Below are 121,896 nucleotides of genomic sequence, written 5' to 3'. Positions count from 1 at the left end.
ATCCTAGTTGACATTAAGTGAGAAATGGGGCCAACACACACAGACCATTCACACTCATGTTCACACTAACTGACAATTTAGAGTCACCAATTTATCTAACCCTAATCTGTTCATTTTGGGAAAGTAAGGTAAATAAGTAAACACTTACTACAGTGTTAACCACTGTACAACCATGCCGACCCTTAAGATAGACATGGACATTCATTTTATGTGTTTTGCCACATTCCAAGATGCAATTAATGCTTTAGGACTTAATTTAACAAGGTATTAAAGTGTTTAAAGTTTTAGTAGAGGGAGTGAGAGCAGGACACTTTATTCCAGTCTTGACAACATCTATGAAGAAGTACCAGGAGTCAGGTTTATTTCAATTTTTTATCTTGATGTACATAATATCCAGCTTAAGCCAGGTACCTCATACATACAAGTCATCATTGAAGGCCTTGTTGTTCACCACGAACTTTCACCACTCTTTTCCATTCAACCTATTCACAACCCAGAGGCAGAAAGATCACATAATAAAGATTTGATTTGTTTAAATAACAGTTCTCCAGAGATACAACCTTGGTATAAAATCAACGGTCAGCTCGAGTTAAGCAACAAAAGTAATGAGTTGTATTCATGTGAAAAAGAAAAGAAAAAATCCTAACCCACAATAATTATATCAGCATCCTATCTTGCATAGAATTTTTGCACAGTAACGTTTGTGTATAGCTGTTACTTTGAACACTTTTACTAAAACCACTCAAAAGGTGGGACATACTGCAGGTTAATCAGTCTTGTTAGTATCTGGATAAATGCTTCACTTTGTAAGTGCACTTTGTGTGTATTTGGCAAAAGCTAAATAGTTACCCTTCAAAATATTTTATTATTTTGTATCCAATGAACCTGCAATTAGGCAAAACTTTTATTAACTTGTGTGTCTGTCTCAAGTTACTGACTCTTAAGGCACATGAATCAAAAACTATCATGCTACTACTGTTTACATGGAAAGCAATATTCTGACTTGACTTTATTCTGAATAGGACATTACTATCATTATGATGTTTATGAGTTACTAATAGAATACTTTATCAATATTGTCATTTACACGTTACCGAGCCTGGTCTGATTTTGACTCATGACAACATTTCGTTCTACTGCTTGTTATCTTTATACTGCGAGTAAGGTCAGAATGCTTCACATGTCCCAAGTATGATCGTATTCAGGTAAAGGTAATCCCAAAATGTGTTTATTCAGACTATTGTCTTAATTTGTTAAATGATGGAATATTGGTTTCCATGTAAACGTGTCTTCTGAAAAAAATTACTTTAGTAGAAACATAGAGGAGTCGTACCTAAATGAACTGGTTTGTAACTATGTCATGCCACACCCTAAACCCCTGCTGGCGATTTGTTTTTCTAAACACACAGTGAATATTTCTCATTACTGATGCCTTTTATCTCATTCAGTCTGTTTGGCAAACCTTTGTTGCCAATCATTCTGGAAAGCAGTGCAGATGATGCAAATGCAAGCTTATATACAGTACTCATATAAACTGTAATCTTACAATTAATGAATCTATTACATGTAAAGTGCTAGGTAAAATGACAATGTTAAAGTTTTGATTAGGTCTAGACTAATTCAGCCTCAATGAAAAGGATACAAAATGGATTACCAGGCTATGTGTAATTAGACGAACGCGACACCGGATATAAGCAGAAAGTCCCTCATCACCCTGTTGTTCTTGTTTTTTTGTTGTTATCCCTTTTGACGATCAAAACGATTGTGGGAGATGTCGTAGACCAAAAGGATAACGTCGTCTTCAGAGCTTGTTTAATCGTCACTGGGTCATACAGCCAGACTGCCTCTCTGGCTCTGTTTCGATCCATTTCTTCTCCACTTCCACCTAAAAAGCACAACATTAAGTAAATCGTACATAAAGATTGGCGCATGCATTGAAGCAAGACCTAATTTTCTTTCTGTTTAAACATCTTACCTGACAGTGATAGCGTGTCCAGCTGGTCAGATGTTTCTGCGGCTGGATGTCGTTTGCAGTGCCCAGAGACTTCACCCTGGTCTGTGACACCACTGCTCCCATTATTTCACATTCCATCGTGACGAACGGGTACCAGTCATTCGGGATCTCCTGATCAGATCCCAGCTCTAGCTTGCAGGAAAAGGAATGGGGATGATCCACTGCTGCAATAAAAGAAAACAAAGGTCACTTGTAGTTAGAGTGTTACGCCACTAAGAGGCAAACACACTGTGAATATTCATAAGTAACTGGGGCCAGGTAGCTAATGAGAAACTGATTTGTTGGGCTGTGGTGCAGGGAGGCTAGAATGTATCTCTCAGAAATGCGTTACCCATATTTTTCGCTGGCAGCCTCTCGATCCTCCATACGATGGCTGAATATACATTCTCATACTTGACAGTGCCGATGGACACTTGCATGACAGGTTGCGAGTCTGCGCTGCTGACAGAGCCCAAGCAGGCGTTTCTGTTCATTCGGGCTTTCAGTGACCTCTGTCGCAGCAAGGCCACCGTCTGTGTCACCTTGACCCAGTCGCCTGGCACCGGCACGCGGATCACTACATTCTCACACAGTGGGTACCGTTCAGTCCCCCCTACAGACGAAAGGAAGCTTGCCGACATGTTGAGGAAGGCCTGGAGCTCCACATAGGCACCTTGAACTGTGACCACAGCTTTGATTGAGAAAGGAATTTCTGTGCAACCCAGAGTTGTCGTCTTGTACCGCATCAGCTCAACTCGGCACGCGTCAGGAGGCGAGAACTTTACCAGTCGGGACCTCACAAACTCTGTCTCATTCACACATTTGTGGAAATGACAGTCGGCAATCTCCATCCAGAGTTCGCTGCCCTCGTCCGACCCGTAGCTGGAGTTAGAGCGCAGCAGACCGAGATCGTTAAGGGCAAGAAAACAATCCCCTAGTCCATTCAGGAAAGCAAGGCAGTGAATCTGGGTGAATCCTGTCCGCTCTATGACTCCTCCCGACTTATCCAGTTGTACCCAGATATGATCAGTGATCTGCAACGACAGCTCCTGCTCCTCGTAGTGCCGCCTCTGCTGATGGTGTACACACAGTTTGAAGATTTCCTCTTCCATGGTGACCACCAGGTCCTCTATGTCCTCGTGCACCGTGGAGCCGAACTTGAGCAGCTGCTCCACTTCTGCCTCATGACTAACCTCCAACTTTGGGTGATAGCGTTTCTTTTCTACGTAGGAGAAGTGCTCCACCTTGACCGCGAGGACTTTGCGGGGCTCGCCGTAGCTTTCGAGTTTAAGGTCCGAGAGCCTAAACTGTGGGAGAAGCTGGAACTCCTTGTATGGCTTCTCCAGCCCTTTCTCATAGTACATTTGCAGCACACCACCCTGCAACAAGCGGAGGTAGATCGGCCCCCACTGTCGAGAGGACATACGGTTCTTTTTTTCAGGGATCCTGAGCATGACAGACCAGCCGTCTCTCTTCTGTGTGCGATACAGACCCCGAGGAACAAAATGAGATGAGTCCTCGCTTAACACCTCAGTTGTGCAACTTAGACGCCTCTCCCCATCTTTTTCAGTGTCTGTTTCATTGTCTGTTTGTGCTCGTAAGCCTTCTAGTTTGTGGCAAACATAGGAGAAGGAGCTCTGGAGCTGGTCACGTGGAGGCTCGTGGCCGTCTTTGGTCCGAATAAAGAAACGTGGTAGGCTGTTGTCACATTCTGAGTCAGAAGAGGAACTGTCCACATCTGCACTGTGTCTAGATCCATCCCAGAAAGGGTTATAGTGTCCTGAGTTCCCCTGGAAAGAAGGAAATGGTCTTGGTCCATGGTCTGAGGTTTGATTTAAGGTCTCTGGTGCAGGAGAAGGGGCAGAGGTGGTCGAAGCGCTGGACAAAAGCCGGAGGAAGTCGTTCTTTTCCCATGTGTTGGATGGAAGCGGGGACACACTGCTAGGTGCCCCACTTACAGGAGTGCTAAAGGGTGTGCTACATGGTACAGAGGAACTTCCACTAAGACTCGAGTGGCTTTGAGGAGATTCCAGGGAAGGACTGAAGCTCCAGGAAGTGTCTCTGATTGGAGGAAGCACTAATTTCAGGCCATTGGGACGCGGTACAGAGGCTTTGATAAGGCCTGGTGCCTGTAGGGGCTTCTGAGGTGAGGAGAGGGGTGTGTTGTCATCTTCAAACGTGACCCAGTTTGAATGATTGGTCGAACACATGGCTGTAGATGACTGGTGTCCGGTCTCAAAAAAAAAAAAACTTCCTCCTTTGCTGGATTAATTATCCCCCACTTCCAAGAACTTCCCTTCTGTAAGAGAACACATTAGAAGAGTTAGAAAACAATGAAATAACTGAAGATATTCCAAATGTAGCATTTTAAAACGGATCAGTTCTCAACTTGAAAGTATGAACAAGTCGGCTTATGCGGTCGGTAGAAAAGAGAGCTCTTGGGGGTATAAATAAAAGATATTTCCTTAATGTACTCCATGAAAGCTTAATGAGAGACTGATCTTGAAGCCCTGGAACAAGTTCATATCTGTTAACACCACAATTAAATAAAGTTCAAATGATGTTGAATTGAGTGGAAGCTGAAGCCGGCACTCTGCAGATCAGAGACGCAACAGGGGATCTTTCCCTGTCACACCACAGACACTTCCCTTTTGTACATTTTTTTTAAGTTTCTGGAGAACTCTCATGCACACATTTATAAACTGAGCTGTCTGGCAGGTTCTCGATCACAACAGTTTGGACAGTGTCATCTTTCAGCTATAGAGTGAGAAATAAGCCTGTGGAGATAGAGGGCTTCTGGGATTTTTTAATTATCACTTTCTTGTTTTTCCTGATTTTTCAGCAGTGATGTAAAACAGGCTGTAATTTACACAAGTGTGTTTATATAACACTAATTTGATCTGTGAGCTTAATATTATCATTCTCTATAATACTGTGAGGTCTCTACCCTACCATGTTGAGAGTCTCAAGATAATGTATGTTGTTATTAGGCGCATTACAAATCAAGTTGAATTGAATTTAAATGGGTGAGGCAAATAAAACATTGCCATGTTCCCACTGTAATTGTGTTTACAATCTCAGAGCCCACTGGCCATCTTCGAATGACAAATTAGACTCCCGGGGCAACGGCCAGTATTTTGGGACTTTTGGCAAAGACAGCGGATTTACAGGCCAAGGGTCCCTCTTGTATTCTCTCTAAACTGTTTACAGTTCAAGTAGTTCTTTTTTAATTAAATCCCAACAGTCTGACGTCTATCCACACAAACAGTGATACTTAAGTGTTTTAGGTCCAGATGACAATTCGGTTAATCTCCATTATTAATTATCTGCATATGAAGGCAGATCAAATAAGAAGCCAATAGCCGATGCATTTCAATCAATTTTCTCTGCCTCTTATGTTCTCCACGCGTGCTGTTCACCTGGGGGCAAGTAATAAGTTGCTACATTTTGGGAATTCAAAAGTTGTATAACTGCAAATTGATGAGGTAAAAAGCTTGCATTTTATATATATATATATATAATGTGCTTTGAAATGAGCATAATCTAAATATTTCATTGCAAGCCTGCTCTAAAATGCAGGTGAGGGATGTTGGCCATGGTGGCAAAGATCCCGCCTCGTTTATCAGCATGAGGTCGGCTGTGAGACGCAGGTATAATGTGGCACAACAGCTGGTGCAGCACCACGCTTCACAAAGGGTACAGAGCTGCTAAACTTGTAAGGCGCCTCTGGAAAATGAATGGTTTCCGTCGGTGTGATATTAGATCTGCAGAACATAGTTCAATACAGGTTTTCACTGATGAAAAAGTGTGGGAATATTAGTGGAGACTGGTGGTAGTCAGGATGATCCCTCAGATAATTGTCCTGCTACTCGATCACAATCTGTCTTTTGATGTCCTCTCACTAACATCTGGCTCTGAAGCTTCAGAAAAGCCACTTTCAAGATGCGAAAGCCTCATGTCCCCGTGAAAAAAATGAAAAATAATTGAAAGCAGGCAGCCTCAATTACAGCCGCCCTCCTCCCTCCAAGATCACAGCCATGTGATTGCATGATGGACACATCCAGTGGCAAGTTCCTCTAAGCTATAAATAAACAGGGAAGTGGGGGCTCTGGTTCAGGGTGGTGGATTGACAAGTCTTCAAACGCCAGAGAACATCTTCGTAATGAGAGGATGTTTGTGGCCGCGCGCAGACGTTTCCACAAGTTCATCCCTCCTCTCCCGTCTCGAAGAATCCCTCGGCTTTGGTTCAAAGCGACGGGCACAGAAGTATGAGCTCTTCGCGGGGGGGGGGGGGGGGTTACTGAACAGACTCTCAGACTGATTCCCGGTCACTCGTCTCTTCCCGGGCCCTGCAGCACTGCCCGTGCAGAAATGAGAAGCTGCTAAATCTACAGAGGACAAAAGAATACATTCCACGCATTCCTCTGGGACCAGCAGCGTCGCACACAGGAAATACCAGCCCGCTATATCCGTGTGAACTGACAACAAATATTATCTTAATGTCACTTTTTATCAATTTATATAAATGCACCAGAGTTACAGGTCATCTATTCTCTGCTGCGTCTGGTTATTCATCACTGTCAAACTAAACTAAACAAAGACAAAGAATGAAATAGGGGATAAGAAATGACATTCATTTTGAACTAACCCTCAAAAAGGAACTGTATAAACATGAGGAGTTACTTTTATAATTATATATAACCTAAAATATGAAGAATTCTCACAAGAATTCAAGTTTCTCTCCCAAACACTGTGCAGGTTTGTTCCAGGTCAAATTGCAGCACAGTAATTAAAAACAAACAGTAGGCTTATCCCACGAGTATCTCAGGTTCCTCTTCACTGACTGATTATTACTATACTTAGACTAATGACTGCACTTGCTATACCTGGCATAAGCAAAATCACCCGCACACCTCATGGACGACAGCTTAAAGTCTGAAATAACTAAATTATAACAATCACTGTGTCAAACTGAGTCATCATACGTTGCCAAAGAGGCGCATTTGTTATCTGTCGGAGAGCAAAGTCAGCACTTTAATTTGCGAGCCCTTCAAAACTGCTCCGTGGAATCATCTGGAATATCGTGAGAACTTATTCCAAACTCAGAGACAGTGAAATCCACAAAAAGGAACAACAGTCGGGAAATGAAACTGTCTGAATCAGGAACAAAACTAAGTAATATGATCTCAATTAATGGTGGATCACTTTGTTTTAGATGACTTCAGAGGAAACTGTTGAAGTTCAAGGATAAAACTGCTGCTCACTCACACAGACACACAAACGCACAGACACACACACACAGAGATGCACAGACACACACACAGACATTTGAACTTAAACTTAGCGAACAGATGCTTCCTGATGAAACGAGATCAGTTCCTGTTGGATCCTCTGGATATTTACTTCACACTAGCACTAGATTTTTAAACACTCTAAGAAGAAAAAAAAACTAAATGAGACGTCCTCTTGTTTACTTTGACAGGAGCGTTCTACTGTTATGACCACAATGACCATGTCATGTAAAGTGCAGAGCTGAAAATGAGAGGACACACTTCCACGCTGCAAAGTGAGCGGTGGCCTCCCTTTAAACACAACAGAGAACTGGGTGCAGCTGCTGGTTTTGTTTGGTCTCCCTCACACTACAAACACTCTAAATGGATCAATATTATGTAAGATAATCAATATAGTATCATTACAGGACTCCCGGCATTCGCTGTAGAGATTTGTTCCACTTCCGAAAATCGAGACTGGAAAAACACATGAGCAGGAGAGAATGAATGAGAGATGTTTGTTTGCGTAAATCTTTCAGGCAAGCGTTAAACACACTTATCTACTGTTTGCTCTGCGAGTCTTTATCAAATAGAAGTTATTTGCCGACAGATAAATCTGTTGCCCGATAAAACCGAACAATTTTACAGGAAAACAACTATTCTAGCATCCGTTTACATTTCATATAAATAACTAGATCGCTAATTTATAAGAATTTCTAAATATATTGTTGATTTTGTATTTATGGATTTTTAACTAAATTTCAGTAACGTTGACTCTCTGTATTTAGATAAACCTATTTTTACAATATTTGTATTTTTTCTTTGTTGTGTTTTCCCACTCCAAGCTTTAACATGTTACTTTTTTTCTCTCTTTTAGGCTTAATATACGAAACCGATTGAACATCTACAGGCTAACTTCACACAAAGTTTCATTTAGTTATTCATCTCCACAATATCGGTCATATCGGACTGGATCTAATGTTGACCTCAGTCATTCAGGCATAAAGTCACTGACTCATGGAAAACACACACTTGCATAGATGTGTGTTTCAGAGTAATCTCACAACGAGACTTTGGCCTTGTAGTCAAGCTACACAAAAACTTCACAAAAACTTCATAAACAATCAAACACTTCATTTAAAACACTGGGTTTCTTCTGCTGTATGTTGGCTGGTAGCAGCATGAGCCAGCAGTGAACATGGCTACACGTTAGCTAATGTTAGCAAACTTTATGACAGTCTGCTATTCTCCACCCTCGCTACTGTCACACTACATTTCAGCCAAAAGTAAACAAAACCCTGTGGAACAAACAGTTTCCCTTCAAATGACCGGTGTCAGCTTCGGAGCTGGTCCATGACAGTGTGGTTTCCTGCCAAACACCATTTGAAAAGCTGCATATAGAAGTTTTCAGCACATCAAACTACCATTGAGGAGAGAGTGGGTCATGTGTGAATAAATCCTTCTGGTTGTTGCTCCACACCCACGGTGCGGGGCCACTAATGCCGGACTCACACGCCAGTCGCCGGGTAAACAACAACATTTGTTTCCCTCCCTCATAGCGCCTGGAGAAAGCCAACACAAGCAGCGTGCTGTCACCCTCCTCACAGCCGGGCCTCGGGTCCGTGTCCCCCGGTCAACGAGGCCCCGGTTCCCCGCCGGGCAGCTCCGCTCAGCGCCGCTGTTTGGATGCTAACTTGTCGCTCGGCGTTTTTAAAACTCCGGTCGCACTTTTATTTTGCGGGGAGACGCACAAACATGCGCCAGCGACCGAGCCGACGACTGACAACAAACCGAGTCCACGTCCACTTTGTCCCAAACCCGGAGTTTCTAACATGGAGTTCATTTAAAAAGACACGAAGAGAAACTCACACGGAGTCACAGACGAAGTTCACTGGTCCAGGTCATGACTCCTCGGCTCCGCTCCTGATGTCCGCCGGTTTGCTCCAAAATGGCAGAGAGTAAATCCTGCGAGTTTTAACAGCGATTCCCCTCCCGACTACACACACATACCCACACAGACACACACGAACACACACACACACACGGGACACTGCAGGAATGAACACACTGCTGCTCCTGCTGCTGCTGCTGCCTTCAGGACTGTAGGAAATCTCTCCATCCGGACATTGGGCGCGCACATTGACAACAACTGGAGACAACACACAACAAACACAAACCTTTAGGCTGAGTGATTAGAGGCAATTAAAAACAGCAATTATAGGCCCGTTGGTTGTGTCCGCATTGTTGGGAATTAAATGTTACAAATCAAACGTGCTTAGATTCAATGAAATCAAACATTAACATAAAACATAAAAATAAAAATAATAAAAACGTTTATCATCAACAACCTACTAATTCAACCAAAATGTGTCGGACTGTATGTGGTGTATGTTGTCCATCTCATCGTCTTCACACCTGGCCTGTGTATTTTTAGTGGATGAGGGAAGTGCACTGTCAAATCTGGTGCGATTTGGACAAGCAGTATGTTAAATATTAATACAAATGTAAAACCTGCCTGTTTGGAATGTTCTGTTCTTGTCCTGTGCTAAAGCCCCTCTTCAGAATTATTCTTTGTCATTAGTGAGTCCTCATCACTATTTGTTGTTTGTGTGCTGGACGTCGTGTGCAGAGCTTTTTATAAACAGTTTATGGTGCCGAGTGAAGTTAACAAACTTTGTATTCATCCTACCTGGTTTATCTGAAATCACGATTTTTATAGTCAGTGTTTTTCATTAAATAAAACTGAATTTAAATGTTCATGTATGTGGTTTACACACAAAGTTTGGACGGTGCTGGTGTTAGTTCAAACACTGAATGTCAGCTATTTCAGAGGTCTGTTGAGCAATCCACACAATCTTCAGACCCAAGTTCACAACTATTCAAAATAAAAGCTCTGTAGTTCGGCGCGATACAAAGCATTGCAGCAACACAATGTGTGCTTTTGTTTTGTAGACCAATTGCTTAAGAGACAGTGATTCTATGAAAGTTGTTGCCATGATGGAAATCAGCACCCAAGACTGTGAAAGTCAATATCTCAGTCCGATATGGTGAAATACAAAGGATCATTATTAATTGTTATCATCAAAATGATCTGGTGGGGACTTCTCCTGCGGTTTGATCCTGTCGTTGACCTCTGCTACAACTTAAACTAAGACACATGAAGAAGACATGTTCATCTCGGTCCACAGACTGACGGCACCCTGCTCTACCCCTAATGTCTGTTAGCAACTTTGGCTTTAGGGTGGATCACAGTGAATAAAAGAGTATAATAAAAAAATGAAATAGGCCACATATGATAAAGAATATCAGTAACCACTCGTCATTTCATCATGTTAACTTAAGATAGACTAAACTACTTCAAAGTCTGTCCTGCATTAGAGAAGTAACTACACGCTTTTTCAAGCAGGACATTCGGGTGGGTCCCTGTTCCACCATCCTTCATGTCTCATGTATGTGTAATAATAACACTTTTGCAGACACATGTGCTTCTTGGATGTAAAATAAAACAAATAGTTTTGTAATGGTTTTTTTTCAGTTGATTTGCCTGTATCTCTTCAGTGTACAAACAAGTGGTACTAGTTTTTATTACTTTTTAGTGCATCGGCCTCTCCAGCTGAAAACCAACAGTACATGAAAGCATCATAAATTCGACTAAAATGACACGTTCTCCCTTCCAAAACAAAGTGACGGCATCAAACAGTAATCCTCCACTTCTCATATGTCCTGTTTAATGGTGCGGCCTCAATTCCCAGTGGTGAGGGTGTGTTACAGGGTGTTTTTTAAAATTATAGGCAATTCAAAATCCCAGTCTCCCCCAACTCCCCAAAATGCTGCATGAAAAGTTAGGTCAGCTTCATTGCTGAGCAGTTAAATCTGAAAACAAAGACGCATTTTAGTGTCGAGCAAGCTCTTTATTATGTGACACATATTTAAATGTGCTTTTCAATCGGTTACACTGTGAGAATCAAGTAATCTTTTATCAGTTCGGGGCTGTGTTGGTTAATCTCTGTGATTAAGAGTTTATGCTGGCAGGTCGAGAAGTTTTGAATAGTCATCATCACTGCTGGGCTTTTTTTTTTTCATTCTTTCAGCGGTCTCCTGTCACTACAAGCCGGAGACGTTCTCTTTTACTGAAAATGTTCACTGCACTTTGCCATGACTCATGAATCGGGTTGCCCAATCAGCACTGTGTTGACTCCTGTAAGAAACACCCAAGAATCAGGCTTGTTGAGATAAATGAATGCAGATGTAGTTTTCCCAATTTTGGGTAAAATAAAGATTTGTAACCTCTGAATAAATGACTTTTATATATATTTTGCAAAAATTATACAGGACAATTATATCATGATTTGAAATGAAGTGTATATTCATATCAACCCTTTTTAGCCATACATATTACAACATGAATGTAGAGACCGTGGCCGTTGCACATCCACACTTACTTTGGTGATAAAAAGACTTGATACAGAGTGACTTTACAGAGACAGACTGACACCGTTTTACGAGCTCCGACCTGCCCATCTCACCCTGTCTCGCTAGACACCATTAATCAGAGCTTCAGGGCAGACTTCTTTTTTTCTGTTCACCTCCTCGAGAGGATTGAAATGTTTCCAAAATGTACAATTTATTCAAGTGTGTCTTTGCCATTTGTGTATTCAGGTTTTACAGCCCTTCTTCATTGACGCTCATGGTGTATGTTTGTGTTATAAGGGGTATTTTGCTGTTTGTAGACATTGGAACCAAAGCTTTTAATCAATAGTCTCAAATTTGATTTAAAAAAAAAATGTAAGCGTGAAACCAGTAAAGCCTGGTGCCAAGGTCACAAAATGACACAACACACATACAGCAACACCAACATTTGCTCTGTTCAACTGCTCTCACAGATAGGCAGTTTCATTTTCTCTCACATGTACATGAAGCAGGAAATGTCCACACACTGATCGACAGGGTTTGGTCTTGACTTCAGCGAACAACTTCTACTGTTGTCAGCTGTTTATCTTCCTCTGTCCTTATTTCAGCAGTTTCTCTCCCACTCTGCGTGGTCCAAAAGGTCAAGTAGCCGCTTCCGGTGCAGTTTCAGAAAACGTCAGATATTTTTCAGCGAATCATGTGTTTGTTATAACTGGGGCTGTGTCAAGGAAAAGGGGGAAAACAGAAGCTTCTTCAGTCAGACGTGTTGCAGCCTCCATGCAGCTCACTTGTACTGCCACTGTCCGACAGCAGAGGAATCTGAGGCTCATATGTCCGTCCTGTGGTTTGGAGACAGTGGTTGTGTTGGTACCAGGACGCTGCCGGGAGGCTCCACCGTCCAGCTCATCACTCAAGGTGACCTTTGTGACATCAAATGGAGCCAGAGTTCCGAGGGTAGCTCTATCGACCTTTGTTTTTTTTGGCATTTCCCTAAAAGGAAACAAAAACAAATAACATACGACTCAGTTCACACATCCAGGGTTAGCATTAAAAGCACTGTGCTGCGTTCAAGTGCAGTAAGCTGGGTTGATCGCATTTTCCCTCAAAATTCGAAAGACATGCCGAGTCTGGTTTCTGGACTTCAAGAGGAAATCGTCACCAAAACGTGTTCTGTCCTGTAACTTCCCAACATGCAGCTGTGTGTGTGTGACATGCAGGAACACGCTCACTTTAAAAGGCCTCTCCGTTTCGGCAGCTTGAACTTAATGACTTTTTCAGATGGTTCCTGCAGGTGCTTATCCCATTAGACCCACGAGCAACCACCACACACCACAGCTGACCTCCCCGGTTCACCCCTCAACTGACAGGAACTTTACAACGTCACATTTTGCTGAAACTATCCTTCACACTCTTTGAAGATGATTTGTTTTATCACTGCTCTTTAGTTATGGACCGTTAACATAAATTTACACAGAGTGCTAGAAAGGGGCCGCTCGACACAAACCTGAGAGAAGGAACTTGAATTCAAAAGGGGAATAAAGGCAGAAATATCAGGAATATGTCTGTGCCTACCTTGCTGCCCAGTTTGAGCGTGTCGATTTCCTCCCTCTGCTTGCTCAAAGTCTCGTTCATGCTGCACAGGTGGTCGCTCATCATGCTGAGCTGGTCCTCGTAGCTCCTCTTAGTCGTAGTCAGCTCATCCTGGATGACAGGAGACCCAGTTACAACACAAGGGAAGAGGGAGGCTGATGTCTATACTTAGACTGGAAGCTCTTTGGCAAAGTGACTCCATCTTACCTGCAAGCGTGTGATGTTCTGATTTGCCACCTTGACCTCCTCGCTCAGTGTCTCACGCGATTTCTCTGCGATGGTTAATCTCTTGGCCAAAGCGCGACACTAGGAAGAACCAAAGCAAAGTTAACGTCTGCTTTCCCCTGATGCGTTTCTCGCACAATTTAGAGAAAAGCTGCAACAAATAATTCAGTGGCAAATACATCTATTTTAGGACAGTGTCAAGAATGCTCACTGGGAAAAAGTGACAGTTTAATACCTGAGACACAGACTCAAGATCAGGCGCTTTCCTGTTGCTACGATACAAAATGAGGATGACGGACATGCCAGTTAGTCACAATGCCACAGGAAGTCACTTAGACAAGTATCTAAATTCAGATCAAGCTTCCACGCAATACAAAAAATATTAGGCCTCAGTTTGTCTGTGAAAAAAAAATGGGTAACTTGGGAATTATGAGAGAATAAAAGAAGAACAAGGTTAACTTCCGTTTCTCCATTACAGAGGCAGACATAAAATTGTGCTATAGTTGTATTTATAGAAAGGAACACATTAGGGTGGTGACTGTTCTGTACTAAAAGTTTAGAGGAGGTTATAAGTTTCCATACCACTTTCCGGATTACATGTGAGGTGAGAAAGGCTGTGTGCGTTCAAGAGGTCTTTGCTTTAGGATGCAGTTAATAAAAGAACTGTATAAGAGCTTCACCTCAGAGTGGAAGTGCACAGCTTTACTGTCGGAGATCTGCAGCTGGGTGGTGAGCTCTCCCACTCGGACCATGTAGTGAGTCTTTATCAGCTGCTCCCTGGACTCCTCGTCTCCCGCCTGCAAACACAGACACAACATCCACCGAGATTAGATGCTTCTCGGAAACCAAACTCGTATATTTTGGGAAGTCTGTTTATTGGGTGAGTGTAGGACAACTCACATGTTCAACTGTAGATGTGGTGCACAGCATGCCGACCTGGAAACGACATTTTAAATCACAGTGTCAGAGAGCAAATCATAGATCAGATGTCCACAGACAGGTCTCTAAAACTGCTGGGGCAAACCACCCACAGCCGTCCTTCAGAAACGTATCTGGCGCCCTTTCCCACAGTGGATCCAATTCAAAGTCCTCACAAATACCAAACCCCCCTTCTAGCTCACTGTCGCTGCTTTCACACATACACTGAACTCCGGATAATCTCCTGACATTCTCGGAAGGGGCTGTATGCTAGAACGCAAATCTCCGAGTGAGATGCTCCTGACATTCTTCAGGGTTTCTCCTGCCAGTCCCCAGGGAAAAGCATCTGGAGAATGTCCGAATGAGGCTCAAACGCGAGCAAGTGTGGATAATGTTTCTAACACGCGACAGATTCAAAACCCTGAAAACAATAGAAATATCTCAGGATGAAAGAAGCAGTGTTGAAGAAACTGAAGAAGGTGTCAAGAGTGTTGATGTCAACAAAGACATGTGATATCTGCCGTGGAATTATTACGTTACGTCCTGCCTCTGCCTGCTCTACCACCCCTCACCTGAGATTTCGGTGTTGTTATGAACAAGTTGGACTGGAGGCTCTCTTGCTGCATTGTTCATATGTGAAAGGCAAAATCCGGAGAAAGTCTAGACCCAATTGTGCGGTCATTCTCCGGAGTCCATGTCTGAAAACGGCTTGACATGCTGCACCACCACTCTCCCTCCTGTAGCCTTCGCTCCTCTGAGGGCAACCTCCTCTCACCCCAACTCAGGACCAAACATCGGACCTGGGGCAACAGAATCTTTGTCACCTTTAAAACACTTCCATAAAACCCACCTTTCCAGAACTGCTTTTAACGTTTGATTATATCTTCTATCTAAATGTTTTTATGATGTATGATATATAATCATTTTATAGAAACAACAGAACGCAGTTTTTATATGCGTTCTGTTGTTTCTAATCCTGTAAAATATCTTTGAGCATTGTTGAAAGCCCTGATCCCAAACTAAAATAATCCACAAGTAGTAAAAAGACGAGTTAGACAAACAGCTCTGGGTTGTGAACTCTGCATCGACTTGAAAAAACAACAGCATTCTTCTGTTCTGGAGCAAAAACTTGTAAAGCGGGGGAGCCACTAGAAAATAATAATACTCCCTTTGTTGAAGCAAATCAGACGCCAGTGACACAGGCTGAAAATGTTCCTATGCAAGTGAAGAAGTGAACAACAGGCAAAGCAGAGTGACTGTACCAGGCTGGTGCACAGCGTAGCCTCTTTCCCTGACGCTCTCTGCTCCATCTCCGCTTCCTCGTGGCTCTGCGCCAGTGTGCTGGCTGCAGCTGTCAGAGAGTTTGGACTTCCCCCTAGAGCCGCCGCGAGCTGCACTTCCAGGTCCGCAATGCGCTGGTTCTCTTTTTCCAACCGCACCTTCCCTAGCTGGGCCTCCAGGAGCCAGTGCTCCTTCTCCTGCTCCAGCCGAGCGATCTTCTCCTGGCTCTGCATCACCTGCAGGAGGCCGGCGGGGAGATAAAGGAGTGGACAGTGAGCATTTTGGAAGAGGACTGAGCAGAGGTTGGGAGGAGTGAAAGGGCAACAGTGTTTAGGAGGGAGTGAGGAAAACTATATAACAAACCGCACACACGTTTTACAACTTAATCTGATCTAAAGACTTTGAAAAACTACATTTATGTGCCAATGTGAAACATGGAAGTGATTCGGATCCCGAGCCCTTGATTGTTCCCAGATCAGAAGGCTTAAGGAGCAGAAGCCCAACAAGCTCAAACTTTATAGATTAATTTCATGACTTTTAGGTTGTGATAGTAACCTTGGTACTGAAATTTAATAAGGGCAATATCGACCAAAGGAAAACGGAAAAAGGACACTAAACTCTCTGTAGACAGAATATGAAGAACCTCGGGTCAGAGTTTCTCAAATCTTCACAGCCGCTCTTTAATGAACGACTTTCTGCACCGCATCTGAAAAATCACATGACTGCGTTTTGTCAATGCAAGACCCAGATTTCTGTTCATTTCTGTGCTTTTATGATTTAGTTTGTTCAAAAATCTTCATGTGCCTCATTGTAAAACTTAGCGACAATAAACATAACTGCATGTGGAACCATTTTGACTTTATCCCTGCATTATTACACCACCAGCACACTGACTCATTCAAGGTTATATTGCCCACAAAACACTTACTGCCTGCCTGTCGCTCCTTGACGGATGTAACCCACTTTAAAACTTAAAAGCAAAATCTTCAAATGAATAAATTCTAAACAGAAATAGATAATAGGAGAAGTTTGAGGGTCGAGTGTCCTACCTGTTGAGTGAGACCCTCCCTGCTCTCGGTGGAACTGGTGAGTACACGACGGTTTGTCAGGGCTTCTTTGTATGCAACGGTCTGTGGCCTGGGCTGAATTAAGAAACAATAAATTGTAGAACAGTCATTTTTTTCATGTATTATTTATTCACCACCACAATATAGTGGTGAAATAAAACCAGATGGACATTTTCATAAACAAGTGTTTTAAGAGGCACTAAAGCTTTCCTTGTAACATCAATGGGCAGAATATTCAGAATTCTGTGGGCTTTTACTGCCACCAGCCGAGACCTGGATATGCCTAACCCTAACCCTAACCCAACAGATTTAGACGTATACGAACCTTTTTGATCGCTTGAATATAAGCTGCTGCTTTCTTTTTGTTGGCCAACATACTCTCTGCTTGCAAAGGGTTGAGGGCTACTGTGCTGGTTCTCGGACTGTAGCCTGAGGATGTGAAGAAGTCCAAGTTGTTGCTGAAGAAAGTGGCGATCTGCAACAAGACAGTGATAATATTATCTTTTTTATTCAAACAAAAGAGAACAAAACGCTAAATCATTATTGTGTTTCTCAGTGCAGATGCTCAGCGTTAACTGGTGTGTTTACAGCAGCGAAGTGATTCCACCACCGAGTGTCCGTGGTCATAAACATCTGAGCTATTAAGCTTTTTCCTGCAGAGCGGATCATCCACAAAATGCAGCTCACTCCACACATACCGTGCCAGCGTGTTATTCAGCGCTGCAACCCACCGAACTGTGCCTCCCATCAGCACACACACATCAGCCAACAGTTAACTTGATTCGCAAAGAGAAATCATTTAATCCCTTTCCTCTGACTGGGGAGCAGCTGTACAAACTGTGATTTGGACGGTATCTTTGAACATCTCACTGCTGCCCACCTGAGTCCCGCCATTCTGCGTTATCACATCGGTGGCAATTCACCAACATAATCCAGTTGCAGGGAAAATTCACTGCGATTTGCAATTAAGCCTTTATGAATTACAGCAATCAAAGGATGCACACATTGACTGAACGCGCAGCAAAGGAAACATAAACCTGGCGGCTGCCTGCCCTCTGTTGGCTGTACCTTGCCAGTGCTGCTGGTCAGCGAGCCCAGAGATCCCAGCAGACACTCTGAGGTGGTGCAAAGCTTCTGGGTGATGGTGGGGAGCTCCTGCTCTAAGCTGGCCTTCTGGTTGTAGTGCTTTGACATCTCTGGAAACACAAGAAGGAAACAGGAGAGGCATTAACAGAGCGATTTTCCTTGAATGAACTTCACCATTTGCTATATTTTCATTGTGTAAAACAGCAGGTTTTGTGTAAGCTAGCGCGCCGGCCTTAAGAAGTGGCCTTACATGCTGGTTTAGAATGGGATGTTGGCTTGATCTGTGAGGATTATGGTTGCAGTTTTCTTTTCTGAATCTCTAAAAGTGACCTTCAAGTATAACTGATCTGCAGCGAGTAAAGACCTGCAGCTGGGCTCATTCCACAGAACCCTGAAGCCACTGCTGCTGCACAAAGAGTTGTTCACCTGTTTATTCAAAGTTCAGTGAAGCTCAACTCAGCACGCACAACTCCAAATCGAGAATCAGTTGTTATTGCTGTTGCTGTGTATGCGCTGTTGTCGTGATCGACAACATCACTTGTATTGATGAGTCCCAGCCACTGCTGCTGCAGAGCACTAGTCGCCTGTTTATTCAAAGTGTATTAAGATTGAACGTTTCGTGTGTCCAAAATGCACCAAATTTGACATTGCAATTTTTGGAATCAGTAAATAAATTTGGCCACAATATAACATACAAAGTTACTAATTAAATAAACACATTAAATGGTTGGCTGTTCCAAAATGTGACTCTTTCTGACTGTAGAGCACAGCAATTTCACCACACTGCCAAAGTTCACGCTACACTAAAGCTTCTGGATATTTAGTTCACAACCACTGGGCAGGTGGTGTATTGTTGTGAACACAGATGATGTTTGTATGTTGTGCTGGTCGTGAATGACTGTGGATCAAAAGTGGCTCCCAGTGCGGCTCACCTTTAATGGCATCGTGGAGACTGTGTAGGCAGGCGGCCAGCTGGGTGAAGACAGCTGAGGTGCTGCTCTGTGGCATGGCGTCCTGCTGAACACCTGAGACACAGTGCAGAGAGTAAGCCATTCCGTCTTTAAAAATAAGCAAATTCTGACTTAAAATTTTTGACTTGAATTTGAAGATAAATATTACAGTTATTGAGCTTTCTGGCAAAATCAGCTGAGATAATAACATACTGGGTAAGGCCAAAAGGTTAATGTAGTTCTTCAGTTTATCAAACACAGATGTAATTCTCTTCATGTCGCTCTGCAGCTCCTGGTTTTTCGCAGTGAGAGCAGCAGTACTAAGACTCGCCGCACTCTCTTCTTCGAGGCTGAAAGGAAAAGAGTAGACAGCCGTCAGGGCGGCCTCCACCACTGCATTTCTTTATCAGTAACACACACATGCAGGGCTGACCTTTTCAGCTGGTAGGGAAGGATCTTTTGCAGGAAGTGGGTGTACGAGGAGAAATTATCAGCAAAGGTCTTCAGCTTCACCACAGTCTCCTTCAAGTCACAACAAAAACCACAATTAGTGTTTAAATATAAACAAGCAACACAATGTTCCCATCTAAAAACCACTTACCAATACTGTGACAGTGTCCTCTGTGATGCTTTGGTGTAACTGCAGGAAGCTGTCCTCCAGGGGGCGCACATAGGCTGCATTCTCATGAAGGTACTGAGAAAACTGGGTAAAGAGAAAAATAAAGCTTCCAAGTGTCATTGAATACTACTCCACATGCAGAACCAGTCGTAACTTATTCCAGAGAGAAGTTGTCTTTATGTCTCCTGTGGTGTGGTAGCCTCACCTTCTGGTTCAGCGGGGAGATGGGCTCAATGGAGGAGTCCAGGGGATAGATGTGAACTCTCTGCTCGGTGTACGAGTGGAAGTTCAACAGAGCAGCGACCAGGTCCTGAATGAAGCTCAAAGCCTGACCTGACACATCCCGGGACTTAAGCTGTATCCACAGACACACAAAATATGTTAAGTCATAAAGCTTTATGAATTGTGTTTATGTCTTCATAAACATGACAAAAATACAATTACAGGCTCTGTATGACTAATCTTTGGTCGGTTCCCTCACTCACCTGGTGCCGTCGATTGTGTGGTGGAACATTGAGGCTGTTGTAGTCACTAAATTCTGCAGGACGAGAGCGAAAAGCATTTAAAACCAGAGCAGATCCTCGGCCCTGAACTTTATTGACTTGACAGATATAAATGGTTTAGCCTCCTGCCTCCTCCTGTGCAATATTGTGTGGTGTAGCATTACACAGTTTACTCCTGGGCAGAATGCTGTTAAGTATCAGGGACACAGAAATCAGTGTTCGCAAATAGCGGTCTGCTCCGTAGCAGGTTGTTTTTGCCCGAGTGATACTCACTGGTGTCATTGAAGGGCACTTTCTCCTGGATAACACTGCTGCTCTGTTTCACCTGTTTGTTCAGCTCCGACTGGCACCGCCTCAACTGCTGCTGACTGGAGACACAGAACGAAAATAATAGAACAAATAGGTGACGCTTTTCAACGATTAGCACTGAGTCATAACTACAATTGGCAAAAATCTAAGATCAAGGTTCATGTAATTTATGTGTAGCTAATGTGTGTGGGAGTAAATAATCAAATTAAAAAAATTAAGGGATGCTAGTGTCTTATCAATATCAACATCGATACAGAGGTGTTTACTGTGTTATGTTTCCACCCGTCGCATGTAGTTTAAGTATACTGTAACTCTACATTTATTGCAAAAATAGTTAACATCATAAGCTGCATTCAGACATACACTGTGCTGTATCAGAGAACGCAAATGTCCGAATGAAAGACACATCTAACACGTGACAGATGCAAAAATGAAAAAGTGGTGTGAAGAAGTAGAGAGTTTGTGGTTTTAAGAGATGACACCGTTGTTGATTTGCTGTAAAAAAAATAAAAACCCATATTTGAGAGCTTCTGGTGATAATAAAAAGTAGATATACCACTCTTCTGTTCGCATTCTGCACTCTTTTGCTTCCCTCTCCAGAGTCTGTGCTTTCACCTATGGAAAAAAAAAGGAAAATACACACATTTTAATGATGTCGGAGAAAACGAACTGGTAATCCCGTTAACATCCTCGTCCTGCTGATCCTCACCTCTAAACGCGCCTTGTCGCTCTGCAGCCGCTCGATATTTTCCATGTACTTAGTGGTGAGTCCGTCCACAACAGCCTGGTGCTGATCAGAGTCTTTCTCCAGCTCCTGGAGTCGTGTGCTCAGCTCAGCCTCCTGCCTCCTATGCTGCTCATCTGCTTCATAAAACTAATGAGTGTACAGCAGAGCACAGAGCCATCACATGCACTGCTATCCCCGGTGCGTTCACTTTAAACACTGTGTGTGCAGAACAATGATCGACAATTATTAACACAGCATGGTTCCTTACTTGGATATGAAGTCGCTCATTTTCTTCTATCTTCTTCTGCAGGTCCTCATCAAATACACTTTGTGTCTGCAGGCCGTGCTGTGAGGGAGAGTCTCCTTTACTCTGCAGAAATTACAGCTACATTAGGGACGGTTGACTTTGGTAATTTAGCTCCACAAACATTAGCGTTTGATCTTAATCATTACAGAGCTTGTTAATTTTAAATATCACTCTTAAAGCTAATGTCTGAGCCATCAAATTAATTTGAATGTCCATTACAAAAAGGACACAGTACATCCTGTACCCTCTCTACCATACTAGCTACATGCTTATATTTCCCCTCATGATCACCTTCCCCTTTTTGCCCTTGGCTTCACTGGTGGTTAGCTCCTCTTGCAGCAGCTCCACCCTCTTGGCTAGTTGTTGGTTCCTGAAGCTGAGACTGTCCATCTCCTGCTCCTGTTTCCTCAGGCTCTGGTCCCTCTGCTTCAGCTGCTCCTGGTGACAGAAATAAAAAGTGTCTCGTGAGAAACACATGTTGCATTTAACATGTCTGCCCATCTTCTTTTTACTAACGATTTACAGTAAGTGCTGCAGAAATGCTTTGATTGAAAAAAGGTAGAGGAGGTAAAGTTTGCATGTGTAAGTGTAACATAACTAAGAGCACTCTAGCAACAAGTACAGTCAATTAGGTGGCCCTCTGAATATTTTCAGCAAATATGATTATGTATGTGTTTACAGCAATTATCCATGACTCTGCTCATACTTTGAATATGTAAATTTACCTTTAGGGAGACAGAGTTGGCCTGTTCATCTACCACTCCCTTCTTCAGCACCTGATTCTGGGCACGGAGCTGTGGAAAGACAAACACAACTGTTCAGATATGACATAAATACAATATAAATCATGATCAGTGATCCGGCTTGAGATGGAAAGGCACATTGTGATATGTATTCACGTTCCCATTACACCGACAAAAATCGTGGTCACGTGCTTGTGTGTAATCACTGTTTTTTAATATTATTCTGCACCAAAATAGGTAAAAGTCAAGGCTTTTTACTCTGTGGCTGTTGACCACAGTTGCAGCATGTGAGACAGTTGCACAGTCAGCACTTTCTGTGCAGGAAGTAGGTGGTTGGTAAACGGGGAGATCCGAGCAGAACAGGAAGCAGCACACACTCCCTGTGCTGTCAGCTGACACAGAAACAAAGGGCACATACAGCTCACTGGAGAAATTACAGGCTTTACTGTTTTCACTGTCAACTTGAAATGTGACAAGAGTAACTGGTATTTACAACATTAAACCAGTTAAGTTTATGAGTGACTCAGGCCGGGCAATAACAATCATCAAAAGTATCGCAACATAATTGTCCTCAGTAGCAAACAGCAATCATATCATGCGTATATGTTGTGTAAACACAGCGAGGAGGACATTTTTATCCTGATATAATTTTTGCCCATATCGCCAAACACTATGAGTGAATTAGATGGCATCTAAATGTGGGCCCAGCGGGTTTGAATTTTACTCATCAAGAAACAACAGCAGTTATAACCACAACGTATTTAATCTGATCTCACATTGCCTTTATCAGTGCCTCAATATGCGGCTGTGGCTCAGGGGAGCGAGTGGTTCATCCATTAACCAGAGGTCACTAGTTCGATCCCAGACAGCATACTCCCTCATCCTGCAAGTGTCCTTGGGCAAGATACTAAACCCAAGCTGCCCTGACAGCTGTGCTGGCAGTGTGTGATGAAAAAGGTGCTGCACATAAATCCACTGTAAGAATGTGTGTGAGGGGACAGATGAAAAACTGATCTGTTGAGCACTGTATGAACACAGACTTACACTTTACACCTTACAAACAGTAACCAGGCATCATTTAATAAGTTCTAACTGATCTACTTTAAGGCTTAAAGGCTGAAGTTTGTGTTACTGAACCATGTCTAGTGTCAGTCTACTTTACTTTAATGGATTGTGACATGTAGCATTAGAACCTCTCAGAGTAAAGCAACACAACGACCTAGTTTACAGCCTCCATGACACAAATGACCACAAGGCTCGTGAAAGCGAGTCAACACCTCGACACTCAAACTGCTTGACCACAATCAGGTGTGATTTATGAATTAGTAATGTCCCCAGCACTGATCTATCTGTCACTGTCTTCACTCGTTAAAGGGGTGGCTAATGCTAACAACACATGGGCACCCTGCGTCCTCCTTCGTGCTCATCGCTGACAGCTAGCGTTACCTTGTCCCCATGACAGGAGCAGTGGTAGTTGTGAGTCTTACCTTGGAGTACTCCTGTGCCAGCTTGCTGTATTTGGTCTGCAGGTCTGTGACGTTCGCCATGGTCCTGGGACACGGTATCCCGTCCTATGCTGGTTAGCCTCGGTTAGCTGATGCTGGTCCCGTTAGCTCGTCCAAACCAAACCCCGACAGTCCTCTCACTGTGCTCCGATGCCTGAGGTGTGGACGGTGCTGAGCTGGAGCTAAGTCTACCGAGCTACCTCAGTATGACGAGCTACTTATCGGAGGCTTGTTCCGTTACTCGGTGACACTGATCTCGGACACATTGTGACAGTGACTCGTTCCCGGAGTCTCCCGGGGAGAGAAGCCCTCGCTGGACATGTGATTCACGCCGGTTTCCTGAGCACGGCGATGAAAGCACTGCCTTTTCAAGTTAGCGGTGACAGGCAGCTAGCTAACCGACTAGCCAATAGCTAACTGGCTATGTAGCAAAACAAATCCAGCTAAGCTAGCCCCGTGTTTCCTGACAGCAGCCGTGAAACCGGCCGCCTCCGTTAATCCTCAAAGAGAGGAAGTGTAGCTGCTGCTGAAGCTACTGAAACAGCTTCAATAACCCATTCATGTGAAGGAGTGACTCCATTCTCCAACCCGCAGAACACTCCTCCTGACAGAGGGAGCCGAGCTGACACCAGCACAGAGGTCAGAGGTCACAATACAGGAAGTGGTGGGCATGTCTAAACAGGGCGCCCTCTAGCGTTTGAAGATCTCTAAAAGGAGCGATCGATATTGTTTTGTTATCTACTTTAATAATAATTGAGTATTGTCTATCATATATGATAATATTAATACTACTACTACTAATAACAACAATAATAATACAAATAATAAAAATATGATATTGCTGATGTAGTGGAATGTAATCATAATAATGATCATAATAATGATAATGATGTTAACTATTAAACTAGTTAATGAATTAAAAGCAATATTCAACTAACACATTTTTATAAATTGATGACACAATTTACAATTTTGCATAATGAGTTATTAATACTCTAATACTTTTTGTGATAATAACTTAAATAACTTATCTTATTATAAGATCTTAAATTTCTGCCACCACTGCAGACACATAAATAAATCCTGGGATCACACCACTAACCAATTAATGTAAGGAATTCAAATTAAAGGGAAAAGAAAAAGAACATTTTACCTTTCTACATTTCACTGCTGATATACTTCACCCTGAAAATATAATCTCATATATTGTAGCTATTCTGTACATTTGTGGTTATAGGAATTTCCGATAATGATTTGAATTTGACACGAAATAGAGAATCCACTGTTATTGTGACACAGTTCCTTCTGCTCTTATGTTTTCCAGACCTAATGCCATTAAACATGATGTCATCCAACTGATAAATTATTTACTGCTGACTCTGAGTGTGGTAAGGGCTGCATTAACATAAACAAGGTCAACAAATATGAAGTGGGCTGTGGCACTATGACTAGTGCTAGTCCCTGTGATTTCCCTTTAAAACGCACATGACCCATTTAGACTGGAAGAGAAGCGACATGTCGCTAATGCAGCCATCACCGCTAAAATCCTACACGATTAATTTCACCTAATCCACATAATCTCTTTATATTCTGACCAAAGGATATCGCCTTTCCTTTTTCAAGAAATCATATCTGTGGAGTTTTTTTAGTTCTATCAGTTGCTGTGTTTGTTGTTTTTTTGCACCAAAGAAAAGACGTTTCCTCTGCTGCTGTCTCACCATCTCTGATCTTAAATGCACACAGGCAAAACACAAACTCTCTCACACACACGCATGCACGCCACAGCCAGTGGCTCCAGCATTGTCTGGTTGCCTGGCAACTGTCGGCGTGGCGTGGTTGCTAGGGCCGTGTGGGAGGGGGAGGGTTGGGTGGGGGGGGGGGGGGGGGGCTGATGCTGCTCTGATTTCCAGCTGAATTGAGGCAGTCAGTAGGGAGAAGCCCCCCTCTTCCAGTCCACACACAGGACTCTATTGAACAATAGAGCTGTGCCAATGGGCCTGAGGCTAGTCAGACAGGCCCTTGTTCAGGGTCACACTGTGTTCATCCCGCAGTCCTCCATGACTAATTAACTTACAGGGAAGAGTGTCATAGAGGACATCTGATGGTGCATCCATCACCGGCACAGACCTGAAATCTACATCCATGTGAGGTGCATTTCCTGGCAGCCTGCCACGCTGGTGCGTTCAAGAGACATGCGGTGGGAAGAAAGGGGAAAAGTGTGGTGGAGCCGCCACACGTGGTGCTGCGCACAGCTTGGGCAGTCAAAATGGCACTGAACTGCTGGACCTGGTGGGAAATATTTGCCAGCTGCAACATGGTTGTGTGAAAAGCGAGTGAGAAAGCAGCCACATGGAGATCTACTCCAATGAATGGGCATTAAAAAGTAGAATATGGCCTTCACAGCAGGTGGCAATGTTGATCAAAAATTTTGCAAGTGAAGGATAATAATGTGAAGTGATGGCATTCTTCTGCTGTGGAGGAGAGTTTGTCAAGTCTTATTTGCAGTGAAAGTTGATCTCGGGCTCAGACGAGAACATAAAGACGCTCACAATCATAACAAGAACAGGTTTTTATTAATATTTTGTAATACCATATATAATGCAATTGCATATCTTTGGCGAAAATAAATCTTATAAACATTTTATCAACAGAGGTTAGCATACAAAAACCAAAAAGGTGTGTCGGTCTAATAGACATGGCAGACAACTGACACAAACTGATACTGGGTTGGCAGCTTTTGTCAAATGCAACAACATGTTCCGTTTAAGAAACTGCAACTGAATTTAGAGAATCACATAATCGCTGCTGAGCCATGAGGCCACCAGGACGTTCAGGTAGTTCGTCCACAGGTCGACCCACTGACTCAGTCACTTTGGGACCAATTCAACTTTTCTTTTTGCATTTGCAACAGAAAGAATGTTACATTTTTTACTCTCTATCATTTCTCTGCAAATGTGGGTCTGAACCTACACAGCAGCAACAGCAGCCCGACTTATGTCTGATCCAGTGATATTCAAAATATTTCAACATCCCATAACAATACCTGGAAGCTTGAGTCATGAGTGGCAGTATTTTTTTTTCTTTTCAAAGATTATTCTCTCGAGATGAAGTCAACAGCTAATCTTCAATTTGTGACTACTTAGTCATAATATCTAAACATGAACCACAAATGTGACTAATGTAAAAAATGATTAAATTAGTTTCAAAGAGCTTCTACCGTATGTGGGGAATGTGTCCATCTTCAACCTTCAATCTTAAACCCCAGCTGTACATCAATTTTGGCAACAAATGCTTCAGGATCAGTGTAAATTAACTGTCTTCTATCTCAGCTTAACAAAGAGCATAACAAAACATCAAGAAAACCTGGCAGTCGTGGTTAAATTGAAAAAATAAAAATAAAATTAAACACCCGCTCTAAAGACAATAAACATTGGCATACTCAATCACTATAACATAGTGAAAGAAAACAAGTGTATTGCTGTAAAATAAACAAGGAAAACAAAATACTTATTAAGGAGTTCACAGAGGGAGAAAAATAAACGTGCCCAGTCATTCCTTTCAAATGACCAGCGCATGAAATAGTATGCATTCAATAATCCCATAAATTAATGTCATAAATAAGGTAATGATTAATGAACAATAATTTGTTCTTCTTTTTCACAGCTAAAAAAGACCAGTGTATGCAAGTTTTACTTTTGAGAACTGAAGCTCAGTCTGGTGAGAGCAGTTCCCGCAATGAAGTGACAAAAATAAACCAAGAGATTGGTTAAAGTCACTGCACTTACCAGAGTCCTCTCCCATTTCCTGTTAGGATGAGTCAGAAAACTAGGGCATTGTCACTCTACAGCACATTTACATTGCTGCGCTGCAGTAGGGGGAGTATAGCGACCATGATCCATCGCAGGTTTACATTAGTGGCACAAGAAAATGTTTGGCACCCACCTTGCATGCTATACTAACAGCCACCATGACACAACGTGATCGATCACCATGGGAAGAATTAATATAATTTCCAGTTTGCCAGCCTTATGCAGTTCCATTCTACCTTGTATTATATGCTGCGGGTGCGCAGCCTTTAAAAAAAGCTCTAATGAGAATATTGGCCTTTTGACACAAGTGGCTCGCAACTTCCCCTCAGTGAACCGTGTGCAATCAACTGACAATAAACACTCCATTTCACAGCTTGAGAGGAGAGCGTGCACTTCCTTATTTTGTTCTAGAAGGAAGAACGAAACACCAATGGCCGAGCCAAAACCGAGGGCACAACATCTGTCCTGCTAGCCACAGCAAATGTAAAGTTTACTTCTCTCTGGCCATGACGGTGTTGTCCCCCCTCTCATTCTTTGCAAAGCTTCTTGATGTTTCCTTGAACTGAACCAAAACACACACGTTCCCTCAAGTGTTAAAAGTAACTTATCCACAGGATCACCAGCAGAAACTTTGATAAAAGTAAAAAAATTAAATTAAATCAAAGAGAACACACAGAGGTATAACCAAACTGCAAACCCAAATAATGGAGCAAGATGCTGGGATAATTTACTGCCGGCACCGGCTGCAAACCATCAACCAGCTCCGCATTCAACAGGACCACAAGCGACCGGAGAACCACACAGCCTGACACTTCTGCTATAGTGAGAGGATCTGTCATTACGGATTCATCGGAATGAAGCGACCATTATGTCAGAAAAAGAAAAAATTGAAAATCGTTCATGTCCTGACAGTCATCTCAGGTTTCGGATGAAATCAACATGCACTATGATACACACGCACGCACACACGCCCCTGTACACAAAAATAAAATAAAATCAAAAAAATAATAAAACCTATGGAGCATAACCTATGAACACACAGTGAACATCTGGGAAAAGCAGGTGTTCACTTTGCATAGGCCGTCCCCAAACATGTGAATATATGTTCTGCATCCGCGCAAGAAATGTGAAAAACACACAAACTCATGATTGAAAGGATGGGCAGTGAATTTGTATAGCAGTGTAATGGCCGCACAAAACTCAGCAAAGTAGTATAGCTAACTTTGCAACTAAATTTGGCAGTGGCAGAGTAATACTATTTCCACGTCTTGCTCATTCTGAAAACAGCTGGAGCTCGTGTGTAATAAGTTCATCGCATAACAAGATCATAATACTACTCCATTCATTCTCATATTGGTAAAGTTTAACTAGCATACTTGACTCGGAACAATGCCACCATGAAATAAAGTCAAAAGGTTAAGGTTGTGGATCAATTATTGCAATTCTCTTACAAGAGGATTCATAGAGCGAGGATTCCTTTCAAACCAGTGGCATCTTTTTTTTTTTTCTTTAGCACAAAAAAGGAGAAGGTGATAACAACAGGAGGTTAGATTTTTGTCTTGTTACAAACATGCACTCATTCGCGTCATAAATAGATTCACTTGGAAGAGGATACAGGTTTGAGGAGGAAGCATGCAACGCTTTGAGTTAAAAAACCTTCAGCTTGTCCCATTTGTCTTTCCGAGGAAAACATTATTCTTGAATCGCAGTCTCCCAGTCCAACAGAAGCAGGCGGGTCATTTTGGATAGGTATCAGGATGGTTCTCCACAGGCCAAACACCCACCCCCAGCAGTCACCCCGAGTTACAAAAGTCTCTATATGGCTTTGTTCTCCTGTGTGAGCGATACTATTGCCATTTGTTTATTTGGACAGGGATATTTCCAAACAAAAAAAGGCTCAAAATGGCCAATGAACGATCAGATAAGGAGAAGGAGGCACACTGGGACACATGATCAGGGGTCAGAGGTTTGGGGTCACAGGGTCCGGAGTCTGATGGGGGCAAAAAGAAAAAAAAGAAAAGAAATCTTCATTTCCTGTTAAGTTTTGTGCTCTTGACAGTACGTTTGGATCCCTCCATGCAGCTGCGTATACCAGCGAGGTGCAGCAAGGAGCCGGCCGCTTCCTTTAGCTCCTCGTCCAGCTCTGGCTTGACCTCGCGCCGCACCCTCTTGCTGATGGGCCACTTGATGGCAGGTGGACGGCGAGAAGTCTGGTGGACGCCCCTCTCGTCCCAGAGATCGGAGTCTTCGTCGCTGTGGAAGCCCTCGCTGCCGGCGCGGCGGGACTGCCTGCGGTCGCAGCCTCCTTCGTCAAGCGAGGAAAGGGACGAAGAGGAGGAGCGGGAAGAGCAGCGCTGCAAGGCAACGCTACTATAGTTATGGTCCTGCTTTGGATCACTGCTCACCAGAACAGAGTCTGGTCTGGAGAGGTCCAGTGGACCGTCAGAATTGCCTGAGGAGAGCAGAACATGGACAAAGACATAAATACACATTCAAATGAAAAAAGATAAATATTGCATCGTAAGTCATATACTGCATTTACTCTGGCTGGTAAATGTGCATCTGAAAATAAATTGAGAGGGAAAGTAAATCCTAATACAACTTTACAGTAAATTTGCTTTTGTTTTAATGAACTTTTCTCTGAAGAAGAAAAGGCAGAAATCGGACACCTTGAACTACACACCACAGTTATAGCTTGCTTTGTTTACATGTATAAAGCAGAACTAAGATAAGTCTCGGCCCAGAAGGGAAAATCTTAATCAAAAAATATGTTGCTTGAAAATGCAGAAACAGAAATGCGGAAATTACAAATATTATCATTACCCACTCTCATGAAATTATCCTATTGGGCTTTTGTAGGAAAGGAATTAAGCACAGGGTCAATAAATATCAATCTCAGGTTTGAGTAAAAACAGCAATGGCAAAGGTTTTATTACCAAAAGAGAAGGAAATTAATGATTTACCCAGTACTTTCACAACATTTTTAAAACTTCCTTAAGCAGCTCTCATTAAAGTTTCTAAAACATTTTGAATCAATCAAACAATGAAGGGACAGTTTGACAATCTTGGATATACTTATTCACTTTCTGGAGAGACTATTTAGGATATTTGGAGCAGTAACTTCCTGTTGGGCACCTAATGACAACCCATATGATATGTTACTTAAGCACATCTTACATTGGTCATTCACTCCTGGGTCAAGGTTTTTATATCGGTTCTGACTCTGATCGCCAGTGATGGAAACATGACACCCAGGTGAATGTGCAAGTTTCTTCTTTCTCCTTTATGCTGACGCCTTGCTTTTTCTCTCCAACGTTATGATACAGATTTAATTTTGGGTTGTTAGCATGTAAATAGCCATGAGTGTTTGTGTACATATTGGAAACAATGAGCATCGGCGAGTGTTTTCTTCATTGTCTCTATTTTTTGTGCTAAGCTAAGCAGCTGCTAACGTTATTATTCCCCAAATGTTAAACTGTTCCTTTAATACCTCTGTCTACAGGATCAAATAATAGGTACGAGTTATGTTCTTCAAACATTTCCTGTGCAAGACCCGACATTTTGATTATAAAGAACTGGTGATGTACACAAAACAAATTAAAACACACAAATAAACAATATTTAAGCAATGGCAGGGTGGTATGTCCGTGGTACAAAGAGACAAAGAGTTGGTGGAGTAGGTGAAAGTATGGCTGCTTGTGGATTCTCTTACATGGGTCAACGTGGTGCCCGGGGGCAGAGTTTAAGAGCATCATGGCAGTGGCAGCATCAATGTCAGACTCTGGAAGAGGAGAGAACATGCATGATGGTCAGTCCTAAGGTGTGAGAGCACGGTGGCATGGTATCTTTACTAGGACCGGGAGGACTTGACTCTCAATCAATTGAAACTAGAGATATAGTGACCCAATCTGATGTTTACTGAATGGATATGCAGGAGATTCATGGAAACAAATCATAGGATCATTTCAAGCCACTGGTACTGAGAGTCATCTGATCTCTTCAGACCTGACAAAGTGTCTAAAAGCCTCATAGCTCGCTTCTGGGGCTCTAAATTATTAATGATTACAGTGAGACTGAGTGGCTCGACACTCAGCATCAGCAGAACCTCTGCCTGTCGTCAAGGTTACAAATCCAAGAGGCAGAGGGGGGAAACGAGGAGGCAGAGACATGGACTGGGAGCTCTCGACATTATGGTCTAGCATGAGGCATCAATGACTGAAAAGCAACATATCAAACCAAGAGTTGAGGGTAAAAGCACAGTGATGCTGAATGTTCTGGGACTGAAATGTGCAAACAAAGGCAACACACTCAAAATACTGCACAAACAACAAGGTAAAAAAAACTGCACTGGATTGGAATCTCTGCAGATTCTTGCAGGGCAGGCAGCTTTTTGTTGTACATACAGAAACTTAAAAACACATGATAACTTTGCTTCTTTCTCACCTTTGAATGAGCAGCCTTGTAGATAGAGATGGCGAGGGGGTGAGGAGGCACTGAGAAAGGTGAACACGAAACAAGTAGCCTCAGATTTTGAGATTTAAAAGGAGATGTACAGAACATTTTCTGATATCTAAAAGGATCTAATGTCAAATAGAGAGAGATGTAGACCTCCAGAATAAAATCTTAAAAAGTTAATAAATGTTTAAATGCAAAGAAGGTAATATAACTTTAACACAGACAGGGCTGATTTGCCAATATAAGTATATCATTCATCCACAGGGTGACGGATGAGGGTTTACCTGGGTGGGGAGGCGGGTGGTGTGCAGAAGGCATGTGCGGCGGGGAAGTGCTGCTTCTTAAGGGCCTGGATCAGGTTGGGGCGGTACTCGGGGTCAACACACCAGAGAGACCCTTTACCATTGGCCTGTGAGAAAGAGCAAAGATGGTCAAATCTCTACATCCCAAGTAAGAAGAAGAGGGCAAGTAACTGTGAGAGAACTTGTAATTTACAGCAGTTCTTCTATTGGAAAAGAAAAACCTTGATTCCTGATCATTACACAAATGTGCAATATGTAAATATGAGAGAAATTGTCCTCACAGGTCCTCTGACGATATTTAAAGAAAAATCCCTGTGGAATTGTCTTTTAAACATACACAAGCTATGTTTAAGGGCAGTGTTTATAGAAGCATATAGCATTGGGAAAGCAGAATTTTGATTATGTGGAATTTTTAGCTGCTTATATTCACATGTGCTGGCTTGAAAACCTTTTCACTACCCCTTTTAGCGCACTCTTCTATTAGTCTTTTTCAACAATAGCATATACAGGATATGCTTGAATTATATAATTATATATATATTTTTAAAGATACGTAAATAAATCTCACTCTTTGTGGCACTTTTCTATTTTTAATCCATCAAGACTTTAAATATTGAGAAGATTCTCAGCTGCCATGTATCAGCTGATACTAAATCAACATAGTGTTATGTTACATTTCATTTATGTTAAACTCAAATGGTTAAAAGAAAATCTGACGCATGGTAAAAGAATTCCTCAACAGCTTCGGCAGAAGGAGGAAATAATTGCTCCACAGCTCAGTGTGAGGAATGAATTTGTCTGTTGGTGATGTGTGTGTGTGTGTGTGTGTGTGTGTGTGTGTGGTAACTGTCACTTTATCTGATGGTGGCGTATTCTTGCCCGGTCTGGGAGGGAGGGAGCGAGGGAGGGGAATAACCTTGACTCAGATTACCAACCAGCCCTGATGCAGGAAGAAGGAAATGTCTCCATGGCAACGGAAACCACCAGCCAGTGTGTCATGTGAAACTGGTGCTGGTCTCTCAGCAGACGGAGGGCTCACACTGTGCACCTGCACGCTGAACGTCCTGCACTGCACCATGTTGCCACTCGCTTAGCGCTAACCGCCATCCCCACCCACGGTGGGAAAATATCAGGTCTTAGCCAGGCACAGCCCCGGCACCACAGGATCTACCCGTCACAAGTCTGAACTCATACCGAAGCTCAATATGGCTACCATCATGTCACTCCCTGGATGAGTTATGGTAACATGCAAATTAGGCTGCGTACATAGTCCTGACACAGGTAGTGCTCTTTGGGATGTTTGTTTTAAATCTCTTAATTTCAAATTTAAGATTAACTGAGAATTAAATGGTTTAATTTAAAAATAATAATAATAAGGTTTAACTTTCAGCTTCTTGAATCATGAATATAAACGTTGAACAGTAATACATAAAAACTGAAACAACATGTTTTTTGGGTGCTTTTACATCAGTAATGTTTTCAAACAAGGGCTTTCTCCTGTTTATGTTTGTCACCACAGATTTCCACACAAATGAAGCTGGAAAGCTAACTGGGAATTGCAACCAGTAGGAAGCAAGTTAACATTTTCACAACAAAGACTTCACTCACATGCTTTTCATTTAACAGGAATGCTTGAGCAGGATATGCAGGACGTGTTTAACCATTTGTCACAAACATGTGCATATGAGAAGGCCAACTTCTCTATTTTCTTCCTTTCTACATATGAACAAAAACAAATTCTGCCAGAATCTGGCTGACCAAGATTTTTCCGACAAACTCATATCTGCCGTTCTGGTCACGTTACTTCCCCCCGGTTTCAAACAATGGGATGCTTCTCTCCCTGGTTAAAAACAGTTGCACTACATTGTAGTGGTGCTTCGGGAGATAAAGTCCTATCTTGGTGTGCTGTGTTTGCATTTTCTCTGAAGGAGTATGTGCGACCTTGACTGGATTCCACCCTCATGCAGCAGAGTCAGAGGTTTCTGCAGCTGTGTTACGGCCCTGGATACTGTCACATGAGCCACACTGCAGCTTCAAACTGCATCACACTGCTCAAACTGTATTTTGCTAAACAAAGCCTGTGGAGATTCTGATATATATAGATATATATAATACAGACACACATTTTACAGTTTCCAGATGCGAACTATATAAAAGAGCATTTCTTAGGTTTAATATGTGTGAAGTGTATGTGAGGACACAGTTTGCTGACATACCTTTCCCAAACTCCTCTCAACCTTGCGGAAGCATTTGTTCAGGGACAAATTGTGACGAACGGAGTTCTTCCAGCCGGTGGGAGCATTGGAGAAATAGGGAAAGTGCTCAAGAATCCAGCCGTAGATTTCTTTAACAGGCAAAGACTTGCTGGGTGACTGCTCAATGGCCATGTAGATGAGCAGGGAAAACGAGAAAGGCGGCTTAGACTTCAACGAGTCCCGCTCCCTGCCTCGGCCTTGTGACGAAGATGAAGACGATGATTGGCCCTGGCTGGAGCCGTAATCTCCCTCTATGTCAAAAAGGGGGCTAGCACTGGGCTGAGCTTCGGGGCCCCCCAGGGTGAAGTTCTGAAGCAGGTTCTCGTGGAGCCAGTTGAGGTTGGTGAGCTCCTCATCCTCTGCGCCTCCAGTGCGATCCACGTTGGTCGCCAGCGGACTGGAGGCGCACTCCGCCTCAGGCAGCGTTCCCACGCCACAGACGCCTCTGAGCCCCGTCCGCTCCTCTTGCATACCCGGAATTTCCGTTTTCTTATCTGGTGACATCCCAATGATTGGACCCATTAAATCAAAGAGGTCTGGAGAGAAAGAGAGAAACAAATTGTTAATGATCAACTTGATTTCATAATAAAGATTACATGACAGGATGTGGCACATTGAAATAATGTGCTCGTCCATGCACTGGCCTTGTTCCATTAAGCCCCATTTCCAATGGTCAAACAGTCCTTCAACAACATCTGGCTTTTGCCTGCAATGCAAAATGGATAGCTCAGCATTCAAGCAACTGCAAGTAGACATGGTATTTTGGTGAACGCACTGATTTGACTAGATAGCAAGGTGAGAGAGTGCCTGTACCTGTGCGTGTCTCTATTGCACTTCCTGACCCTCTCCTTTACTCCTAGTGAGGACAGAGAGGCTCTCAGCTGCTCCTCGCCGCCCCTCCTCAACACCAGCCAAGGAGCTTTGAGGAGGTACACTCAAGCAACTGAACCAACTGAAGGCTGCACTTCTCGACGCCCACCTCATTCTCTGACAGGACCCAGCTGCTCGTTATGTTTAAATGAGCATGAAACCATCCGGCAACTGCGGGAACAAGTGGAAGGCCTCCATCTTACAGAGTGGATGGCTCTTACACACTGATCTCCTGCAATCAGACAGGATCAAGTCTCAATTTGTCACATGCCAGATTAAGTAGTGTGAAGAGGCTACAGCCCCAGACAGTCGTTTGACAGCAATAGGACATTCAATATTGCCAGGAGCCCGTGTCATTAAGTATCCTTATTAATAAGACGATTTTTGAATTAGTTCAGAAGAACCATATCATCTTATAGTGTCAAAGTTTTAGTAGAACCAAGTGTACAGAAAGATATATGACCAGGGGTCATAGTCCATAGCTACCCTAGAATATTGACACCTGTATTATTTATGTTTTTTGCTGTGGTCTTCACAGTGGTTGGTGAGGCCAGAAGCACAAAGAGATCACTCGCTGATTCAGCTCACAACAAGCTTTATGTCCTGGGTGTCACCATGACAACAATGCAGTCCCTTCAATTAAGAGCAGAAATCCCACAAACAAGAATCAACAGGAAAATAAGTAATCCATGCTGGCTGGCGCTGCCACAGACGACCGCTGGCCATCCACCCTGTAACAAAGTCCTCCTACTGCGCCCCTTGTGTGGACACCAGATGTCTCTGGGTCTGGGGTGGTCCTGGATGCTCTTGGAGGAGGGAGTAAGGTTTGGAAGGCTGGAGAGGTAAAGGCGCACAGAGCTTGGTGGATAGGCATGTCTTTTTATTTCTTTGATAAGATAAGAACTGGGTCAAACGCAAGAGTGTTTGCACGGTGGTTGAGACAAGAGAGGGAGTGTAGACACACTTACACACATAAATCAGTTTGTCAAAGCCAGCCGGCGAGGAAAGGAGGAGGGGAAAAAGAGCAGGCATTAGTGCATTTACAAAATGACCACTCAAGTCTAAATGAGGGCAGAAACATACAGCACACAAACGGGAGTGGCTTAGAAATCTAGGGTCATGGCTTCTTCAGCTTTAAAGGCAGATTTGATATATTTTCTTGTTAGCGCATTCACCTGACTGTCACGTTACCATCACTGCAAATCAGAGCCCCAGTGAACGTAGATCGGATCCATTCCCATTGCAGACAAAAGCCAGATGTTAGTGGGTGTGGTTTTCTTACCAGTTTAAAATGGGCTTCAGATACATTTTGTCCCCTGCCCGAAAGTTTTAATAAGCACCACTGAAATTTCCTTGTGTACTACATGAACTTGATCAAAATGAAAGTAAATGAAGCTCCTTCCAGGCAAATGGGCAAAAGGGACATGCAGAGCGAACATAGGAAGAGACATAACAATAGGGAAATCCTTTTTACGCAAAGGAGAGCAAGACAGAAACAGTGAAAGAGAGACCACGAGACTGAGGAAGGCAAAGAGAAAGAAAGAGTGCCAGCTGAGAATCAGCTGGTAGCGAGGTAGGCTACGTAAGATATCCTCAGTCTAGGATGAATCATGGCTCACAGCAAAGTAGAGCAATGAGTTATGTCAGGCAGCGAGAGAACTGCCCATTTGTGTTTAAAGAAATATCTCTGCTCAAGAGACCACAACTGAAAAAAGATATTCCTTGACATGACAGGGTCCTACTCTGAATGAATTTACAAAGACAGTTTTAGACGGAATTATTATTTAGCCGTCCAGGAAGCATTTCAGACTATATTCAGCTATGTGTGCTTTTGAGAGTTAAATGTTTAGGTAGAGTTAGGGTCAGGTCTTTTAAAATAAAGGTTATATAAAGAATGATTCAGGGGGGAATCTCACAAAGATCTCAGGCTGGGTTCAAAATATAGTTAAACCGAAGATAATGCAGCCGACTGATCAACCATGACGCCCTACTTTCTTTGAGATAAGTCAAGTCTACATCCCCCGACTTGCCAAACACATGCTAAAGGCAAATATTTAGATCACAGTAGATAATAGCATCTTCTGTTGCATCTTCCATTGATAACTGTTATTATTATATTGTCTGCCTGCGAATGCAAGCTTTGGGACTGGGAAACAGAAAGAAGTCTCGGCCTGGGTTTAAGTGTTAGACCACCGATTAACCTTAAAAGCACATGAGAGCTTCACTTCAGTTCATCCACGTGGCCCTGACCTCTCAGCTGGGCCCTTGGTGCCAGAGAGAGCACTTATTCTCTTTTGAGGAGTTCCTCCTGAAGACTGCCATCTGAATATCAACAGAGGCAGAAAACTGACTCTCCTATCCGGCCAAACACAGAACATTTTTTACCATGACTGCAGCTGGTCAATTACCACTGCTGTTGCAATCATCGCAGTTATCATTGCTTTTATGAAAAGGCATCACAGAGAGGCGGCTGGCAATGCGATGAATGATGGGAAGCTAAAGTGTGAAAGAGTGGAGAGGGGAGAGGGAGCTAATAAGCCGGACTGGCCTGTTGACTGCAGCTCTTCCTTGAAAATACACCAAAGCTGCAATGGTGCTGACCTGATGGCTCATCTGCAAGTTAAAATAGCCCAGCGCACCGCCAGCCTCATCATATTCATGTGCAAACAGGCAGGCACTAACAGCAGGTGCCAAGGCACATTTCCCCCCCTTTCAAACTGCTCTTTTATCCTGTTAAGCACTTAGCCTATTGAAAAATACACAAAGACATATGGAGATGGCTTTTAAGTGGCAAATCAAGCCGTTGATGTGTCAAATATGTACAGGGGAATGTAAAGGAGATGATGGAGGCATCGAAATGAAGAGGCTCTGGTTGGAGATGTTTCCTGTGAGCCAATCTCGAGATCAGGACTCAGTTGCCACGGCAGCCGATGTTGTAAGGGAAGCAATTGTGCTCATGTCTGTGCATGAAGAGAGAGCTAATGTGGGGAGATCAATATAGGCGGAAAATGCTGAGGCCAGCAGTCTGCTGCTGTTCTCCACAAACCTGTCTGACAAAGAGCGGTGGGGGAAAGACAACAGCCAACCTGGATGTCTCTGCACTACAGACTGTGTGGCTTTAAGGCAAACTTTTAAAATGCTCGCTCCATGCACCGAAATACTTTTTTATGCCAAGTAACCCATGATACACAAATCATCATGTCGATGTAAGAAAGAAAACAAGATTTTTAGAGATAATGGATGTACCTGCCTGTGTTTACTCACACCACACCCTTTTAGCAAGAAATAAACCACTCGAAACAAATCAGTTACACCTCTTTACTAGATACACAAAGGTGTGCCGTACAGCCCCATGGCTAGGGCTGTTATTTGAAACCCTAACTGATATTTAGGTGACCGGTCTGGCTGGACCTCTGAAACTGTGAATGACACAAAGGAGGGCTGATTTAGAGTGGGAGAGGGAGAGAGAGAGAGAGAGAGAGAGAGAGAGAGAGAGAGAGAGAGAGAGAGAAAGAGGCTGTCCCTCAGCAAGATAGCTAAGTGGCAAGTCTTATTTTATGGGAGGGTCAACTTATTTCATAACAACATCCATTAAAAGTGAGGGCTAACTAGCAGGCCAGCGTTAAAGCAAGTCCAAATAATTTATTTTCGAATAAAAACTACTCAATAGATTAAAACGATACACTCAGAGAAAGCTCACACAAAGCGTTACAATTGGCCCCCAGACTCGCCTCATACAAAGGAGCAGTTGTTTTTGCTCTAGTCATGTTTCAGACGTGCTCAGTATTCGACTCACAGCTAAAAAACAGAGGACCGGGAGGGAAGGAAACACCTCCTGCCTGTTGAGGAAGTTCATTTTCAGAAAACAAATTGAGACTTCACACAGACAGTTAGGCTTGTTCTGCAGCAGAACAGTGGACTCGAGCAGACAGGCAGTCTTTATTGAAGCCGTGGGGTCAACTTTGGCAATCTATGTATTCCACCATGATGTAGCTTATAGTCCCCAGCTGATACAATCACTTAAAAGTAAAAATAAAAACACAAAGGAAAACAAAACAATGATAATGATGTTCATCTGAGATATTGATTTCACGCATGTTCTCAAGCTCAAACCCACAGTGCTGCACTTTGACTGTCAACAGAGACGAGGCCTTCCAAAGTACACGTCAGCCCCTAGCCAACACTGAAACCTTATCTCTTAGGTCATGTGGCTGGAAGTTCTGTGTGCAAACACTCACCACCAATCAACACGAGGAGCGACCGTAAATACTTTCAAACAACATAAGCAACACTATTTGGCAGACCGTTCTCTTTCTACCTGTACATGAATGTCCAAACTCTTTGTTATAAAAGGAATGAAGGGAGATTTTATTTCTAGGTTTTTACATTTCTGGAGCTTAGTTGAAGTTTCAACATAAGCCCCCCCACAGGAATGTGCTCTGTACGAGATTACCTTGCATGTAAATACTACAAGTATTTGCGAATTAGATGTTGTGTACAAGAAACACAGAAAGCACCCGTGAGGCCCTGCAGGGAAATCAAGAAACAAAAACCTTAATTCCTGAATTATAGCAAACTCTGATAGTCATTCGTAGAGTTCAACATTCAATACAATGGGAGGAAAATGGCTCCTGCAAAAACAGCATGTGGAGGCAGCTTGCTTTCAAAAAGTGACGATATTTACTGAAGCTCCTCAAGTGGCAAGATCAATACAAGTGCACACATGCTGTTAGTAGCAGTAATGTAACATGGAGACAGACAACAAGTCATGAGCTCTACAATCTGCATGTTGCATTACAGCCTCATTCACTTCTATTCTACAGAAGCTTCTATAAATATTGACATTTTCGGGCTACTACAAAACTGTCAATAAAAAGCTGTTTATAGTAAAGTCAGCTATCATTACTAATAACTGTTTCAGGTATGCGTTTTATTATTGTACATTTTAATTACTTCATCACATAAACCCCAAGCTTCATTGCCACTATTCTTCTATGTCAGCACCTTTTTTGCAATAGGTTTTATACAAAAACTTTTCATTTAATTTTAAACTGAATGATAGGAAGAGTTCCAATACGCATATAGAGAGAGAGAAATAGATTTCTGTTAACCAACATTAACTTTCGTCATACAGGAGTCAGGCCACAGAAGATACCGAACATTAGTTGTAATAAACATTGAGCAACTGCAAACAAGTTTTTTTTTAAAGAATCAATACAACCTTTCGATACCATACAAGTACAAGGCCTCTGTTGTACCTTCTGCTCAAATTAAGTTTTCACTTCAATTTTAGTACAATTTTCCAGCAAACTTTTTGGGCAGTAATTCAACATGGCGATCTAATGACTGTGAATTTAAAAAACAACAAAGCTCTAGTTTAACAGAGCGGTGTGCCTATTCATGGATTGAGCTGTTTCCAGTATAAAATTGGGCTCTGAATAAAAACAGCGTCTGATGTGTTACTTTGTAAACTTTGTGTTTACATTTTGCTTTGGCCAGATGCCAAACCAGAGCTGCTCTACTGATGATATTGTTGGAGTTGGTGCTGGTTCCTAGATCCTGTCCCCGTCCAGCCCCACACAGCCAAGAAGATCCTGATCATTTATTTGCACACAAGCTGGTCAGCCCGCACTGTTGTTATCATAGCGTCATCAATTAAATAAATCCTGTTAATTCAGCCAGGGGTGACTAGACAAAGAGCCATTGTGACACAGGACACAGCCGTGCTTCCGTCGTCCCTCTCTCAATCAAGAAACCGCTTACATGACTGTTGCTCTCAATGAGGCGGGCCCTAATGAGCTGCGTCTGGAGTCCACCCCGTCAAAAGCGACTGAGGCACAGGACAGGCAGGGGGTTAGAGAGGGGGGGGGGCTGCAATCAAGAAGTGGGAAACAATAACTGTCGAGGGAGAATCGCCACAACAGGAATTGTACAGTTTACCCATGTGCATCTGTAAATATACACTCACACACACAGGCGGTCTAAAAGAGGGAAAACTGAGGTGGAAACTCAAAACATTCACTTTGTATAACCTCTGCGACCAATCCGGAGAGACAAAAATAAAGCTGCAAACTTTCACTCTATGTATTTTTAGATTTGCAGAACCAAATCGCGACCTATCCTGTCCTTTTGTGGATTTCATAAGATTAACGGCAATAAATTGACCCCAGTTTGAATAATTGTGACAGCTGTTGAATGGAAAGCTTATGTGATAAAAATAGATGTAATTTAGCTGCACCCTGCATCTCTCAGGAGACGCGAAACATCACAAAAAACTGACAAGTTCGCCCTTATGATTTGAACATGTCAACAAGGTCATGGCCTGAAAAACTAAAGCAGGTTGCAGGGATGCAGCATATGCTTCAAAAGGCGTTTACATTTGCATCTGAAGTTCAGAGCTACCACCTCTGCTTGCTAAGCAGAATGTCACAGACCAGAGCCCATACACTCATGGGGACGCCCCTTCTTCAAAAACACGGGGGCTGTGAGCACAAGTGTGCAGCTTCTATCAGTCAAGACAACAATAGCGCCTGAAGCAGTCACCTCCACAAGCATGACAGGCCAACGTCAGCACTCAACAGCTGGAGCTTAACTGATTTCAGATAGGTGTGATTGTTCTGTTAAACAACCTAGGTTCTCTTTATAGGAGGTAAGAGTAAATCAGTGCATGGTTAATAGATTCAACATTATGTTAAGACTTCCTTTGGGTGATAATTAAAAATATATATACAACACTGACACAAAAGTAGAAGAGCTCGTCTACTTTCGCTTCATTACCAACAAACTATCCACTCGCAGCGACAAAATGAAGGGACAACAATCACATTGAGTACGGAAATACTGTCAACCCCCTGTTCGCACGGTCAGCAAATCATTCAATCCCACCTACAATTAAAAATGTAAATCAAAGTTGCCAATGACTTGGTAATTACAGTTTTTCCAGATAACAGAAGGTTCAAAAGCTTTGAGCCCATCCATGAGACACCAGGTTTTAACTGTGTTGCACAATCCCAAAAGTTTCTGCCACTGGAACTGCAGATTCTATTACTCTCGCTTGAAAAGAGGATAAGAGGTTATACAAGCTCCAATCCAGCACCAAGCCATTTCCTTATTAAAATGTGTTACACCTTACATTCAGTCTGTCATGACAACTGGACAGGAAAACTGAGCTTGGATTATTGGATGTAAAATGTAGAAATGTACTTGATATAAATAACGTGCCATGGTCTCTTTTGTCGTGTTGCTTTATTATCATCATACGTCCTCTCGTTCTGTAATAAAGGAGCAACTTCTCAGAAAAGTGACACCAGTGTGTTTGCCAAGTAGTAAAACTGAAGCGTGGCAATTAAGGGTTGAAAAGAAACTCAAGATGAATTTGATACAACCGTGTACAGCTGGTTGTAAAGTATTTCAATTATGTGGAATATCAGGTATTTGCCTATCTGAGTATTACTCGGCTGGTAAATGTTTTTTTCAAGGCAGAAGAAAAAGGTGTAGACTTTGAGCTAATCAAATTAAATGATGTTTACAAGCAGGACATTCCGTCAGAGTTTACTATCAGGGTGATATGACAAAAGCAAATGATACTATGACTCACAGAAGCAATTGTAGCATCACCTAGTTGTAAATTTCAAGTTTCAGTTATCAAATGTTCTAGCTAAACTCTCAAGACTGTCATTTACCTTTTGTGATTGGTGAGCTGACCAATGAGGAAAGAACCGAATACCTATATATGTTAGAATATAATTGAAAAACCTCCTCCCAATTCTTTGCTACTGAGGTAGCAAAGAATCTCAAACGACAGAGTAAAGCTACCTGTGATACTAAGTATGTCTCAGAGGCCTATTCCAGCAATCCAAATAACCTTATGATGGCAGTTACTAAACTTATCTGACAATATGTCAGATCCTTGAAGTTATTAAATCCATTTCCCGTCAGTAGTAACCACATCACCGGGTTAAGACGAGTCTTATTTATAGAAGTGAATGTCAGTACAGCAGACACTCATCTATTCTGGGAGGCAAAAAGTACTCAGCCGTCTGAGGCTTCTGTACATACCAACATGTACACGGGTGAGTACATGTACATGCGAGGAGCACAAACAACAGCAGAAGACAACAGATGGTTTGACCTACAATATGACCATGGAGATTTCGGGCAATAAAATAATGGCAGGTTGTCAACATCTGTTTCATTTTTTGTGTGTGTCTTTTTTGTGTCCCTTAAGCCCCTGATGCCTTTGTCCTCTATTTACCAGCAGGGGCTTTAACAACTGTCAAGCGAGAAGAAAGAAAGGAAGGGATGTCAGTCTACATTAATGTCACGACCTCCGGAAAAAAAGAAATGTTCCCTTTTCACTTTACCAAACCATGAATTTTAGATGAAGAGTATCCAGCTCGATAAACACAGACAGGTAGCAGGTTAGAGAGACTACACGTGGAAAAGCATGGCATCTGTGAAGATCTGTTAAACCATGACAACATGTGAAGCGAATCCCACTGGATTAAAGAAGAGATGTGTTTGTGTGTGTATGCCCCCCCCCCCCCCCTACTCTGTGACATTGTTTGTAGAGCTCTGTGTATCTGGGACAATCTTGTGATAATCCATTACATCATGTGCCCAGCCAGCCCGTGTAGCCTCCCAACCTCTGGTTACATATACGCCGTGAAATATTCAACTATTTGTACATAGCAGCGGGAGACGCGCGTGTTTACGGAACACACAGGCATACGCTCCTTCTGATAAACATGTGAAGCGCAACTTGAGAGAGTGTCGGGAGACATGTAGTGAAAGACGGGGGCCGAGCGAGAGCAGAACTGAAAGTGCTGTTAGCGGAGAAAACTAAATGTGCGTTGGAGCTAATGCTACAGACACCGTGACGCTGGAACGCCACACGGACTTTACGCTCGCAGCCAGGCGCACACAGCGAGGACTCCAAAGTTTACACGTAACGCGAAGTGGAGAATTGCCCAACACTTCCAGACACGAGGGAGACATTTCCAACTGCCCCCCCCCCCCCATCCTCTTCGCCCCGTTTGTCACATTTCAGTCAGTTTCCCAGAGAAGTAAGTTCGGTAGCCGTGACGTTAGCTCGCCCCCGAACACGAAGTAGCGGTAGCGGTCGTCAGCAGGGTCAGTTGATCTGCCGCTAGCGTTAGCATAACATTTCAAACAAGCTGCGGGATATTACACCCGTTGTATCATTCGATCATATCCCACACTAAGCAGCGTCACGTGCTGCTACCACCACTGCCCTCCACTCGCTCAGCCTCGAGGAACACAGAGAAGTAACGTTAGCTAGCTGGACCACATGCTGTCGCTTGATCTGCCATGCTGGCTGCTCCACGCGAAGTCACTTGGCCACATTTACTTTCAGCTTGTTCGAACCCCCTCAAACCCGAGCGCTGCGGGAGACCGTGTCCGTACAGGAAGTGGACATTTAACAACAGTAACACAATCGAGGGGAGCGAATACTCACAATCATGCACGGCGTGCCTCGGCGCGGTGTGTTTAAAAAGACACGTCGGTGCGCAGTTTGTGTTCCGATGTCTGTCTCACACAGTGTCAGAGATCAGAGCAGCAGCTGCTTCCTCCATACACGCAGCGCGCAGACACACACACTCACACGGCAACGCTACCAAACCCCCTGCCGTCGCCATGGCAACAGGCCCACCTCAGCCAATCAAAACCCCTCCCCTCCTATCTCCCCTGGCAACTGCCGCAGCGCCGGGGCGTCGGGAGCGCGCACGTCGTGTCCCTGTTTTGCATCGTGCAACGTGCTTTCACTTGCTCCGCCAGCTGCTCGCGGCGCAGCGTGGTGGGGGTTTGACAGTGTTTTAAAGGGATTTGTTGGGATGATAAGGTCCCGCGGCGGGTGGGATAGTGACGGGATCAACTGTGCACGAATAAAAAGTGCGGGCGATGAAGCCGGACGGATCCCAAGCACACACTCCCGCGTTATTCGGAGGACACAAACACCTCAGGGCGGGGAGAGAGGATGTGTCGCCACACCCAGCCTCATGACGAGCGTGGCCCCTCCGCCGGGCCCCTCCCAGAGTAAATGATGAATCAAGGAGCCGAAGTGACGTGTACATACCAGGTACATACGCAGGATGATGATGCCTGAGCTCTTTGTACAAAGTAAAGTAATAAGAAGAGAGACCGAAAAGCACAACTGTGTACTTTTTGTATTTTTTACCAAAACTCATTCGTTGTATATGTGTTAAAATAGTTATTATTATTTACATGAAATGTGTGGATGTGTTTTTTTTTTAAAGCCGAAAGAGTCCTCCAGCTGTGTCGTTTGTGTGTGTCTGTCTGTGTGTGTCTCTGTGTGCCTGTGTGTGTCTCTTCCTGTCTATCTGGTGAGTGCAGCTTTACCGGCCAACTGACTTCACACCAAACTGCAACTTTCACATGGTGGTGATACCTCACTCATCCTCCGCCACTCCATTTCATAAGCGTACACACGAGTAGCTCTCTCCGTGGACTGATCTCATATCCTCTCTGTTTGCTTCTACTGTGTATAAACCCAAATACCTGCCACGCAGCAGTGCTGTAGTAAAGGTTGTTACACACCCTTGTTTTTCTTCTTCTGTCAACTGGACAAACAGGCTTTTTCAGTGGCGTAATGGCCATTTTGTGTCCCAGTTATTGCCTGTCTGATACTGTGGGAAGTGTATTTGCTCCTCTGCATCGTAACTGTATTGTTATGTTATTTAATTCAGTTTCTTGTTAATCTTGTGTTAGAATTTTGTGCTGTACACCCACACAGAAAGCGAGGAATGACGTTGATTTATGTTACACAATAAAGAAGTGTGAGAAGTGAGTTACCAGCTCTATGTGAACCTTTATTTTCATTCATCCCTACATTAATTAATAAATTCATGTTTTTTTTCTGGGCCTCTGCTCAGGTTGCCGTGGCATCGTTTTCTTGCACACACGAGCTATTCTTAGGGCCAGCGAGCAGCTTAGACTCTGTCCCATTTTCCCTTCCTGTAGCACTCCTTCCGAGAGATGACGAAGTTGCAAAGCTAGCACACGAGAGAGGAGAGCGAGATGCATTAATCACCAGGGAAACAGTTGATCGAAGATGCCTCGAAAAGACAGATCCATTAGACCTTGTGCCTGCAATGGTGCTAATCTGATTGTAAAACTGTTAGGCTAAAACAACATGCCCCACTGAGAGTTCCTAGCGCTACTGGAGCATTTCCTGGCCCATATAACACGCTGTCGGACCAAGGTGCTGATGAGGGGCTTTATTAGGATGAACCTGAAAGAGCAAAAACAAAAAGAGTCTTTGTGACAACTGTGTTAACTTGACAAAGGGTAAGAATAACTCAGTGCACAGCTCACGTTGTATCAAAAGGGAGCGAGGTGGAGGATAGTGGGATTACAGTCTAAATAAGAGGAGTTCATGTGAGGCAGTAAAAGTGCTACTGATGGAGGGATGAACAATAAGGAAGCCAGCCTGTGATGGAGAGCAGTGGCCGAGCATGAATGAGGGTGCAGTGTGTCTCGGCAGCCAGCCTATGGTGGCACGGCGGTCAGGAGGCCTGCTGCTTTAATGGTCCATAAATCTGCGCGGACTGGCTGGTCTGATGCCGCCCCAGCGAGACCCTCTCATGTGGAAAATGAATCAGACCATTTTTACGGAGCACAAGTGTGGAAGCTCTCCCCCTCCCCGTGCTGCCAGCGAGCCGATAAGAGCTGCGGCACACGCACACCACTCCATTTCAGCAGGTCTGGAGCTCATAAAAGTCCATATTAGGGACAACCCTTGTTTGTATGCTGCTCTTCATTCAATCCGCCCTCTCGCCTTTGTTGTATTCTCTCCGTATTTTCTCTTCTGTCTCATTTCCCCCAGATTTGGTGTCTGGTGGAGTGGGAACACGAACACCGCCACTTTGGTGCACAGCCGGTAAAGAGGTGAGAACTGTAGAGATTGAATCACATTCCAGAAGAAACTAGCTGTTCCAACAAGATTGCACTGCTACAGGTGTAATATAGCTTCTAAATCATCTCTCCTTTTCTCTCTATCTCTGTCACACATACACAACTGCACTGAATCCTAAATCGTATGTCTCTTCATGACATGAGGGCCTATGATGTTAGCCAAAATATTTACTAGTATGCACATTTTAGAAGACTTCAGGTATTGTTTTCTCCATACCAGGTGAGGACAGCACAGAGTGCCCTATACAAAGTCACTGTCCTGCTCCTTTTACTGGATTCAGATGATGAAACAATCAACTGCATTTGTTCCAGGACTGAAGATCAGCCGACAAGTAGCACCCTGAGCTAATTAGTTTGAACCTCCTTTGAAATGTGAAATGGAAGAACCGTCTAGAGAATTGTAATGCAGATAAAAGCGTGCCATAACACACATACACGCATGCACAGATATACATGCAGTTACACATGCAGACGCCTGTCATAATGAACATAGTGTTTTATTTTTCTTGATAAGTGTGGTAAGAGTGGTTACCGGTTAAACAGGTAGTATTTGCATTCTCCACAGGACGAGACTGCGCCTTGTCTGTGAAGCTGCCACCGCTGTGTACAAGACCAGGCCAGACTTTAATTGCCCCGGAATGACCAAACTAATGTTTAAGGAGAGAGAATCATATAAGCACCGCCACAGCACTTATTTCTCTATGTTGTTGTGTTTTTTTATTAAAAGCTCACAGGCTAAATTTACGTCTCTGCAGTGAAAACAGTGTCATGTGTAGGCCTGCATGCCCTCTAACTGTCAGCAGAGGCGCGGTCAGCTTGTTTCAAATGCAACGCTGTCTTTTGTTCTTCAGGTTTGTTTCCCCTGGAGCTTTTTCTCCGATTCCGCCCGCAGTTATCCTCCACTGAAGAGCATGTTTGCCTACAGGAGCCTTTGTTTGACAATCCTTTCTGCTAACCGGGTCTTATGAATTGTGTCAGCAGCGTGCCGATTGTCTGTTATCTACCAGCTGATAAGTGTCTCTCTTTAATGCACAAGGGCAATATAATGTAAGAGAGGAATGATCGTTTCAACAGTCAGGCAAATATCCTGTAATTCTATATTGATTCAGCTTATTTGTTCAGGTTGTAGTGGACAAATGCCTTTTTAAACAGGCCCAAGTGTCAATCTGTTCCAGCGGAGGATTAAGATTACACCAGCATGAACTGTTGACAGTAAATTTAATTTTACTGAGGCTTTAGAAAAACAAGTCAACTGTTTAATGAGAGAGGATGTTTAACTAACTACTTAGTATTTTCTTTGGCTGTCATTTGTCCTCTTCAGCGATCCGCACTCAGTAAACAACAGGGTAAACAACCCCGTCGGCTACCTGTGATGAAGACAGGTCTCGTGCTAAGTAAAGTGGTTTTAATCACTTCAAAGGACCAAACCAGTGGTGCCCCCAAGCAAGATGTAACACTGGGCCCCAAAATATATTTACACAGTAAATACCAAAACTCCTCCTCTTGTCTGAGGCTACATCCACTATCATTACATTTTCATTTGAAACGTGCTTTTTCAATATAAAACACAGAGGTTTTAGCTCTGTATCAGTTTTAATCTCCATCTGTACGAACTAAAATGGGGCCAGCAGCATTTAAGTGACTCTAAAACTGGGTGGAACCGAATAGATGGTGGGTGTATGCATAGCAGGGTTGATTCTTTTTCAAACGAAACGTAGTAGTAGGGATGTAGCCTGCGAGAGCCTCTGTTGCTTTAAGCTTTAAGTCTCCATTACACCACCAAACTCAATAAACACACACTATGAATGGGCCGGGGAGGAATGGATGACCTACAGTGTACTTACAGTAACTTATCATAAATGAATGATGTTGCATTGTTATAATACCTAAAAAGCTCTTAGTCTATGCAATGAGTGCAGTGTCCTAAAGTTCACTGCAACAAGTAAAGAACTTACACTCAGCCCTGAACTTTGATCTTTTTTATTCAACTGCCTTCACTGCTGCTCTCTCACTCTATTGACCAATACCCACACTATCTCTTTGCACTTTTAAGCACACTAAAGCTGCATGAGTCCCTTATAAAGACCTCCAAATGGCCCCGCCATACAATACACCACATGCAGGGGCAATTGAATTAACCCATTGATCTCTGGATGCTCTATTGCCAAGCTAAATTTTGTTATTCGACCCTAATGACTGCTCCTCGCAGGCAAATGAACACTTGCAGTCAATTAACTGTGAGGCAGGAGGAGGATAAAGGAAAGACGTCCCACTATGACATGTACCGGCAGTTTAAAAGGCCCCATCAGTGACGTGGAGTCATGACGTCTAATAGGAATATTCACAATGGATTTACTGTAAACAACAACACAACACAACACCGAAAGCTTTGTTCTTTGACACTCCCTTGTCTTTTCAAAGCATCTGGTCCTCCCCGCCTTGTCTTGGTCACAGACACACTTTATTTCACTGGACAATGGCAGTCTTGTGAGCGGCAGTGTTGTCTGGCACTACCAGCTCCGTAGTGGGCTATGACATGTATATGAGGGATTGCTAGTGTTCTCCCAATAGTGTGAATGAGTTTGTTTGGTTTTTTACTCATGTGCATAAAGTACAATATCAGCCTGCCCTCTGCCTGGTAATAGGAGTTATCATTTAAAACTTTTGTTTTTAAAGTGAAATGATCATAGCCAGTGGCAACATATGGACACATAAATTCACAATATAACAGTTGTAATGTTTCAAGAAACATTTATTATTATTAACAAGTATTGCTGATGTGCAACTTGTGCTGCACTGAATCAATCAAATTAGCTATTTAAGATATATCAACATACAGTTTATCTGAAGAATGGTGTGGGGATTACTTAGGTAAATGACAGCAGTTAGCTTTTGTCAGTTCTGGTAGTAATAATACAGATATAACCCAAATAATCCGATTGTATGATTTTTTTTTGTGACGTCCGAATTTATATTATTAGTAGTCAAATAAAACTTAAAATCTGTTCAAACAATAGCTCTCAGTAGAGGGTAGCCCTAACCCAGTCCTGTTATATTAAATCAAGCAGCACACACACACACACACACACACACACTCACACACACACATAGATAGATATCAGTCATATGCCTAATTTCCCCCCTATCAAGATATATTAATTATGTTTCTAAAGTGAATGTTGAAAATGTTGAAAAATCTCAAAATTTTTTACGAAAAAATCTGCAGATCTGACCCAGAATTAATGTGTTCTTCCCTGACCCATACCACTTCCTGCCATCACGTGTTGTGGAACTCCATTCTGTTTTTTATGTGTCATCCTGCTTACAAACGAATAAACACACAAACCAACCAATCAACAAAGGGACAGCTCCTTGGCGAATGATACAAACATTTGGATCGTGACTGGTGCTGCCAATGAATGGGTATTGAGTTCATCGAACAGGACGGCGGGGCGGTGTCTGACCCACTGCTCAGCATCATCCAAGTGACGACCTCCCAGTGTTGTCTCTGCACCATGCATAGAAAGGGAGTCTGACCCGATGCCCGAGGGCCAGTGTACACCCTGCCTGGGTGGATGGAGAGCCTGGCTGGCTGTGAGCGGGCACACGGCTGCTGTGTGGAGAAAGTGGTGCAGTGCCTCTCTGTGCATGGCTGAGCACTGGGTAATGAAGCGTGGCTTAGGAGAGAGGAAAGGAGTGTGTCTGCAGGGTAGGCATGGCCCTCGTGTTCCTATGCAACCAGGGCGGCTGGCTAGGTGATGCAGGACCGCCTCTTTTCTCCTTAGTTGTCATGCTGCTGCCACGCTTTCTTCCCCTCCTTCTGGCTAGCGGTCCTTTTCTCCCCTCCCTTCCCATCCTTCTTTTCTCTTCCAACACATGTGATGCTGTGCGACATCATCCCCCCAAGATTTGCTCACTTTTACCCCCCCCCCCCCCAACAAACATTATGACAAATGAGAGGAAATTAACACAATCAGAGAGTGTGGTTAGAAATCAGATCAAAACAAGCACTCGATAATTACCAGACTGAGGCTTTTATAGCCAACATTTTTTCATTTATTTAATTCAGACTCTCTTATTTTCCCAATTGATTTCTCCTCCTTCCTGTGAGTGAGGCAGTTGGCTACTCTTGCCCTTTCAACCAGAGGTCTAGTGAGAGCAGATGTGCTTTTGTTTCAGAAATGGGTTTTTTTGGGGGGGGGGGGGGGATAATTTCCATAGGAAGAAGTGTTTCCCCTATTTTTGGTACTCTTTTTTTATTTGCATAGCGAGTAACACATGTAGCAAACACTGAAAACAGGTTCAGTCACTTCAACAAGGGGGTGTTCACATTAGCAGAACAAGGAAAATAAAAATAAAAGAGGTGTGGCTGAAAAAATCCCCCCCTCATTAACACATGATGGGGTATGGTGTGCGTGTGTGTGTGTGTACTTGTTTTTGCGACCTCTTTAGGGCCTTTTCCAATATAAACACTGACCTTGTTAGGACTAGTAGACCTCATGGGGACCAAAGCCTGGTCCAAATGAGGTAAAACTTCATTTCTGATGTCCTTGTAAAACTTTCCTGTACAGGGGTTGACCATATCACTGCCATCATGTGTTAAACTAAATTGCAAAAAGAGACAACCAGTCATTATCCCCAGTGAATGATTTCCATCCTAGAGACAGCATTACACTACTACAAAGACAAACTCTTAACATATTATCATCTATTGTGCAGCCACACATTTCCCGTGGGCAACAAGTGTGGATCTATTCTTAGCTGATGGCCTGGGCTTCAGCGCTTTCTGCTCCGGCTTCTGATACGTTGGACGGGCTGAGGTGTGATTCAGCCCTGCCAGGTCCCACTGTGTCGGTGTAGCCCGTGTCCACCGTGTCCAGCTGTAAAGACGTTGGGGCCCGTCGACCATCTGTCCCCGACCAGCAGATTCAAGGCTCTGTCCCCAGAGCAGGGAACGAGGGGGCGGGAGCGATATGAGGTCGGATGGGGGGAATCAGCTTTGTGTTGCTATAAAGCTGTCTTTCCTCTCTCCTAGCAACGGCCTCCCATTTCCTTGGGTTTGGGTGGCATGGTCCTCTTGGTCGGTGTGCAAGGCCCCCTCACTTACTCTCTCTCTCTGTCCTATTTATGGTAATGAGCCATCTGCCCTCTCTGGAACAGCCGCCCAAATAGAGGAGAGGCTGGTCGAGGGGGGGGGGGGGGTGTCTCTGACAGACAAGAGTCTGAGACAAAGACGCTTATCCTGTTGTGTCTGCCTCTGCACAAGTGGATGCCTTCAGATGTGGATAAGAGACTCAGTGATGGAGGAGAACGGAGACAAATCTGAAACATGTCAAATGTCTTCAAGGGAGGATGTAATGGAGGGAGGTATTTTGAACATAGACTGAGTGTGTGGTGTGTGCATTGTTTGTGTGTATGCAACTGATCGAGACAGGGAAAGTGACAGAGGCAGAGAGTGCTACCACCTGCAGGTCAGTACATCAAGTTGTTGTACACAAAGAGCATTAGTAATATCAGTGCTTGGATGACCCCCTCCCCAGTCACACTCACGCACAATATTAGCTAGATATTACACAACCCTACCATTATGCAGAGCCGCTATAAGGATGTGCCTCTCTGACTCGGTGACACAGGAGAGTGGTGGGCACACCAGCCAATACAGAGCCACCCAGCATTCAATAGACCTCTGTTGCCACTGGATACTAGATTGGTTACCAAGCCAACACATGTGCCTCACTGTCATATCTCCGACAGATTAGTGTTGAAAACAACAGATCTTGACAGTTAAGCTCTCTCCATGTTCCAGGCTGAAGTGTACTTCAGTACATTTGTCCAAGTGGACTTGTGATTTAGTATAAGAGCATGGCAGGAGAAAAAAGACTAAATGACGATTGTGTAATGTAATATTCCTTTGGGCAATGGACAAACAGTTTTTCATCAGAGGAGCACAGCTAATGAATCATGAACACAGAGACAATGTGTGTTCGCTTTAACACCGCGGTAAAGCCCATTCAGAAAAAGTGATCAACTTGATAAAGCAGCCACATACCAGCAGACAAGCCAAAGAGGACACAAGACAAAAAGTACATGAACTCCTTTACTTCATGGTGTAACGGTGACTAATGTTATGCCATGTCCGACACAAGGCTCTCAGCTGATTCCTCTCTTGAGGTCAATCAACATTAACCCCATCAGACAGAAGGGCCGATGACCGCTGAGTAAGTAACCACAGATGGCCCTGCTCCAGGGCCTGGAGTCGGATTTAAGCATTCAAAACAATATAAAAGCAAACAGACAAATTCAAAATAAAATGTAATGTGTATGAAAGCTAACAATACTGCATGAGTTGTGAGGACGCTGCCACCTAAAGGTTGGGGTTGGGAAGTTTCACAGCTCCGGTTTTGCAGGTAGTTAATTAGTAAGTGGAGCAATAGCCATTAAGATCAGCCTAAATACACCCTAATTAATCACCAGGCTGTCACCCCAGATATTGATGCCATACATGCCAATATTCATGCTGAGCATAGCTGCTGAACTCAGGCTAGACTTTCACTCTATCAGACAGGAGTTAATTGTTCGATGTATCTGGCCTAACAATCAGTACAACAAGCAATATTGTTGTTGTTATGGCAGTGGCCATGGGGCATTTGGGTCTCCAAAGAAAAACAAGAGGCAACAGTGGCCGACGACACGTATAGGTGATGTAAGTGAAAGAAAGGAAGAAGGTATTTGAATAACAGCGATGAGACAAGTGAACAAGGTGAGGCATCGTTTAGACAATAGAAACAAAAAGACACAGAGGCGAAGTGTCATGTGATGCTCATCCCAGCATGTAGTGGATACTCAGATGTAGAGATGAGGAGACATCTAGTGGTACAAGCAGGTTACTGTGCAAGTAAGTTTTTAAATACTGAGCTCAGTAAATCCAGTTTTTGTCACCGAGCACCTGCAACATGGAACAACATCCAGAACAAATCTCAACTGATTCTATCCTTAGGGCAATACAAGTTTTCAATGTTGCCTTATTTAACTTCTAGCTTCTCCTGTTTAAATTGATTAATCTGCTTTACATTCTATTGCATGTACTGTATTTATTCCTAAGGCTTCACTGCTGCTTTTGCTTTGGTCATTTTTTTTTATATTTGACTGTTTCTTATTTGTGTTTTCCTGGTGTCTCTGAATGTTTTGTTTATTTTCGGTACTTTATCATACTGAACAGCACCACCTTTGAAATTGAACCAGATTTATAGCATTTACACATTTACAGTGTTTCACCTGTAGGCAGGGGCGTTTCTAGGATTGAAAGAAAGGGGGGGCTTAGCCCCTAAGGATGTTGAATGTTTGCGCGCTGTTTTTTGGGGGGCTCATTTGGGGCTGTGGTTATCCATTGTTTCAGACAGTTCATAGATTGGTTCAATCAGAAAGAATGTGATTTTTCTCTGTATCTTTGCTTGCATTCATTCAGTATAAGATAACAGAAGAGACAGAATTTCAGGGTCATTGTGAAATTTGACAACACAAATATGAACTTTTCTCAAATAGAGAGAAATCATTTTCCTGCTTGTAAAGGAAAGACGGATATATTAGTTTTCATCTCCGCATCACTCCCAAATCCTAATTCTTAAAGGGACCACACACAATGGATGGAGAATGGACCTGCCAGTGTCAACTTCTGAGTTGTTTATTTGTTGTATTATGTGCAGAAGGGAATAATAGGCACTGATATTATTGTTTTAAAATACTAGAGATAGATATTAATGCAAAGAATAGAGTGCTGTCGATAGTTATTTCTTACATTTCAAATTTGCTCGTTCACACTCTTGCTCACTGGAGACATTAACAAAATAGCTGGCTAGCTAGCTAAAGGCCGAATTATAGTCCTGCGACTGCAACCGCGGAAGGCCACGCAGTTGCATCGACGGACTCGTTTTGATTTATGCTTTTCTAACGTGTTGAGCGTGTTGCAACGCAATTCACCGCCAGAACACTAGGCGGAGTAACGTTGTTTGTCGAAGACAAAACACACAAAGAAGAGACGTCTTCTTCTTCGTCGACTGTTTATTTAGATCGCCACTCCGGTTCCTCATAGCCTATTTCTGGCGGACAAATCGGCCGGTCAGTGACGGGTTATACAAGTGGACATACTTTCGGATCTCTTCTGCCAAGTGCTCATCTATTTGGTCCATATTCGTTCTTCTAAATCTTCCATGATTTCCGCGTATTATGTGGCATGAAACCGGAAACTAGACACCGGACGGGATGTAGTAAGCAGACCAATCACCCGACTATAATTCGGCCTTTAGTTAACACAATACAGAATCTCCCAACTGAGAGTATGTGTGTGTCTCACTATGCATGTATCAGAGTGAGAGAGGGAAACAAGGTCATTTATTTATGTTCTAGTTTATAATTCCAAAAAAACAAGTCAGCAAAATAAATCTAAAGGACAAAAAAAACACCCACATGATCATTAATAACTTCACACAAACAATCGCCTGAACAAAACTGTTTTAATGACAGAAAATGTAAACTCTAAGTGTAAATAGACAGCTGTCGTAGAGATCAATGACATCTCATCCCCTTTGGAGAAAAATAAGCAGCAGTTAATTGTTCTGAATGTGTAAGAATATAACGTAAGATACGTCGTGTGGATAAAGTGTCATAGGGCCAGTTCCATAGACTTTGGTTCCCAGGTGCTGCAGCTGAAGGAGAAAAACTGCACGTTCTGAACCTCGCTCCCACAATATTTGAAGGTCCTGTGACATGGTGAGGTTTTGCAGAGCTGGTAAAAGTCAGACAATTTCTAACCAGCTTGCATCGTGTTATGTCGAGGTAGCTACCGCTGCTACTGACATCAACAGTCAATATTTGGGGGCGTGGCTTGTTGGAAAGCCTGGTGTCAGCCTGTGATGTCAGCTGCCCTGGATGCCTTTCTCTTTGGTGAGTGTGTTCTCCCTTTAGTGTGTACTCTTTAGTGCGTGTTCTCTTAGGTGTGTTCTCTCTTTGGATTGTTTTCTTCCGCTAGTTGATAAGTGAATGTTCAATGTAGTCTACGGCAAACCGAGAGAGCACTTTACTATATCCAGGAATACAAGGATATTCGACCTGATATTTAAACGCCAAGCCAATAACAGAAGTATTGGAAAACAATATCAGAAACAAGAATATGGACATCGACAGCATTTTACCCATTGTGACGTCCTATTTCGAAGGCATGACATCAGAACAATGGAATCTTTCGAAAGCAGGCAAACCTGATGTGGCCACAATAACCCTACTGGGAGAGAAACTGCTGGAAATTGTCTATTTGGAGACACAATCCACCCTAAAGGAGCATGTGAGCACCGATGGGCCTGTGTCTCAGACCAGTGTGATTTGCTCTTTTGGCAACACACTTCCTCAGATTTTTGCTCAGGCTCTTGATGTTCCAGATGAGGTCAAGCTGGTCAGCTCAGAGAAGTTGACAAGGTTGATTGCTAAAGAGATTGCAGAGTGTGTCAACTCTGTCCTCTCCATGAGCGTGGACAGTGGGAAGGAAACCATTCCTCGTATCACACCTCCAAAAAGACTACAATGTCTGATTCAACAGGCCGGCCAAATGATCAAAGGACTCATGAGGGATCGGAAACGTGAGTGTGCACCTTGTGAGAGCAGAAAGAAGGTCAGTCAGTCATCATCCTCATCCCGGAAGACAATCTCAGAAGACAGAGAAAGTCTTTTGTCTGAAACATCCAAAACTGTCCAGGAGATCATCAAGGATGAGGTGTCTCAGTTCACCAAATCTTCATCTGATGAAATTTCCGTCTCTGCTTATGAGCAGTTGGAATCTGGCTCCACTCTGGAGATGAAGAAGGTTGCAGATGACGTTGCTGAGGTGATTGTGGATGAAATCATGATGCAAAACCAAGTTGATCTAGAAACAGCCCAAAGCTCACCCTCACTGAAGAAAGTGTGTGGAAGGATTAAGACATGCGCTGCAAAACAGTTTGCCCAAGCGTCCATTGGTCATCTTGTGGAGAGACTGAATATCAAGTACTTTGACAGCCCTGACAACCCTGCCTTTGACCAGGTTTTAAGTAGGCAGTGAATCGATCTGTCATGAATGATATTGACGCTCTGCTTCCAACAGTAGTGGGTGAGATAGAGCAGGGGCAGAATGTGTCTCAATGGATTGATGTTATCCTCAGTGGTGAAACCGTCGAGTTAACCAATGAGCTGAAAAATATCCTCAGCAATCACAATGAAAGGATGAGACCCAAGACCAGCTCAGGACCAAAGCGCTTGAGCATAATGGTTTTACCGCCACATGCTATCATATCAGCTGACATCCTTGCCATGGTGTGGTGTTTCCTTGGAGTAATGAGGTGGTGGCTTCACACAGAGTCAGAACCTCTCACTTCCAGGGTGATAACACATACTTTGGAAAAAGCTGTGTCAGAGGGCTCGATCGGTGGGGCCAGTCTGCCTTCGGATGAAAGTCAAGGGTCTGGCTCAGAAAGCGAGGTGACCCCTTCTGAATTCACTGAAGAATACAGCGAAGAGCAAGAGTCAACAGAGGACGGAAGAAAATTGCCCATCAGGGTAATTGTTATGAAGCTGGTTTCGAGGATCTTTAATAAAGCAAAGGTGTTGAACAGGCTCAGATCACCAAACGCCATCATCGAGCGTCTGTTCGAAAACATATGGGTCGAAATCCAGGATGAAGATTTTGAGATCAACCCAAAAATGATGCAACGCCTTGACAAAGTAATTTTCCAAAAAATCTGCAAAAAGTGGCACAGTGTTGTCAGTGTGCTTTTGGAATTGGAAATGGAAGACCCAGCACTGGAAGAATATATTGTTTCTTCCTTCAAACATCAGCTTATGTCACCAAGTTCCTGTGGATTTTTCTCCTGTTTTGGCTTCTCCAAATTCTTTTCATTAAAAACTTATTTCTTTTAACAACAGTGTTGTTTGTTTCTCTTGTGTTTGGGCTTTTAAGACAGATTGCTCCTCTCTACGCCTCTGTGTAAGTCTCCTGTAGTTCGGGTTTCCTCCTACTTTGCCTCCCACTTAAGGCCGAATTATAGTCCTGCGACTGCAACCTCGGAAGGCTACGCAGTTGCATCGACGGACTCGTTTTGATTTCTGCTTTTCTAACGTGTTGCGCGTGTTGCAACGCAATTCACCGCCAGAACACTAGGCGGAGTAACGTTGTTTGTTGAAGACAAAACACACAAAGAAGAGACGTCTTCTTCTTCGTCGACTGTTTATTTAGATCGCCACTCCGGTTCCTCATAGCCTATTTCTGGCGGACAAATCCGCCAGTCAGTGACGGGTTATACAAGTGGTCATACTTTCGGATCTCTTCTGCCAAGTGCTCATCTTTTTTGTCCATATTCGTTCTTCTAAATCTTCCGTGATTTCCGCGTATTATGTGGCATGAAACCGGAAACTAGACTCCGGACGGGATGTAGTAAGCAGACCAATCACAAGCCTTGCGGTCTGCGTGATGCTCGCGTCGTTTTGTCGTATAGTTAGAAAAATTGGCGGACGCACGCAAGCCGCCAGAGGGCACGAAAGGGGCGTGTTGCGTGTCTTGCGTGCATGCGTGCGTGCAACCCGACTATAATTCGGCCTTTAGTGTTAACATAGCTCATTACAATATTTCCTTTCTTTTGCCTCAAGTAAACCTATATTTAAGCAGGTAACAATCGTTAACAACTACAGATAGCCACATTCTGTAACTACCTGTACTTACAATTTCACTCCGTGCATCATTTACTATGAGCTAAACTCCTTGGCTGTAATCCTGCTGTCTTGATGAGAGACGTTACTTGGCAGAGTGAGAAAGCCAGGGCAGCAGCGATGCAGACTCCCCAAGGTCCTAGTGCCTAGTGCCCTTTTATTGTTAAGTATGATGAGAGGCTATTGGATTGTACTTTGAAGGGGGAGAAAACATACAAACCAGAAACGCATTCACATATGTAGCATGTTAGAGTTATAAATAACTTGTCCATGTGTAAAACAATAGTTTAATTAAAAAAAAAAAAACAAAATCCCAGTAATTATTTAGGGGGGCTTCAGCCTAACGATTAGGGGAGGCCTAACGATGCCCCTGCCTGTAGGTAATAGGAATTGTTAAGAAATGTATTGACACATAAATATAATTGTTTTTAATGAAATACTTTGATCCATAGGTTTTATTATAGCTGCATTATTTCAGTTTTTATATTAATGCTTAAACATTTTTCAATGTAGTAGTAGTAATAATAGTAGTAATAAGACAAAAAATGGTTAAGAACAAAGATAATCAATTCATAAAACCGAAGTGACTAAAATAAAGTTACAATAACACACGTCATACAGTAAAAGTTTGTGAAAAATAGGGTTTACGATATTTTGTCAAATATTTAAAATGTATTCGCTTTACAGTGTTGCATCTACTTTGTGAAGTTTATCACACATATAATGGTAATAAACACACATAATTGTCACATTGTGCATACATTGTTATATGAAGAATTATTATTTTCATTAAAAGATTTTGAAAATAATGCCTTAAAATTATTTAAGACATGATCATTATTTAAACTGGTGTAGACTCACTTGATTTACTTTGTGTACTTGGCCGTACAAGGATTAATCTAAACAGGTTTGAGCCACAGCAGAAAGAAACCTGTTCTAAGGTTAATATTGGACACTATTACAATGTATATCACGTGTATAAGTGAGCAAACATTCCCCAAGCAGTGAGCATCCTCAGCACACATCAAAACTAACTCAACGTGCTAGAAACAGAGATTCAGTCTGAAAGTGTCTTCAAAACCAGTGTTGTGCAAGTTCACACCTCTCATGAACTAGTTCAAAGTTCAGTTCATACAAGTAAACATGAATAGTTCACGTTCATAGTTCACCATTTAAATCCTGAACTAGTTCATAGTTCAGTTCATTTCATAGTTTTAAGGTGGAAAGTGAGAATGAAAGACTTAACTTGTTAAAAAAAACCTTATCCATCACTACCCCTTGCCTTTACTGTCGGAATCTTTATCAGACAGTGTGTAAAAATCCCTCAGATAATAATAAGGTGCATCGGATCTCGGATGTAGTTGCTGAGTCTGCGTATCTGCTTTCTCTAACCATCTGTATATGAGACCGAGAGCTGTTGTGTTGCAGGTATGGCCTGCCCCTTTAAGGGAAGTTTGTAGTGTGTGACGTAGTGCACCTGGGTATTGTGGGAAAAGACGCTAAAGTGTGTTTATAAGGAGAAGTGACGGAGCACCTAGAGGTGATGCGAGTGTTGCTCCTGCTGTATATCCGAGAAGTAAAGTGGCCGCATTCCAAGTAAACGCCGTCCGGAGCGGTCCGGACGGCTGGTTACCGGCCAGACAGCGAGCCAAGATAACCAGTGACAGGGGCGGCTCCTGGTACAGGCGACATAGGAGACTGATTCATCATGACGTGCAATGTAAAACAATACATTAACGTCACACCATCATCCTCTAACCCCGGGGACGCACCGGATGCAGAAGCGCCGCAGCCTCCTTTCCTCGCCCATGTTAAATACTTGGGCTGTTCGCATCGGCAGAGTAGTGCCGAGAAGAACCAGGAAGCGCCGCGGCCACACACACACACACAAGCATATAATCTCCTGTGGGGGGGTGGCGGCTACAGGCTTGCGTAGGTCAGTCACTTGTGAAGACCAGCATCATTTACCCCTGAACCAGCGCGGAGAAAGGATAATGCAAAATTAAATATAACAAAGTTAAATAATAAAAAAATTAAATTAAATTAAATTAAATATAAAAAATTTTAATAAAATTTAATGAATTTGCGCAGAAGCCCATTGCACACATTTTGCGCAGAAGCCCAGTGCGCACATCCTGCGCTGAAGCCTACTGCGCACATCCTGCGCCGAAGCCCATTGCGCGCGCGCAGTTTTTTTTTTTTTTTTTTCCTGTTTTTATATTTAATTAATTTAAATTTACAATTTAATTTATTTAAATTTACAAATTGCAAGATATAAAAATATTAATAGGAGAAATCCTGCCAATTTTAAGAGTTTAGAATATTGCCAGCTTGAAGATGGGAAAGAGTGGGATTCGAACCCTGGTCCTTTGACGGCGATCCAACGCTCTACCGACTAGGCCATACCGCCTTTTGATTTCCGTGAGGAACTAAGCACGATAAGTAGATGGACAAATGATCGTGTGTGTGTGTCTGTGTCATTTTATGCTGCTTTTGATGAACACTTCAGAGGTTTAGGTTAGGCTACATCGCGAACATTTTACGGGCACTGAGGAACGACATGGTGCAAGCATTCGATTTAGACAGCGTCTCTTCTGAGGAGAAAGTAATGAAATGTCCTAAGGGTCAGTGAACAGGTAGGGGTGGGGCACATGACAGTTCTAGGCTAATGGCTGTAGGGTTTTGTGGGATGGCAGGGTCATGAGTTGGCGTATCAAGGTTGAATGAGGAAAGGGAGTGAAGAATACAGTGGTGGATGATAGGAGTGTCAGAGTGCGTCGTGTTTGCTGGACTTTAATAAAGTTACACATAAAGAGAGAAGTTTCCTGTCGTCTATACGCGAGGACTCTACAATATGAACGTGTTCACCGTTCAAATTCATTATTTGTCATTGAGTTGCGTTCAGTTCATCGTTCTCATAAAAGTGAACGTGTTCAATGAACTCGTTCTTTTGCATTCGTTCATGCACTGTTCAAAACACTGACCACCTGTATCTTCACTCTCAACATTTGACTCATTATGAAAGAGTCTTGATCACTTCATGCAAACTGAACAAAATAATAATGGTTTTATTTAATTCCTTTTTTTTTTATATATATATATATTTTTGTGCTCAAGCAACTTTCATTACGCTGTATGGTTTTCAATCAAATGCCAGGGACCGCTAGAGTGAATTAGGGTCACATAAGACACATTTTGCAATTGGCACAAAATCAATATATTTTGGCATGCAGCCAATACAATATAATCACATCCAATAAATACCTAATCACTATATAGTATAGTGTAATGTAGTGTAGTATGGCATAGAGTAGTACAATATAGTTGCATAGTATAGAGTAGTACAGTGCCTTATAGTATAGTATGGTACTGTATAGTATTGTATAGTATAGTGTCAAAGCAGTTTGATCAGGGACCTAACTTGAGGTTTGATTCATAATTAATTAAAAACATTTTTTTTACTGGAATAAAATATTTCAAGTACTCCCTTGACCAGAGTTAAGGTTCAATTATACCCATGTTAAAATACACTGTGTTATTGGATATTTTGGTGTCACAGTGAGTAATAATGAATCATAATTAAGTCATAATCGTAGATAAATTGGTTGCAGTAAAAGTACGTTGCATCATTGATCTGCTCTCCTCTCCTGTATGTAAATAGAAAATAAAGTGCAGATTCTCTCATGGCGGTGCTACCAGTGAACTCACGGTTGAATCGGCCGCCCTGACCGGGGAGCAAGCGACGGGTGGCGGAGAGAGAGAGGTCCTCCCATGTGATGTGACCGAGGCCTGACGGACCGTGCCTGTGTGTTATGGCTCCTCCTGCTACAGTGGAACGGGACCAGACGTAAGACCAGTGCAGGGGAACGCGAATAACACACCGCCGTACGCGTTTTCTCTTCCACCGGAGCCGCGGCTAGAACATGGCAGATCGTGCAGTATTGACGAAAATCACATAGTCGATGTGCTCGGCGTCGCCTCTTCTGCCGTGGAAGGCTTCGACATTTCCTCAGGATTAACAGCACCCCAAATGAACTCCGTCAGAGCCAGTAACGTTAGCAGAAGACCCAGGCGAGTGTCGAGGCCGCGCCCGGTGCAGCCGGAGAGGAACCACCAGGAAAGAGGTGATGTGAGCTAGCCTCGCCGGGCGGCTTGTCAAACACCTAGCCCCCGGCTCTGAATTGTGTGTTTAATGGTTGCACTTATTAAAATTGTATCTGTGTTCACCTGTGCTGCGTTCATTATTGCAACGCTGGTTGTTGAGGTGGAGCAGTAGGGGGCTACCCGCAGCCTCAGAGGGTCGCCGTGCAGCCAGGAAATAACGAGGCTTTTGTGCGTGAACCTAGCATTCAGGCCGCGCTTTGTTTTGCTTGATTTTTTTGCCCCGACACGGCCTTTCTTCCCCTCGTCCGGACTCACACCGCAGCCGAATGTGCTTGTCTGGCCAGTCCACGTTACATTCGCGATAAAACTACCAAGCGGCTAACCCCGGTTCTCTCGGTTCACGAATGACAAACGCAAGAGAGGGATTCACAAACAGTGGTTTTGCCCCTTGTCGTAGCATGCTAACTGGGGCTAGCCTCTGCGAGTTAGCTGTTATTATTAGCATTCGTGGCTAGCTACCTTCGCTCTTGTGTTAAAAACCTCCACTTTTATTTGATCTACAACGTTGAAATGTCAATGCAGGGGTTTATGTCAGTGATATATGTAGTTAGATCTCTGTGACGACTCGGTCACATCACATTTGAGGGGTTTCTCCATTGCCGCCGTGTGACAGCAGTGTGATGTAAACGAACTGCATATTTTTACAAAGTAAACATTGGAACTAGAGATGCTCTTAAATCATCGCTGCCATCACCGCTGCGAGAGATCTTTGCTAAAGTGAATAATAACATTAGGGATTGGTTCTTGAATCTTTATTTGAGGTTGTCAGGTGGATTAGTGTCATGTTGTGATATTGGATCTCTTAGCATCAGCTGCAGAAGGTTTCCTCTCACTTGTTACTTATAAGAAATGATTGTAAACAGGAAACACTTGCATAAAAACCTTGATACACCTCTAAAGTCATGATTAAAGAAAATTGACAGTTTTCCTTATCCTAATAATTAATAGGTTTTCGGGTTCATCTTCTTGTCGTGATCCATTTAATCTAAATATTTATAGCAAGGCTCAGTTGTCTTTTTAATGTGACTTTAAATACAATAAGTGACAGTGTGATATTAAAACAGAAGGTTGATACCACCTTGTCCCCTTTCACATAAAACTGTGTATATTTGCTGCTAAATGAAACATGTTTGTTTGAGTCCAACATGTTGGGAGAATCATTACATTTCTCAGAGAAGTTGTTGCATTTGGCCTGGTTTGTTCCAGACCCAGTGTTTGTAGTGGTTACTTGCCCAGCAGCTGGGGAGAGTCAACCTTGCAACCAGAGCAACAAGCAGACAGAGTTTGCATCTCCCATCTGGGGTATCTATCGACTCATCATGCCACGGTGAATAGGTTTCCAAGTTGATGTCTTGTTTAGTTCAGGGTTTATGCTGTGCTTGTTTTTCTGATGATTGATTCCCCTCTTGATAGGATCTGTAATCGAGCTGTAGCACACAGAGCAAGCGACGGACAAAACTTGTTTTGTTTTTCACCTGGGTTTTCTCTAATAGGTTTGATTAAGAACTTTTATTTCAATTCCCTTTGCTAATCTGTTGTTACAATCTATTGATCATTAGGGGCCATCCGATGTTATAAAGCTGAAGCTTAGATGTCTATAGTTAAGCTTTAGTTGAATGTTTAATTTCTTGCCACAAACTATATGAAATATCCAATATCGTTGATGAAGCTGATCATGAAACAGGGCTCTAAAGTAGGAAAGACTATGGCACGCTCATGTGAATACTAAATATTTTTTAGTCATAGTGCTTGCTATTGAAAGATGACTCAATTCCTTAATGAGCATTCCTGAAATACTACATGATGAAAATGTTTCTAAATGCATCAAAAAAACTTTCTTTGTTTACCCTTTTGTTGGGCATTGTTCATTCCTTTGCATTTGTTTTTTTAACAGCATTGTAATTGTATTCATTTTTTCTATCTTTTGCACTATTTGTAGATGAGGACGTTCCTGCAGATATGGTTGCAGAAGAATCCGGTCCAGGAGCTCAGAACAGTCCCTACCAACTTAGAAGAAAGTCTCTTCCCAAGAGAACTGTGTGTCCGACAAAGACCAACATGGAGGTGCATTTACCAGACACCCTGAAAGGATTGTAGACTTTTTTTATTTTGTTAAAAAGCACTAATCAATATTTATATATTTTTAATCCACAGGGTGCTTCCACTTCAACCACAGACAACTTTGGACACCGACCTAAGCGTCCAAGAGTTTCAGGAAAGTGTCCAGAATTACCAGGTAAGAAACTGCACTTTTAATGTGTCATCTGCAAAGGTGCATTCATCATAGCATTTCCCAACCGCTCTGAGGGATAACTGTGGGGGTAATTGGAGTAGGTTTATGGATACCTTCTCATTCTATACAATGAGAGAACTGTGATGTCTCATTTATCAGAGCAAAATGTGCTGTATGTCCCAGATGTTTTCCGCTAGTATTGAGCTGTAATGCATCACACAAAGGGTCAAGTCGCTGTTTTCAAATTCTCCTCTGAATAAATGTTTCACTTTCAATTGTATAATGAGAGGTCTGTGGACTGCATAGAGCCTATTTATACAATATGATTTGTAGGTTATGGTATCAACCTCTTGTGTGGTCACCTCTTTAAAAAGCTCTTTGGTAAAGACATGAAGCAGATGCTTGAGTTTCACAAAGTGGAAATTATAGATATGTTATTTGTGGCATTTGGAGTCTTTCTCATACTGTGTAGTGCTGGCCAAAGCAACCATTGTATGCTATTTGCTTTTGGCTTTGCACTTAATGGTTTTGAGATGTCAGAGTACACGGTCAAGACATTAGTCTCTCCTGCTGTGCTCATGGTTGCTCCTCATGATTTCTCTTAAGATCGAAGAGACCTCCATATCGAATTTCAATTTGATGTCCTTTCTCAGATTTTAGAGTTCATCTTCTCTGCAGAAAAATGTTGCTACTGTTATCGTGATCATATATGTCCTGCAGCTGTCTAACCTCACCCAAAACGATGTTCTTTTTAAATATTTTATTCTGATTCTGTGGTCATCCTCCTCCCAGCAGCTCCAGCAGAGCAGTACTTGCAGGAGAAGCTTCCGGACGAGGTGGTGCTAAAGATCTTCTCGTACTTGTTGGAGCAGGACTTGTGCCGTGCCGCATGTGTGTGCAAACGCTTCAGTGAGCTGGCCAATGACCCCATCCTATGGTGAGAAATCTGTAGACTTTCTCCTTATCACCTTGTGTTAGTTATTTTGTGCCTTTTATGTTTATTTAGTAAATGGGTGGACAGCAGCTTTAAGTTTGGTATCTTACGAATATTCAGTATTTAGTTAAAATATTCTTCAGGCAAGATTTCCATATACATAGATACTTGTTCAACTAATTATGGTATAATAATAGTATTTTCAATATGCCTTTGTTTGGGTTGTGCATCTCATTTGCAATCACAAACAACAATGTTTTTCTCAGTCTGAGTCTGGAGACAAAGAGTAGCTGCCACAAAAGAGAGGAGGACGCTGTTAACCTTCATTCTTCCTTCATGTTTCAGGAAGAGGCTTTACATGGAAGTTTTTGAATACACACGACCCATGATGCACCCTGAGGCAGGGAAGTTCTACCAGATAAACCCAGAAGAGTATGAGCAGCCAAACCCGTGGAAGGAAAGTTTTCAGCAGCTGGTACGGAACCTCCTCTGGGCTCAGTGGTTTACTGCTGATCATTTAAAAATCTTGCTTGATATATTCTTCCCTTTTTTTGTCCCCCCAAAAAATCTGTCACCATCCTAAAAAGAACCACCAGATTTCATATTTGACCATGAAGCGAATGACACACTGTCACAGCTGTTGGAACAGAGCATTTCTCTTCTTATTCTAGCTTTTATTGTCGATATGCAGTATGTAGTATCACTGACTTTACAGTTTCCATCTGTGCGACGTTAAATCCTCCCCTGTACAGACAGCTAATGTCATGTGAAAGGGTAATGCCATAAGCTATGATGGTGACTTTCAGTGAGCGTGATGGTGTTTAAATCGTTTTTTAATGTTATATTGACCTTTCAGGATTGTTTTCCCTAGACAATTCGTTTTTTCGTAAGGACTTGTTTCTCTCCATCTAGTTCAATGCCAGTGAAATGTGTTTGTCTTAATTATTTCATAGTGAATAATTTGTTTCTTAAAAATGTGATAGTAGATTGATAGTGTGACTGTTTTTTTTACAGTATAAAGGAGCACATGTTAAACCAGGCTTTGCAGAACACTTCTACAGTAATCCTGCCAGATACAAAGGGAGAGATAACATGTTTGTAAGTGAACTTTTTTTCAACTTCTTAATTTGTTTTATTCTTCCCCCTGTTTAAATGCTCCTGTCATTGACCTAACTTGGGATGTTTCTCCAGTATTATGACACCATCGAGGACGCTCTCGGAGGGGGTCAGGAGCCTCACTTTGACGGCCTCATATTTGTCCACTCTGGTATTTACACAGACGAGTGGATCTACATCGAGTCGCCTATCACAATGATTGGAGCAGGTATGTGTGTGTCAAAAGTCACGATTACCACTTTATTGTGTATTCATTAAGTCGTGTGTCGACTTTAACTTCTATGAACATTCTGCAGCTCCTGGAAAAGTAGCAGAGAAGGTCATCATTGAGAACACCAGAGACTCCACGTTTGTATTCATGGAAGGCTCAGAGGATGCTTACGTTGGCTACATGACCATTAGGGTGAGATGACTTTTAGAAGTTAACATGCACGCTCACCCAGTATGTCAGGTGTTGTTGCTAACATTTATTGTGTCCACTGCAGTTTAATCCTGATGATAAATCCGCCCAGCACCACAATGCACATCACTGCTTGGAGATTACAGTCAACTGCAGCCCCATCATCGACCACTGCATCATACGCAGCACGTGCACAGGTAATGATCTTAATGAATCTGTTGTCGTAACTGCTGGATTTTATGTTGTGCTAATAATTAAATCTATCCTGCTCGTTTCAGTGGGTTCAGCAGTCTGTGTCAGCGGCCAAGGTGCTTGTCCCACGATCAAGCACTGCAACATCAGTGACTGTGAAAATGTCGGGCTTTATATCACCGACCATGCACAGGTAACACAAACACGTTCATCCATGTCACGTACAATAAACAAGGGTGATAATAATATTATTTAAAAAAAAAAAAAAAAAAATGTTCCAAATAGCTTTAATCACACAACATTGTCAATATTTCAGGGAATATATGAAGACAACGAGATCTCCAACAACGCTCTGGCTGGGATCTGGGTGAAAAACCATGGCAATCCAATTATCAGAAGGAATCACATCCACCACGGCAGGGACGTGGGTGTTTTTACATTCGACCACGGCATGGTAAGATACAGTTTACTAGGGTTGGTTGAAAAAAATAATAATGTTAGCTGACAGCTGCAGTTGTTTGTCTTGACTGCTTCACAATAACAGCAGTTTTGAAGAACTGCACTAATTACGGTGTCACTGCAATGCCATAGCTCCTCTCATATGAATATCAATGTGTGAAGACCTGCAAGTATAATTAGTGTTTGCAGTGTATATAGTTGAATTATTATTAGAATTGTATGTTGGTTACACAACATTCTTAATCCTGGACACAGTATTTAGTATTTCTCCATTTTCCATTTCCAGGGTTATTTTGAGAGCTGTAACATCCATAGGAACCGTATAGCCGGCTTTGAGGTAAAGGCCTACGCCAATCCAACGGTGGTTCGCTGCGAGATCCATCATGGTCAGACGGGGGGCATCTACGTGCACGAAAAGGGACGTGGCCAGTTCATCGAAAACAAGATCTATGCAAATAACTTTGCGGGGGTGTGGATCACGTCTAACAGTGACCCCACAATAAGGTCAGTGTGGTCCTGATTTCAAAGCTCAAATATGAAACTGAAAGTATTATCTAAATGGTATAGAATAAGTCATTGGTTCATGTCCTGAAATGTCTTGTTTTCGTCCAAATAGGGGCAATGCCATTTTTAATGGCAATCAAGGTGGCGTCTACATTTTTGGTGATGGCCGAGGCCTCATCGAAGGAAACGATATCTACGGTAACGCCCTAGCAGGAATCCAGATCAGGACAAACAGCTGCCCAATTGTCAGACACAACAAGATCCATGATGGCCAACATGGCGGCATTTACGTGGTAAATATTTTCAAAACACCCGTTGCCATTAAACCCATGAAGTTTATAAAAATATATGGAGTAGTGTTACATTTTGGAATCTTTTCACCTTCTTTAGCTTTTTATGCTATCAGTTGGAAACAGCACTAATGTATGGGTTGTTGTGTATCACGCAGCATGAAAAAGGACAAGGAGTTATCGAGGAGAATGAGGTGTACAGCAACACGCTGGCAGGAGTGTGGGTGACAACAGGCAGCACGCCAGTACTGAGGAGGAACAGGATACACAGTGGGAAGCAGGTAAGACTACACGACAGTGACAAGTTCAATGTTGAGGAATAAATGTAAAGTCACGAACCAGAAAAAGCCGATGCACCGACTCGATGAGATGATTGGTGTTTCCTGATGTGATGAAGTTACACCAACACTTTTGTCATTCTCTCATTTATTTACTAAATATCAGTGATCTTATGTGGATATATCTATCATATTGACACACATTTATAAAATGCATTTTATAATAATGTTTTTTTCATTGAAACAGGTTGGGGTCTACTTCTATGACAATGGCCATGGGGTGCTGGAGGACAATGATATCTACAATCACATGTACTCTGGAGTTCAAATTAGGTGTGTTGGAAATCAAAAGTGATACAAAAGCTGTTGTTTTGATGCGATGACTGTCGTGGTGGTGTCAGCTGTTCCAGGAAGGAATTGCATGTAGCATTGGTGAAGCAGTGGATCAACTCTCCCTTGTGTGTCCTTTCTTTTTTACTTTGACAGGACTGGCAGCAATCCCAAGATCAGGCGGAACAAGATCTGGGGAGGGCAGAATGGAGGCATTTTGGTGTACAACTCAGGTGAGATACCAAGAACCGGTTCTTGTTAATCAGCTGTTTGACTTTCATGGCAATGTTCCTCTTCTCTGTTTCTCTTATGACAAAATACAAATGTGCATTTCAGGCCTGGGCTTTATCGAGGACAATGAGATCTTTGACAATGCCATGGCTGGAGTGTGGATCAAGACGGACAGTAACCCCACTCTGCGGAGAAATAAGATCCACGACGGGAGAGATGGTGGGATCTGTATATTCAATGGAGGAAGAGGTAACTCATCAATTGGTTTTCCGAAAATAAAGGTCAGAAGGGGGACGTCTGGATTTCATTTTGCCAGAGCCAGTACAGCGTCGCAAATAATTTTCAATTTGTCTTTTTTTTTATAGTTTCATGTAAGCAGTTTCTTTAATTGACTTTGTCATTGTCTATTTTTTAAGGTTTGCTAGAGGAAAACGACATCTTCAGAAATGCCCAAGCAGGAGTCCTCATTAGCACCAACAGCCACCCGGTCCTGCGGAAAAACAGAATTTTTGACGGTTTTGCTGCAGGTGAGTAAAACCTGTGCACGAGCTGTCATTATGTACATTTGTGATTAGGTCTCTGATTCTCAATATTAAAATATGTCAGTGTAAGCAAGCAGTTCACTGTAATATGGAATGTGTGCTTTGTGTTTTTTTTAATGGCAGGTATTGAGATCACCAATCATGCGACAGCGACCCTAGAGGGCAACCAGATCTTCAACAATCGCTTCGGGGGATTGTTTCTTGCATCTGGTGTCAACGTTACGATGAAAGGTAGCGTTTCATCTCAGAAAGATTTTAACACTTTGTCTTGACAAATCTTCAAATGCAAGTCGCATGAACTTCATTAATTTCTGCTTTCTGTCCTCCAGATAATAAAATAATGAACAATCAAGATGCAATTGAAAAGGCTGTTAGCAGAGGTCAGTGCCTGTACAAGATTTCAAGTTACACCAGCTACCCAATGCATGATTTTTACAGGTAATGTATGTTTGTATTTAGTAGAATATGCTGTTTCATATTTTGTGTGAAAGTTAACAAACACGCTTCTGGTTCCCACAGGTGTCACACCTGTAACACCACAGACCGCAACGCCATCTGCGTGAACTGCATCAAGAAGTGTCACCAAGGACACGACGTGGAGTTCATCCGACACGATAGGTCAGTTTCACTTTCCCATAGTTCTTCAAATGTTAGTTTGTTTTGTGACCACGGAGCGACCAAATGAAACCCTGACCTTACTCTTACACCTGCATAAAACCAAATTAGTGTTTCCATCCTTGATGGGTGTGATCTAACAGGGTTTAGAAAGGGATCGATCATGAGTGTCAGAAGAGCAGGTTTGATCATCACATCATAAACAGTAACAATTAGAGACAGTGAGAGGTTCAGGCAATAACAAATAATCTTGTGTAAACATAAAATGTTTTGCACACGTTTCTGTGCATGAGCTCATAGCAGCTGATCAGCAGAGAAGGCATCTTCTGTCCATGTTTAACTGCTGAAGACAGCCAAAGGGGCTTAAAAGGGAAATTTACTCAAATCACCCAAAAACATTAATTCGATGAAAGTTAAATGCTGTCAATCAAATACAATGGAGATGAAGACAGTTTTATTTACCAACAGATTATGTGAGCTAATAAATTATTCATTAAGAGTGTAGAGGAAAGAAAACATAGAATATGAACGACAGACCTAAAACAAAACCAGGGACAATTAAAACATGCACAACCCACTTAAATTTAAAAGAATGTATCCCGGCAACTAAAATACCAAATAAGGCAGTTCGAATTTTGTAATTCACTGTTTTCTTCTTGCTGTAAGTGCATTAATGCAAATTTTGAAACATTAGTTCATGTACACCTTTTATTAGTAAAACAAGAAATAGCGTTTGCAAAGGATTATCTGTTTATCAATCAGCCCCCAAACATTATATTATATTATTGTACAGAGTTAATACATGCAAATAGATACTATATCAACTGTGTTGTCTTCTGTTTAGCTCCATGGAGTTTAACTAATGAGATTTCTTCTCCTTCTTTCATCTCCACCTCCAGATTCTTCTGTGACTGTGGTGCAGGCACGCTGTCAAATCCATGCACATTAGCCGGAGAGCCGACTCACGACACGGACACACTGTATGACTCAGCTCCTCCTATAGAGTCCAATACACTGCAGCACAACTGAGCTCCAGAGCTAAAGCCCCCTTCGCTCCAGCAGTAACGGACACAAGACACTTTACGTTGTGCGGCGGAGGACGAAATCCAATCTAAAGTACAGATTCACTTTGACAGAGCATAAACAGTGACTTAAAAAAAATAAAGACTCTACGCCAATATGCTAAAACCAGACATTTAGAGGAAAAACCTAAAGTCTGATGGATGCCTCACCTTTTTTCCTCCTCAATTATTTTACAAAAAAAAAAGACTTCACTGGGACCGAGCAGAAGAGCAGCTGACTCAGGGTTTGTGGTTGTGTTGGTTCAGTCAAGTTAAGTGAAACTGATGAGATGGACAAAAAGCCACAGGCTCACCTGCTACTGAAGAAGTGGAGGAACGAGGTCCTGCAGTCATGTACAGTCAGGGGAGGCACAACTTTTCTCATGAGGAGGCGAATTCTCCAAAACACAGCAATGCTTCCATCACTGGGCAACCGACGTGCTCGTACGATACGTATGGGAAAAATGACCTAGCACTTCAGCTTTTTCTCCCCCCCCCCCCTTCAAGACAACTGTTGAGATTTTGATTTTAATGCCTTTTGTGTAGTTTTGTATTTTCATGCAAAAATCTTACTGTACTTGAATGTCTTTATTTTATTAAATGTGTTTAAATTTTTGTTGTTATACCCTAGAATTGCTGTAATTATACTCATGTCGCGGTATCTAACTTCTTTCTATGAAAGAGATCAGAGGAAAACACTAAACCTGTTCTCCAGCAACGTTGACTCACTTACATTTTGCAATACAGTAAAATAGAAGCTGCAATGTGCTTTCACAGGACTTGTTGATGAGCGTTGTCTGTTAGCGAGCTGAACAGTTACGTCTGTTTTACATAATCTATGCATATTTTCTGTTTGTCATGCAAATTCCAGCATTGTTTCTCAAGCCTGCAGTCGTTTTAAGAGTTTAGGAATTTAGTTTATAAACTAGATATTGCCTTTTTTATTTAATATTAAAATCCAACACTCATCTGCTATGACATGGCTGATCAGCTGGCTGGGGTCCAGGTATTGTGCATCTGTTGTGACATTTGTATGATTGTACCCACGGTATATTGATTAATCAGTTTGGTAGATTGCAAAATCTATAAGGTCTGTATTAGTCAATGAACAGCCACACATGCTGCTACAAGGCCAAGATGTACAATTTCTTTAATGACAGATTTTATTTTTTACATTTAGGGCTCAGAAAAAATAAGCCGACAAGTCTTGTAAAAGCACAACAAACCCTGACGTGTTTGTTCCTCATTTGACAACGTTACTGGAGAATTGAAAATGCTTTTACTCTACTGAAGCTGAGACAAGTACCTATATACAGCACTATATGGTTTCATTTCCCCCAGCACCACCCCCCCCCCACCTCTCATTCATGTGTACTGGTGATTGTGGGTTCTCATACAGACTGAAATGTATGCATGTATCATAACATCTAGACTTAATATATTGTGAAGTATTCAATAACCGTTATGTAGGCGCTAGCGTGAATTAAAGGGGTTTAATTTCCTAGATGAAACATTGTCTTTTTTAAAAATAAACTTTATTAGATCATTACAGTAGTGTTTTTTCAAGTGCTGACTAAACAAATGATCCAGAAACAATGTTGTTGTTTTTAAACAAACTACATGCTGTTGAGCATCTGAACAAGTGAATTAAAGTGTGTGCCGCCCTTAGTGGCATCTTCAGCGAACTGGCAGAGCTTCCTGCAAGAGAGAAGGGGAGAGGAAATCAGAACAATACTTTGGTCCGAGATACTTTGACAGAATATTCAGGCCACAATGAAGAAAAACTAAAATAGACATTGCGATAATGAAATTGTAATTTTAGGATACATATATAAATATCAGGAGATCAGGCTGTGGCCTGTGTTAAAATGAGGAATCTGGAGCATATTTTTTAAATATACTTTGGTACAGGGTTCACAAATAATAGTGATCTTTTGGTTCATCGGCTCTACATTATCACAAGTATCAGGACTGTCCAAGTAACAGTTTTCTAAAGAAAAATACAGAGTTTGAGGAAGTTGCCTCCTGTGGAGGAGAAAATGTTTGGTAGGGGTCGACTGCAAGGATATTCAAAGGGGTTTTGTAGTTTGTTCAGAATCAGTCAGATTGTTTCATCCAGGGTCAGTGGAACTCCAGCCAGCATCGGTTCTCATTGCAGCTAATTTCCTTACGACTTCACTAAAACCAGAATCTCTCTGTATGTTGAACGTATATCTAAAATGTTTCTCATCAGATGCACCACAACCAATTCTTCAGTTTAGGGTTCTACATACAGATTCTCACTTGACCGAACTTTTAATTATATATGTTGCTATATTAAGTGTAATATTAACATTAAAATAAACAGGAAAAAATAGTTGCAACCAGCATTAACACAGGCCAAATAAATAGCCCATTTACAACAGGTGGTCTAAATCTAAATTTAGTTTGAATATGACAAATACTTTGTCATACAGTTACAGACACTAAGTTCAAATCAAAGTGTTACTGCAGTAACAGTACAGAAATTTGTAATATGAACACATACTTGAACAGTCTGAGGCTCAGGGTGCCCTTCTCAAACTCTCTGGCCTTCCTGTGTCCTGACTGGATGACCTCCTCTGGGAGGTTTGCAAGTCGAGCAGCGTTGAAGCCGTAACTCTTGGGACAAGCACCGCCGATGAACTTGTAGAGGAATGTGATGGTTTCCTGACTTGGATCCTCACATTCATTCTCCACCATGCACGCCTGAAAAAGGGACAAATCAGGGGAGAGCACATTTAAACTGCCCCACAACATGGTCATATATTTCCCTGGATCATAATTTTAGGCACGCCTGTTGTCGTTGCTGTATATTGCTTGTTTTTGCGTGGCAGTACTCACCATGTGGCCCAACCGCACAGCAGGGTTGTTGGTGTAATCCTCCACCAGGGAGTGGTAATGTGTGGAGAAGAGGGTGCGACAGCAGATCTTCTCAGCGAGTTCATTCACGACAGCACTGGCAATCGCTGTGCCATCATATGTGGCTGTGCCCCTTCCTGCAAATAGGTCACCACTGAATGATCACACCAAACAAACACACCACCACAGGGACTGAAAAGTTCTGAAGAGAAAGCGCATGAAGGACCCATATTATTAATAATACCTAATTCATCCAGGAGCACGAGGGAATGCTTGGTGGCATGGTGCAGGATGCTGGCAGTCTCACTTAACTCCACAAAGAAGGTGCTCTCTCCTACGTAGAAAAGACAGATTGGACAATACAAGTCAAACACATGAGGAGGAAGCTCAGATCAATAAATAAAAGCTGAGTCTCAATTCAGGAGCTTCATCCTTCAGTGGCTGCATTTGAAGACTGACTGCGTCACAGCCCACTACTCGATTGTCTCATTTCAGAGGCTCGTCCAAATGCGTCCTTTCATCCCAAAGAAACAAAGGCTCCAGCGGGAGGATCCTTCTTGGGCCAACCTATCCCAGGATGCATTGTGACTCAGCGATGAACAGTTTCTCAGAGGTACTTGTGCCAGAAAGTGACAAGATTTGCGATGCTTAAACATCAGGCTAAAAGCCCCAAAAGGCATTAAAACCTTCTCCTCCTGTCCAACTGTAACTTTGTTGCTGGGCAAGGTGACTCCTGAATATGGACACATTGTATTCATAACAACAATGTGTGACGTTACCAGCCATAATGTTATCAGAGGCTCCCAGTCTGGTGAAGACTCTGTCGACGGGTGTGAAGCGCAGGCTCTCAGCAGGGACGTAGCAGCCCAGCTGAGCCAGGATGATCACAAGCCCACACTGTACACAGAGAGCAGAGCGGCATGAGAACATGGACCAACAGAGACTTCTCATAGACCTGCACTGTCCACGTCATTATCTCTTTCTGTACACGTGTCCATAAAGGACCCACCTGTCTCATGAGAGTGGACTTTCCACCCATGTTTGGTCCCGTGACCAGGACACACAGCGCGGGGCTTCTCTCCTCGTCTGTGTCGTCGCTGCCGATAAAGATGTCATTTGGAATGAAGTCGTCACCAAAGAAGGTCTTGGTGACACACGGGTGGCGGGATCCGACGATGTCCACAAAGGGCGCCACCTGGTTGTTACCCTCAGGGAGAACCAGCTGCGGCCTGGTCATCGGTCCGTCTCCATCCTGACTGTAGCGTGACAGGGCCAGCAGAACATCTAGGAAAAAAGACAAGACAATTAAGTGGTAGTCAAGGTTAAGAGGATTAAGGCTCGGACTTCTTTTCAAACGGAATACCATCTTGATTTTGTCTCAGCTCTGTTAAAACTACATTAAATAAAACATGAAAACTCAAGTTTAGCAGAATAAAAGATGCTGAGAAGATGTAAATTCATGTCTATGACTGTTATTTGTGTTATTTCAGGTTTTACCTTTCCGTGCATTTGTCTTTTTATTTATAATATGGTTTAAGGTTAAACTAAGAAGAAAAAAAAAATACAATTGTCATTAAAGTTTGACGACTGCATATTGAGAATTATTGACATAATATGGATTTCAGCCTCATCAGATGGGCCTCTACTATCCAACTTAGTCCAGTTTTCAGCTAATGAGAGAAAGGTTTTCAACAAGCACTCAGACTGTTGAAACATTATATTCAGGATGTTGCACCAATATGGAGATATGTTGGTAACAGCTGCAGTAAATGTATTAAGAGCAGACACCTGCTGTTTTTTCCACTGAAACTGTTAGGATGTAAGAAAGATAAACATACAATATAACTAAGTAGATGTGAAGAGGAAGTCTTTGTTCTGGGCTAGAATAATATAAAAACAACAATTTGACTTACGCATGCTGTTAAATAAAAAAAAAAAAAGATAATTACCAAGCACTGCCATGCACTCAACACCAGTCTTCCAATCTCTGTAGTCTTTGTCAAAGTTGAAGAAGAGCCTCCTCATGCAGTCTTTCAAGGCAGCGTCTCTCTTCTCCTCGAATCCTTGCAGCTCTGAAAACATCTCCTCAGTCTCCTTTGTCACGTAGCGCTTCCAGCCTTTCTTTGTGGACTTCACCTCATACTCTTCTGGAATGTTCCGATCGGAGAAGCTGTCGGGCACCTCCATCTGGAAGCGGTTCCTTCCCGTTCCCCAGTAGGACATGTTTTTACATCCGAGCCTCTTCTTTTGTCTGTCCAGGTAATCCAGCAGCTCCCGTTCACAGTTCTTGACCCCGGTCAGGGACTGGTCGTACTCCGGGTCAAAGCCAAGTTTTGGGCTTATGATACCGGTGGTGCGGGCTTTCTGGTGGTCGAAAGCCGTCTCCCAGCGCCGGAGTTCGGCAGAGAGGTCGGGGAAGAGGCCGTCGTTCTCACCTTTCAGGCTGACGATTTGACGGAGCAGCGAGGAGCGGAATTCTCCCTTCATGAGAGCAAGGATAGAAATGATTTCCTGCATGGTTTTGAAACCTTCCAGTGCAGAGAGGAAGTCTGTTATCTTGCGTTTGCTGTAGGTGACCTCCTCGTAGAGAACCGCTCTGCTGTCAGGGTGGTCCTGGCCCTTCAGAGGAGTTCCGATGCTGTGGATTTTGCTCAGGAGACGCTCCAGGTCTGGGAGTTTCTTCAGCAGGTCTGAGACCTCAGTAGCCTGGGCCTGAGCTCCCATCAGGTCCTCAACGGCATCCAGTCTGTCCTTCACGGATTTGGGGTTACACAGCGGAGCACAGAGCCACTGCTTCAGCAGCCTCTTGCCAAACGGGGTAGCGCATGTGTCCAAACGTTCCAGTAGCGTCCCCTCGGTTCCTCCTGACCCATTCTGAAAGATTTCCAAGTTTGCCAGCGTCACCCCATCGAGGACCATTCGCTGACGAGTCTGGGCAAAGAAACTGGCGGGTCCGGCAGCTTTCTCCAGCTCAACGTCGACAGGCACGTATTCTTCAAAGTTGGCCATGGAGAGCAGCTCCATATCTACCAGACATTTCTTCAGGTAGAAAACGCATCCACCCAGTGCAGACAGAGCCAGCTCGTAGCCCTCTTTAGGAGTCAGGCCCAGTGAATCACTCTCAGAGGTCATCTTTTTCAAAAGAGGAGGCAGGAAATGGTTTCCAGCCTTCTCCTCCTTGCCGGTGGTATCTTTGAAGTAGTCTTCTTCTGATAGAGTTTTAAGAGTCTTCTGTGCATCCCAGAACTGTGTTCCTGCGTTAAGCCCTTCCTGCAGAGCAGAGGACAGAGAGGCCTTCAGTATTTTGCGTGTTTCAGCGGACGGGTTCCCCCTTTCGAAGAGCACCTCAACTGGTGCAAAGTGGGCTATCAGGGTGCGCAGGCGTGAGCAGTGACGATCGTCTGGGAACTGACCCACGTGAAAGTAACCCACAGACGTGTCTACAAAGCAGACTCCATAGGTGCGACATTGACCCGAGCTGTCCTCTTCTGCCTTCTCCTTGACACTCAGCAGGAACTTGCTCTGACTCTCCGAGGGGGCGCCGTCCAACACACTGTAGGTTTGGGTTCCGCGAGTGATAATCCGGCACACCTCTCTTCTCACAACGCGGTCAAACTTTGTGGGCTTGAACATGGTCTTACAGCGAGTTTCCATCATATCCGGGGTCTCTGTCTGCTCCACCCGAGCCACCTTGTAGCCGTTCTGGACCAGCACGTCCGAGAAACGGCCAAAGCCGATCTCCGGAAAACCCGAGTGCGCCCAGTTCCCCTTCATGAAGGTCAGACCCAACTCGTTGACTCCGATCACGGCGTCCACGTGGTAGAGCTCATAAAACTTGCCCACTTTGTAGAAGATGACCGTATCAAACATCTCGGATTTGATCTGCCACCACCGACGCATGCCCGGAGAGGTTCTGTTCAGAAAGTCTTCGGGCACGTACAGGGTGGTGGGATCGTAGTCCTCCTCGGAGTCTCGCCTCCTTTGCTTGTCTTTCCTCCGTCCTTCCTGCAACCATTCCAGGTTGTCGTGGTCCCAGACTGTCGCTGCTCCACCGCCGCCGGAACCGTTTGCTTGGCTGTCGAAGCTGTCGGGGGCCGAGAAGGCGGACAAGCGGGACTTTGTGTCCGCGGCGACCGCTGCTGGAGCTCGTTTCGGCGCAGCAGATGGGGTAGTCGCCACTTTGGGTTTTGCACCAGCCGACTTTTCTTCAGGACGTTTGCGCTTCGCAGGCTTGATGGGGCTTTCTACCACGGACTCATCCATGCTCTCCTCTTCCTCCTCTTCACTACTCACTGTTCCTTCTTCCACTTCATCCTCACTGCTGGAAACAGCCTTTTCCGGTTTGAATTCCTCACCCGAGTCGTCACTGTCTGAGGCGACAATGATGCGACGCCGCTTGGCCTTGTTGCTCTTTTCTGTCGAAGCCCGGGATGAACGGCGACCGACTTTGGATGACTTCTCTTCCTCGTGTTCCTGGTCATCCTCATCGCTGAGCTCTTCATCAGAGAGAGTTGATTTGTCGACCTGACAAAACATAGATAACGACACATTGTTGGCATGATTAGACTCAACATGAACTATGAGAAGTTATGTGTTACAGTGCCTACAGTAATGTTAGGATTAAACGCTATAGACAAAAATTGGAATAGAATTAAATGAAATATAATTAAATTAAATATTTTTGATACACCGTAAGATTTTCACAGCATGCCAACTGACTGTTAAATCAATGTTACCTCCATCTCTTCTTCATACTCATCTTCATCATCAGATGGGTCTGTGCAGAGCGGCATCTGGATTCTTTTTTCAGGGCTGTCGAACATGACTCCGTCAGCAAGTTCCATCGCATGTTGGATCTCAGGCTTGCAGCTGAAGAACACCCCGCCGGTTTTGGCGTCACTGCTGTCAGAGCCTGAAACAACAGAGAACAGAGTCATCACTCAACAGGGACAAAACAGCCAGGAAGTTTGCTTCATGGAGGACATGACATAAAATAATTCATAAATTAGATTTTTAGTGTCATCATTACAGGAGTAATTGTTGCCAACCTTGATACGCTCTGATATATTTGGTGCTGACCCATCCTCTGGTGGGAGGTTCATCGAAGAAATGGACGTGAATGCGTTGTGCTCGGCCGCGGCCTCTCATCTGCTGACCAGTCAGAGGTTGGGGTACCACCATGCATGGCCACCAAGGGTGTCCCTCCAATTTCGCCCACACGAGGGCACCAGCACTGAACGTGCATGTGGAGCTGCTGGAGGAAAGACAATCAAAAGGCAAGGAAAGAATGTATTAGCGCCCCCAATGATCCAGGTCTAAGTGAAAGGGTAACTGCACATCTTCCTGTGCATATTAATGCATTTTTGGAAATAGTTATAGATAAAAATGCCCATAATTTTACATCTGTGCAACAGTTGAAGTTCACTAATGATAATCTTAAAAGTATAGTTTAGGTTACAAGGCAGGAACCCAAATGGAATGAATAAAACTGGAACAAAACATCGTAAAACACATCGTATAACATCATAACACTATTCTTAATTTTGCTTCAAATGAATGCCACAATCCAAAGTGATAAATAAGTGACATGTTTTTACTGCTGCTGTAATTCAACTATGAGAATAACTCTTAGTATGAATGTTGCCACCAGGCTCATTCTATTATGTTGTGATTTCCTTTTCTTTACTGATTGGAAACGCAACATGTCATCTCGTGGATGTGGAGCCAAAGTATGAATCATTTGTTATTTAAGCAGCGAGCAAATGTCCATGATGAAACTCAAGTACCACAACTAACTATCACCAAACCAGCACATGGAGTGATGGCTGCTGTCTGCAGCCACTGGTAATCATCTGTAATCCACGTGGTAACATTAGATTAGCAGTGAATTAAACAGTGGAAACTTCTTTGTCCGGTGTTTAATCATGTCACTGTGCTGGTGTCAGGCTCATTGAATGCATGAAATGAACAGAAGGATATCCTTCGCTTTTTAAATGACTAGTTTCACATTTGCAGAAACAGTTTTTAAGTATTTCCTGCTTTTTGCAGACGCTCTTCTCCACGAAGAGGCCAAACGGGGATAAACGTGGTTCCAGCAATTACACCGCGCCGGATATCATCACCTCACCTTTCTTTATCTGCAGCGGCCTTGTCTCCGAACAGCTTCTTGAATCCACCTTTCACAGCCCTGGACTCACTCTTGGGTTTCACTCGGTGGCTCTTGGCTTGTTGTTGTTGTTGTTGTTGTTGTTGTTGTTGTTGTTGTTGTTGTTGTTGTTGTCCCGCTTGCTCTTTCGGGGACGAGCTGGACTTCTTCACCGAGGAGGGCAGGTCCGCCTCGGTCGGAGAGGGACTGGGCTTCGGCTTGGGCTTGGAGGCCGGCGGCGGAGACTTGGCGAAGAAGCTGAACAGAGAGCTTTGCTTCGCCATGTTTGCGAATCTGCAGGTTTGTTATGTGAGTGCAGAGAGAAGAACCTTAGCACCGTGTCCTCGCACTCCTGCACCACTTCACCCAGGATACACGGGGCCGGGTTCGCGGGAAACTCACGCAGGAAGCTTCCGCCAATGACAAGCGGAATGAGAAGTCACGTGGTCACAACATGACTTCCGTTGGCGCCCGGAGGATTTCTGTTTTTTTGTTCTTAACAACTTTATTAACAGCACAGAGGCTCCTGCTTATCGTGTACAAATATTGATATACTGTAAAAGAGAAAGAAAAACTACGTTACAATTGAAAGACCCTGGAATGAAAATGTAACTTTAGTATGTAAGTAGACTCTGGAATAAAAGGCACCCAAAATATTAAATGTAAAAATACTCAATGCATAATAGTCCTTGTTATAAGATACGATAAAATAGGATAATACTATTGAGTAAATAGTGAGTCAGTAATAATAGTGAGTAAGTAATAATGCGATACTTGTGTAAAGGACGTATTAAGTGTAAGGATAATAATACTTAAGTGTAAGGAAATATAAGAAATATAGGAAAATATTAACAGGATACATACAGTGTAAAAACAAGACAAATATATGCGAGGGAATATTGCATATGAACTATTGTTTTGCCCTGAATCAATGAATATTGCACAGTTACACCAGAGTTAAAGTGCAGCTATTGTATTACTATGAAATATTATACCATAAGATTACAAACTAACTTACACACATACTGTTCCTCTATCACCAGCAGGGTGCAGCAGTACACTGGATGCTTCAGGAGTATTACCCTCGGTTTTGATATTCTTCATATTCCTACAATTCCACTCTGCGGTTCCAATATTTCAGTTTATTTCGAACTTTGCTCATCGAACACAAACCTGACCCTTGTGCCTTCTTCACTCCAAAATCTATTTATTTGTTACAGCAAGAATTGCACATAAACTTTGATTCGTGGCCATTTGAGTCTGATGTGACCCACTGTTACATCATTTGATCAATGGGAATGAAAGGAGCAGTGCAAAGCCTTAAAGCATGAGTCATCATTTATACCGAGGCCTTGATTCCGCACGAGTCTCCAAAACATTACAGTCTGCCTGCACGCTCCCAGCTGTGAGGTACAAAGACTTCAAACGACGTGACGCCAAAAATATATTATGTTGGTGCCAAAGTAGTAGTGTAAATAAATGCTGCTAAATACCCGAGAGAATTCACGTTACATTCCCTAAACTACGAAAAACATCCGCCCCCACAAATGGCTTTTCTGCATATGGTGTGTGGGTAGCAGGAAACTTTACACAGCAGTTGTAAGAGGAGCTGTTTTAATTCAGTGAGACAAAATAAAGACTAATTAATGAGTAAATGTGATCTATATACTACGTCTTTGTGAGAATCCAGAGTTTCTCAATTAGCCAAACATTATGTATATCTTGTATAGAATCGCAATTAACATGGTGATTTTTTAGCATAATGAATGCAGTTAGCTTGGTTTGAAGTGGCACATAAATAATTGAATGACGTTCACATGGGAGAAAACAAGGTAATTCATTCCGCAGTAACTTGGAATTGGTCTCCAGGACGCCGCCTCCTGAAAAGCAGGCAGCTAATTAAAAAAGGCCAAAATGTCCTGACACAAATAGGTACTTTTGTCACTGCAGGAATTTTGACTTATCTCAGTGCACACAAGCCCAGGAGTAGTTAATAACATTAAGGATGACTCGGTTCTATTCAAGTAACTTCAGTAAGGTCACAGCAGTGTGACAGTGAGGCAGCGGGAACACTGGCAGCGCCCTGAAACTGAAGCAGCGGAATGGAAGTCATCCGTCATTCATTTGACTATCTACACACATGCCTCTCCCTGCTGTGACGCATAGAATTGTCTTCAATAGAGAAAAAAGCCTATTTAGGAAGAGTATTATCAGAACCAGTGGATTCAAAGAGCCGTCATTAGGGAATGAGCTGTAGGCGGTCCTTTTTCATTCCTTTATGAGAAGAAGAGAAATAAGCCCATATGAATGTAAGGTAGTGAGAACATGCCCTGAAGTATCCGAGGGTAACCGCCCCTTGAGGAACCTAAGACCCTGAGGCCACAGCTAGCCGCCGCAGCTTCAGCAATGGAGGCTTTGAACACCGCCCACTCCGGCTCAATGTCCCCAACCTCCACAGGAATGCCAGAAAAACTCCGCCGGAGGTGTGAGTTGAAGATACCTAGGACGGGGGCCTCCTCCAGACGTTCCCAGTTCACCCGCACTACTCGTTTGGGCTTACCAGGTCTATCCGGAAATTTCCCCCATTCCCTGATCCAACTCACAACCAGATGGTGGTCGGTTGACAGTTCCGCCCCTCTCTTTACCCGAGTGTCCAAAACATGCGGCCTCAGATCAGATGACACGATCACAAAATCGATCATTGATCTTCGGCCTAGGGTACTCTGGTACCAGGTACACTTATGAGCACCCTTATGTTCGAACATGGTGTTTGTTATGGATAATCCATGACTAGCACAGAAGTCCAATAACAAACGACCGCTCGGGTTCAGATCAGGGAGGCCGTTCCTCCCCACCACGCCTCTCCAGGTATCTCCATCGTTGCCCACGTGGGCGTTGAAATCACCCAGCAGAACTACGGAGTCCCCTACTGGAGCCCCATGCAGGACTCCATTCAGGGTCTCCAAGAAGGCCGAGTACTCTGAGCTGCTGTTTGGTGCATACGCACAAACAACAGTCAGAGTTTTCCCCCCTACAACCCTAAGGCTTAGGGAGGCGACCCTCTCGTCTACCGGGGTAAACTCCAACACCGCGGCGCTCAGCCGGGGATTTATGAGTATCCCCACACCCGCCCGGCGCCTCACGCCCTTGGCAACTCCGGAGAAGAATAGAGTCCAACCCTTATCCAGGAGTACGGTACCAGAGCCGAGACTGTGCGTGGAGGTAAGCCCCACCAGATCTAACTGGTAGCGCTCCACCTCCCTCACATGCTCCGGTTCCTTTCCCCACAGCGAGGTGACGTTCCACGTCCCCAGAGCCAGCTTCTGCCGCCCGGGTCTGGTCCGTCGAGACCCCTGACCTTCGCTGCCACCCATGTGGCTGCGCACCCGACCCCAACGGGTCTTCCCACAGGTGGTGGGCCCATGAGATGAAGAGAGGGGGGGTGCCACATAGTTTGTTCGGGCTGTGCCCGACCGGGCTCCCTGGCAAACCCGGCCACCAGGCACTCGCCATCGAGCCCTCCGTCTGGGCCTAGCTCCAGACGGGGGCCCCGGGCTTCCTCCGGGCCGGGTCACATCTCCTCTTCCGTCGATATTCATTGAGGGTTTTTGAACCATTCTTAGTCTGGCCCCTCACCTGAGACCACTCTGCCATGAGAGACCCTACCAGGAGCACAAGGCTCCAGACAACACAGCCCTCAGGTTCACAGGGACACGCAAACCTCTCCACCACGATAAGGTGACGGTTCCAGGAGAGGTGAAGTATTAATTTGTTTACAAAAATTAATTAAGTCCACAACAACAGATACAATTTCAATTCAAAGCAAGAAAAATATTTAAACTTCTCCAAGTCATGTAAAAATAGGACAGGAATGGAAATATAATTTCCCCAAAATGTCGTTATTATAACAACAAAAGCCAAAGCAAAGACAGACTCAGATTGTATTTCGTCTTGAAACATTAATTTTCCTTTATCCTCCTTGTTTTTGCGTATAGTGCGTTTTTTACCTTTGCAAAGGAGGTTATGTTTTCACCCCCATCCTTTAGTTTCTTTCTTGGTTTGTTAGATTTTAGGCAAGATGACTCAGAAACTTTTTGACAGATTACAATATAACATGGTGGGAGTATATGGTATGGGTCTGAGAAGAACCCATCAAAGTTTGGTTTGGATCAAAGCTTTTGTGTTTCCCTTTAAAACAAAATGTTGGTGGATGTTTTTTCAACATTTTCACAGATTCTCCAGGGAATCATTTATAGATCTGGATGAAAGAGGAACATTTAGGGAACTCATATATATATAGGGAACTCATATATATATATATATATATATATATATATATATATATACAGTGAATGAAACTTGGTGCAGCTTGAAATTAAGGGGAGTGTTGGACCTTGACAGAGGTATCACTCTGATATTCTTATTTTCCTGCATTGCACACAAACCCTCTCTCCTGTTGCATCTGCAGTGTCCACAGTGATGGTGGACACTTGCCCAGCAGGCACACGGATATTGCTGATGTCAAGCATTTCCTCACCTTCCTCACCCCTTTTTACTTTGCTTCCTTGAGAGGTGTGTGTAAACCAGAGAGCAAAGCACACCACACTCACCCTGTGTTTTTATATTCCGAGCACAGAAGTCATCTTAAGATCAATCTGAGCGACAGACGCTTTTCACAAGCTTGTTTAATCTGTGTCAAATGCTCTATCAAATGAAGTGTAAGGTGCAGCCCTGGATAACATTAGAAAATGCAGCATCATGCTCTGCGTTCCCTGATGGGGCCATCGTCTGGTCAAGGAAGATTTATGTGTTAAAATACACCCAGCTCATTTACTCAAAGCATGAATATCCTCCATCCTGCCGTATTGGGGCTGGAAATGAAATGTCCTGCGATGGGAGCGGTCACTTGTCAGCAGCAAAATATTTTCTCCAACAACAGATCAAGCAAGCTGCACTGTGCAATGCTCGATAAACCGGCCTGCGAAGGGCTTTCTATTCAAAATATACATTTTACTTTGGTAAAAGTACAAATTAATAAACCAAATGTCTTCAATTAACAGTAAAAGTACTTTCAGAGTGTAGCCTATACCCCAATGCAACAATCTACACACTACATCATTAAGGTGGTGGCCTGTGAACGTGTTACACAATACATTGTAAAAATGCAGTGGAGTAGAAAGTATCTGAAAATAAATCTACAGACACATAAAAGTACATTAAAGTAAAGTACAGACAATTACAACATTTATTTAGGTACAGTAATGAAGTATATGTACTTTGTTACATCCCAAAACTGGATACAAGTCATTTGAGATATTAAGATCATAAATCCATCCATCTGTCCGTCCATCCTTCCAGTTTCTGATCTTACAGACTCATCGTTTTATAATGTTTTATTTGATCTTCTTTTAAATCTTTTCCAGTCTGTAACACTTTTCAATTGGGCATTTGTTCTCTAATGCTGTGTGATCTTCAAATTGGTTATAAGGGTTTCCTTTTGTTTGTCCTTATTTTCAAATTGTAAAGCACGTTGTTGGTGTGTTTTGAAATATGAAATTTGTTTTTATTTAAACCATTCACACTCACATTCACACCTATAGTCTCCAATTACCCTGACCCCAATCTGCATGAGTTTGGACCTCTAGGAAGCTGGAGTCTATAATTATCCATATATTATTTGGATTGACAGTTGTACTTGCAGGGATGTCAGAGACATATTCTCATTCCAGGAACTCTCAGGGTGTGAGTGTCAGCTCAGCAGATTTATCTTGTCTTCGGTACAGGGGATGAGGATAATCTCTCAGGCTGATACAGCACCTGACACTGTTACACTGCAGCAGCACCATGTTTGTCGTGAAGGTTGGGAAAAAAACCTCCCTATAATAGTGTCATTCATTTTACACTTGGTCTAAACAGCCGTCTGTGTGCACATCTGCGGGGAGCGGAATAAAAGCAATATGAAAGATGACAGGACAGAGCCTGCATCTCTGTTGTTCTTATTCCCATTCTCCCTTTGATGGGCTGCACCACAGCTACCTTACCTGCTATTTCTGCTTTTATTTTTATTTTTTATTTCTTCCTCCTGGGTGTCTTCCCTCTCCTCCATCCACTCATGGTGCACCACCATTTGGAAGCGGTCTCCGTGGGACTTCCATTAGCATAATGAGGAGTGCACATCAGGCTCATGTAGAGACCCGTTCCCCGTGCACTTCTGTATGGAGAGAAAAACATGAAGAAAAAAAAAAACCCAGCTCAGCCCTTCCTCTCTCTCTCTCTTCCTTCCCACATTCCCCCCTCTCATCTCTTCTTCCTCTGCCGTGCTGCCTAATAGGGAGCCCGGATAAAAACGGGCTCCCTCTCTTTTTTGTTGCCCTCACTTTACACGACATGAGACAGATTCTGTAATCACAGGGGTTCATTTTTACTTTCAATGCAGCACAGTAAAAAAACAGAGACCAATTAAAAGTCCTAATGCAGACTACTGAAGCCAGCTTGCCTCCTCGCAGGGATCCGCTCAGTGATACCCCCCCGTCGCTCTGCACCCCTCCTCTGTCACTGTGCCTCACTGAAACAGTGTAAATGTGGAGGTTCAGTCACATCTCTCTTCGGCTGCCTCTCGGGGAGCTGTGGCAGGAGGGCCGGCGTGCACTGATATGCCAGTGATAGTGCAGTCAGCAGATTTAACAGCAACCGCAGTATCTTTCTCAAGACGGAGGGGAAGCGAGGGAGTATTTGTGTAGATGAAAATGGGAAAATGATCGAGAAGAGAGATGGGAGAAGATATTAGTGCATACAGCGCGTCCCTCTCTTTGGTGCAATATGAACAAATTTGTCTATATTTAGGCACATTTAGTTGCCGGGTCCTTGCAAACAAGGTTATTTTTCGCATTCACACTAAGAAAACCTGAATAAAATTGTCCATAAAGGATGAAAAAAGGTTCCATCATCCCTAGAGTTTCTGCTCTCCTTGACGTGCACCAAAGCTGTGCAAGCTGGTGTGCAATTCAAAAGCAATAATGGCATTTTGCAAATGAAATTTGCTCCAACGAGAGACCTTCATATTTTAGAAAAATACTTTAGTGTTCCTTTTGCAGGACTGCAAATACTTCTCATCTACTTATGCCACCCACTTCTGTTTGTGTTTGGAGCGCGCATCTCGAGAACCGTTTATCTTATCGGCTTCACACTTGGCAGGCGAGTTGTTAACGGCCCAGGGAAGTGCAGTGCTTGCATCGACCTGGATTAAAAATGCATTCAATATTACAGACATTTGAATAAACAGATGTGTAGGAGACTGCCTTCAGTCTGTGGACCGAGTTGAACATGTCTTCATCCACGTCCTCGGATAAACTACAGCAGCGCTCCACCACTGGCAGCCTGTGACCAATAATATCTCTCCTGTAGGATCATTTTGATAATCTAATAACTTAATAAACAAGATCAGACTGATGAGGGTTTATGAAATATGCACTCTGCACACAGAAAGACAGACAGACGATGTGGATTCTGTCAGTAGATGATAATGTGTGTTGTGAACAAATTGTAATAATTCTTCTGGTGGAGTGGATGAGGAATCTGGAACTGCAGTATTTCTTTATTCCAAAATTAAAGAAAAGCCATTTGAAATGTACTTCATGCCCTTGATCTGAGTCGCCGAGGCGCTCAAAGCTAAACGGTTTTCTCCTCACCTCCAGCTTGATTACCATTCCTCTGACTTTATCGGCTGCGAGCTGTGCGGTTTATTCCATTTAAAGCCCGGCTGACACTGAAGCATCCGGGCGATTGTTAACGCTGCTTCATTCTAATGTGAGGAAGAGATCATATTGAACTTCATTAGCAGGAATGGTGAGTCTCTCTTATCTATTAACCCCTCGCTTCCCCTGTCTCTCCTCCCACAGTGACTGAAGGAGCAGATGTTATAAGGTAATTGCCTCATCGCTCAGATGGCTCAGCTCCTCTCTACATGTAAATTTCCTGTGTTCTCACCGACTCTTGACTCTCACACTCCGACACTTGAATTCAGGGGATCGTGGTCTCTCCTCAGATACCATCTCAGCCATGTGGGCTCTTTCAGCAGACGTCCCCGTGTGCATCCTGAGCAGAGGAATACAACAGCGGCCATGTTCGAAACACATGAAAGCAATGTGTAAGAAGAGGTTGTTGGGGTTAAATGTGATCCTTAATTTAGTAAATGTATTATGGCCCCAGGTTAAGACATGAGGGTAAGGATTACCTAGCCTGAGGCAACTGGAGGCTCCTGGACAAATTAACAACAATATTATGCAAATACCTAAATTTAAAATGTTCACACATTCAATGTCACAGGTTCTGTGCTATTTAAAAAATATTTCATTTTTTCTATATCAAAGAGTCAGTCAATGTTAAGAATCATTCGAGACGTTATTCTGCCTGCAGTGCCTCTTCTGCTTTATCTTTCTTTGCATCTCCAAAGATCTGAACCTCGCAAGTCTGAGAAAAATATTTTAATTAATTTAGCTGAGCTCCAAGCAAATGTAATCGCCGCCTTATTTCTGACTGAAGTCAAAGGCTGCTGAAGTTCAGTGTCTAACAAATCCAGAGATGTAGAAACAAGAATATACACTTGGCGGGGCGCTGCAGTCTGTTTTTGTTGCAGAACTTTAATGCGAGGGAATAGAAGTTTGGCTGTTGACTATTATTCAGTGCAGTACCATCATATTTGTGGAATTGATTCAAAATAAAGTACCATGCCCATTTCACATTGTAAGGATATTTTTACCGTAAGAAAATAAAATGTTTTGGTCTGACAATGGAGACTACACCATATCAGGTTTTGGCTACACAAGAAAATTTGGGTTTCTTCTATTTATTAAGGTAGAATTTTAATATGCAGCAAAATGCAACCCACTAAATCACGTTATCAAGTTATTGCTGACCTTTTGTTGAATATGGTTTGAAAAATTAACTCAACCACATTTAAAACCATCCACTTGTTCCCTCTTCGAGTGCACATCTTTAAAAACACCTCAACGGCACTTTCAGAGAGATTTTATAGCAGCAGTATGGGGGTATAGGGAATTGGTGGAATTGATTTAAAATAAAGAACAATGCCCACCTCTAACTATTTTTATTGAAAATGTCAATGCATTGTCAGACAATGGAGAATACACCACATCCCTCTTCAGATAAACAATATCTGATCATGTTATTTGGTTTGGTTCGGGTCTATTTATGGGATATGTCATAAAAATGTAGAATAATAGCAGCCTCATACTTGAATGAACTCACCAAATTTCAAGTTTTTGCTTGCATATTGCATCAGCTCGTCCTTATTTCTTCTTGCTTTTTTTTATATCCCTAAAGTCAATGAATAGTTCTGCTGACTATTTATTGAACATGGTGTGAAAAATAACATTTAACAAAACAAAGGGCAATTCAATTGACCTCATTTCACACACCTACTGCCACTTTCATGGTTTAATGCCCGTCAAATTTTCCCATCAGACAATATATTTAATTTGACAATGTTTAAAGAAAGCCTGTCATCCAAAGCACCTGGGACGATCTCGAAATGAAGGTAGATTACATTTTCTGAGGCAGTTCAGTAGAGAAGGTGAGAACACCAGTGGATTAACTGTATGTGTCTATTTACAGAAAGATTCTCTGATGTATCCTAATGAAGCTGCTGCAGCAGTGTTCATATTTTGCGGTGGAGGGGAGGAAGCAGTGGAGAGGTGCAGAGAAACAGTGTGAGCAGCCTTTGACAAATGGCGGGGAGTCCGATGTTTCTGCCGCAGTGAAGGAATCGAGGCACATGTCTCAGACGGCTGGACCCAGAGGAAACACCTGACCCGGCTGCTGCTGGAGGTTTGACTGCAGTCCCCGTCTCCCTGTGGAATAATCTTGCCATTCACATTGTAACAGTGTGACATGAAGGTTTGTTTGCCCGCCAAGAAACGGAAAAACAAAGAACAGACACATGCTTTTGAGTTGTTTTCCCTCTGTAACTGTCTGTAAATCAGGAAAGTCTTTCGGGCTTCAAAGCAGCATTTGGCTGCGCTGCAGTAAAAGATGGATTTATTTTTGTGTGATTTATTGTAGGAAACCGAGGCTGGTTATTTGTAAACGTCTGGCAGCGTGCAGATATTCCAGCTTAACAATAACGCCAGTGATCAAAAGTGGTCGAGCAGAAGGAGAGGGCGAGTTGAAGTCGTCCTCGGTGGGTGTTAATTGCTCCAAACGTCTCTGCTAACGGTCTAAATCAAGCCTTCTTGCTAAACAGAGAATTACTGATGAGTACAGACATTTCCTCCACACAGACTCCTCTTACCCCCTGTTCAGTGAGATAATGTATGTTGTTTTTCTGCATAATTTGCTGGGATCAGACTCATTTCAATAATGAATGCAATTACAGGCTCCCCTTTATGACTAACATCCTGATCGACCCATTACCAACGAGCCACGCTGTTTCAAGGTCCTTCCAGCAAACTGGATGGAGAGCAGGCTACCAAAATGATCATTTATTAGCGGCTTACTAAAAAACCAACGGAGCATTTATGAGCATAATTAAAGAGAGAACTGTAAAAATAAATAAATTTAAAAAAAACTCCTCTTTTGTGTCTCTTTACTTTGAAATGTGACGCTGAGACACAGCGAGCCTTTCAGATTTATTAAACCTGAAGGGACTGAATGTTTCTGTTAGTGCCAGTTATGCAGCTCAGTAGTGTTTTTACAATTACTATTTGCATTTTACTATCACTATGAATTTTCACTTGGCTGAACCATGTTACCAAAAGAGTTGATAAATTGAGATATGTCACTTTTTAATTAATTAATTAATCAACTATACAGATTAGTTCAACATAAAGACTGGAAGTATCAGCCTGAAAGTTTTTATATCCACCTTCCATCCTCTCTGGAAGTGTTAAACTGTAGGTTTAAGTGTCAGGCTATTTTGTTATTCATTATTGATCAACTTTATGCTGTAATATTGGAGTTATAAAAGTCCTGACTTGTAAAAATGATCATGTGAACACAAAAGTCAAAATTACAACTGAGAAACTGCCCAAATTCTCACATTCTCTATGAATTGTACTATATCCATAAACATTGGGATTGTAATTATCAGACGGTTTAGGAACATCAAGACGTCAGAGGAACTTCATTAAATATCAGTGTTTAATGGAACCCCGTCTTGTTTCATATAGGTTTGACTTTTAATTACATAAATATAAAAGTACAATCATTGGTATAAATGTGCAACTTGCAAACAGAATTCATTTGCATACATTAACTGGATGTCAAACCACAACGCAAGCAACATGAGACACACACACACCGAGGTGCTGATGCCAATGTTGATGGAGGCAAAGGTCAACATAGCTGTGGATCACATACGCCTGGAGCAGCTGTTCAATTGAAATGTGGATGCAGTTTGTGTCTCCGGTTCATCGTCCTCATGTAGCCTATACAAAAAACCCGCAGCTACACATGTCCTGTGGATTTGGAAAACAAGCTCCGGATCAAAGCTGACTAGTGTGACTCTTGTTTGAGATCGAAAGCAGCCAAGCAGAGCTGTAATATGTCATTGTGTTACCGAGCCACTCAGCTGTTTACCCGCCTGCTGCTAACAGCCACTTCCAGTGTGCTCCAGCCAAATGAATGTGCAATGCCTCTTGTTCTTGAAAGGAACAGCGTTAACAGTCTCTGAATGCAAAAGATGTTCACGCGCTCCGCCTCGGAGGAGAGCAGCGCGGAGAGCACAGTGTTGTGTATCATACTGTGAAATCATAGTTCTGCTGAATTAATGATAACGTATGTTAGCGCCATCGAAAGCCTTTGAGATGAACTCTAACTGTCTCTGCTCATTTCAAACAAATTGTTTTGTTGTGCTGCATGTAACAGATATGGAGCATGTCATTTTAATGGAGCTCCTGCACAGTCAAAGTGCTGTTGACTACAGATCCGATTTTCCAGTTTGAATTACGGCACAATGTGTTAACTGGGATAAACTCGCAGATATTTAACAATTAACGTCTAAATTAACGATTATAACTTTACTGCAAATCTCATAAGGCTGGGACCCAAGTCTGCTATGTTCACCCATGTTATGTACAAATAGTGTGGGCTTTAAATAGTCTGCGTTGTTTCAGTCTAATTTCATATTTGATGAGAGCATTAAAGAGAATTGATTACATGAAAAAAAGATAAATCTGTGAAATCACATTGAAGAGGCATTTCTGCTGATAACAAACATACAGTAAATCCTTACGCCTGTCTCCTCTTACAGAAGATACATGGGACAGCGGAGCAGGTAAAAACCATTGCAATCAATGGAGATCAATTTTGCAAAATGCAAAAGGATTGTATGGTACAACACACAAGCTCTAAACACTAAGATCTGTTAGGAACCTTTTTGTCATATGCAAGGACTAAAGTAAGGCAATTGATTTCAAGACACGCATGCAGTTTAGGTGAGCAAACATCAAACACTCTATCGAACGTCTTAAAAAGCTTGATGTGTTTCAGACTTGCATTTTGATGGTTATTATACTGAATCAAATGCCTTCTAGGGGGATGTATATTCAGGGAAGCATTTAAGATAACATTCACAGTCCTTTAATTTTCATTTTTCGTCTTGTACACACTGGTTTGGACACACAAATGCTTTAAAAACACTCAACATGCTCCTTTGTCGGGAAGTGAGGGTCCTGAAACCTCCGCCGCTGTTACCTTAAACCTCGGAGGGGAAATATGAAGGTTCACCTTCTATATTACATCAGTCATGAATCATTATTCTAGAGACATGCCAGCAAATCATTCCCCTCTGGCGACGTATTGCAGCAGGGAAACACCATTGAATAGAAACTACAGTATGTCATTTGCTACCGCACGGCCGCACTCCTCCATACATGTCCCTGGACTCTACGCTTTTATGTCTTAAATGTCGCAGTTAACAACAGAGTGATCTTGCCCCTGGCTCTGCAAGCTCCACATCACCAACATATGCTCACTCCACAGTTCATGAATCACTTTACTGGGTATTGTCAAAGAACAAAATGAACATTTTGGGAAATATATGTCTTTATCATACACTGTATATAAGGATGGACGACATGACAACCCCTAAAAGTGACGCCAGAATGTCTCGGCCGCAGTCCTGCCTACTCCGTGTTCTTGGATGAGACGTGGACTAAACTAAAAAGTCAAAGTGGTCGTCAAATAAATGTGGTGGTTTTTAGGTAGTTATTATTGCACTGGTGGATGTCCAAGTGCTTTTTTCATTCTATCAAAACAGTTTTAAACATGATGATTGGCAGCTGAGTCTGACTCTCTCCAAATGTCATAATCCGTTCCAAATGACGTAATCGGAGGGAAACGTTGGCGTTAGTAAGGCTTCATATCTGTAATGAGGGAGGAGGTAGCGATGCGTCGTCCATCTTTATTTACAGTGTAAGGTATTATATAATATGAAGCTATAGCTAGCAGTTGGTGAACTTTGCTCTTTGTCTTAGCATTAAGAGAAATAATTGGGCAATAGCTGGTTAGTCATAAAATTAGTAATTTGACCTAGTTTTCCAATGAATTTAACAATATTTATGTATAATTTGTTAACCAATGAGGGTGATTTAAGTCTTCTGTTGAAAGATTTTATTAGCATATTGCACGGAATTACTCTCACTATGAGGTTATTGAAGTCTGTCAGTGGTGATGGAACTTCGGAGTAATTTGCAGCATGTTTCTGTTCTTGCATGTGTTGTGACTTTTTGTAGCGCATGTGTCGTCAACTTGAAAAAGTTGTTTTCTTAATTAACACATGTTTTTTCTATGTGCATGTGTTTTTCTTTGTTTGCAGTGCGTCGAGCTCTCTTTGCCACAGTAGTTGAATCTGATTTTATGACTAAATAGCTTCTGGTCTTCATGCAAATCTTAGGCTTTAGCTTCATATTTACAGCACAGATGTGAAGTGGTGTCATCTTCTCATCTTACTGTCGACAGTACATCGAACATGCATTTTTCCAAATCTTTCACTCCAAATGCCTGTGTTCACTATGACCATACTGTTTGTGGGTGGGTAAGTCCTGTTGTATCCCATCGGTCTGTTGACGGATTGTGTCAGAGACGTGACAGTGACCTCTTCAGTCATCCACATGTAGATATTTGAAAGCTATACTGTAAGTAGAAAAATAGACTTTAAAGAGTCCTCTGTTTTATATACATCTATCTTGTATGGCTTTACCATAATGGCATGCAGGTAAAAACTAAGACAAGCCTGAAGATTGAACTACCTGAGTCATTTTTCTCTAGTCCTCTCAGTGAGACTAGGGAGTGAAGGAAATTATTTAGCTCTATGCATTGAGGTGATGGAATACACTGAGGACAGATCCAGATCCGTGTCACGCCTTATTGTAAGAACGCTTTTCAAGAAGTTCCAGTTCTTCATGTATATATACATTAATGGCATGTCTCATATTCACAGTGTAAAGGGTGATGAGCGTGAGGAGAGAGCAAGAGATCTGTGAGAAAAAAAGGAAGCAGGAGGGTTTTGGTGCAGTGTGTGTGAAGCGAATGCAGAGATGAAGAAGTGAGCGGCCCGAGTGGATATTAAATGATGAAGATTGACGCCAGGAAGAGTTGATTTGAGAGGCTGTTGATTCGTATCATGTGTATGTTTGAATTTCCTTCTCTCCCGGACGTTTAACAATCAATGTCTCCTCCTCTGTCTTCCTGTTCACAAACATTAAAACACCACCGCACACCTTTGCATCACAGGTTCCTTGAAATAGATGGTTCCTGGCAACACGAGCATCGCAATCGAAACCTGACAGGGTAGCACCCTGTTTTCCGAAAAACACTCTCTATCCATTAAATCTTGGCTTCACGTTTACACTGAAATCAAGAGGAAAATCCGCCTCTGCAGACTTTCTTTTACCCTCGACGTAAATTTCCACGAAGGATCAATCAATACAAGTTAGAGGAATCCTTTGGGGGTTTGTGTTGCCACTCCAGCAAAAGGCTGGATTGACCCGGCTACGTTTGATCTGCTTCATTTAACATAATGTGCCAATAACAACAATTTGCCTCCTTCCATTCCCTTTTATTTAACTTCCACCAAAAAATAAACCCACACTCCATTTATTTAGTTTTAAAAAGACATAAATCCGCAGTCTGCATTCAAAGAGTAATTAATACATTGCCAGCCTCTATCATTTGTTTTCCTCGCAGACAGCTGTAAGGCTTAAAAAAACACAGAGAGAGAAACAGTTGGAAGGTGCCGTCTTTCACCCTTCAAGTCAAAGTCTCAGCCACCAAAATATGTTGCGAGCCGATAAGAATACCAGTTCCTCTCTCACGAGAAATGGATTTTCCTTCTTCAGCCTTGCTCTTTTCCTCCATCTCCAGGAACAGGGCAACTACTCTTTGTAGCCCCTTAATCTCTTAAAACCTCCCCTCGCTACAGCCCCGACAAAATCAGCTACATCACTGCCACGCTCACAAACTTCACTTTCTGCACACCGCCCAAGAAATGAAAGGAGTCACCTGAGGGTAGAAACTTGACCCGTGTCAAGAATGAATGGGGATTGCACAATCAATTGAAGGTCTAGAAATGGTGCAAAAAAAATGCATGAAAAGTAAAATGCATAGTTCAGTATGTGCTATATCATTCAGTGATTACACTCGTCATGTCTATATGAGCTTTAAATATGTACATTCATATAAACTGGCAAACTCCCATGAAGAATTAAGATTGCACCGTGTACTTCCCTTGGCTCAGAGGATTTCGGTCAAGTAATATATCGAGCGTGTACAACAGACTATTTCTACGGACTGATGTTTAAGATATATTTGTTCTGGGTTGGGTTTAAGGTTAATGAAATGGGTGATGGGTGGTCCCCATGCTTCCCAATCGACTAATGTATTTGTTAATGTTGACTCTGTGGTTTCCTCGTCATGCCATCAACATCAAACCATCAAAGTCATTACCTGTATCATCACCACAAGCTTGTATTTCCGAAAGTATCTCAAAAATCAAAATGTATCATGCATAACAAGTTACACTGGTGATCCATTTCCAAAGCGTCGGGATTTGTTGCACAGCCTGACGCGAGGAGCTGTTATAGTCCTGTTTGACTGTGGCCTCTACCTGGAGTTACTCGTCTCTGCCAGCCTGTTGTTCATGATACCGAGGGCGCCAACCCCCCCGGAGAAACCATTATGGCGCGAGCTGCCACAGACTGTCCTGGGATATCCATTGGCTGACTCAGACAGCTGCTTCTGCATGAGGGCCAGCGACACCTTGTTAGAGGCTGCCAGGTCTTTCATGGAGATCATCTCCCCAGATAGTCTTCGTCCCTCAGTGTCACTATCACAAGGTCCTTCGGAGTCGGACGGCTGGCCGAACCGACTCTGCCGACCCCGGGAGCCCGGTCGGATCGCGTTGCGTCTGCCCAGTAAGGCGTTGGCGTTACTGCAGCGCTGGCAAAACAGGCAGCTCATTTTCTCGAGGATCCAGTTGAGCACCTGCTTGATGACGATCGAGATGACATTGAAGAGCGAGTAGATGCAGCACACGCCCATTAGCATGAAAAAGAAGTTGGCCACCCTGTAGAGGCTTTGGTATTCGTAAGCGGCGGTCTGGCTGCTGACGTAGTCCCCGAAGCCGATGGTGCTGAAGGTGACGAAGCAGAAGTAGAGCGAGTCTAAGTACCCCCAGCCCTCAACGGGGGTGTACATGGCTGATGCACAGCAGGAGATAGTGATGGCTGACAGTCCGAGAATCAGCATCACGTGGTACACAGAGGGCTTCCAGCCTGGGAGGGAGTAGGCTGAGAAGTCGTGGCGGATGCCTGGCGGGAGAAGACCGCTGTTCCTGATGCGTCGCTCCCTGACGGCCTTCATCACCACGGCCAGCAGAGTGATGATGCGCTCCAGGAAAAGGTTAAAGAAGAGGATGGTGGCAGCGCAGCCCAGAAGACCATAAAAGATCAGGAACACCTTTCCTGCGACTGTCACCGGTGTTGTCATCCCGAAACCTGCAGAGACACAGGAGCAATAGTGACAGTGAGTTCCCTGAGCGAGGCTAAAAATACAGTTTCAATTACAGGATGTGAGCAGTTTCCTCACAAGATATTATGTTGCTGGTTTGAGACGAGGGAAGTGGTGCATGAAAGCCAAACAACATCAAATCTAAATGAGCGTTTTTAAATTAGGCTTAAATCTTATTTGTAAATATTTGTGGCAGTAATGAATAATATGTCAAAGCTTGGGGGATAATTTTAGGGGGGGTAATTTGTGATAAATAAATTGTGAAAGTCACAGTAATGAGAGCAAGGTAAAGAAAAGTAATAAAGGTAATAAATAATAATAAGAAAGTTCTGCATTGCAAATGAAGATGTATGCTGTGAAATAAGAGATAATGAGGAGAGGTAGCAACAAATGGGAAACCAAAAGTTACAAATACTGAATGTAGAACAAAATAAAAGAAATGTTTATGACCTGGAAGGACCTGTGTATAAACCATGATTAAAAAGAAGGGTGGTATCCAATGACAGTCTCACACTTTTTTATTAATTGTTATTCCCACTATGCAGGAACTTGCCACTGTCATAAGTTAGATGATATTGAAGACACATTATTCTTTTTCCGATTTTGACATTTCGTATTCACACTGGAAGGAGTCAACCAATCACAACAGACTGGGCCAGCTGGCCAATCACAGCAGACTGGGTTATATTGGGAAGCACTTTAAAGAGACATGAGCTGAAACCAAGTGTTAAAGACAGAGGTTGAAAAGAGGAGCTGCAGCAATGGGCAGTCTGAGGACAGTGATGTGTTTGCTAAACATTAAAGCGTGTAAACCTTTTCAACTAATAGCCAACATTAAAATTATGAAACTGAACATGAGCATAATGAGTTTCCTTTAACGTATATGTTTGCACACAAAGCCATATGCTATTGTGTATACAACATATGTTTCTATACAGTATTTTCTATACTGTTCATAGCAGTTGGTGGGGCCTGGAAAATCAAGGACACAGGGGTCATATTGCGTGGAGGAGACTGTCGGGAATAAGCTTAGGTAAGCCTTTTGAATCCTTCTTTTTTCTGGGCTGTGTGGTTTGGCTTCCTGCTATTTTCTGATTTCTTAGTCAATTAGACTGAATGTTCAAGCAGCGGCAGGGGGTTATGAGAGGAGAGGAGAGGAGAGGGGCGGAGATGAGAGGATGGAGGAGGAGAGGAGAGGATGCTTATGGATTCTGTTGCATGTTGAATGAGCACTTCTCAGTTTCGAGGAGTGTCACAGGTGCAGCTTATGAATCTTTCAGCACTTACACACAAACAGCAAATACAAAAACGTCAACCCTTAAGCCTTTCAATATTTTTTGAAGTAATTCACAACATAATAATAATATTATCATAAGTTTTTCCAACCATAAGTGGTGAACCAGCCTGACCAATATTGCCATTGCTGAAAAGCACAAATTGCAGTGAAGTTACAATATAAATAGAAACATTATATATTGTATGAATATAATTATCATAGTGGTTTTGTGAGCCTTCAGATTTCTCCAGGGACACAATTGTCAGATCTTAGTCCATTTTGTAAACTCTTGTTTATGGCATCATTGATTTCATCAATACAAAACATCAATGTTTTAATCTAAAGCATCTTACGTGTAAAAAATAATTTATACAAATAAATTATTACAAATCTGAACATATTCATCAGCTAGAAAGAGACTTTTACTAATGCACCACACATCTAACACAAGTGCAATCTTTCTCCTCTTACATGTGTACATTCTACGGTTATTTGTTTTCACACACACATCAGCCATTCTGTCATATTCCAGGGTCAATTTGACCACACACACACACACACACAAACACACCCATTCACTCACACACACACACACACACACACACACACACATACACACACACACACACACACACACACACACACACACACACACATACACACAAACACACACACACACACACACACACACACACATACACACACACACACACACACACACACACAAACACACACATGAACCCACACACAATGTCACCCAACAAATAAAATCGTGCTGAAAGATCAACTAGTTCACTTCCAGGCCAAGGTTAATTGATCATTTCATCATGTCCATCCTCCATTTCAGTCTTCTCTGAACATGAGGGCAGCGCCTTTTCCCCCCTTAAACATGAATCTGTCTCTAACCATCCTTGTCAGGTAATAAATGACATCAATATCCAGCCAGTGCTTCCTTTATGATGCTCAAAATGGCTTTTTCGACCTTATCTCTCGCACTGGAAACCACTCTCGTGTGGGTTTGCTGTTGACACGCCGGGTCATTTAGATCAACGCTGATTGATACAGATTGTGTTTTAGAGCCAAGGAAAAACATAAACCCACGTGTACACACATCTTATGGTCTCTTACACACACACACACCAGCACAGAAAGGCTTTTTCTAGGTTTTCTACATTACATCAGACGCTGAAAAATCTAGAGTTTTGTGAACAGCTGTTTTCAAGCATGAAGTACAGAAGATGTGAGAATTAGGTAGAGACTTTCGCTGGAGTTTGCCTTTCACACATGAAGAACGCAGCGGGAGATTCTCCTCTCACTTCGGGTGATGGGGGGGGATGCAGTAGCAGAGACAGGGCGTAATATATAATTTCTGCTGCAGTGTCTTTGTTTACAGAACACAGGCATCAGCTCACATCCCCAAAAGCTCTCTTGACATCTTCATTGGTGATGCCTACATGCCTACATGGAAGGCACAGCTTTTCATCCTGAGATATTTGTATTCTTTTTCAATTTTTGCATCTGTCGGGTGTTAGAAACGTCATCAACACGCCCAATCTCTCGTGGAGCCTCCTTCCTCCAGAAGATCTCCGGCTGTTTTCTCACCTGAGCTCACTTCCCTGTCTTTTTTCTTTTACCATGGGGTTGGCAGCAGAAACTCTAGAGAAAGTCCAGAGCCTCGCCGGAGAAAGTCAGGAGAATATCTGCTATTCATTGCCTGTCTGAGATCAGCTAAAGAAAGTGACTTACAGTAGTTCAGCAACACACAGACAGGCACTGTAGGCAAACAGGAAGGCGAGGGCCAGCGATTACCCAAATTAAGCCCTTCAGTGAAATCCTATTTTCCTGTTTCATATAGTTAATTAATTAGCCGCCCATGACTCTCTAACCCAACTGAATCAGAGGGAAAACAGATTACATCTTCTCAGTCCACACAGAGGCAGTCCTCTGCACCGTCTCTCATTACCGAGTAAATTACCTAAGAGAGGAAAAGGCACCAGGCATCGATTCAGTGTAGCATTTCAGAGCCATTACTCCAGACTACTGTGTCAAGACGCATTAGGGACAACAGAACAATAATAGAACGCAAAAGGACTGAGCTGAAACCAAACACGCCAACACTGTGTGACTTTATTCTCAAAGACTTCTTCATTTATACCAAACAACGAATGGGTGGAGTCGCCCGGAACAGACCGATGATCCTGCTGCTGACCTCAGGCAACACTTTCCACTCCAAGCCAGGATGAGACTTTAATCCTACAGAACTTGATCAGACAGTTTTGCGCAGAGAAAGAGAAACAGCGTTAATGGTTATCAGACTGTGGGGAAATGAAATGTAGGAGAGAGACCGAGATAGATTGCCAGCGGACCACAGTGACTCCAGCGTTCGGGTCAGCGTCTATCATCAGGGATCGAGGTGAGATCACATGTTCTGAGGGGCACTCGTTCAATTTAGACTGAGCAGCTCTCATTACAGCCCAATGGCAAGTTACAATGGCTCATTAAAGGGGGCAGTAAAGTCAGGACCTAAATAGCACAAACCGCTGAGAGTGCCTCTAATAGATGCATTGATGGACTGGTCTGCATTTCACTTACTACCCTCAGTAGAGGACTCGCCTCCAAACAGTAATTAGTCATCATATTTTACACCAAAGGAACCACTCTGAGGGAAACAGAACGGTGCAAAATCCATCAGGCTCAACAGGTTTTTCAAAACAGGAAGGAGCGAACAGCAGCTGTGAAATGGTCCAACGTGTACGGTCCAAACTCTCCACAGTTCAGAGAGCAGGAAGTCGAATTTACTCTGGCATACGTTCAACGCACCTACAGTGAGATCAGAGGTTAAACCAGGAGGCTGGTGGTATTCTGTTACTGTCAACAAATCACATGAGAAGACCAAAAGCAACGATATGTTCATGCATTTCCAAATACTTAACAACTTTGGAACCACAAGCCCACTGATTAGCTCCACCACAGAGGTTGTGTTTTCAACAAGGTCCATTTATAGTTTGTTGTTTTTTTCACTTAAGATTGCAAGATGTTGTTAAATTTCCCTTCCACACCAATCTCACATTATCATTGGGATAACTAGTAATTTTTAAAGCCTCAGTCCACATTTGCACAGATATTTTCATGGGTCACCAAGTCATCATTGATTTAGTCATAATCTGTAACCTGCATGAGCATCTTTCAGTTTTAGACTCTGGGCCTCTGCAATGGGTGTTTTTCTTTAAAATTCAGTAGACCATCCAGTTAATTAATTCATTTGGAAATTAATTAGGGAAATGTATGAAATGGAAATCTATGCATTATTACCAAGGTAATCATTTCTTTGTTTGATTGTATTGGTTAGGACCAGGTTTTTCCACCTCCTTTTGTGCTCAGTGTTTTCCCCTCCCCCACAGTGTCTCCGTCCCTGGTGGCTCCACCTGGAGCTGGGAGGAGCCTCCCGTGGTATACCTGTGCAGCTGATATTCATCTCCTCATCAACTCTATAAGACCTCAGCTCACCTCCCCTGTCGTTGCCAGTTAACCAGTGTGGTAACTCTTCTCGGCTTTTGTGACTACATATCTCTAGTTTTGTTGTACTTATTTACCCCATGCTCCCTTTGCCACAGAATCAGCTGTGAAACTTCCGTTTGTTCACCTTTATCTGCTCCAGCCTCACCCTGCCAGGACTTTTTGATCCCCACTGACTGCCACCACCACCCCAGCTCCAGCTTTGAACAATAAACCTTTTTACTACCATCCACCTGCTGTGTTCGTGTGCTGCATTTTGGGTCTGTGTTAAAAAAAAAGATCATGAAATTTTCTTTGATTGTTAGCAGGATTATGCAAAAAATGTTGGAGGGGTGTGGTATGATCCAAGAATGAAGTCAGCGGGGGCTGGAGGTTATTTTCCTTTTCTTTAACATTGTGAGATAGGGTGTTGTTGTTTTTTTACATTCTCATGTAAATGTCTTTTTAGGGGACTGATATGAGTGTGTGCTGTTTGGTGCAGATCCGAATACAAACTGTCGATCTGGAGAATTTAAATGTGGTTTCCCGAGGGAACTGTTGGACCCTGGTAGAAGTATGAGCTCTACTCAGTGCCATTCTAGCTCCCACTTACTACATAGATCTTTAAATTGCTTTGACCGAAATGTATAGTAAAAAATCAATCGAATGATTTAATATATTGGAAATGGGTGCATTGTGCTGGTGAACCAACAAGAAATTATCCTCCAAATCACCACACTTCTTTAGCTCTAGGGAGCCTTTTAGGGTCTTTTCTGTCTTTGTTTTGTTTTCCTGACCTATTGATTCCACAGATTGATTTCTGACCTATTGAAAAGGCCTATTGATTCATTGTACTAGAAATCCACCTCACTAGGCCGACCATCGGACGTGCCGAGCACATTTCTTCCTCTTGTAAGAGACGGTATGTGTGAGTGTTGTCAGATGATGATTGAGAGAATATAGAGACAGTTGGATTTAATCTCCAAAAGCTACAGAGGGGTTACACAGAACCGCAGAAAAACCCAAAGAGCCAGTTCAAGGGGATCAAAACTCCTAATGGTGCCACATGAGAGTAGATGGCCACTAAAAGCACTCAGTCATGTTTCTGTGTTTAAACCAAGGACAGGCACTGTTCACTACTCTGTCTAAGTAGCATTGAAACTGAAGGTTACTGCATGTCATCGAGGACACACACACATACACACACACACACACACAACCCTCCCCAGAGCCAAGAAAATGGACCCAAAGATTCATCATGGGAATTGTTTTCCAAACCAAAAATCAAATCTCTGCCCTCCCGTCGCTTCCTCATGTCCCCAAATGGATGGGCTTAATAGACAAGCTCCCTCTCAACTGCTTCCCACTACAGGGAATGGTCGTTAATTGGCCTGATAAGAGCAGCAGCAGAAAAAGCCATGCATGCCGGCCCCGCTGATGACTGTGTTTTCATCGACGAACAGGAAGCCATTAGTCACGGGGCGGCTTGGCGGGGGGTCTGCGGAGAGGACGGTGGAGGGCTGAGGGGACGGCAACTCTGGCGGACCTCACTGCTGCACCATCTGCTGGGAAAATGCTGGATTTCTAATGTGGGAAAATGCTGACACGGCGAGGAAATAATAGGGTCCCGTACAAGTTTAGTTTGAAATCTGTGTACATTAAACAAATGCCATAAAATATGAATAAATCCCCCGAAGCCGACATTATATCCTATGGGGCCCTCAAGCGAAACAAAGAGGCCTTGAATTTCACAGAGCTCACCCACACACGATTCATTAATTCCATGTGTTCTGCGTGTCAAAGCCCTGTAATGAGTGTTCTCACTGTTATTCATGGCTGTGTAATAATTGAAAATAACCAGCTGTGGTGATCATAATGAAAGATGTAACTTAGAGTCATAAAAGCTGGTCAATACACACATAGATTACAAGACTGGCAGCTCAGACGAGGCAACACAAACCCAGTCGGTGTACAACAACCTACAATACACCTGCGTCTTCTGTCTCTGTCTTGACTGAACCAGGACTCGCTGTTTTAAATCGCATCTCGCCACTTAATTCCTTGGCCAAGCGAAACCAGGAGGATTGATGAGTTCACCGCTGTCCATATTGATTTGTTGTAAAAAAAAAAAAAGGCTGCCTTGACTTTGGATCCGCGCCAAAGTTTGTTCTTTTTTTCCCCTGCTCTCCAGGCTCACCTCATTTTAAAAGGAGAAAAAAAAAAACGAAAACCGGACAAACAGGGTGTGTCACAGAGAAGGTAGAACAGCGGTTGTAAAAGCAAAATTAAAATTAAGGGTCATGTTGCCTCGTCGTTCATCTGCAAACAGGGAACAGAGATTTTGTCCTCTCATTTGACTGAGGAGTCATTCTCTCGTCGAATTAATAGCTTCTCCCTGATGGATCTGAAGGCGATGTCCTTGTGTTCCCTATTATCTTGCACTGTCAATGTTTGAATAAAAGCTTGGCTACATAACGCCCCTCTTGTATTATTCCCAAGAGCAAACACACCTGCTCAGGTGGAGCTTTTGAAACACTATCCCCCTCAGGTCAGCGTGATCAGCATCACAGATAACACAGATCTGGAGCTCATACAGTACCATGGTAACGCTACCTTCAGTGGTGGGATGTAACAGAGTAGGTTACATTTACCCAGTTACTGTTCTTAAGTAGATTTATTTCAGGGAACTTATAACTTTCAGGATTTCACCATCAGCAAATATCTGTGTTCACATTGTTTTTCATGTATATTTTCAAGTGGAATCGGTCCACTGATCCAATCAGAGCGGGCGGATAGCATTAGACCCCACCTCCTTCACCACATTTATGAAATAGGGAACAGGCTATACTCTGCAAGTACTTCTACTTATAATACCTTGAGTATATTTCAAAGCAAGTACTTAGTTACTCGAGCAGAAAAATCAGTGTGTCTAAATGTTAGTGGATTTTCTGACCAATGGAAAATAGGCTTTACTTTACTTGGGTACATTTTTGTTGAAAGCATTACCTCCACCACTCGCTGCATTGATTGTACTGTCAGTCTTTTACAGCTGCTCCAGGTTTTTGGACATTTCTGAAAATCACATGCCGCCATGAATTGAATTCTTGAGCTTGGTGGACTTTTGATTTAATGTTTTTTCATTACTGCTAATGCAAAAGCACAAGTCCCTGAAATTTATGGCCTTGCAAATCAGAAAAAAAAAAATGGATTCCCGTCAGGTCCTGCTAAATGACTGACAGCTGCAATAATGAGCCAGGATCATAGAAGCTTTTCACCATGAGGTGTCTCATAGAAATGATGACGCATTGCTCTGCTGCTCACAATTAAATTATGTTTTACTTTCTATTAACTCAAAGGGCCCATTGTGAGTCCGAGAAAGTGACTCTGTCAGTGACTGTCGGTGGCTCAGTGATCTCTGAATGCTGGCATGAGGTCAAAGCAACTCATTCGTCTGTGTGTAATCCTTCTACTTTCCAGGGTGGCAGATTAATTGAGCAGCTCAAATGGTTTTACTGGTAGAACATTATTCTCCAGATAAAGAAGGATCAGGAGCACAGCTTCCTCTGATTCACACAGACGAGCGCATTGGCAGTTCTAAACCTGACTGTTTGGAATGTTCTGTTCTCTTGTCCTGTGTTAATGCTCCAGAGCTACTTCAGAATTATTCCTTGTCATTAGTGAGTCACTTTTTAATTTACTGTGTGTCGGACGTTGTGTGCAAAGCTTTTTATAAACAGTCTATGGTTCAGAGTGAAGTTAGAAAACATTGTGTTCATCCTACCTGGTTTATCAGCACTGAAGTATAAAGTTTGAATGATTCAGGATTTACTGCTATTTCCGAGGTCTGTTAAGCAATTGACACAATCTTTAGACCCCAGTTTACAACTATTCAAATTAAAAGCTCTGTAATTCATCTTGACTTACAGGGCAGCTACAAAACGAACGTTGTGCTTTTACATTGTCGACTAAATGCTAAAGAACTAGGGAACATTGCTGCCATGACGGAAATCATCACTTGCGACCCACTTGAATGTCTGTTTCAGTGCGATATGGTGAAATAAAAATGAATATAATTATGTGGACCACTGCTGTAGTTTATCCAACTCTGCACTTGCTCGGGCCATTAACAGAAGCCAAGTGTGAAGCTGATAAGATAAACGGTTTTGCTAAATCTGCATTCCACATAAAGACACATGGAAATACAGACTTTTGTGGAATTAGTAGGTAGATTATATAGAGACATTGAACACAAGTGTCTCATACTGTACATGGACAGCAGCTACCTCTTTTTAACTAGTTGTAGCGTTTAAATTGCAGGTGATTAATCTCAATAATTGTATGTAACTGCTTAACATCGTATATCCATAACTCCTAATAGCATGTGCTCCATGATCAAGCTCCAGGGAAGACAAAGTGCTTTGTCATTGTAATCTAATCATGACCAACCGTCTCACTGATTCAAGGTCATCGTCAAAATCCACATTTGTCTCTTCTCCCATGGGTTGCAAGGATTTGAGACTTCTCATTTCTGACATTTGATTTATCAATTTTACATTTAATACTATTCCAGTGTTTATGTTCAGTCATTTGAAAGATGCTCTATTGTAGCATGTTTACCGCTCTGCTCTTACACAAGCAACCCTTCCTTGCCACCACAAAGACAGATGGACAGCTGCCAAATCACGCTGTTGGCCAACTTGCTCTTAGGTTATTAACATAGATAATAACCTGTTATTATTAACGAGGTGACATTTTTACCAATGTTCAGAGAGAGAAGGACTTTTGTTCTTTGGGGGGGGGGAGTTTAAAAATCTCATAGCTGCAAGTCAGCATTCACATCATCGTTGGTGAAACTGATGATGATCAAAATAGTAACTTTCAAAGGAACTTAGCCCGGATGGGAAGTGCAGAGAGCACACAGAGTTTATCCTCTCCTTGGCTTTCTGGTGCAAAGAGCAGAATCAGTGAAATGCTAATCAGAAGCTCAGAAAATGTGCTGTGTCCTCTAAAATGATCTTGGCATCGCTCGGCCGTGATGATTCGACCACGTGAGTTCCTGGTTGTGGGGGAGTACATGCCTCAGCGTGTCAGGGCAGATTTATGACCCACTGTGACAGAGCACAGAAGCGTGGACACTCTCAGCAGGTTGCATCTTAGACACACGATTCACACACACACACACACACACACACACACACACACACACACACAGGTTGGAGTAGCTATCCTTATCTGCACTTGACATTGACTTTAATTCATCGCGGACAGCCTAACCAGAACATTATCCCTAACCTTAGCCATGACCACAATCCACATCCCACGCCTAACCTTAACCAGGACCTCAGAAATGACATTTTACTTCATTCGGAGCAGGCTTTGGTCCCCATGAGGTCTACAGGTCAGTGTTTATGATAGAAAAGGTTATAAACACACACACATGCACAAACACTAGGACGCAGGGCAGTGAGTCTGTTTACAAGCTTGCATCTGTTTTGGCGATAGGATGAATAGCAATCACCTTGTTGGCACCTTAAGTATCGTTTGATTTATGACACTGATGCTAATGACATTGAGAGACTTGGAGAGAGGAATTCAGATTTTCCTGAGAGAAATATGTCTGAATCATTTTCTAAATCATTTTCTGATGTGGACAATGACAATGAGGCATCTGACTTCGATGGTCGTCCCTACTTCTTTGAGCCGGAGTATACGAACAGAGAGCTCCTACGAAAAGAGATAACAAGGCACGTGTAAGGTTGCCAGACTCTAAGCAAGGACGCAGAATAACAATTTGAGCCTTTCACAGGTGAACAAAAATCTCTGAGACCGTGGACATTTCATGGCCCTTCCCTGTTGCCTCACAAGATTACATTGTAGTCACTGCTGTTGTGTAAGCGGCAGTTGGCAAAGCCTATATCTACTGGACTGATTCCAAAGAACCATCCATTTACACACACACACATTTATTAACATAGAGCCCAGGTTGAAAAATACTGGAATTCCCCTTTAAGGTAGGAATTAGATACATAATGCAACAACTAGATTAATTCAGACACAGTCTTGACTGCACACAATCTAAATGGATGCATTCATTCCATCTGCCTCTGTGACTTCACTCTATGAAGATCTAAGAGGAGGCAAGAAGACGGCATCAGACACCAAATGGTTTTAAAAAGCGAACCACACTATGTAATGTGCTGCTCGGGCAATATGAGCAGCTTCTATTTTGTAACACCATTACAAGGCTTTCCCAAAGAAACACATACCATCATATTAAGTGTGCAGGGGCTCAACGTGACGAAGGAGCAAAGTTAACATTCGTGATTATTTTAGAAAGAGGAGTCAGGCCTGTGTGCGGCCGTCTGAACGGCGCTGTGGGAAGAAACAGAACGAGTTGCTCTGCACCAATGAATCTGCTTTCCCAGATTGCAGGCCGAATTCCCACCCACCTCCTGGAGGAACGCTCACAACAGACACAGTAGCAGCAACACAGATGGTTTCGTCCTGACGAGGCAGCACCGAGCAGTTAATCTAAACGAGAACACAAAACAAAAACACAGACAGCCTTGAGGAATCCACTCCCGTCTGTCATGTGGCATTTCACACTGCTTAAATGCCAAAGGCACGCTCCACCGGTCTGAGGTGACTCAGAGGTGAGGTAGCCTCAAAGAGAGACGTGAGTTACAAGGCGTGGCATTGTACAGTATAGAGGACAAACGTGGTGAGCGGCTCTCTTCCAGACACATTGGCTTTGGTCGGACAAGCGTGTAATAGTCACACAAACCTTACAAGCCTGTTTCATTTAGACGCTGAAGCCAATTCAGCACATTTTAAATTGGCACAAGACAAGGAGGAGGATAAAACCCACTAAGCCATTAGTTCTGATTGTTTATTCACACTATGGATCATGGGACAGGACCTGGGAAATCATTGTTGTTCTTGTAATAAGCTTTAAGTCGCTTTGTGTTGACAGAATTACTTTTTATCAGGATATACTTGTTTTTGTGCGCTCCAATAATGACTTTGTGATCACAGCCAAACAACATAATCCAGACTACATTACAATAACACAACACATGGTAAATAATAACTTGCATGTCCTATCTGGCCTTTTTGTAGTGAATGGATTAGGTCGGATTATTGCTACCTAGAGGTCCCACACTGCCCATCCATAGCCCACCCAGTGTCTGCATATAAATATGGACAACGTGTCACCACCTCCTCCCACTGACATATATATGGGAGCCCCCATCTTACAGTGATGCCATTCGAAATTCAGACTCTGCGCCAGGCTCATCTGACAGTCACGGTATTTCACCCTGTTTTTAAAGCAACAAACTAAACACTTGGATGTACATCAGTGTGAAAGGAACTAGCTATAATGACGGATGCATCTTTGACAAGTAATCTCGTCTATATACATTGTGGCAGTAAAATCAAAACAATAAGCTGAAAGAGGCTAAAATGCACATTTAAATGACAACTATCTGTGGGTTCATCTCTTTTAGCGAACTTTTTTCACATGACACAATCCTTTGATCCATTTTAATATAGACATTTTGAGTATTGCAGTTTAAGTCTATATTTTGATCTGTGCTTCCTGTGCACCTAATGCAACACAACAAACTGCAACAGAGATAGACAATAGAGTTGCCTTAACACCTCTCTTACAGTGTCAGCACAGACTTTAAAATACACTTTCAATTGAAGCCACTGAAAGGATTCTTAAGGGTCCCATTTAAATCAATGGTTAGTGATGGAAGAGATTATGCCTGCAAGTAAACTGAGGGAAGAGCCACAGTCGTTCTGCTGCAGCACAGCTCTGACAGCGAGGATTTCTTCTTCTCTTAACTCCACCCACCTCTGACATTTCTCCTCATTTCGTAACTGGTGAACAGGGTCTAAATCTGGCCTCATTTAAAGGGGGAAACTGTGTAAAGGTCCGCTTCCTACTGTTTTTGTTAAACTGTCCTTTTAGCCTCACCTGCCTTTGTGACTTCTCTGAGTGGGTGGACATGAATGTGATGGAGCAGGAGGCTGCAGTGGCTGCCAGGGGCAAGAAGAAACAGCACATACAGGGTCTATAAGTCCAGGAATAGATGGAAACAGACTCCAAACCTGCAGGTGGATTATTGTGTTGTGAACCGACGAACAGTTCACCGTCCTATGTGATTTGTTCCACTCAATCTCAGCAAGTTTAGCGCCCTCACTAAGTACCCTTGACAAGTATTCACCCGAATCCTTCAAAACTAAGAGAGTATTTCTCCCAAATGTCTCCTGTTACCGTGAGACATACGGGCCCGCAAAGGACCTCAGAGACATGTCCTGATTGGCAGTCCATGGTTATCAATCAGCCCTGAGAATTACAAATAACTTTTGATATTAATAGAGAGTCTATTTACAGACCAGACTCTTGTTTATTTTTTAATGAGCAGGCAAACGGGGAGGCTCTGTCTGAAAATGTAGGGCAGGACAACACAACACAAGCAAGAATTGGATACTGACAAACCCGCGTTTCAACGAGATGAAAAACAAGAGGTGCTGCGTTCGTGAGAGTGAACACAGACACAGTGGTGCTGAGAATTAGATGCAAAGGTCAACATGTTAACAGGCTCTCAGACACCTGTTGTTGTTTATGGATCTATTATATGACCTGGATAGATTCAGATTCAGAAAGATGGTTTACACTCCCTTGTATAATAAGTGTTCTTGGATTTGATTCGCTGCCACGTTGTGCTTCACACTGCACACGTTATGTCCCTTTGCATTGGGATAATGTCCCACAAAGAGAAATAGATTTTCGACAAATAGGCTTTTCATGGAATAATTTACTTTGTTTGCAGCTTTAAGTGTGCTCTGTCAGCAGCTGCACAGACGTATCTTTATATTGATGCTCTGCTGGACACTGTATATTAAGATGGGCGACATAATCACGTGTTTTGATTGGTCCCTGGCAACTGAATTGGTCATAAAACCCTGCCTCCCCATAACTTCCTAACCCTAACCCAATCATTTTAGATAGTTCTTATCACACTGCTCAAGTGTTTTACTTTTTCCAGTTAGTTTGATTTTCAAAACAGCAATGTCGACCTGCCGGTGTGTAATCTGACCCGGAGCAGTGAGAGTGAAAGGCATGAAGCTCTGCAGCAACAGCAGGACATCTCTGTTCGGTAAATATTATAGTCATTAGCTGCTAATTGTGTGACATAATGATGGATTCTGTCTTTCACGTCAGCTTGTCGCATAAGTAGAAAAACACATTGGAAACTAACTGTCTGTTTTCCTTCAAAGTGAGTTTATTCTCACTATGATAAACATTTACCTCATTAATTTTAATTGTTTACTACGGAAATCCAACATTGTCATAGATCTGAAATTATGGAAATACAAAAAAGGTCTCCTTAAATAAAAAGCTGCGATGCACTTTTGTTTGCTGCACTACTGGCCAGTGAATGTGGCAGAGCCAATGGGTAAACAAGTGGGTAAACAAGTGCTTCAAGTGGCCAAAGCTTCTTTTTTCATTTTTCAAAGTGATATGGTTGAGGCACATCAGGGAGAGCAAAGTGTCGCTGCTGACTTGAAGCCTCTGCCATGGCAGAGTCAGAGGCGGGAAGGTTTTTTTGGAGGAGTGTCTGGAGTGCGCAGGGGGATGCCGCTCTGATAAAGAGCCGTGTGGGGAGGCCCACAGATCTCTTTTATAACAGCCGCACACACAAGCATGCAGAAAAAGTAGCACAGAAGCCGGAGGGTTGGGGGGGTGGAGATCAAAGCGAGATGGAAATCCAGACAGAGATACAAAACATGTCTGCAAATGAAAAAAGACAAATACTGTAGAGAGAGATCAACATCACCCTCTTTTTACCCTAAAGCATCCAAGTCACTGTACATGATCTGCTTTTCAGGTGGCGTGACAAGTGGAGCAAAGAGTATTTTTAAAACCTGCCACAGACGTGCACACAGACACAGTCTCCCCTGTGACAGGGTGAGCTGAGTGCAGCGGCTCCCTGAGAGCTATCTATGTGGGAGCAGAGAAGTGGAAGAGCCACCAAAGCTCTGTTGACTGGTCTAAAGTCAATAAAGTTCTGATAGGTTCTAATGTGTTCATGTGGAGCCAATTCTCACTTTGCTGCAGCCGCCAGCTTTCCTTATCACTCCCTTCGTCACAGTTAAAACACTCCAGGTGATAATTTGAGCTGCTGTCGCCTCAAGAGCTGCTGCCGGGGATATGGTAGGTGGTGTTGGTTGGTGGGGGTGAGTTCACCAGAACATCAGGCATGCAGTGCGCCACACCAACTGTCCCTCGCAGGGACAGTTGCTCTTTTCTGACCTATTGCACAGTAAATGTTAAACGAGAGGGGAGCAGACGGGGCCTCTCATTGACATTCCTCTTGGTTTGAATAGAAATGTGGCAAAAAGGGGGAGAAGACTGCACCCTCGGGTGCTGTCCTATAGCCAGGGATGAGTGTGGCGTTCCAAATGGCAGGGGGGGTCAGATGTCGCCGCTGTTGCCAAAGGGCCTCACAGCCAAAATGTAACACATGACTGGAAAATAATTGTTAATCTGTTATTCTGTACGTAAGCCAGAGGGAGGAAATGAGCCTAAAGGGATGGCAGCACCAATGCTTTTGACACCAAGACTGCCAGTGAGGAAATGTTTTTTATTTAACAAATAGAGGGCAGATAAATAATGACCATTCTCCAATTCATTTGACTTGAATCCTTCATCAGAAAACAAAATGAATATTATTTAGACTCTCATTCCTACTTAAAATGTGGTGTGTGTTAATTACAAGGCATGTTTGGAGTTTATTGCGTATTTATAAGACTTCATGTGGGTTTGGCCACATGCACCAAGCATGCTTTCTTTTATTCTACTCTTTTTAATCTCTTTTATCTTGTTTTGAATTGTGTTTTGTTTGCCTTCTGAATAAAGCTGCCTTTCCTTCTCAACAAGTATGTGGAGGACACCATGTTTGCAACCAAATGGACGCAATGGCCACTGGGAAACCAGTTCATGCTGCATACTGTATAGATCACCCACCTATAGTCGACACCACAGTTCCAACAAAATAAAAAGCCCCTGTAAAATCCCATCGTGGCCTCAGAGCGTCCGCCCGGATGCCGGCGGCGATGGCTGCCTCGTACTCCCGCAGGAAGGAGTTGAGGTCCCGCAGGCTGATGTTGAAGGTCTCGCTGAAGTTGAGGAGCGTCCCGTTCCAGCGGCCATGGGCCCGAAGCTCCGAGGGCCGCTCGATGGCAGAGAAGACCGCGGCGCCGCACAGCAGGTACAGGATGATGAGGAGGGCGAGCAGCACGAAGCGGCCGTTGTCCTCGTTGAGGTGCAGGGAGCGGCAGCCTTGCAGTCGCTGGCCGGGCATCATCCAAATTTCAGCACCACTCGCGCGTCGGACAGCGACCAGCTCCGCACCGGAGGCGGCATCCACTCGTCTGCGGGTCTCCTGGAAGTCTCTGTGCTGCTTCTCCTCTTCACTGCACTTCTTCCAACACAGCTCCTCCACTCAGCCCTGCACGTTGTCTCATTGTAGTTAAGAAGTGATCATTATTCTCTGTGGCGGCAGGAGATTGAAATAAAAGACGCTCCACTCGATCCACCAAAGAGTTCAGGAGGAGAGCACCGGGCGCGTAGTTTCCCTGACAGATTTCCTCCTGCACTTGTGGCACTGCAGCTGCTGTTAAGTGGACTGCAGCTCCAATCCCAGCAGACGCGCGTCTTTGTGCCAATGCGAGCAGCAGCAGCGGCAGCGGCAGCAGCAGTTGTATCCTCTGGGTCCGCTGCACCAAAATGTTTTTCTCGGCAAATGACGCTCGAAAATTATGCAACTTGCAGATTTACGCGTCGCAGGAAAAGCCCCAATTATGCTCGTATGGACTGGTGGACCCTCTTGAGCTTTGCATGCTTGGAGCTGCAGCCTTCATGTGGATACTGCATCCTCTCAGACAACTCCCTGCTACAAATCAGGACGGAGAAACAATAAAACGACATAAGGGAGGGGGGGAGAGGCGCATCTCCGTGCGTCCTGCAGCTGAGGTAGTCCTCAGGAAACCGAGGGTGTACACTATCACTTGAGTGCAGCCGTGTTACCTTGTGTCATGCGCACTGAGGACACTCTACTCTACGTTACTCACTTTCTGCAAGATGAAAACTATGACACACTTCTGAGCATTAAAAGTTTCTTAAGGTTAATAAAATCAATAAAGGATTATCAATGGCCGTGGAAGGAACAGACAGATCAGTTCCTATAGTAAGAATACAACGGTGTGCGCCTACTGCCAACTGGCAATTAGACGTCCATCCCTAAAGTAATCATTGTGCAGCACAATGGCTCCTGTTGGAATTAGATTTTGATGCTTTGGACTTTAATTACTGAGACATAAAGCTGTAAGAGGTAATGTTGCATGTCACAGGTTGAGCTTTAATGTTTATAGCTCATATACTGATGAGCTTGAATAATCAACTATAATTGCACTCAGTGGAGTACATATATCACCCAACAGTCTCAAACCTCATTCATCGGATCCAGATTTGTATTTGGATCAGCAGTACATTGCACACAGTCATAAATATCGGTCTCCTAAACATGTCTTGTTGTTTTAATCAAGATACAATAATTATTCTCTGAGAAAATTCCCTTTCTAACAATGTGAGCCCAAGGAAGTGGAAAGAATGCTGTAACTACACCAAAATGTAATAACTTCATATCTTTGGGTCATGCCCCACGCCTCCACAAAATGTCATGGATTTCGGTTGAGTAGTGTTTTTGTAATCCTGCAAACTAACTAACTAGCAAAGACATTCAGACGAAAACATAACCTCCTTGGCCGAGGTGATGATGCATCATATTTCTGGAGGTAAGGATTTTTAATTGCATTGAATAATATATTTTTTTTTTCTCAATGAATCAATTATCAAGTTGGTCCACTAAATCTTAAAGAAAAAAACATTATTGCAGTGATCCAGAGTCCGACGACAGATTCTGACAAAATCAATCACGTCCCGGAGCTGGTAATCCATGACAACATTAGGGGCTTTAAAAAACAACAGTTATCCCCCAGTGACGCCCTGTTGTAACCAAAAATATCATGCAGAATTTTAGTGGTGAAGTTTAGCTGATATAAATTAACATCATAAAGAAGAGGTTGTCTTTAGAAGAAAAGGTGTCAGAGCCTGAAACAGTCTTCCCGTTGCTGTGACAGGCAGTAGCTGTTTCTCTGAAGAGAAGATGCTGGGGTTGCATGAGGTGGCCCTATTGATTATGCCTTCTAATCTCACTAATTGGCTTGCAAATATAAAGGCAGACTGCAGAGCAAGGGCACACTCAGCACAGCTCCACACCGACTGTCCTTGTCAATTCTTATCATTACCTCAAATATATAAGGAGAAAAGCACAGGGCAGGGATGTAGTGGAAGGAGAGGTGAATGGAAGTGTGTCTGTGGTATTGACAGGGTGTGAGCTCTCCAAGGGATCACAATGTTCCTGAGGGTGCACGACTTGCAGAAAACCCATGACACACGAGCAGTCAACACACAGCGTCACTGAAAGAACTGATCTGTAGAAATAAAGTGAAATATAATATGCCCCCCTCCCCCACCTCTCTCCCCTGCTCTCTCTCTCTCTTCAGTCATTTGTGTTCTCCACCCACTAATTTCTTTTCAGGGTCATGTGGGTCTCGCAGACTGTCCCAGAATGCACCGTGTGGAAGAGCAGGCAAAGTCAAGGCACAGCACAGACGCTCACTCGTACCTGCAGGCGATGTAGAGTCTCCGGTCCACCTGATCGTGGGAGGAAAGCCGCAGAGACAAGCCCTGGCTCCATTTGTTCTCAGTCGACTGAGATGCAGCATTTTGAAGTTGAAGTTGCTTTTCACGTGGCTTTTTAACCTCACATATTTAACATTTATAGGCAGCATGTGCACTTAATAATACCACAAAATGCTGACTCAACCGAGACGCACCACAGAACGCCACAGGAACGAATTACTGCCGGTTGTCATCAGCAGTCGATGGACCAACTCTGGACTCATTTCACCATGTCAGCACATTTCTATTCTTGGCTGGAGTGATTGTAATGAAACCCAATCTCCCCCTTGGGAATCAAGAAAGTAATTCTGATTCTGATAATGTAGCTGTGAGAAAATATAATGACATCTTTCAATGCATTTCAAAGATATTATCGTTTAAACGATCTATTAATAACCATTGATAGCACATGATCACATTAGTGTAATTATATGCTGTGTTGTGTTTTGATATATACTCGCAATTTACAGGACATTGTTAAGCATGGTTTACATAGGTGTTATATTTATGGAGAAAATATTGAGAAACATCCACATAAAATAAATATTAATAATCAATATCCATATTTCTTTCTATAATGTCTAAAATCTTTCTTTTGCAGGTATTGCATTGGTTAGCCTTAATAATGAATAGTTTACATGTATGGCTTCTGTCCTGATTCAACCCTTGTGATGTTTTGAGGAGACTTTATTGACTGTTGGTGCGTTCGGTTGTGGTCTTTGATTTATAATTGTGAATCTTTTGTTGACCTTGTTGTTTTTCTCATGTTTGGCTTTTGATTTGTATCCTCATTTGAACTTTTCTCTAATCCTGTTTAACTTTGAATCGCTTTTCCTCTTTTATTTCACTTCCTGTCTACATCTACCATCCCACCATTTCTGATTACTTCCCTCGCATTAATATGTTCACCTAAGTCTTGTTAGCTCATCTGTTATGTTTCCTCTACCTCGTATCCAGTTCGTTTGGACAGTGTGTCAGAATTCAGTGTTTTTCCGGGCAATAGTTCCTCATGTATTTAACCCAGTTAGGTTTTTGACCGTGCTCCCAACCAGGGTGATTTATCGATACCTCTTCCTGATTTCACTGCCAAGCTGTACACCCTTAGTCAAACCATGTCTCTTGTTTGATCGGTCCCTGTGTGAACATTTGCATTTAAGTCCTCATCTGTTCAGTTTATGTACTTCCACTCCCAATCATCCCCCAGGTTCACTTTGGGAGGCACACAACATCTCTATGTTTAAGAGTCAGCGTACATTTTTTTTCAGTTAGCACTGGCTAAGGTCTGCCTTGGACCAAATCTTAGACACATGGAGCTTCTCTTTTCTTTCCTCTTCCTCACGTTAATGTCTCATCAATACAGGTTACTGACTTAACTTCTTACCTGGAGTTCACACATGCAGCTCTGTATAAGTTTCTGCATTATTTATTTCCCTTTTAAAAGGGTTTGGTTTTAGTGGTAGACTTTCTTCTCTCTAGATGATGGCCAGAGGAAGTTACGCCCGTTGAGCCCAATGAGGCAAATTGTGATTTGTGAATATGGGCTAATCCAATCAAATTTGATTAATAGTCTGGTCATAACAACTTTTATAAGACTTAATCCCAAAACTGCGTCCTCTACTCTATTGTATGCTGTGATGATTTTGAGGCTACAGTTAATTGAAATAGTCAATATGAGCCATCACTTCGGGGCAGTGGCTCAAATGAAAGCATTGAGTAAGAGTAGCATAAGAAGAGCAGAGTCAGAAAGAGATTAAACTGACTCAATATCAGCAAACTTCATTCAAAACCTGTATATTATAAGCTGCATGGTGCTCATTCCAGACCAAGTGAGGCTGTAACTCGAAAACTGCTGAGTGTATCACATAAGGCAATGATGCGTTTTAGTGCCCATGAGATCAACATTTTATTTGTAGGATGACGAATGGGTAATGTCTACTTTCAAAAGTCCCACAATCTATCTTTGAATCTGTTTGAACATGAAACAAAATAAAATCAATTCTTTCCACTCTGCCTGTGCAGCAGATACTTAAAAGTGTAGCGCAGGTGTTAAAAGGTAAAAGCAGTCCACAACCACCTTAACTGGACTTTTTGTGGCAGCTCGAGAGGACGTGTGGCAGAGACAGAGGAGAGACAATCCTTCAGAGTGCAGCAACAAGCGCCCCTGCAGTGAATAAAGATGAGGAGACAAGGGAGGACACACATCCACTTACAGTGAAGAATGAAACGGGGAAGGAGGCAAGTGAGGGATTTCCTCTCATCCCGCTGTGCCAGAGCTGCTCCCAATGATTGAGAATATAATGGTGAAATCAATCATTTTGTGCAGACCCCCGCTAATATTGGTCTATCATGGATGCATCGGTATCAGAGTAAACGTTGATGGTATGAAAAAAAGAAAAAGATGCTCGGAGAAATTTAGAAAATAGTGAAAATACTCTACTAGATTTATCTCAAACAAAAAGAAAAAGGACTTTGAAGCTGCCAGCTGATTTTGCTGTGTAGTCCCTGAACTTTCCTTTCCAATACAAACGGACCAAGAACATACCACCTGAGTGACTTGAATAATGAATAGATCGAATCCCTCTGATTGTCATATCAACATACGTTTCAGTTGAAAGGATACTACTCAAGGAAATCTAATCTTTTGCACGAAGATGTTAAGTTGGCAAATACAATAAATCTGCTTTAAATCTGTTTAGTAGAATAGAATCACTGCAGAATCTTAAATATGTCCTCATTTTGTTTCACATAACCTTATAAAAATGTGTCTGAATCCTCCATTCTTCTTATTTCCGGGTTTATGTGAAATATTAAAGGTCTTCATTGTGTTCTCAGACTCATGGACACCTCTGTTCATACGTTGGCCATTATATTTTCTGCTCCCTTATATCCCCAAGAGACAAGTATTGTTGTGGTCTGTAATTATTCCCTTCTCAAAACCCCCCACACAGGGCGCCTCAGTGCATCACTGTAATTTGATACATGTCCGGTTGACGTGAGAGGTAAAGAGCAGACTCAACAGTGTTTGGCGGAGTGAGGCAATATTGATTTGGATCTGGCTTGACACGGCCAATTTGCTCACCACAGTCCTCTGAGATTTGAGAAGAACCATTCAGAGAGCTCATTTGCCACGAGGGACTCACGTAGCAACACCTGCCCATGTCAGGGGTCAGTGGAGTTAAATGTGTGTCCATAGTTGTGTGTAAAAACAGTTCGATGATGTAAAACGAATAGAAAATAAGCCAATAACTTAAAAGCCAAAACACTCAGGCAGGGACAAATTCCTTTTAATTTCTCTCCAGAAAGTTTTCAATATCTAGGGATCAACATCACCCACTGTTTTAAGGGATTGCATAAAAATAACATTGACAAATTAGTAAATAAAGTCAAAACTGACCTACAGAAGTGGTCCAAGCTGCCGCTGTCATTAGCAGGCAGAGTGCAATGCATAAAGATGAATATCCTGCCGAGATTTTTGTTTTTTTTTCCAATGTTTACCTCTCTTCCTGACAAAAACATTCTTTAAAAAACTTGATCAAGTTATTCTTTCATTTGTGTGGGCGGGCAGGGTAGCCAGGACTGATAGAAGCACCCTACAGACAGCGAGGCAGGAGGGTGGGCTGGGTCTACCTAACTTTATGTTATATTACTGGGCAGCAAATATACAAAAGATACTCAGCTGGTGGTACGAGAGTGAGTTGGATTGGTGTAAAATGGAGTCCCTCTCCTGCCACACCTCTTCACTTGTGGCTCTGACATGCTCCCCTTTGCCATTCTCAGTTTCAAATTATACCTCAAATCCTGTAATCTTGTCAACTTTGAAAATATGGACACAGTTTCGTAAACATCTCAAGCTAAACAATCTTGTCCTCCTAGGTCCGTTATGCAATAATCATATTTTTTTACCTTCTAAACTTGACCTCGCATTTACACTTTGGAAGGAGAAAGGGATCATATCATTTCGAGACCTGTTTTTAAATGGTACATTTGTTGACTTTGAGAGTCTGTCCCATAAGCATGACTTGCCCCGGACCAACTTCTTTCGTTACCTCCAGGTTCGCAGTTTTATTAAAGATTATTGCAGTACATTTCCACATTTACCGGCAGATTTACCTAAAATTCTTGACAAACCTAAAAGTTGGATAAAAATGATATCAAAGCTGTACACAGGTATTCTCCAGGCTAACCCCTCTCCACAGATCACAGCAAAACAGGGGTAGGAAAAAGAGCTAGGAATCCAACTTCAGGATCCTTGTTGGGAGAGAGCAAAATTACGAGTGAATAGCTCCTCATCCTGTAGAATGCACTTCAGCAAAGCAAAACTAGCTACGATTTTTCCTGGCAGTAGGGAAGCTTGCAATAGATGTGCCTTTGTTCCAGCTGACTTAGCCCATACTTTCTGGTCATGCTCGAAGCTAACAGGGTTCTGGAAGAGCTTTTTCAAGATCATGTCGGAGGTTCTAGGTGTAGCTATCACTCCCTGCCCGCTCATTGCTATTTTTGGAGTTCCCTCAAATTATTCAGAATTCAGTAAGCAGAAATTAAATGTTTTAGCATTTGCCTCTCTGATTGTCCGCAGGCGTATCTTTCTACACTGGAAACTGCCCAAACCGCCGGCAGAACAATCTTGGCAGACTGACCTAATGTCATTCCTTAAATTAGAAAAAATCAAATTTTCACTCCGAGGGTCAACGGAGAAATTCTTTACTATATGGCAACCTCTTATCTCCTATTTCGATAATGTAGCTACAACTCCTACGGTGTAGGGGTGAACAACACATTATGTTTTGTTTTAGTTCTTTGTCCAGCTGTGCTCTTACATCAATGTGAATGTACAAATGTAAGGTGGTTGATGAGATATTCTGTTTGAAAAGGGAAGACCAACTGGACTGGGGGGTGGGATAATGTTTTGTATGTTTTCTACTTGTTGGTTTGTTTGTTTGTATGTTTGTTTATTTGGCAAAAAAAATTACATGCATCAATTTGTAAAGGTCATGTAACATGATGTGATGTGTTTCAATAAACAGATTTATG

The 121,896-nt window shown here is 42.9% G+C and overlaps 6 protein-coding genes and 1 long non-coding RNA gene across 14 annotated transcripts; 2 read left to right on the top strand and 5 right to left on the bottom strand.

The window, feature by feature from the left end:
- Positions 1-358: 358 nt before the first annotated feature.
- Positions 359-9,362, bottom strand: LOC128453311 (stonin-1). Its single transcript, XM_053436132.1, has 4 exons — positions 9,133-9,362; positions 2,346-4,292; positions 1,976-2,178; positions 359-1,885 (listed from the first exon to the last, which is right to left on the bottom strand). The coding sequence occupies exons 2-4, from the start codon at positions 4,201-4,203 to the stop codon at positions 1,820-1,822; spliced, it is 2,127 nt and encodes a 708-aa protein (XP_053292107.1). The 5' UTR covers positions 4,204-4,292; positions 9,133-9,362; the 3' UTR covers positions 359-1,819.
- A 1,791-nt stretch (positions 9,363-11,153) lies between these two features.
- Positions 11,154-24,167, bottom strand: ppp1r21 (protein phosphatase 1, regulatory subunit 21). Of its 4 annotated transcripts, none has more exons than XM_053436988.1 (22): positions 23,486-24,167; positions 21,981-22,049; positions 21,547-21,693; positions 21,217-21,318; positions 20,931-21,095; positions 20,778-20,836; positions 20,186-20,280; positions 19,895-19,947; positions 19,615-19,764; positions 19,392-19,493; positions 19,224-19,312; positions 19,004-19,140; positions 18,773-18,865; positions 17,823-17,950; positions 17,080-17,229; positions 16,737-16,829; positions 15,669-15,923; positions 14,389-14,424; positions 14,169-14,285; positions 13,471-13,569; positions 13,246-13,374; positions 11,154-12,663 (listed from the first exon to the last, which is right to left on the bottom strand). In XM_053436988.1, exons 1-22 carry the CDS (start codon positions 23,543-23,545, stop codon positions 12,634-12,636), a joined length of 2,358 nt encoding a protein of 785 aa, XP_053292963.1. In that variant the 5' UTR covers positions 23,546-24,167; the 3' UTR covers positions 11,154-12,633. The 4 variants fall into 4 exon arrangements, 3 of the variants coding, with proteins under 3 accessions (XP_053292963.1, XP_053292964.1, XP_053292966.1); XM_053436989.1 differs by having other exon boundaries at positions 21,217-21,294; XR_008341551.1 differs by lacking the exons at positions 11,154-12,663; positions 13,246-13,374; positions 13,471-13,569 and adding an exon at positions 14,979-15,206 and having other exon boundaries at positions 14,183-14,285.
- On the top strand, positions 23,409-35,250 carry LOC128453883 (uncharacterized). The gene is made up of 3 exons (XR_008341552.1): positions 23,409-24,142; positions 24,828-24,891; positions 35,185-35,250. It is a non-coding gene; the product is annotated as an uncharacterized LOC128453883 (long non-coding RNA).
- foxn2a (forkhead box N2a) lies at positions 26,058-44,873 on the bottom strand. Of its 3 annotated transcripts, XM_053436992.1 has the most exons (8): positions 44,673-44,873; positions 35,138-35,426; positions 34,969-35,030; positions 34,286-34,860; positions 32,052-32,176; positions 31,756-31,805; positions 31,025-31,093; positions 26,058-29,764 (listed from the first exon to the last, which is right to left on the bottom strand). In XM_053436992.1, the coding sequence occupies exons 3-8, from the start codon at positions 34,976-34,978 to the stop codon at positions 29,340-29,342; spliced, it is 1,254 nt and encodes a 417-aa protein (XP_053292967.1). In that variant the 5' UTR covers positions 34,979-35,030; positions 35,138-35,426; positions 44,673-44,873; the 3' UTR covers positions 26,058-29,339. The 3 variants fall into 3 exon arrangements, with proteins under 3 accessions (XP_053292967.1, XP_053292968.1, XP_053292969.1); XM_053436993.1 differs by lacking the exon at positions 35,138-35,426; XM_053436994.1 differs by lacking the exons at positions 34,969-35,030; positions 35,138-35,426 and having other exon boundaries at positions 44,673-44,863.
- Positions 44,874-62,657: 17,784 nt separating this feature from the next.
- On the top strand, positions 62,658-73,774 carry fbxo11a (F-box protein 11a). Of its 2 annotated transcripts, none has more exons than XM_053436138.1 (22): positions 62,658-63,000; positions 64,980-65,104; positions 65,195-65,276; positions 66,069-66,210; positions 66,553-66,682; positions 67,222-67,305; positions 67,399-67,531; positions 67,620-67,726; positions 67,809-67,920; positions 68,002-68,108; positions 68,232-68,369; positions 68,661-68,878; positions 68,991-69,171; positions 69,327-69,449; positions 69,694-69,779; positions 69,933-70,009; positions 70,113-70,256; positions 70,424-70,534; positions 70,673-70,780; positions 70,879-70,987; positions 71,069-71,167; positions 72,064-73,774. In XM_053436138.1, exons 1-22 carry the CDS (start codon positions 62,907-62,909, stop codon positions 72,191-72,193), a joined length of 2,640 nt encoding a protein of 879 aa, XP_053292113.1. In that variant the 5' UTR covers positions 62,658-62,906; the 3' UTR covers positions 72,194-73,774. The 2 variants fall into 2 exon arrangements, with proteins under 2 accessions (XP_053292113.1, XP_053292112.1); XM_053436137.1 differs by having other exon boundaries at positions 62,659-63,000; positions 66,066-66,210.
- msh6 (mutS homolog 6 (E. coli)) lies at positions 73,347-81,659 on the bottom strand. Of its 2 annotated transcripts, none has more exons than XM_053436135.1 (10): positions 81,233-81,659; positions 80,154-80,359; positions 79,842-80,017; positions 77,055-79,629; positions 76,115-76,389; positions 75,885-76,002; positions 75,350-75,439; positions 75,088-75,242; positions 74,753-74,952; positions 73,347-73,923 (listed from the first exon to the last, which is right to left on the bottom strand). In XM_053436135.1, the coding sequence occupies exons 1-10, from the start codon at positions 81,532-81,534 to the stop codon at positions 73,842-73,844; spliced, it is 4,179 nt and encodes a 1,392-aa protein (XP_053292110.1). In that variant the 5' UTR covers positions 81,535-81,659; the 3' UTR covers positions 73,347-73,841. The 2 variants fall into 2 exon arrangements, with proteins under 2 accessions (XP_053292110.1, XP_053292111.1); XM_053436136.1 differs by having other exon boundaries at positions 80,154-80,356.
- Positions 81,660-97,241: 15,582 nt separating this feature from the next.
- kcnk12 (potassium channel, subfamily K, member 12) lies at positions 97,242-114,427 on the bottom strand. Its single transcript, XM_053436797.1, has 2 exons — positions 114,088-114,427; positions 97,242-98,262 (listed from the first exon to the last, which is right to left on the bottom strand). The coding sequence occupies exons 1-2, from the start codon at positions 114,425-114,427 to the stop codon at positions 97,370-97,372; spliced, it is 1,233 nt and encodes a 410-aa protein (XP_053292772.1). The 3' UTR covers positions 97,242-97,369.
- Positions 114,428-121,896: the final 7,469 nt, after the last annotated feature.

The sequence above is a fragment of the Pleuronectes platessa genome, chromosome 12, assembly GCF_947347685.1.
Source record: "Pleuronectes platessa chromosome 12, fPlePla1.1, whole genome shotgun sequence".
Lineage (NCBI taxonomy): Eukaryota > Metazoa > Chordata > Actinopteri > Pleuronectiformes > Pleuronectidae > Pleuronectes > Pleuronectes platessa.
Note: the sequence above shows the minus strand (reverse complement) of the source record. Positions and strands in the feature narration are given on the sequence as shown.

Bases quoted from the DNA above. Each gene is read 5' to 3' on its own strand.
- LOC128453311 (XM_053436132.1), bottom strand. From the start codon at position 4,203: ATGTGTTCGACCAATCATTCAAACTGGGTCACGTTTGAAGATGACAAC. The intron at 2,179-2,345 runs GTAACGCATTTC...CTTTTATTGCAG, and splicing joins GCTGCCAGCGAAAAATATGG to CAGTGGATCATCCCCATTCC. The intron at 1,886-1,975 runs GTAAGATGTTTA...TGTGCTTTTTAG, and splicing joins GGACACGCTATCACTGTCAG to GTGGAAGTGGAGAAGAAATG.
- ppp1r21 (XM_053436988.1), bottom strand. From the start codon at position 23,545: ATGGCGAACGTCACAGACCTGCAGACCAAATACAGCAAGCTGGCACAG. The intron at 17,951-18,772 runs GTGAGCCGCACT...TTGTGTTTCCAG, and splicing joins TCTCCACGATGCCATTAAAG to AGATGTCAAAGCACTACAAC. The intron at 14,286-14,388 runs GTGAGTTGTCCT...CTGTGTTTGCAG, and splicing joins CCACATCTACAGTTGAACAT to GCGGGAGACGAGGAGTCCAG.
- foxn2a (XM_053436992.1), bottom strand. The intron at 32,177-34,285 runs GTATGTCAGCAA...TCTTTCTCACAG, and splicing joins TTGAGAGGAGTTTGGGAAAG to GCCAATGGTAAAGGGTCTCT. The intron at 29,765-31,024 runs GTAAGAGAATCC...TGCTCTCCTCAG, and splicing joins CGGGCACCACGTTGACCCAT to GCAATTCTGACGGTCCACTG.
- fbxo11a (XM_053436137.1), top strand. From the start codon at position 62,907: ATGAACTCCGTCAGAGCCAGTAACGTTAGCAGAAGACCCAGGCGAGTG. The intron at 68,109-68,231 runs GTAACACAAACA...TCAATATTTCAG, and splicing joins ATATCACCGACCATGCACAG to GGAATATATGAAGACAACGA. The intron at 69,780-69,932 runs GTGTGTTGGAAA...TTACTTTGACAG, and splicing joins TACTCTGGAGTTCAAATTAG to GACTGGCAGCAATCCCAAGA.
- msh6 (XM_053436135.1), bottom strand. From the start codon at position 81,534: ATGGCGAAGCAAAGCTCTCTGTTCAGCTTCTTCGCCAAGTCTCCGCCG. The intron at 76,390-77,054 runs GTAATTATCTTT...CTTTTTTCCTAG, and splicing joins TGAGTGCATGGCAGTGCTTG to ATGTTCTGCTGGCCCTGTCA. The intron at 74,953-75,087 runs GTGAGTACTGCC...TCCCTTTTTCAG, and splicing joins CTGTGCGGTTGGGCCACATG to GCGTGCATGGTGGAGAATGA.
- kcnk12 (XM_053436797.1), bottom strand. From the start codon at position 114,427: ATGATGCCCGGCCAGCGACTGCAAGGCTGCCGCTCCCTGCACCTCAAC. The intron at 98,263-114,087 runs GTGGGTGATCTA...GTGTCTCTGCAG, and splicing joins AACTGTGGTGTCGACTATAG to GTTTCGGGATGACAACACCG.